The sequence below is a fragment of the Neovison vison genome, chromosome 3 (assembly GCF_020171115.1).
Source record: "Neovison vison isolate M4711 chromosome 3, ASM_NN_V1, whole genome shotgun sequence".
In the NCBI taxonomy this organism is placed as follows: Eukaryota; Metazoa; Chordata; class Mammalia; order Carnivora; family Mustelidae; genus Neogale; species Neogale vison.
In genome coordinates, this window is record NC_058093.1 from 176,246,198 (window position 1) to 176,350,822 (window position 104,625).

A 104,625-nucleotide genomic window follows, 5' to 3' on the forward strand; every position below is an offset into this window, starting at 1 on the left:
CCAAAGCTTAGCATTTTGCATCTCAGGCCAGAAAAAAAAAAAATCAGAAAAATGGTTTTTCTTTTGGTTCACTCCATGCAGCCACTTTTCAGTCCTTCTCCTGCATCCCCAGTACTCCCCAAATTCTTCCCTAGCTCACCATCAGGGAAATCAACCTTGAAACTAGAATTCTTCCATGACTTAATCCTTCATTCCTTCTTCTTCCCTCCCTCCCTCTCATCCTCCTTCCTATTTGCCCTCCCTGCTTTACTTTGTGAACTCACTGATTTCTCTTTCTCTCTTTCTGTCCTTGCTAAACTTCCCATGTTAGTCTCATTTCCCAAGCCAGGAGCCATCAGAAGACCCTTAACCGCTTTTTCTAGAGCAGCACTGTCTAGTAGAAATAGAATATGAGGGGGGTACCTGGGTGGTTCAGTCATTAGGTGGCTGCCTTTGGTTCAGGTCATGATCCCAGGGTTGCGGGATTGAGCCCAGCACTGGGCTCCGTCCTTGGCGGAAAGCCTGTTTCTCCCTCTCCCACTCCCCCTGCTTATATTCCCTCTCTCACCATTTCTTTCTGTCAAATATAAAATAAAATAAAATAATAAAATAAATTTTGAAAAATACAATATGAGGGGTAAAAAAGAAATATAATGGGAGGTCTATGTATCATCTTATATTTTTCAGTTGCCACATTTTTAAAAATGTAAAAAGAAACATGTGAAATTAATTTTAACATTTTTCTTTAAAGCAGCATGTCCAAAATAGTAACATTTTAATATGTAACAAATATAAAAAGAGATATCTTACATTCCTTTCTTCACACCAGGTTTTTGAAGTCCTGTTATATTTTCTAGTTCCAGCATATCCCAGTCTGGACCTGCCACATTTCAATTGCTCAGCAGCCATATTGGGTGGGAGGCTACCATCTAGGGTAGTGCAGATGTGCAGACTAATTTATTTATTCTGCCCCAGTGCTGCAATGGCAGAGCTTGATCATAACCTCCCAACATTCATTCTCCCTTTTTAGTTTCCTACCAGCACCCTGGTTCTGAAGTTCTAGATGTTGTGATCTCCTGCTGCTCAATGTGGCCATGTGACCAAGTGTTGAGGCCAACAGAGGGAGGCAACAGGAGCTGGCACTGCCAAGATGTCACCTTACGGGGAAAAGGCACACACGTATTCTTTGTTAACACTACCTGGGCTTGACATCTGGCTTAGGAGAAACTTTTTTTTTTTTTTTTTAAAGCAAGAATAAATAATGTATGGGCTCACCAAATCACTATGTTATAGCTGTGAAACTGATATAACATTGTGTATCATCTATACTTGAATTTTTTTTAAAAAGTGAGAGCACACTCAGTTCTCTACTCTGCAGCTCTGGGAGGAAGTGTTTTTGGCCTTCTTGGTCTATTGGAATGAGACATGGAGTGCCATCAGGGAGCTGTCATGGCCCTGGGCCACTGCTGGCTTCTGGACTCCTATGTGAGAGAGAAATGGATTCCTGCCTTGTCTACATTATTGATATTTTGAGCTTTTTCTGAGCCCAATCTTTTGTTGTTTTTTTAAAGATTTTTATTTATTTATTTGACAGACAGAGATCACAAATAGGCAGAGAGGCAGGCAGAGAGAGAGAGGAGGAAACAGTCTCCTGCTGAGCAGAGAGCCCGATGTGGGGCTCGATCTCAGGACTCTGGGATCATGACCTGAGCCGAAGGCAGAGGCTTTAACCCACTGAGCCACCCAGGCACTCCTTCTGAGCCCAATCTTAACCAATGTCCTTTCATAAGACGATTTTGGCCTTCAACAAAATTAGTCACCGTCTGTGGCAGGAAAGCCTTGGAAAATGCTTTGTGACAGTGCCCTCTCCAATGTCTTGTCTTACTGTGGTCTATCCTCTAGAAATGTTCTAAGTTCTACATGCACAAAGACCCTTTTGACTCACTGAATAACCCTGAGAAGGGAACTCTCTCACAGTTGCTTAACATCCCCATTGAGAGAAAAACAATCTCACTGTATCTCAATTGCCCCAAACTACCTACCCCTTGTGCTTCTGTGGGTGGGAAAATGTCACTTACACAGACTAGAGCGTCACATTGTATTTCGCTTTAAGATTGAAAGCTGAAACATAAAAATATCCTTTTCCTGGATCACAAGGGTCAAGTAGAACGTCATGGTGCACAAGGCTGTGTCTGCTATCACATTCATAATGAAAAGGATTTCATTGAATCCTTCAGAACATGTGTGTTTGAACAGAAGAGAGCTTTAAAGGCAATTCAGACCAAATGAAAAGGAAGATAAAGTGTAGGGAGCAGAGCCATATGAATGAGCCTGGAAGCACCCCTGGGGTTGCCTGAGCAATAAACTTTTGTGACCAAAAATCCTCCTTTTGTGAGAGGTGCTGTACCCAAACTTCATTGCCCAGAGGCAAGTGGCTTCTTTTCCTGGCAAGGGGGCTAACACTCACCAGCACGTAGCAGGCACTGGCTGGCAGGTGGTGACCATTAAGAGACACCCCCCCCAACTATAAAACCGAAGAAAAATATTACTAAAATTTAAAAAATACATTTACCTCCACTGATTTGGGAAAAGGTCTGACCGTGTCTTTATAAACTAAGCATACACCTACCCTATGACCCAGCAATTCCACTCCCAGGTCCTTGCCCAAGAGAACTGAAAACATCTGTCTACACAAAGCCTTGAATAAGAATGTGTATAGCAGGGGCGCCTGGGTGGCTCAGTGGGTTAAGCCACTGCCTTCGGCTCAGGTCATGATCTCAGGGTCCTGGGATCGAGTCCCGCATCGGGCTCTCTGCTCAGTAGGGAGCCTGCTTCCCTCTCTCTCTCTCTGCCTGCCTCTCCATCTACTTGTGATGTCTCTCTGTCAAATTAAATAAAGTCTTTAAAAAAAAAAAAAAAAAGAATGTGTATAGCAGCCTTATTCATAATGATCCCAAACTAGAAACAGCCATGCCTCCATCAACATGGGCCTGACTAAACAAGCTACGGTAAGCTAGACATTCAATGCAATGCCACTGGGCAATAAAAAGCAATGAATTACTGATACACTCAACAGTATGGACAAAACTCGAAGCAATTATGCATATTGAAAGAAGCCTTACACAAGAGTTCATGCTGTATGGGGTGCCTGGGTGGCTCAGTCGGGAAAGTGTCTGCCTTCAGCTCAGGTCATGATTCCGGGGTCCTGGGATCGAGTCCTGCACTGGGCTCCTAGCTCAGTAGGGAGCCTGCTTCTTCCTCTGCCTGCCACTCCCCTTGCTTGTGTTCTCTCTCTCTGTCTGATAAAATATATATATATTTTTAAAAGTTCATGCTGTATGCTTGCATTTGTGTGAAATTCTAGAACAGGCAAAGTTAATCTCTAGTGGAGAAAAAGTGACAACCCAAAAAAGAAATTAAGGAAATATTTCCCTTGACCAGAGCATCAAAAAGAATAAAATACATACGAATCAACTTAACCAAGGAGGCAAAAGACACTGAAAACCATAAAACAAGGCTGAAGGAGACTGCGAGACAGGAAGGTCAGTTTTCTGCCCATTTATTGCCCTCCTTTAAGTGTTACCGGCTCCTCTAATATGTTAAACCCAAATACACCTCTTGACTATTTCACCCAGGGTTCCCTGGAGCAATGTACAAGCCACTTTCTTTTCCACATTCCAAATACCTGAGAGCAGCTGACAAACATGAGGAAATGACTCCTATGTATCTCTTTGTATCGTTTCCTAAGGATAATATTTTCTTCAACTGTTTTTATTTATAGGACACTATTTTACAATATCTTGATATCCTGGTTATACTCAGGTTTACACCAGTTTTGTTGTTGTTTTTAATGATATCTAGGAGGGATTGCAAGACCCTAGATAATAGCTAGGTATTTATCCTGGTAAACTAGGATTACTTAGCTTAATCTAGGAATGTCATCAAACATCTAAATCATTCTTTTGAGTCTGTAATCTAGCCAGTTCTTTTCTCTTTTGTATTTATGAAATAGACACTGTTTAACCTAAATGCATTTTTCCTAGTTAAAATTCATGTTCTCACCCGGAAATCCTTGCAGACCTTGCTGTTATCTGCCATATAAGCTATTCCTCCTAGGTTCCCTTCCTTTCTCTTTCTCTCTCCCGTCCCTTTCCATTTTAAAGATTTACTTAGAGGGGACTGAGTAGCTCATTCGGTTAAGTGAGCTCAGGTCATGATCTCAGGGTCCACGGATGGAGCCCCACATCAGGCTTCTTGCTCAGTGGGAAGCCTGCTTCTCACTCTCCTCCCTGCTCAGCTCTCTCTTGCCAGCTCTATCTCTCTCTCTGAAATAGATAAACTAATTTATTTAAGAGAGAAATCATGAGCAGAAGGGGCAGAGGTGAAGGGAGAGAGAATCCCAAGCAGACCCTGTGCTAGGCCCAAGGCAGGGCCTAATCCCAGGACCCTGAGATCATGACCTGGGCTGAAATCAAGAGGATGCTTAACTGACTGAGCCACCCAGGTGCCCCTCTCTCCCAGGTTTTCAACCAATTTATTAAATAAGCATGTCTGATAGCTCTTCACCAAATTAAACATTAAAATACAGGGGCACCTGGGTGGCTCAGTCGTTAAGTGTCTGCCTTCGGCTTGGGTCATAATCCCGGGGTCCTGGGATGGAGCCCTGCATCGGGCTTCCTGCTCCACAGGAAGCCTGCTTCTCCTCTCCCACTGCTGCTGCTTGTACTCCCTCTCTCACTGTGTCTGTCAAATAAATTACATCTTAAACAAAAATATATATATAATACACACACACACACACATATATATATAAAACAAGAATCCCCAAGGTATGTCATTGGAAACAACTTATCCGCAGCTTGACACTAGTCACATACTTTCTGGGTGCAATTGTTTAATCAGCTGAAATAATATTGAAGGTCATTAGCAGAGCATAATTAATCCTGTAAAAACCCCGCTTAAAACCATTTAAGACAGGAAAAAAATCAATTAAATATTGAAAGTACTGTTTCTTAGAATGAATCTTAAAAATAAAACCAAACATCTTGCAAATTAATTCATTACCTTCAAGTTAACAAGATTTCAGCTATGATGGCAATAGTGCATCAGTTCTGAAAACAAAAACAGAATGCTCAAGCCCTGTTATTTTATGGGAGGAAGGAGATTTTCTGACAAAACTGATAGCAAGGTAAAATCATCTTCATTTTATTTTTGACATGCAGATTATAATTGTAAAGACTGCCATTTCTGCAAAAAATATTAGAAGGCTTGATTCACTGTCCTGAGGTCCTTACTTTTCCTTTTTTAAAAATATTTTATTTCTTTTTTTGACAGAGAGCATAAGTAGGCAGAGCAACAAGTAGAGGGAAAGGGATAAGTAGGCTCTGACATGGGGCTCAATCCCAGGACCCTGGGATCATGACCTGAGAAGAAGGCAGATACTTAACCAACTGAGTTGCCCAGGCACCCCTACTTTTCCTTTTATATGCAAATATTTCACTTCTGTGGTCCTTTGACATCTTCTTGATTTTCTTCTTCCTCAATTAACAGTCTGACTCTTTCAGATCCTTCTTTGTTTTCTATTTTGGACTTCATTCAAACAATTCTAAGACTTCTTGAAATCCAGTATCTTTTCCAAGATTTATAATTTCACTTTGCAATTGATTTGAATTCCTTCATTTTTTTTTAATTTTTAATTTTTAAATTTTCAATTCATTTAAATAAGTTAGCTCTTTAGGGGCACCTAGGCAGCTCAATTGTTAAGCGCCTGCTTCTCCCGTTTCCACTCCCTCTGCTTCTGTTCCCTTTCTCGCTGTCTCTCTGTCAAATAAATAAAGAAAATCTTAAAAAAAAAAAAAAAAGATAACATTTAAATGGATCTGGATCCAGCTCATCCAGCTTGAAATCCTATTTGACCAAGAGCCTCCATTCTCTAAAATGAATGAATAAGAATAATATTTACCTTATAGGATTTTTATTAGTATTAAGTGAGTATATATAGGTAAAACAGTACCTGGCATACAGTAAGCATTTAATATGATAGTGCCTATCTTTATTATTGTATTATACAAGAAAACCAGCAAGCTCTCAGCAAGGAAGTTGGCAGTTTGGGCTGGCACAGATGCTAGTATAAAGAGATGTTACGAGCTAAATTGTGTCCCCTAGAACTCGTATGTTGAAGTCCTAAACCCTAGTACCTCAGATAGAAACTGTATTTTTGGAGATAGGGTCTTTAACAAGTCATTAAGGTGTCCTTATAAGAAGAGGAGATTAGGGGGCACATGGGTGGTTCAGTTGTTAGGCATCTGCCTTCGGCTCAGGTCATGATCCCAGGGTCCTGGGATCCAGCTCTGCCGGAAGTCTACTCTCTCTCCCACTCATTCTGCTTGTGTTCCCTTTCTCTCTGTGTTTCTCTCTGTCAAATAAATAAATAAAATATTTTTAAAAAAAAAAAAAGAAGAAGAAGAAGAAGAGGAGATTAAGGCACAGACACACACAGAGGAAAGACCATGGGAAGACGCAGGGAGAAACGGCCATCTACAAGCCGAGGAAAAGGGCCTAAGGAGAAACCAACCCGTTTGTCCCCTTGATCTTGGACTTTCCGCCTCCCAAACTGTGAAAAAATAAATTCCTGTTGTTTACCACATTTAGTCTGTGGTATTTTGTTATGGCAGTTCTAGCAAACTAACACAAATGAGGAAAGATATTTTAGTGTGCCTATCTTACTTCAGAAAGTCGTTTGTTTTAGGAAAGTTCATTTTTAAGTATTTCTGTTATGATTGTTTTATTTTCCTTGCACCCTTGTGATTGAGGTTGCATGTGGTAAATTCTGGAATACTGAGGACCCTGGAATCAGGGGTCCACATTTCTCTGTGTGCAGGGATGTCATGAGAGACTCCTGGCAAATGTCTTGCTAACACAAGTCATTCCTGACTATAATATTTTCCTGTTCCTCCAGTCAAGTGCTACAAAATGGAAACAAGGTTGGTTGGCCTTAGCTTAGATTTCAGGGAACTCAAGAGAGTGCCTCGCAGTCACCACTTTCTTTAATAAATACACACAAAGCCCCTTTAATCATTCATTCTGGAGTTTTGCTGAAGCTCAGCATTAAACTTCACCAGTGCACAGATCCATAAGTCACTATTCCTGTTGTGCTGGGAAATCTGGAACTCATTTGCCCATCTCCGGTCTTTTGCTGTCTCTCTGTTCCCTGATCCTTCCCGGTCGGATTGCCCTGTGATCACATCTGCAACTTCTCTCAGGACTCTAGGGTGTCATTTATCTAAGCCAACAGGCTTGCTCTCATTTAAAGCAGCTAGATGCTCTTTTTGCATCTGTCTTGCATTGAAGAGCATTCTGCTTGGGGAAGAAGAAAAAAGCTTTCTCATTTGTGCGGTTTCATCATACACCTTGCACTTTTTTTTCATTTACATTATTCATCTTTCCTTTTTGTCTTTCCTGGCCTTATCAGTGCAAAATTTTGTTTGCTGTCACAGATATTCTCAATGCTGTAAAATCTCATTAAGTAGATATCAGCTGAAGGCAAGATATATCATCCAGGGCTCTAGTGATCCCCCCGCTCGCCCCGTTGACTATAAGATCCACTGATAGGCGATCATAATTTGTGTTACTATAAACACATTCAGGAATTTCAAATATAGTTCCCTTTTTTTCCCTATTCCCTTGAGTCTTGAACTAATCTTGAGTCTTTGGCATGTATTACGAACAAGGTTTTTAAAAGTATAAGTATCAGAAGTAATAAATGTCATGCACTAAACTATACCATGCTGTTCTCCATTAAATGGTGCCACTTTAGGAAAGTATATACTTTTTTCCCTCCAGATTATACTGGTATTCTCTAGACCCCATTCAGTGGCTCATGTATCAGATCCCTTGGGTACCAGAGAAGCTCTGTAAGACCATCCACATGGGCCTCTTTCAGCATGAAGCCAGCTGAAAACCTGTACTGCCCACCTGAGCCCCGTTCCTCATGGGACAGAGTCCTGCCCTCTGGTACTGATGCCATCAGCTCCCGCAAGTAAGGTCTTTACTATCTGCAAAACTGGTCAACACTTACTCTAACACTTCAACTGACAGACATGGTGGTACTTTCCTAGAGGGCCTGCAGAAATAACCCAAGAAACCTATCTCCCCCTAAATGGAAGAAGTTATGCATGTCCTCCAGTCAATTCTCACTTTTGGTGGTGGTGCCTCAAGCGGCTGCAGGAAAGGGAGAATGGGAAAAAGGGCTCATGGGAGAGAGGCCCCCTCTCCCTGCTTCAACTTGAGTGGATTCTTTGCTCTTTTACATGTATTTGGCTTCCTTATAAGATTTTCTTGCAAGAAAGCCTTCAAGGTGGTTTGCGTATCTTGGAGGCTACTCACATGCACCCCCTACTTAAGGTTGCTAGGTTTAGTAAATGAAAATACATGATATCCAATTAAATTCAAATTTCAGATAAACAACAAAATAATTTTTGTAAAAGCACATACCATATATTGTATGGGACACCCTCACACTAAGAATGATCAGTTGTTTATCTGAAGTTCAAATCAAACTCAGTGCCCTGTGTCTTATCAGCTGGGCCTGTTCTACTCGTAATAAACCAACAGCCCTTTTTCCCACTCCAGAGCCTGACAAAGTGGCACCTCAAAGACTGCTTTGTCTAATTGACCCCTTTGGGTGATTGCCCCTTAAGCCTTCAGCAGCAACCCTTCCCCATTCAGATCTTCTGCTGACCCCTGTCCCTCAGGCCCAGCCTTTGTCATACTCTTCTCCCAGCTGAACTTGTGAGGATAGTCTGGCTCCAGGCCCCACTGACACAGCTCACTTCGACACTGATAATCAGAATGAATGACTCCCTTTTAGGTTTACAGTCAGGGCAGACTTTCACCTATGCTGATCCCTGGAAACATCTATATATCAACACTTCCATTTCTCAGCTGGGAAACAAAACCCAAAAAATATTTCCACCATATAGAGTCTATTTTTTTAATTTTTAAATTTTTTAAAAAGATTCTTATTTATTTATTTGACAGAGGAGAGAGATCACAAGCAGGCAGAGAGGCAGGTAGAGAGAGAGGCGGAAGCAGGCTCCCTGCCAAGCAGAGAACCCGATGTGGGGCTCGATCCCAGGACCCTGAGATCATGACCTGAGCCGAAGGCAGAGGCTTAACCACTGAGCCACCCAGGCGCCCCCCCACCATAAAGAGTCTTGACTAAGACTGGTGATCTACAACTAGTTGTTTGGTGTTGGGTTAGAGGGAGCTAGGGGCTGGTAAAATGCTATGTGAGTTGCCTCTGGTTGAGGGTATAGGAAGAAGAGAACATGTTCTGCCATAGCTGTGAAATGAATGGATGGATCTAGAATGTGGCATGAAGAATGTTTTCTCAGATACCAAAGATATTTGACAGGGTAATTCTAACAGTTCTCATCTTTTTTCAGCATAGAATGACAGAAGAGCATGGAGAATCAGAGTCAAGAGTTTAAGAGTTACTTCAGGATCTGCCTAATGAAACTCTGAGGCAGATATGTAATCTCCATGACCTTTCTCTCCCATGTAACAGGATGCTTGTGCCTGTCTTGCTGGGTTTTGTGGGAATTAAATAAAATGCCACGTAAAGTCATGTTCCCTTCCATTTCCTTCTCCTCTTTCCTAAATCAAACTATTTTCTCTGCTCTAAACAAAACAAAACAAAACAAAATAAAATGATCATGGTTTTAGAGTATAAAGTAAGAAGGTTAAAAAAAAAAGAAACATCTAGAAATATTAACAGTAAAGAAAATTATATAACTTATTCTGAAAATATTCCAAATAGGCAGGAGAATATGGAGAGATTCAGTTTAAAGACAGAACACACACATCTACTGCTTCTTCTTCCTGAAATACAACTGAAATTATAGAAAAGGGACAAACAAAAGCCATAAACCTGCAGAAGAAAGAGAGTAAGAGAGACCATGATAGCCACAAAATTTTGGAAGGCAGAAAGCAGAAGAGTGAACTCACTTAGTCCTCTATAAAAGGAAGCTTGGTTTTCCAAGAAGAGCACCAGAGTAGGAAAATGGGTGTCCCAGTCCAAGAATACAAGAGATAATGAAGACTGGAAGGTTACATCCTAAGCCCCTTCCCCAAACCTTCAGCTGGATGAATACCCTCCCCACCTTGTCAGAGGAACAACGTTTCTTCCTGGATGCTGACTGTCAGGCGTAAACCTCCCAGGCAGGAAACAACTCAAGAGAAAATACCTAAAAAATTCTGAAGCAATGAATGGTCCTCATTGAAGAAAAGGTCCTTTTCCTTTCAGGAAAACCTAAGACTTACTCTAGTCTACAGAGAGTCCAAATACCTTGTTAGTACTAAATTTTTGTTATAAGATATCTGAGGGGGAATTACTTATATGAAAAATGAGGTGCTAAATAAACAGGGGAAAAAACAATTCAGAGGAAACCCAGACTATACATATAAAGGAAAACTTATAAAAACAGTCATTAATGTCCTCATGAGATGATAAAGTATTTTATCCATGAAACAAGAACAGGATGTCACCAAAAGAATTTTCAGAGAAAACCTAACTCTTAGAAATAAAAAATACCCACTCTCTGAAGATGGGATCAACCACAAGATACATCATTATTTTTGTACTACTTTTTAAAATGCATAATTTTTATTTTTACCTACCAAGGAACTTTTAATATTGCTTAGAGACAGATGCATTATACCTCACCATTGTGTGTGTATATGAAAATATAAGAAAAATGTATTACTTCCTAAACATCTTCACACTCAGAGTCTAAATCTTCTTCTTTTATTTTTTTTCAGAGTATGAATCCTCTGAAACTACTTCCTAACTCAGAATCACTGACATCTTTTCTCCTTCATTGAATTTCTTCGTGCCATTAGAGTATAAATTATGCATCCTTTTTTTTTTTTTTAAGATTTGTTTATTTATTTGGGGGGGGGAGGGGCAGAGAGAAACTCTAAGCTGACTCTGTGCTGAGGGCAGAGCCTGACGTGGGGCTAGATGTGGGGCTAGATTTTATGACTCTGAGATCAGGACCTGAGCTGAAACCAAGAGTTGGAGGCTTAACTCATGGTGCCACCTAGGTGCCTCAGATAATGCATCATTTCTTAGTCAATTACTCCACTAGAATCTTAGGGATGTTTTTTCTAATTTTTAAATTTTAAATCTAGCACTATTTTATTTGACTTACCTTGTAGTTTCACCTTTTCTCAATTGAGTTGTACATCATTGGATGTCAAGTACTTCTCTTCAAAGTCACCAGAAAATTCTGACCAGTTGAGATCTGATGCTTCAGTGATAATTTTGCACAAGTTACAAGTTGGTCATGCTAGCTCCTTGCTGCTTTTTAAGTTCTTTCACCAAGGCATTTGGCATTTTTCTTGCCTTCAACTACATTTCTTGACATGTGTGGTATCGACAATGCTTATAGCTCATGTGAGATGACAAGTTTGTGAAGGTATGGGCAGTGACAATGATGTTATGACTACTGCCTGGACAACAGTCGTTGCAATGGGCCATTATCTATGAATTAAATCCTGATTTTAGAGGTTTTAAAATGAGAAAAAATGTGCATCTTGGAATCAATGAAGAACATTAAAATAAAAGATAATAACATTCTTTGGAGGAGATGGGAGATTTAAGAAATCTCTCAGAAAGTAAGCAGGGGGTGGAGGGAAACACAGAGAAGGAAAATAAAGGACAAAAGATAAGAAAATGGCAGACTGAACCCAGAAAGTCCACCAAATGAATGTAAGAAATTTGAGAACGAGGAGAGAACAGACCAAATGGAAGGAAAAAACAATAAAGAAATAATTCAAGTTTTCAGATGGAAAGGGCTCACCAAGTACCCAGCACAATGGATGAAAATTATAATATTCAAAGGCATGTCACCATGAAATGAGGGAGAAAGGATAACCTTAGAAACTTCCACAAGGAAAAAACAGATTGCTCATAAAGAAGCAGGTATTAAAAGGACTGTAGGCACCTTAATGACTACATTGTAAGCAAAGAAAATAAAATAATGTGGGCGCCTGGGTGGCTCAGTGGGTTAAAGCCTCTGCCTTCGGCTCAGGTCATGATCCCAGGGTCATGGGATCGAGCCCCACATCGGGCTCTCTGCTCAGCGGGGAGCCTGCTTCCTCCTCTCTCTCTGGCTGCCTCTCTGCCTACTTGTGATCTCTCTCTGTCAAATAAATGAATAAAAATCTTTAAGAAAAAAGAAAAAAGAAAAGAAAATAATGTAAAAACTCTCAGGAAAATGAGATTTAGATTTAAATTTCTATCTCCTGCCAAATTATCACTCAAATATGAGAGTAGAATAAAGAAGTCTCCAGATATGCAAAGTCTCAAAAAAAGGTATCTCCAACTACACTTGGAAGATATTAGAGAACGATGTCTGAGAAGGTACTCCACCAAAATGAGTGAATAAACCTAGAAAGAATTCAGGGAATCCAACAAAGGAGAGCTGCAAAAGGAGTCTCCAGGAAAAAGGAGAAGGAAATCCAGGATGACAGCTTTATTTTGAGCCTAGAGAGTAACCAGCCTCTCCAGAAGCAGGTCAAAACAGTTGGGGAGAGAAAATTCCAAACAGATGAAACTGACAGAAAATCCATGTTACTGACAGGAGATCAGGCCATGGGGAAAATTACAGAAAAATATTAGGCAGGGTAAGTTGCTTAAAAAACTAAGCAAAAGAAAAAAATCTTGACAGTTACTAACTTCAGGGAAAATATAAAGTTGAGAAGTAATCATAGTATATATATACACGACTCAACTAGTCAGCAGTGACAAGCATTTTTAGTCACATAAAGAAACCCCCAAACACCAACATACCCCAAACTGTGATATATCCTGAGTGTGTTGTGAGATGGAAGCAGGGGAAAAGGTAATGACAGAAAATAAAATCCTCGCCTTCCAATATGGGAAATCAGTAGATAGTGCTTAAAAGTGGGGAAAGAAAAATCAAGAAATAGTAGTATAAGCATATTATTAGAGATGTGAAGATAAGGACCAAAAGTTGCAGCTAAAAGTTCAAGTGGTTCCTTCTGGAGACTGTTAACCAGGGCTGTGTGCTTGGGCCTGCTCTTTTTTTTACAATAAACCTTACAGAATTATTTGATAGATTAAAAGGCATAGCAAAAAAAGAACCCCAAAATATTTTGTTTTTGTTAAAACAACAAAATATTTGGAGAGAAGGAAAAATAAAAGAGGCATTAGAATGAGGTGATCCCCAGAATCTAGGCATGGGTCCAAGCCTTCTAATCTCTCTGACACTCAGTTTCCTAACCTATAAAATATAAATTATAGTATGGATCCTAACATCCTGGATTGACTGCAAGAGATAAATACAGTAAGCTATGTGTAAAGATTTTATAGATCTAAAACTCTATAGACATGTAAGGACTTGTATGTATTAAGTGCACAAGGCAAAATGCAGCATAAGAAAACCAGTTAATACCAATAAACAGGGACACTTGGGTGGGTCAGTCGGTTAAGTGCCTGCCTTCAGCTCAGGTGGGATCGATGGAGCCTGCTTCTCCCTCTGCATGCCGCTCTCCTTTGTCCTGTCTCTGACAAATAAATAAATAAAATCTTAAAAAAAAAAAAGTATCAAACTTAAAATACCAATAAACAATTGGCTCTTTGGAAATTGTTTGCAGCCCTCAGAAAACTTGAACCAAACACCACTGCTGTTCAGGGATGTCACGGCTAATCCTTACAAAAAAGAAAATGTTGCTTCCTCCCACAGGGCAGGAAGGAACAGGCTGTTCTCATGAATGTTTGTGGAGTCTGAAGTGAAGCTAGTCTTTCATGTTGTGTGCTGGGTACATATCCAGGGTGTCTTGTAGGATGCTTCCCAAGGTAGCTCCTGAGCCATCTTGACTAGATAACCACACACCAAAAATGGCCAAGTTTGTAGTATAATTAATAACATTGTATGAATTTCAGTTTCCTGGTTTTGATAACACTCAGTGGTTATGTAAGATGTTATCACTGAGGGAAGCTGGATGAAGAGGACACAGGAATTCGCTGTACTATTTTTGCAACTTCTTGTGAGTCTAAAATTAATTCAGAACAAAAAGTGAAAAAATAAAAGTATCCAGACCCAATCAATGCCCCAGAAGAAAGGGAACCCAAGCTCCATCTGTGCTGCAAGGAGGCTGTAACCTGAAGAGGACACAGGATTGTTCTTACTAGGAAATGAGGCATCTATGGCCTTCTAGGCTGCTCTGTTCTTGTCAAGAAGGAATGGTCTTTCACCAGATCCATCTTCCTGTCCACTTGCTCAATATGTCTCCTCAAACCACTATTTTATTTATTTATTTTTTTAAAGATTTTATTTGTTTATTTGAGAGAGAAAAGGAAAGAGAGAGCATGAGAAGGGGGAGGGTCAGAGAGAGAAGCAGATTCCTCATGGAGTTGGGATCCTGATGCAGGACTCAATCCCGGGACTCTGGGATCATGACCTGACCCAAAGGCAGCCACTCAACCAACTGAGCCACCAAGGGGCCCCTCAAACCACTATTTTATTTCTGCCATTAAGAAAAATTATCAGGTATAGTCACACTCTTTGAAGAAGGAAAAGAATATAATCATTCTATTTATTTTCAGATAACAGAGCAGGAAATCAGAGGTCCTTGGGAAACCTGAAAAACTCCCACCTTTTTTTCTTTAAGGGTGCCAAGAAGCCTTGTGCCACTGGCACCGTGGGTGGAGGGGTTTCCTGCATGTTAAATAATTAATGCAAGATGCATGAGCCCAGAACTTCGGAAGTTCCCGATTTCTGCGCCCCAAGGGGTTATGAATAATCCTCTCTACTCCCCCTGACAGACAGAGGCATTTCGAAATGTTTCTAGCCTTCAACCCTCCTGCCCTTTAAGCTTACTGGGGAGAATGGAAGATGGCAGGTGGTTCATAGGCCACTAGCTGCAGTGCCTCCCCAACTTTAGGGAGCATAGGAATGGCCTGGAACAAAAACAGATCCTCAGACCGTACTCACTAAACTCCGTCTCTGGGCTGAGGCAAGTTCTCTCCAATATTGAGGATATTGACTATATCAACACTGATGATACTGACTATAGATCACCCTGTGGAAATCACTGGCAGAGGGTACTTGGCTTATAAAAGATAAAGAAAATGGCTTATTCTACACAAGGTTGAGTTAAAAGATATAAAAATCAAAGGGTTTGACATGAGCACGGACTGCTAAGAAGTGAAAAAATGTTTATCGGCTTACATTTTAGGTTTAGTATTCCTTGCAATAATTAATCATTTAAGAATGAAAATTTGGGAGGCACCTGGGTGGCTCAGTTGGTTAAGCATCTGCCTTCAGCTCAGGTTATGATCCCATGGTGCTGGGATCGAATCCCACATCACATCCCTGCTGAGCAGGGGGCCTGCTTCTCCCTCTCCCTCAGCCCTGCCCCCCTGCCCCATTCATGCTCAAATTCATTCTCTCTCTCTCACACACACACACACACAAAAGGAAAGAATGGAAATTTAGAATTGTCCAGTTATTTTCACTTATGACATATGGCATCACTCTTGTTATCTCCCTCAGTCTAATTGGGACAAAATGAAGCAGAATTCTTAGTGGCTTTTACCGCAATGGTAAGGACTTGCATCTCAAATGCACAGACTGTGAAATATTAAGCAATGTATAGGATTTTCGAATTGCTATGTTGTACACCTGAATCTAATATAACATTGTATGTCAAATATACTTCAAAAATAAAAATACATAATAAGTAAATAAAGTGCACAGACTGGTTTCTTTTTAAAGTATTGACAAGCAGAGGACCAGAAGAAATGGGATAACCAGACTTGCTCAGTTTCCCTAGGTTGTGGCTATTTAGGGAAGTTCATGGGGCAAATTGGCTTTAAAGCTGGGCAGGATGGTCTTTAACCAGGTCTTTTTTCTTTTTTAAAAAAAATTTTATTACTCCAACCCAGTTCATATTTCCCTTCCTGAACAGCATTCCTTTTTTAAAAGAGTTTTATTTGTTTATTTGACAGACAGAGATCACAAGTAGGCAGAGAGGCAGTCAGAGAGAGAGGGAAGCAGGCTCCCCGCTGAGCAGAGAGCCTGATGCAGGGCTCCATCCCAGGACCGTGAGATCATGACCTGAGCCGAAGGCAAAGGCTTTAACCCACTGAGCCACCCAGGCGCCCCCTGAACAGCATTCCTATTTTCGCATCTCATCTACCTTCCAACTTGGCCATTTATCAGTTTTCCAAGCACAAGACTGCTATCCACAGCAGGACTAGGAGTCCTGGGCAGAGTGAAATCATACCACTCTCTTACATGGCTTGCATACAATAACTGTTCAATAAATATTTGTTGTATGAATCCATGAATAAATACACATAGATGGCTGTCAGTCAAACCGGCTTCACCAAATAAAACAGCTCTGGAGGGGACAGAAGGTATACCAGAGAGAGTGCCGGCTTTAGAGCCCCAGAGCCAGTCTTTGCTTCCTCAATCTGTAACTATGAACCAGTAGGATCCCAAAGAAATATAGTACAAGCTACTAACACAAGCTATCTATGTAGTTTTAAATCTTTTAGTAGCTCTATTTTTTTTCAAGATTTTATTTATTTGACAGAGAGAGATCACAAGCAGGCAGAGAGGCAGGCAGAGAGAGAGGAGGAAGCAGGCTCCCTTCTGAGCAGAGAGCCTAAAGTGGGACTCGATCCCAGGACCCTGGGATCATGACCAGAGCCGAAGGCAGTGGCTTAACCCACTGAGCCACCCAGGCGCCCCTAGATAGAGCCCCTAGTATCTCTATTTTTAAAAAGTAAAAGCAAAAAAGAAACTATTATTGTACTCTATGTTTAACTAGCTGGAATTTAAACAAAAAATTGGAGGAGAAAGTAAAAATAAAAAGGTGAAACTAATTTTTTAAAAGATATTATTTATTCATTTGAGAGAGAGAGAGTGAGTAAGGTGAGCAAGGGGAGGAGTGGAGGGAAAGGGGAGCAGGTGGGCAGGTAGAGTCTTGAGCAGACTCCACACAGAGCTGGGAGCCTGACGGGGGGGCTCGATCTCACAACCCTGAGATCGTGACCTGCGTCAAAAGCAAGGGTCGGAGGCTTAACGAGTGAGCCACCCAGGCACCCTGAAACTAATTTTAATAACACATTTTATTTAACCCACTGTGCCTAAAATATTATTTCATAGGGGGACCTGGCTGGCCCAGTTGGTAGAGCATGCAACTCTTAATCTTGGGGTTGTGAGTTTAAACCCCATGTTGGGTGTAGAGATTAACTGAAAATAAAAAATCTTGGGGCACATGGGTGGCTCAGTTAAGCAACTGATTGGATTTTGGGCAGGGTTGTGAGATTGAACCCTGAATCAGGCTCCACACTGGGTATGGAGTCTACTTAAGATTCTCTCTCTCCCTTTACCTTTACCCCTCCCTCAACTGTACTTTCTCACTCTCTCTCTCTCACTAAAAAAATAATAAAATAAAAAATTCTTAAAAAGAAAAAAAATGAAATGTCTTGAAAATAAATAGATAAAGGGGCGCCTGGGTGGCTCAGTGGGTTAAGGCCTCTCTGCCTTTGGCTCAGGTCATGATCCTGCGGTCCTGGGATCAAGTCCCACATTGGACTCTCTGCTCAGCAGGGAGCCTGCTTCCTCCTCTCTCTCTGCCTGCCTCTCTGCCTACTTGTGATCTCTGTCTGTCAATAAATAAATAAAATCTTTTTTAAAAAATAGATGAATAAACATTAAAATATTATTTCATCATGTACCCCATATAAACTATGAATGAGACATTTTCCATTCTTTCATACAATTTTGAATTTGGTATGTATTTTACACTTCTAGCACATCTCAGTTTGGACCAGCCATATTTCAAGTGCTCACCACCACATACGGCCACCACTGGTGGCCATCCTAGTGGAGAACACAGGTCCAGAGGTAGGTTGGTTATGAACAACCCTTCTTTTCCTTATCTGGAAAATTGGAACAGTATCTCCCTCATAGGGCTTCAGTGAGGATTCACTAGACCAATGGAAGGTGAAAGTGGGAGCTTTTAACACAAAGGCTCATTTCTTGCTTAGGCTACACAACAACTGAGCAGAGCACGGGCTCTTAAAGTTTCCACTACATCCTTTTAACATTTTGTGGGGGCAAAAAAGTCACATGGCCAAACCAAAACTTCAGGTGGAGTGAAGAACTGCAATCCTACCATGTGTCTGAAAGGTAGAATGCAAGAAATATTTGATGAACATCATGAAAGTCTAAACCAGAGAGTATTTCTGAAGTTATTCCAACAATGATTTTTACTAACTCCCCGAAGAACTCACTTCTGTAGTCCATACTACTCCCCAGATCACCTTTCAAGCACAGGATTTTCTCCCAGCACATCTTTGTGTTTGGGGCTAAGGAGGAAGGAACCACTGCAGATATCTCAAAAGCAGCAAATCCCAAAGGTCTTCATCCTATTGTGCCTTTGCAAATGCTGATCCTGCCTGGAACCGTCCTCACTGGTCAAGAGTCAAGTTAAATACCACTTGCTTTGTTCAGTTTTTTGACAGATCTCTCCCACATGGTAGACACTGTTTAAGGAGTGGGGTATACCACAATGAACAAACAGATCAAATCTCTACCTTTAATGGGTCCTCCTTTCTGATTTCCTCTGAAGAATGAGGTCTTTCCTTCATGAGCCGCACACTTCCATTACAGTCCATTACAGGATTGCCATTTGTTGAGATGTCCTTGTCTCTCACTTCTGTGGAGAAGGCTCAGTCTGACTCATCTTTAGCACCAGCTCCTTGAGAGGCATAGTGTTGGAAGACAAGGTTATTAAAAGGTCAGCCTCTGAAACAAAAATTCACAAGTCAACTCCTAAGTTGGGTACCAAAGCAACTCTCCTAGGGAGAAGGCTGCCAATGAGTATCTTCTGGATCTAGAGACAACGGCCAGGATATATTTTGAAATGGACACTTGAGTGATAGAAATGGGATTGGAAAGTAAGAACTGATGGCCACACACAAATGAGAGAGCCATTGCACTAGACAGCCCCGGTGTCCTCCCCCACCCCACTGTCTGGTGTTTGTACACCGGGCGGGGTATTAGAGTACAAAACTGGGCAGGGGGGTGGGGGGTGGGGTAGGACAGTTTTGCCATCTGTGAAATGGGAATAGTCCCTACTTAATGGGGTATGGTGATTACATGAGAGAGTCTTTGTAAAGGACAGCCCTTGGTGCTTAATAGGAACTCAATGTATTATTATTATTGAAATCATTTTGTCAGTTATTGTTAGTATTACTAAACTAACCATTTCAATAATTACAAATAATGCCTTTTATTGTTTTAGATTATTGCTTCAATTTGTGTTGGTTTCAGCCACCACCTTCTACTGCATGTGTTGAGCAGTCTGATTTAGACCCTCTGACCTCATTCAGGGCAAGGTACTTAAGCTAGCTGGAACCGGGCTTAGCTGATGGTCTGCAGACTGTGAGAGAGAGAGTCTGAGGATATGGACAGTCATCTTCCAAGCCACATGAGAGGACTCTGAAGAAAGGAACCCCAAACAGGAAGCATTGAAAAAAAAAAAAGGCATCCTGATGACATTGCCTGAAGTTGGACACACCATGGGACATCTAACTTCCAGGAAACTTTTTTAGACAATTGGGCACTACTTTGTACTGAGTTTTAATCCACATTACACAGTCACTGCCATCAGCATGCTGTCCACAGCTTAGCCTACCTAAGAGCCTGCCTACATGTCCATGTCCAGGCTCTCTCTTTACCCCTCAAAGCCCTCCTTGGGGACACAGCAATTAAACTTTCTTTCTTTTTTTTTTTTTTTTAAAGATTTTATTTTTATTTATGTTTTGTGACACAGAGAGAGAGAGAGAGAGAGAGAGAGAGTGTGTGTGTGTGTGTGTGAGTGTATGAGTGGGGGGAGGGGCAGAGGGAGAAGCAGGCTCTCCACTGAGCAGGGAGCCAGGTTCAGGATTGGATCCCAGGACCCAAGCCAAAGGCAGACACCTAACCAACTGAGCCACCCAGGTGTCCCACAATTAAACTTTCTTATGGGGTTTTCCTGTTGCTGTCTTTACCCTTGCAAAGCAACCCCTCAGGGTTGGATGATGATGGGACTCCTGAATCACCATACCTTCTGGGGGTGTGGAATGCAGGCCAGGCTCAGGGCCGTTATGAAGCAAGAGGAGTTATGCTTGTGGTGGCGCTGATCCCAGAGATCACAAGGGCCCTGTTAAGTTCCTGAGTTTACTCACATTAAATCTGTTTCCTTGGACACTGTCATTGAATCTGTAACTTTGCCCTGTCCAGTATTCCTGCCTTTGAAAGAGCCTTTTCTTTTCACTTGGTGCAATCATTCTGGGGGCCCTCAGTCCCAGCACCTAGCTGCTCACCAGGGGACCCCAGGAGTGGGGACTTGCTCCTGTCAGGGTACCCCAGCCACCGGTAATGGTGATTGTCAAGGGGGCCATCAGCCTGGATTGGCTGAGTCTATGAGACTGTATCATGTAACTAAATTATGCTTTGACTATGGTTGTGCTTACCACCGAATTTGTCTGTCAAACTCATAGAACTAAATACTAGAAATGGTGAATTCTATTACCTGTAAATTAAACCTTGAATGGGATCAGACTAAGCCACACCAAAATATGCCACTCTGGCATAAGAATTATTTTTAGCTAAAGGCAACTGAGCATCAAGAGATGCGGGAAGAGATCTTGTGCCCCCTTATCTGCTTAAAACAGGGCATAAATTTCCCTTTGTGAAGGTGTCTCCCCTCCCCTCCACCAGAAAGAGAGTGACTCTTATCACTGTAGAGGAGGGGCTGGCAAGGAGATGAGTTTGCATAAGCACACCTTTACTAAAAGTAAACCACATCTTCCATTATTATATATTTGCTTGTCATTCCCCCACGATTTGTCATCCTTAGAAGCCCAAACCTCTCTCCTTTCTTAAAAGGGAATATAAATCCTGTATCTAATTGTTTTCTGGAGTTTCACTGTTTTTCTATTTCTGTATATGTGAGTATTAAATAAAAGTCAACGCCTTGCCCCTATTAATCTGTCTTTTGTTGGTTTAAGTCAAAGGTCTCTACTTACTGAACCTAAATGGGTAGAGGAAGTTTTTCCTTCTCGACAAGCTCAATTTAAAAAAAATTTAAAAATATTTAAAAAATCCCTCCCTAAGAAATGTCTATGTAATATTAGTAATTGTGGGTAAGGATAAAAGGCCACAAAAGAGCATGATCTGTTTGATCTTACAGTGGACATCTGTGGTTTGAATTTGCCTAAACCCTCTTTCCCCTCTGGGAGTCTGCCCCTCCCAGAGTCTGGGTGGTCTGAATGTAACTGTCAAGCATAATGCCAGGCCCTGGCCCTGTCTACTCAAAGGAGCAGGTACGTGACTCTGACTGAACTTAAAATAATAACCCCATGCCCTTGGGAACATACCTAGAGAAGGCATGTGATCAAGCAGGGCCAAGCAGAGCTCACCTCTACACTTACAGACAATGGAAAAGAGAGGTGTCTTCTCTTCTTGGTACCGTCTCCTACCATTTGACTTTTAAATGGAAGTACAAAACCCCAGTTTCTACCACCATTCACGTCACAACACTGAGGGAAGCCAGGCTGAGCTAAGCTAAGAATCACTGTGCCTGCCACAGTTTATGCCCAACCTCAGCCTGGCCCCCCTACCACACTCTGGTCTTACAAAGTTGTACTCATACCCAGAGCAGATGAGAGTTCTAGGGGCTCCACATCCTCACCCACAGTTGGTATTGTCAGAACCGAAACTGTTGCCAATTCCATAAGCATAAAACAGGATCTTATGTTTTAAATTTGCATTTCTCTGATTACCCTTAGGGTAAGAATCTTTTCATGTTTATCAGTCATGTAGGTTTTTCCTCAGGTGAATTCTTTTTTTTTTTTTAAGTTAATAGTTTCTTCATTGGGAAAAAAAAGACTCGAATTTACAATTTGGAATGGATGTAAATTGTAATTTTTTAAATAGCAGTGTTGATGGCTGTGCTGAAGTCCACAACCACACCCTAATCTGCTGGCTTCAAGTCATGGGTCAGAAGGTTTTTAAAAACATAGTCAGAAGATGCTCCATTGGTAACATCCACTTTGTTGATCATATTCTGCAAATCAGCCTCTGTTGGGTTCTGACCCAGTGACCTCACGACAGGTCCAAGTTCCTCTGTTGTAATGGGTCGTGGCCATCTTTGTCCAATAGGAAGAAAGCTTCTTGACCTCATCTGTTAGTGGGTTAGCTCATCAGCCACTGCACTGGGGAGGCTGGGTCCCCAGCTGGGTTCCTTCCATTCCCATCTGTGAATTCTTTATTCATGGCTTTTGTTCATTTGTTGTTGTTGCTGCATTATTTGTCTTTTTCTCATTAATTTCTGAGTTTGTTTTTCAATGTATTCCAGGTACTGATTCTTTATAAGCTAAATAAATATAGTGAACTGATCTTATCTCATGTGACTCATTTTATTTTTTTACTTTAAAAATATATCTTTTTGTTAAACAGAATTTTAAAGTTTTAATGTAATTAAATGTATCACTTTTTTCCCCTTATAGTTTATGATTTTTACATTTTAAGTAAGAAATTCTTCTCTATTTTGTTCAAAATTTTAAAATTTTGCTTTTTACATTGAGGTTTTTTTAGTTCACCCAGAATTCACTTTTTGTATATGCTATGAGGTAGGGCCTATTTTGTTTGATTTTTTAAAATCTCCATGTGGCTAATCAATCGTCTTAGTAGGATTTATTAAAGATATTTACTAAAAATCAATATCCTGTTGAAAAAAGCCTTCCTCATACTGATTTGTAATGTCACCTCTATGATTATCAAGGTCCTTAATATGTAGGTTCTTTTTTTTTTAAGGTAGTTTGAGTTAATGTTTTTATTTTTGTTACTATTTTGTGGTTGTTGTTAATTTAATCTCTACACCTCGTGTGGGGCTGGAAGTCACAATCCCGAGATCAAGAGTTACATGCTCTTTTGACTGAGACCACCAGGTGCCCCTGAATTAATGTTTTTAGTTAATCCTAATCAATACAGAATTTGGCATGGAGTGTGACAGGCGACAGATCCTATATATGGAATTGATTGGGGTTGGGGGTGGGCTGAGGGTGCCACCGTTCTGGGCTGGGAAGTTAGCCATTCTTGGCACATGGTAGCAGAACTGTTGGTTAAACTGAGGTTTGTTGTATGTTGGGACTGCAGCATTTGTGACATTAGTAGGAAAAACTCAAGCTGTTAAATACATCTTTAGCCTTTGGAAAGGAGCTACAGTAAAGACAGATTTAGCTGAAGGAGGGCCATATGAAAGAAAAGGGGGAAGAAATCATATAACTTTCCTTACAGATGTCCTTTCTGTTTCCAGAAGGATATCCAAAATTGTTGTATATATATTTGGTTGTCTGAAGCCTGCCAGAATTTGAAAACCAAATTTTCTCACAAACTAAGGATAGTTATCTGTAAAGGAAGGAAACTAGAGGATTTATCAGAAAATACAAATGGGTTCCAGGAGCCTGATGTGTTCATGCCCCCATCTCCCACCTTCCAAGCATCTGTTATAAAGACTCACAGCTTAGATCGAGGATGATTGCACCGCCTTTGAAAAGTCAGTCGGAAGGTGCCTTTGTGGCTCAGTGAGTTTAAGTGTCTGCCTTCGGCAGAGGTCGTGGTCACTGGGTCTGGAGTTAGAATTGAGCCCAGGGTCAATCTCCTTGCGCAGTGGGGAATCTGCTTCTCCCTCTGCCCTTCCTCCCCTAACATACTCACGTTCTCGTGTATGTGCATACGCGTGCACTCTCTCTCAAATAAATAAAATCTTAGAAAAGAAAACTCAGTTGGGATACAGCCTAGGAACACAGAGCAATTTTTGACACCTTCTCACCCAAGATTATTACATTAATTTCTTATTGCTATTGTGCCAATTTGCACTAATTTTGTAGCTTAAAACAACACAAATTTAGGGTGCCTGGGTGGCTCAGTTGGTTAAGTATCTGCCTTCGGCTCCAAACGTGGTCTCAGGGTCCTGGGATGGAGTCCCATGTTGGGTTTCCTGCTCAGTGGGGAGCCGCCTTCTCCCTCTCCCTCTCTCTCTGTGCTTTCTATTTCTATCTCTCAAATAAATAAATAATTTTTTAAAAAAAACACACACACACAAACTTACTATCTTACAGTTCTGGGGGTTAAAAGCCCCAAAAGGGTATCACTTGACTAAAATCAAAAGATTGTCAGGGCTACTACATTCCTTTCTAGAAGACTGAGTACAGAATCCATTTCCTCCTCTTTTCTAGCTTTTAGAGGCTGCCCACATTCCTTGGCTAAAGGTCCCTTTTCCAATCTTCAAGCCAGTTATGGCCAATCAAATATTTCTCACCACATATCACTAACACTGACTAACACTGACTCTTCTGCCCTCTCCCCTCCACTTTTAATAACCCTTGTGGTTACATTAGGCCCACCTATCCAGGATAATTCCCTATTTTATGGTCCTCTGATTAGCCACCTTAACTACCCCTTGTCATATAACCTAACATAGTCAGAGATTCTGGGGATCAAATGTGGTTGTCTTTGGGGAATCACTATGCTGCTGCCTGAAACAATTATTTTGTAGAATTTCCTTATACACATATGCTGTAAGTGGCTATGTAGCATCATAATTTACTTAAGATTTCCCAGTTGATAAAATCTTTGGACTTTTTTTTCTTTTTCTTTCATAAATGATACTCTAACAAATACCTTCATAAATATGGTTTTATATTTTGGATTTTTTCATTGTGGTTCATGGAATAAATGGTGCCAACAACTTTATAACTTTAAATGCCTATGCCTGTATTTTTTGGCTAAAATAACTGCTAATTTCACATTTCTTCATATTACATGAGAATATTACATCAGCAAACTTAACGTTGCTACTGGCTTTAGCATTTAACAATTTTCATTTTTCTTTTTTGACTATATTGAGGCTAAACAATTTTCATACTGTAAGTTTTAGGATGGGAAAGATTGGGGGCTTTCTTACAATCACTACTGGATCCATAGCACCTAGATGGGGCCTACCATTGCAGTATCTGTGGAATGACTGAATGGAAGAGCTTAATGGAACAGTTAAGAGCTCTGAAATCAGACAACTCTGGGGGCGCCTGGGTGGCTCTGTGGATTAAGGCCTGTGCCTTTGGCTCGGGTCATGATCCCAGAGTCCTCAGACTGAGCCCTGCATCAGGCTCCCTGCTCAGTGGGGAGCCTGCTTCCTCCTCTCTCTCTGCCTGCTTCTCTGCCTGCTTGTGATCTCTGTCTGTCAAACAAATAAATAAAATCTTTAAAAAAAATCAGACAACTCTGGTTCATGGTTTCAGACACTTTATAGGGATTTATTTATTTTTTTTTAAGATTTTATTTATTTATTTAAGAGATAGAGAGAGAGAGAAAGACAGAGAGACCCTGAGAGACCCAGGACCCTGAGATCATGACCTGAGCTGAAGGCTGAGCCTTAACCCACTGAGACACCCAGGTGCCCTGTGATTTATTTAATCTTCACAACAGTTCTATAAGGTAGGTACTATTACTGGCACAGGCCCTATTTTTTAAATAATGAAAAATAAGGCACAGAGAGGTTAAGTAACTCTCCCAGGCCACACAGCAATAAATGGCAGACCAGGATTTAAGCCCAGGTTATGAATTCTGGTTCCAGTAGCAGTGTTCTTAACACTGCACAGCTTCTCTGATGTACAAGTGTCCACCTCATAGAGTTGTTATGAAGATTAAGTAACATAACAGAAATGAAGCATTTCTTGACCAAAACAGTGCTTGACATATATAATAAAGCATAATAAGTTTTTGCTCTTTTGTTATTTATATTACTACAACTATTATTATATCTTATGAATTGTTTACATCATTTATCCATTTATATATTAGTGTCAAAAAGATTTTGTTGTCTTTTTTTCTTTTTCCCCTGGGCATGGAGCCTAACATGGGGCTTGAATTCATGACCCAGAGATGGAGACCTGAGCCAGCCAGGCACCCCTTCTGGTGTCTACTTTTACGTGAGTTTATAAAAATAAAAAGTGAATTCTATTTAAGGTTTCTTTATTTTATATGTAGTGTTTGTTCTCATTAAAATCATGCCTGTCAGTTAGGATGGGATGTTATGCACCCCGACTCCTGTCTCTGCTGTATATAAACCAGAATGAAATAGGCTCAAACAAACTTCCCCTTGTGCCTGACATAATTTGAAACAGATCTGAACAGACCAAGGCCACAACTTACGTACCTACCTTCTTCTTTGCACAATGGTATGAATGTACTTAATGCCACCGAACGGCACAACTGAAAATGGTTAAAATGATAAATTTTGCTATGTTTATTTTACAATAAAACAAACAAAAACATACCTTTTCAAGCTGAAGTGGATTTTTAAAGAGTAGGATTTTAGATTCATAAACATCTAGCACAAATTTTCTAAAAAGCTTAAAAAATGTTCATCCCGGAAAGATCATATGTGTATCCAGGGATGGTATCATTAACGTAGAATCTTTTCTTAATAATGGTTTCTTGGGGCGCCTGGGTGGCTCAGTGGGTTAAAGCCTCTGCCTTTGGCTCGGGTCATAATCTCAAGGTCCTGGGATGGAGCCCCACATCAGGCTCTCTGCTCAGTGGGGAGTCTGCTTCCTCCTCTCTCTCTTTCTCTCTCTGCCTGCCTCTCTGCTTACTTGTGATCTCTGTCTGTCAAATAAATAAATAAATAGGGGCGCCTGGGTCGCTCAGTGGGTTAAAGCCTCTGCCTTCAGCTCAGGTCATGATCTCAGGGTCCTGGGATTGAGCCCCACATCAGGCTCTCTGCTCAGCAGGGAGCCTGCTTCCTCCTCTCTCTCTCTGCCTACTTGTGATCTCTGTCTGTCAAATAAATAAATAAAATCTTTTAAATAAATAAATAAATAAATGATCTTAAAATAATAATAATAATGGGTTTTTTTTTCCTAATTTCTTCATGCATTAAGAAACTAATAGCTTCCCATCCTTCCCCTCAACAGACAAAAGGGATATGGGTAAAGGGCAAATTTTTGAAATGTTATTATTTAATATTTAAATATTTAGACTAAAAATAATTACAAGAGTTTATACCACTGCTCTCATGATTCAGCACTCAAGGATTCCTCATGCATGGGGCACAGCTCAGTCACTGCATTAGACAGACAATATCATAATGTAGCAGAAATAATTGTCTCGTGTCATAGCCAATGAATCATTCAATTAAGTAAATCATTACATGACCAATCCCAGTAGGGGTCACTGTCATTCATTGCAAAATCACGTAACATTGATTTAGAAGAAAACTTTTAAGATTGTGCAATCAGATTATTCACCTGGAATACAAATTCTTTTTTTCCACATCTTCTGAATCTCATTACTTTGAATAATCTATTTTAAACCTGTGAACAAACGTTTTATCAAAGTTCCACAGATAACTTTAAGGACAAGAGATGGCTGTTAAAAAAGAAAGTGAAGGGGTGCATGGGTGGCTCAGGCATTAAGCATCTGTCTTTGGCTCAGGTCATGATCCCAGGGTCCTGGGATGGAGCCCTACACTGGGCTCCCTGCTCAGTGGGGAGGCTGCTTCTCCCTCCCCCCACTCCCCCTGCTTGTATTCCCTCTCTTGCTGTGTCTCTCTCTGTCAAATAAATAAATAAGATCTTAAAAAAGAGAAAGAGAGAGAGAAACCGAAGCATATTACAGATTTTAAGTTTATTTGAGCAACCACTGATTTGAATCAGGCAGTGCCGAACTGGAAGTGCTAAGGGGTTCTCCACTCCCCACCCCCAGGAACTGGGTAGAGACTTTTATAAAGACAGAAGCAAAGCCAGGAGATCATCTGATAGGCTACGGCTAGGGCTTTATAGTCCAGTTGTCTGTTTGCGACTGGTTGTCCTTAGGTTTTTGATTTCTTAACCTTGAGGCATTTTGAGTGTTTTGTTTGCTTCCGTAGACTACTAAGGTATCAAAGCCACCCCAGTCTAGTGGCCTCCTTGTTTTAATTAATTTAATGTAGCTGATGATAATCTTTTAAAAAACCAATTGTCAGAAATTATTTCCATAATTAGCAACTATAAAGTAATTGATATCTGCTGGAGAAAGTAGATAATGGGATACATTATCACAGTTCCCCAACCTATCCAAGACTACTTTTCTTTTTTCCCACAGCATACAAATGCTGTATATTAAATCACAGCAATCAAAAAACTATTCCCACTGAAAGGAACTGACTCCCTGTTTGATTTCAGGTCTGGAATAGGAAAAGCAAAAGGTGGGCCTGGATCATGATCATCTTACTGATCCAGAAAGTAAGAGTGTTTAAAAGTGGATGGGACCAAGTTAATAAGGCATAGGAGCTTACTAAAGATGCTGAGGACACAACAGTCCAGCTGAGGTGATTAATCTGAATTTAATTCTGATACATTGTATAAGACAGTAGGCCGGGACTCTCTGCATATGGTACCTTTCCTTTTTTAAAAACTTATTTATTTGAGGGGCGCCTGGGTGGCTCAGTGGGTTAAAGCCTCTGCCTTTGGCTCAGGTCATGATCCCAGAGTCTTGGGATTGAGCCCCGCATCCGGCTCTCTGCTCAGCAGGGAGCCTGCTTCCTCCTCTGTCTCTGCCTGCCTCTCTGCCTACTTGTGATCGCTGTCTGTCAAATAAATAAATAAATAAAATCTTTAAAAAAAAAAAAAAAAACTTATTTATTTGAGAGAGAGAGAGAGAGAGAACAAACAGGGGGCAGAGGCAAAGGAAGCAGCAGCTTCTCCAGTAAGCAGGGAGCCCAACACAAGTCTCGATCCCAGGACCCTGAGTTGAAGGCAGACACTTAACCAACTAACTGAGCCATCCAGGAGCCTCACATATTGTATCTTATAAGTAGGGGGGAAAGGCTGAGATTAAGGGAAACTAAAGCTACATGACAATTAAATGCAGTATATGTTAGATTGGGTCCCGGATTAAAAAGAGAAAAAAAAAAAAAACCAACTATAAAGGACATTATTGGGACAATTGGGGAAATTGGACTTTTGGCTGTGACTAAGCCACCCCAAAATATGCCTCTGCTGGCCAATGGATTATTTTAGCTAATGACAGGGAGGAAAAGCTCTAAAAATAAGGTACAAGTTTTCCTTTTGTAAAAGAAATGGAAATTTCCATTTGTAAAGATACTGCTCCCTCCGATCAAAGGAAGAGGAAGTCTCTTCCACTTCTTATCCCAAGAGAAAGTGCTGACCTTAATCTGTGAAACCAGCCTTACTAAACAACCTTAGTTTACCATACTTTCTAGGTCACCTTCTCAGAACTTGCCTCCCCTGGCCAAAAGTCCAAGCCACCTTTCCTGTGTTTAGCCTAAGATCATACAGGAGCCGGAGTTCTAACCACCCCTTTGGATTACTCATCGCTGGGTGCTCCCATGTGGACATGTACAGAATACATGTTAATACACTTCTGTTTGTTTTTCACCTGTTGATCTGTGTTTGGACAGTCTAATTTATAGGGCCCCACCTGGAGAACATAGGAGAGGCAGAGGAAAACTCTCCCTTATGGCCATTATTTTAAATACTTTAATAGTAAATGATTATTAGATAACATACCAATGTTAAACTTCTTGAATATGATCACAGCATATGTGGGAAATGGTCCTTTATCTTAGAAGTTAGAGATGAAGTAGTTTGGAATAAAGTGCAATGATGTCTGAGAGGTACTTCCAGATAATTCAGAGACAATTATTTAAAGAAAGGGACAGAAAAAGAGAAAGAGAGGAAGTGAAAGTGGCCAAATATTGAGCATTTGTGAATCAAGAGAATGGGTACCAGGGAGTTCTTTGTGCTATTCCTGCTGCTTTTCTAGGGGACACCTGGCTGGTGATTCGATTCTTGATCTCGGGGTTGTTAGTTTGAGCCCCACATTGAGTGAAGAGATTACTTAAAAGAAAGAAAAAGAAAAAAACAAAGAACTATTCTTCTAAGTTTTCTGTAAGTTTAAAAGTTTTCAAAATAAAAAGTTTGGGGGAAATTGCGTTAAAAGGGTCCTTACCACATCTTTCATTTATGTTTTTGCTTAGTGTTGTCTTTGTTATAACCTAGTCGTGTAAGAGTCTATATTCAGACTCATAACTATTTTTCAGAACTTCAAATTCTTGCTATTTGGGACCACATGTAACAGACAAGTACAGTTAGATTTGTCTGAAGACTATTCTTCCGGTTTAAAAAAAAAAAAAAGGAAAAGGAATCATTGTAAGTTTCACGTTCTAGATTTTCTAAGGAAATTATTTACCAATAAAGTGCAAACATTCAGCCCAGGGTGACCATGGCTGGATGGTCAATGGGAAGATGAAACTGGGGTCATAGAATTTTAAAGGCTAGAAGGGATCTTAAGGGTTATGAATACATCATGTTTCTGCCTGAAGTGCCTCACACCTGCCTCAACCAGTGAGGGAGCAGACCTGCAGGGAGCTAGCTGCCTTGCCATTAGGATACCATGGGAGCCAGCAGGACAGAGAGGTAACACACCAGAGGACGACCTTTGACGTCGGGGTAGGGAGCTCGATAATTATTAGTCTCCTCTTCTATCCTTCTGGTGGACATTTCTCAGGTGAATTATACATGGCTCCTCACCAACTTTCCAGCAAGATTAAACTACAGGTCCCCAGAGCAGTGAGCCACTGAAAATGCAATTGTCATCTATTCCCCCTTTCCAGTACCTCCCGCCATTGGAATCACTTCCCCGAAACGAATGGTGTACATCCATATGAGCATATTTTCCAGGCTCTGCTTAAGATACCCATATTCAATAGGACCTTACCTGGTGCCTAGGAGTTCTGATCCTCTCAGTTTCTATCACGAAAATCATCCCACTCATCCTTGACATTGTGCAGTACCCCGCCAGGCGTGGACTCGGCATCCATCTTATCTGCTGAAGTAATGAAAACTCCTTTTTAAGGTCCCTACATTGGGAATATTCCTGGATACGTGTGGTCTAGCTCCCATCCTATTCCTTTTGTCCCTGCTGGTTGCAATCATATCGTGCCTGTACTGTTATTTTCACTGGCGAGCACTGAAATATACAAATAACCAAAATGAAAAAACTTACAGATGAGCTCAATAGTAGGATGAAGATGACCTGAAGACTGAATTTAAAGTGAGAACAAATGAAATTACCCAACTGAGCGGAGACGAAACAGACTTAAAATATACAAACAAAAAACAAAACCTCAGATAAGTGGGTCTTTGGCACAAGCTGAAACATGCTCTTTTTTTTTGCATCTTTTGCAATGTTTGTAGAGTAGTTTTCCTCCTTGTGTTGTTGTTAATTGGGCAAGTTACACTGATTCATATTCCTACTGTTAAGCCACTTTTGCATATCTTCGTGATGATAGGTTATCCTTTTTTTAACTGTTGAATTCTTCTTGTTAGATCTATGAAGACTTTTTGCACTTGCATTCATGGAAATATTGAAAGAAAAGACACATAATATAAAAATATTTAACTAGCAGGGACGCCTGGGTGGCTCAGTTGGTTGGACGACTGCCTTCGGCTCAGGGCGTGATCCTGGAGTCCCGGGATCGAGTCCCACATCGGGCTCCCAGCTCCATGGGGAGTCTGCTTCGCTCTCTGACCTTCTCCTCGCTCATGCTCTCTCTCACTGTCTCTCTCTCTCAAATAAATAAATAAAAAATCTTTAAAAAAAAAAATATTTAACTAGCAGTAATCTGTATTATAATAGTAGCAAAGGCAAGGGAACCCATGGTTTAAGAAATGCAGAAGTCGACTATGCATTTTATCTTGAATGGAGCTGGAGAGTTAAGGAGAGCTCCATTTCTCTTCTGGCTTTGTCATTTAGAGAAATGCAGATTTGTTGCAATAGCCTAAAGGTAATCACTAGTAGAATTTAAAAATAAATTATGAAACAAAATAACACAAGAAAGATCACCATACCTGTTCTAATTATGAGTATAAATACGTTAAACTTCCTAAGAAAGGACAAAAATTTTCAGACCAAATCCATCAATTTTTAGACAGCATCCATCCAATCGATGAGATTTCTAGGGATGCCCTGAAAAATAGGTCACAGAAAAGAGGAAAGGTAAAATGATTCACACCGTGTCTTTCTTTTCCTAGTTTTCTAGCACTAGGTATACAGATGTTGAATTTTATTGAATGCCTTCTAGCATATACTGCATTTTAAAGACTTATCACAGAGATACCTGGCTGGCTCAGTCAGTAGAGCCTGTGGCTTGTGACCTCAAGGTTGTTAGTTCAAGCCCCACATTGAGTATGGAGCCTACTTAAAAAAAAAAAAAATCATAATTCTTTGGAATTAAAGGGGTCCTTTTTTTTTTTTAAGATTCTATCCATTTATTCAACAGACAGAGATCACAGGTAGGCAGAGAGAGAGACGGGAGGAAGCAGGCTCCCCTCGGAGCAGAGAGCCCGATGCGGGGCTCGATCCCAGCACTCTGGGATCATGACCTGAGCCGAAGGCAGAGGTTTTAACCCACTGAGCCACCCAGGCGCCCCATAAAGGGGTCCTTTTAAAACAAATAAATGGCTTATTGAGCTTATTAATATTGCTAAAAGATAAACTGAGGCATATAAAAATGTTAATAGTTTATTGGGCAAAAATCAGTTCAAATCAGGCAATACCAACTAAGTGGTTAGGGACACTCCATAAGGAACTCAGGGAGAGACTTACATAGAGAGAGTGTAGCGGCAAGGAAAGGAAATAATTGGTCATTAAAGTGGAAAGCCTATTTGGCTGTTTGTGATTGGCTGTCCTTAGGTTTCAATTTGTAACCCTGAGACATTTCCAGGTTGGTTGGTTTTCGTTGGCTTATGAAGGCTGCCAGAGCATCAAGCTAATGAACTCCTTGTTTCGTTTAATAATATTATACTAACAAACTTTCTAATAGTTGATAATCCTGTAGTTTCTGATATAAAGATTGTATTTATTTTTATCTCAGAGAGACAGAGAGAGAACGTGCGCATGGGCACACACACATGAGGGGGGAGGGCAGAGGGAAAGAGAGAATTTGCAGACTCCCTGCTAAGTGGGAAGTCCTATAATGCTCCCCACCCCCATTTCACGACCCTGGAATCAAGACCTGAGCTGAAACCAAGTGTCAGTCGCTTAACCAACTAAGCCACCCAGGCATCCCTTATAGTTTCTCATAGAAATTAAAAGAAAGGATGGCCAAATAGTTATCAGGCAATCCTAAACAAAAAATAAGTACATAAGGCAAGAATAATGTTAACAATATCATACAGTGCAGAAGTGAAGTCATAAAGCACTGATAGAAAAGACTGTCTTATTTTATATTTTGCTTATTTCTTTACCTTTGAAAAATAGAAACAATACATGTACAGGTTGAGAAGCAGAGATAATACAAAATATTATAAAATCAAAAGTTTAATTTTCCATTTGCTCTGGCCGTGAACCTAGTTCAACTCCTGAAAGGATGTCACTATCAAATATGTTAATAAAGGTTATACTTCATATTCCCTTAAATTGTGAATAAGATTCTGTCAAAATACCTAATAACGAAAAATGAAATGAATTATATATATAATACTAATAGATACAGGATATTTTAAAATACTTTTCTCAATCTTTCCCGTATCACATAGGCAACAAATAAACTAGATTATGGAAGCTGTGGTAATAAAATGAACAAAGTTACCCTAATAGCTGCATATCGAATGTTAAACCTTTCACATGGACAATCTGCTTCTCCAGTCAATGGAATTAGGATCAGGCAACAAAGAAACTACGGATGAAATTTAAGAGCAGAAATTATAGAGTACATTTTCTGAGCACAATGCTCTAACACAAAAAATTAGTACCGAAATTTTAAATTCTAAACAACTAAAATTGAAACTAGAAATGTACTTACACATGAAGGTTGTTAACACGTAGGAAAGATTATCTAGACCCTAGAATCCATTTTCCTCAAGTGTTTTTACGAATATGTATACACACAAATTATGAATTGAACCTTAGTTTTACAATGATATAGGGAAAATATTGATTTTTATCACGTGAAGAAGGCAGGTAAATTTTGTTGTTAACCTTAATGAAATTATAACAAGTTAAATGAGCATGCTATTCATGGAAAAGAGTAGCATTTTCCTAGAATGGATTTTTGTTGTTTTGTTGCTGATCTTTACCATTGTGACCACTGAAATTAATTAAAGAAAAACAAAAGAAATGCACTTTGCTTATGTGCATATGCTAGATAATTTATCTACTATAGAGAAATAAAAGTGATGTTCAGAAAAACCTGCCAAGATGTGGCTGAATTAAATGATATTTTCCCAACATGAGAATGCTATTATGACATTCTATTCTAGAATAAAGAAGTAGTATGGTTTTTTATGTTTGTCTGATTTTGAGTAGACCCCTCTTATCTACCTCTGATCACCTCAATTATAGCTTCATCCCCCATTTCAAATGGTACCTGGGTGTCTGGTTGACTGACAGCCAGTCAAATGAGGATCTGAACTTTCTCCATGACAAAACCTGTTGCCTGAAGTCTGCTTTCCTTTACTGTCTCGTTTCTCTCTCTCTTTTTTTTAAAAGATTTTATTTATTTATTCAACGGACAGACATCACAGGTAGGCAGAGAGGCAGGCAGAGAGAGAGAGACGGGAGGAAGAAGGCTCCCCGAGGAGCAGAGAGCCCTATGCGGGGCTCGATCCCATAGGACCTGAGCCGAAGGCAGAGGCTTTAACCCACTGAGCCACCCAGGCGCCCCATGTGTCTCTTGATCTTAAGCACAACTGTAGAAACATTTCGCCCTGAGGACTTCATATTAATATGATTGTTGTTTTAGTCTCCACCCGTTTCTCAGAATTTTCATCTGTTACGGTTGGTTCCGGAGTCTCCTGGACTAGCTTTCACAAATGAAACGCCTGAAGAAATGGGAATCCTAACCATGAATCACAGATGAGTGGGGTGGAACGGTGGGGCCAGTCTGGATTTTCCTCCTTCCTCATTTCCTGTATACTTATGCTTTCTCCAGTTTTTTCATGCTAGCCCAGCTAGTATTAATTCCGTTTTATAGGATAGGTTTTGTGTTTTAGTTCTTGTGTTCCAAAAACTGGCTAGAGTGATTTAACAAGTGTTCCAGTTAATTTCTGTTATTGCTATTATTTCTCTCAATGTTTTATTTTTATTTTTTTTAAAGATTTTATTTATTTATTTATTTGACAGAGAGAGATTACAAGTAGGCAGAGAAACAGACAGAGAGGGAGGGAGAAGCAGGCTCCCCACCAAGCAGAGAGCCTGATGCAGGGCTGGATCCCAGGACCCTGGGATCATGACCCGAGCAGAAGGCCGAGGCTTTAACCCACTGAGTCACCCAGGCGTCCCTCTCTCAACTTTTTTTTTTTTAAAGATTTTATTTATTTATTTATTTGACAAAGATCACAAGTAGGCAGAGAGGCAGGCAGAGAGAGAGAGAGGAAGGGAAGCAGGCTCCCCGCTGAGCAGAGAGCCTGACTCGGGGCTCAATCCCAGGACCCTGGGATCATGACCCGAGCAGAAGGCAGAGGCTTTAACCCACTGAGCCACCCAGGCGTCCCCCCTCTCTCAACTTTTTAAAGAATATTGTTGTCATTCTTTAAGCAACTGTGTTAGTTGTTTACTTACTTAAAAAATTCTTCCTTTTCCTTGATAAAGAATGAAGGTATTGGAGGTCAGGAAGTTATTATTACTATTTCTATTATTTTATTTTATTTTCTCTGCCCCCCCCACTCATGCTTATTTGCTCTCTCTCTCTCTCTCTCTGAAATAAATAAATATATTTTTAAAAATATTTATTTATTTATTTTAGAGAGAGCATGTGCACATACACATGGGGTGGAGGTTGCTGACGGAGAGGGAGAGGAAATCTCAAGAGGACTTCCCACTGAGCTGAGCGTGGAGCCTGACATGGGAGCTTGATCTCATGACCTCAGGCAAATTCAAGAGTCTGTTACTTAACCGACTGAGCCACCCAAGTGCCCCAGCTGACTGCACTTTTCGCTTGATCTTAGCCAAAAGGCCGAGAAGCGATCTGAATCCACTTTTCTTCTTTCTTTTATTTCCAGTCTCTCCGAGGTCTTTTATCTTCATTGTACATGTGGTTAGGTTTTGTATTTTCATCTAATCAGTCTTTATGTATATAAAATGATTTAAAAATATATTTTATATTTGAATATATTTATCATACATATAATATATATATAAGTTGATAAAATTTTAAAAATGGAAGAAAAAAGAAAAAAATCTACATTTCCCTGATGGAAGTGATAATATTTTTATATATTTCTTTATTTTTACACATTAAATATAACCTTCTGGTTTCTTAAAAATAATAAGGAAGTAGATTTACATGGCAAAAAAAAAAGTAAAACAAAACAAGAGTCTAAAATTAAAAATACAAACTGCCTTCTGAATTATTTCTACCCTTAGTCCCACTTTCCAGAACAACTTAAGATTTTCTGGGTTTGTCCTTCTGGTTATAATGAACACTTTAAATTATATTGTTATGTCTTGATTCCTTCCATTAAGAATGAAGACTTAAACACTTTATCTTTTATATCCCTTTCCCTCTTCAGCTCTCAGTATTTGTTAATTATAGTATTGTCTTTTGTTATCAGTATTTTCAACATGCACATACTCTTCTGTAATTTCCAGTGCTCCTGTGGGTTGACTGGCTCCAGTGGGTCATCTTCTGCTCCATGAGATATGGGTGGAGGTCTATTCTTCTGAGCCTCCTAGGCTGCATTATTCAGATGGCTCACTCTCGAGGTCACATTTGGTACATGCCTGTAAGCTGGAAGCTCAGCTGGGCCTGTTGTCTGCAGCACCTTCACTTAGCCTTTCTATGTGGCCCATGATTTTCACAGAGTGCCTTCTGGGTTCTGAAAGGGTTCCGAGAGCTCCAAGAGGAAGGAAAGTAGAAGCTGCCAGTCCCTTCAAGGGCTTGGTCTGGAAGTAGCATGATGTCACTCCCTCTCCAGTATGCTGGATTTCTTAACTCTGAGCACAGAGACTTCTAGGTGCTTCCCTGAGAAAAATCTCTCTTACTTCTGATATTTGGGGTTGTAGTGTCACTTCCCATTTTTGTCCCTGTAAACTCTTCTACTGTCTTCATGAATACTTCTAGCTTTGTGGTCAGTATTTATTGCTAATCTGTCTCTATCACAATTTCTCAACTTGTAAATTCTAAATTTGATTATTCTTTCAGATAGCAGGGTTATTTTTTTAAAGTAGACTTTTTAGGGAGATTTTATTACTACTAAAATTACAAAGCTCTTACATATATAAGATTGTGTTTCTCACGTCTTTACATTTGGAAGATATCCTGGCTAGACTAAGAATTCTGTAGCATATCTTTTCTTTTCAACAATGTTTGTTTCTAGTGTCCCTGCGGATAGACATCTAAGGCCTGCCTGATATGTATTATTTTTTATTTAAAGGTGCAAGTCTTTTCTTTTGGGATCTTGATCACTTTTTGATCTTGTCATGATCTTATTACTTTTTTCCTGGGTATGTCGGTTTAACATTGAATATTCAGATCTTTTCTTTGAGGAGAAGTTCTTTGTATTAACTCAAAATAATTTTTTTTCCTTTTGTTTTTGTTTTGTTGTATTTTGTTTTCTTTTCTAGGAACACCTATTATGCGTGTTTTGAATCTTCTTTATTTTTGTTTTCATATCTATAATTCAGATGTTAGCAAAGGCCTCTTGGTCCTTTGAAGATTGAAATAACTGGTTTAGTCCACAACCCACTTCAGGACCTACAAAAGACCAAACATGTCACACTATCAACTGAATCTTGTCTCTCTCATCTCTATATGTCACTGATATAAAGCTATGAGCATATAAAACTACATACCTTTAAAAAAATGGATTTTACCAAGAAATCGATTGACATCAATATTTAGTGATATTTAGTTGAATTTGTTTAAAATTTGAAACGCTATGAGGAGCCGTTCTATCACAGGACTGGATCATCCCCTCTCTGTTCTTCCTCCACTTCTGCTCCTCATCCCCTCCCTCCTGGATGGCTGTTCAGTTCCAAATTCTTCCCTGTGTTTGCGTACCAGTAACTTCTCTCTTTCTTTAAAACCTTTTTACCAATTTACCAACCCTGGTGCTAGAACTGCGGGGTGGGGTGGGGGGGTGAGGACAGGAGAACTCATTTTCTACTCTTATAATCTGCTGTACCGAACAAAGGCTTTAGTCACAGGTGTGCAAATGATGTCATCAAGATTATATTTCCTACTCTTCCTCTCAGGTTATGTTTGTCTGTTTTTTTGTTTTGTTTTTTTTTTTTCCCCTATGTGACCTAATTCTCTTCTGATATAAATAAATTCTTTATATGTGGTAGGAAATATGGCTAGTAGTGCCAGTCATATGTATAACCTTATAATTCCTGGTTTAAAAATAAGAGACGCCCTCTCTTTCCGATATTTCATATATCAAATCCCTTGGAAGAAATAAGATCAGATTTGCTCGGGTCAGTGCCCAAATGTATTGTGTTAAATGGCTGGGGAGTCATGACTGGATGGAGTATCCAACCTCATTGCTGTTCCAGTGGGCTCTAGGAAGACCAGCTCCCACAGGAATGTTGCCCCAAGAGGACAAAAACAGCAGGTGTCTACCACAACTCGCACTCTTGGGTGTGGAAATGCCCCTTTTCTCTCCCCGGCTCAGTCTTCCTTGAGTTCAGGGTTACTTCCAGGATCTTTCAGAAACTTTTCACTTAAGTATCAACATTGGTACCCTACGAAAGATTTCGGGAACAAACCTGGTTTATGTTTTCCTTCCTTTTGTGATTGTTATTTGTCTTCTCAGCAGATTTCGTGCACAGAAGTTAGAGTAAGAAGTTATTTTTATGAAAGGTCTTTTGTTTGCTCTGTTTTGCCTGCCTGTGAAATATGGTAGAAACTAAAGAGCAAATGAAAATTAAAAGGAGTAGAGAATAGACTGAAGGACGAAATGGTCTCATAAACCCCAACCTTTCAAAGGGAAAAACTGTTGCAATGATTCCACATGCAAGGCTCTTAGGAAGTTACACTGAGGCAAGTCATGGCAAGGTGATTCCATTGGTAAAAATGCTCAACCAACTAGGTATCTGAGTGGTACTAGAGTCAAAAGAAAAATCTTGCTTTGAAGCTATTTACTGAAAGAAATACACATTCATCAAACACTTAAGATTTGTAAGGTACTAAGTACAGAGTATTAACATGTCATTAAAACAGACTGTGTCTTAAGAACTTAAAATCTAGCTATTGTGTTATATAAATCCTTTACTTCCTCCATATGCTTTATTCTTTATTATAAGTGATAATTTTAGAAGATTCTATTGAATGTTTCCTTTCTAAAAAATATTTTTATGCATAATAATAGCTATCATTTGGTGAGGTCCTATTCTGTTATATACCTTTTACAGACACTCTATCTCTAATCCTCCCCCAAAAGCTATGAGGTAAAGGGGATGATATCCAATTTACAGATGAGAATAGTGAAGTTTGCGGGAGTTAAATAAATATCTCAAGGTCAAGTGGCAGAGTCAGTTTCGAAACTCAAATCTCCAGTCTGTCTCTCACTGTGTTTTCTCCCTCAAGGCTTCTTTCTGCATCTTCTCCCTTTCCCTACCTCAGGTAACTGCCTTCTGATCTCACAGCTTCTGAATTTGACACGGTTATCCTCTCCCATGGGCCCACAGCATTGCCTCTAGCTTGCCCTTGGGTTGGCATCCACCTGGTCCTCTCAGTTGTGACTGATGCAGAAAGGCCCACGGGGTTCAGATAAGACCCCCTAAGTCGGTATCTGCATTGGAGGCAGAAGTCTCCTTAGAAGAGGATGCTGGCATCGGTGAAGATGACTGACATGAAGGGCAGCAGAAGGTAGTAGGATGTGTCCTTAAATGCACCACTTGGGCATAAATATTATTTTGAGGTGAAAACAACTGAGGAAAAGTAGATACAAGAAAAGCTCTCTTCCTTCCCCATTTGCCAAAAAGCAAGGCATAAATTTGTAAAGGTGCCCTCCCTTCCCCTCTCTACCAGAAAGGACAGAAATGAAGCCCCAGAGACAACTCTAGGCTCTTACCAGCGTAAAGATGGCACCAAGAATCTACATAACAAACTTTATTAATGTGCCCAGATCGTCCCTAATTTCCCCACACATTTGCCTTCTTATAACGTACCACTCCCAGAAGCTTTTGTCTTGTCATACTTCTACAATATCATTATTCTTTTATTAAGATGCTACCTAAACCCTCTTTGAGTTACTCATCCTGGAGTAGCCCCACACGTATATGACGCGGGCCATGATAAACCTCTGTTTTTCTCCTGTTAATCAATTTGTCAGTCTGATTTGCAGGTCCCAGCCACTAAAACTAAGACAGATAGGGGGAAAAGATTTTTTTCTTTCCTTACAGCAAGCATACCTGAATGGCACACTTTTATTAATTGATTATTTAATATCATTTTAATTGAATTTTATGTCACGATAGGAGGGAACTTGCCCAGAGGCATTCCAGTCAGATGAAAGGGATAGCATCGGAATTAAGTGCAATACTGAAAAGTGACAATCAAAAAAAAAAAAAGGAATAGTTAAGCAATCATAGGACATAAATTGTCATATTATATAATCATCAAGGGACGCCTGGGTGGCTCAGTTGGTTAAGCAGCTGCCTTCGGCTCAGGTCATGATCTCAGCATCCTGGGATCGAGTCCCACATCGGGCTCCTTGCTCAGCAGGGAGCCGGCTTCTCCCTCTGCCTCTGCCTGCCATTCTGTCTGCCTGTGCTCGCTCTCTCTCCCTCTCTCTCTCTCTCTCTGATAAATAAATAAATAAATAAATAAATCTTTAAAAAAAAAATCATCAAGATTCATGTTTCTAAAGGAATAATAGCATGGGGGAAATGCTCAAAATACACTGAGTTTTTTAAAAAGCAGAATAAAATTTCTAAATACATAACATACTGTATGAACACAATGTGCCATTTTAAATGATTAAGAGGAACAATAGGGCTGTCTGGGTGGCTCAGTCGATTAAGCATATACCATTCCTGGTTTTGGATTAGGTCAGTTCATGATCTAAGGGTTGTGAGATAGAGCCCCATGTCAGGCTCTGTACTGACTAGGGAACCTGCTTAAGGTTCCCTTAAGATGCCCCTCCCCCCACTTAGGTGTTTTCACACGCACTCTCTCTCCCTCAAATAAATAAATAAACAATTTTTTTTAAAGAAGGAACAATAGAAGGAGGAAGCAAGATGGTGGAGGAGTAGCAGACTGAAACAGCATTCGGTCCCAGAAGTTCAGCTAAATAGTTATCAAATCATTCCAAACACCTAAAAATGCAACAGGAGATACAATAGAAGAAGAGCAGCAATTCTAGGAACAGAAAATCGACCACTTTCTGGAAGGCAGGACGTAGGGAGAAATGAATCCGAAATGACAGGATGATAGACTGCGTGGGGAAGGGCCAGATCCTGGCAAGTGGTAGAGCAGTGGAGCACAAAATCAGAACTTTTAGAAGTCTACTCCACTGAGGAACATTGCTCCAGAAGCTAAGTGGGGGGTGGAGCCCTCACGGGGACAGTGTGGTCTCAGGACCCACAGGGTCACAGAGAGACCAGGGGTGTCTGAGTGTGGCAAAGCTGCCAGGTATTGAAGTGGTGAAGCTGGCTACAGAGACAGAGCTGGAGCCGAGGAGTGAGCTCTCAGCTGGGGGTTACCTTAAGCCATGATCCAAGGCACATTCAGGCCACTGCTCTTTAAGCAGGGACCCCACAAATGCTAGATCCAGGGAGGCCCCCTCTCCTTCCTCCTCTGGGAGGAGCAGCAAGGGAGAGCACAGCAGGAATCACTGGGCTTGGAGACTCCAAACTGGGCCATGCGCCAGAGATAGAAACACTCGGTCAAAGGCCACGTGAGCTCAGAGTGTGGCTGGAGACCAGGGAGACGGGAGGAATTCACTGCTTTTCTCTGAGGGCATATTGAGGAGTGGGGCCCCGAGCTCTCAGCTCCTATGGGCCGGAGATTGGGAGGCCGCCATTTTCATTCCCGTCTTCCAAACCTGTATGGAAAGCATTCAGGGAACAAAAGCTCTTGAAAGTGAACCCGAGTAGATTACTTAGCCTGGCCCCTAGCAAGGGCAGTGCAATTCCACCTCGGGCAAAGACATTTGAAAATCACTGCAACAGGCCCTTCCCCCAGAAGATCAGCAAGAACATCCAACCAAGCCCAGGTTCATGGATCAATGAGAACTGTGAAATCCAGAGCTAGGAGAAAGCAACGCATGGAATTCATGACATTTTTCCCATGATCCTTTAGTCCTGCAAAGTGATTTCTTAAATTTTATTGTTTTTATTCTATCTTTTAAAAAGATTTTATTTATTTATTTGACAGACAGAGATCACAAGTAGGCAGAGAGGCAGGCAGAGAGAGAGGGGGAAGCAGGCCCCCTGCTGAGCAGAGAGCCCAATGTGGGGCTTGATCCCAGGACCCTGGGATCATGACCTGAGCCAGAAGCAGAGGCTTTAACCCACTAAGCCACCCAGGAGCCCTGATTATTCTATTTTTTTAAAACTTTTCCTCTTTTAATGTTTTTTTTAACTATTTCATCTTAATAATACATTTTTTTTAAATCTTTAAATTTTTATTGTTATAGTCATATTTTATCCCTACATTGTATTTAACCTTATTTTTTGTATACATATAGGTTTTTTTTTTAATTTAAAATTGTGGGATACAATTACTTCTAATAGATCAAAATATACCCTAAATCTAGCATATGGCTTTGTTCTAGTCTCCAGTCTGATCACACTCTCTCTTCTGTTTATTTTTTTTTATTTTTTTCAACCAACTTATCTTATCAATTCCTTTTTTAAAACCTTTTTGAAATTTTCATCTTTACAGCCGTATTCCATCCCTTCCTCATGTTTACCCTTATTTTTGTATATAAATAAGTTTTTCTTTCTTTAAAATTTTGGGAGTTATCAGTTGGTTGGACGACTGCCTTCGGCTCAGGGCGTGATCCTGGAGTCCCGGGATCGAGTCCCACATCGGGCTCCCAGCTCCATGGGGAGTCTGCTTCGCTCTCTGACCTTCTCCCCTCTCATGCTCTCTCTCACTGTCTCTCTCTCTCAAATAAATAAATAAAATCTTTAAAAAAAAAAAAATTTTGGGAGTTATTACTTCTAAGAGTCCAGAATATACCCAAAAATCAACTGGGTGGCTCTGTTCCATTCACCAGTGTATATATATATATATATTTTTTTCCCCCCCTTTCTTCTCCCCCCCAGTTTCGGGTCTCTTCTGATTTACTCAGGGTATATTTTTCTGGGGTCTTTGCCACCCTTTTAGTATTTTATTCTCTTGTCCATATATTCATATCTGGATAAAAGGACAAGGCAGAGAAACTCACCACAAAAAAAGAACAAGAGGCAGTATTGAAGGCTAGGGACCTAATCAATACAGAATTAGAGTTCAGAATGAAGATTATCAAGGATACATGGGCTCGCAAAAGGCATGGAAGATATTAAAGAATCCCTTTCTGGAGAAATAAAATCCCTTTCTGGAAAAATAAGAGAACTAAACTCTAACCAAGTTGAAATTTAAAAAAACTATTAATGAGGTGCAATAAAAAAATGGAGGCTCTTACTGCTAGGATAAATGAGGCAGAGGAGAGAATTAGTGATACAGAAACCAAATGACAGGGAATAAAGAAGCTGAGCAAAAGAGAGACAAAAAACTACTAGACCATGAGGGGAGAATTCGAGAGATAAGTGATACTATAAGACAAAACAGTATAGAATAATTAGGATTCCAGAAGAATAAGAAAGAGAGAGGGGGACAGAAGGTATATTGGAGCTAATTACAATAGAGAATCTCCCTCATATGGCAAAGGGAACAAGCATCAAAATCCAGGAGGCACAGAGAACCCCCCTCAAAATCAATAAAAATAGGTCCACACCCCATTATCTAATAGTAAAACTTACAAGTCTTAGTGACAAAGAGAAAATCCTGAAAGCAGCTTGAGACAAGAAGTCTGTAACATACAATGGTAGAAATTTAGATTGGCAGCAGACTTATCCACAGAGACCCGGCAGGCCAGAAAGAACTGGAATGATATATTCAAAGCACTAAACGAGAAAAATATGCAGCCAAGAATATTATATCAGCTAGGGTGTCACTGAAAATAGAAGGAGAGATAAAAAGCTTCCAGGACAAACAAAAATTAAAAGAATTTGCAAACACCAAACCAACCCTACAGGAAATATTGAAAGGGGTCCTCTAAGCAAAGAAAGAGCCGAAAAGTAATAGACCAGAAAGGAACAGAGACAATATACAGTAATGGTCACCTTACAGGCAATACAATGGCACTAAATTCATATCTTTTGATAGTTACCCTGAATGTAAATGGGCTAAATGCCCCAAGCAAAGACACAAGGTATCAGAATGAATAAAAAAGCAAGACCCTTTGATATGATGTCTATAAGAAACTCATTTTAGACCCAAAGACACCTCCAGATTTAAAGTGAGGGGGTGGAAAACAATATACCATGCTAATGGACATCAAAGGAAAGCTGGGGTGGCAATCCTTATATCAGATAAATTAGATTTTTATGCCAAAGACTATAATAAGAGATAAGGAAGGACACTGTATCATATTTAAAGGGTCTGTCCAACAAGAAGATCTAACAATTTTAAATATCTATGCCCCTAACATGGGAGCAGCCAACTGTATAAACAAATTAATAACAAAATCAAAGAAACACATCAACAATAATACAATAATAGTAGGGGAATTTAACACCACCCTCACTGAAATGGACAGATCATCTAAGCAAAAGATCAGCAAGGAAATAAAGGCTTTAAATGCCACACTGGACCAGATGGACATCACAGATATATTCAGAACATTCCATAGCAAACCAACAGAATACATATTCTTCTCTAGTGCACATGGAACCTTCTCCAGAATAGATCACATCCTGGGTCACAAATCAGGTCTCAACCGATACTAAAAGATTGGGACCATTCCCTGCATATTGTCAGACCACAATGCTCTGAAGCTAGAACTCAGTCACAAGAAGAAAGCTGGAAAGAACTCAAATACATGGAGGCTAAAGAACATCCTACTAAAGAATGAATGGGTCAACCAGGAAATTAAAGAAGAATGGAAAAAAAATCATGGAAGCAAATGAAAATGAAAGCACAACTATTCAAAATCTTTGGGACACAGCAAAGGTGATCCTGAGAGGAAAGTATATAGCCATATAAGCCTTTCTCAAGAAACAAGAAAGGTCTCAAGTACACAGCCTAACCCTATACCTAAAGGAGCTGGAGAAAGAACAGCAAAGAAAGCCTGAACTCAGCAGGAGAAGATCAGAGCAGAAATCAATGAAACAGAAACCAAAAGAACAGTAGAACAAATCAACGAAACTAGGAGCTGTTTTTTTGAAAGAATTAATAAGACTGATAAACCTCTGACCAGACTTATCAAAAAGAAAAGAGAAAGGACCCAGATAAATAAAATCATGAATGAAAGAGGAGTGATGATCACAACCAACACCAAAAGAAATACGAACAATTATAAGAACATATTATGAGCAACTATACATCAGCAAATTTGACAATCTGGAAGAAATGGATGCATTCCTAGAGACGTATAAACTACCAAAACTGAACCAGGAAGAAATAGAAAACCTGAACATACCCATAACCAGTAAAAAGATTGAAGCAGTCAATAATCTCCCAACAAACAAGAGCTCAGGGTCAGACAGCTTCCCAGGAGAATTCTACCAAACATTTAAAGAATTAATACCTATTCTCCTGAAACTGTTCCAAAAAAATAGAAATGGAAGGAAAACATTCAAACTCATTTTATGAGGACAGGATTACCTTGGTCCCAAAAGCAGACAAAGACCCCACCCAAAAGGAGAATTACAGAACATATATCTGTGATGAACATGGATGCAAAAATCCTCACCAAAATATTAGCCAATAGAATCCAACAGTACATTAAAAGGATTATTCAGCACAACCAAGTGGGATTTATTTCTGGGCTGCAAGGTAGGTTCAACATCAGCAAATCAATCAATGTGATACAATACATTAATGAAAGAAAGAACAGAACCATATGATAGTCTCAATACATGCTGAAAACGCATTTGTCAAAGTACAACATCCTTTCTTGGTCAAAACTCTTCAAAATGTAGGGATAGAGGGTATATACCTCAATATCATCAAAGCCATCTATGAAAATCCCACTACAAATATCATTCTCAATGAGGAAAAACTGAGAGCTTTTTCCTGAAGGTCAGGAACATGGCAGGGATGTCCATTATCACCACTACTATTCAACATAATACTAGAAGTCCTAGCCTCAGCAATCAGACAACAAAAAAAAATTAAAGGCAACCGAATCAGCAAAGAAGAAGTCAAACTCTCACTCTTTGCAAATGATATGATACTTTATGTGGAAAACCCAAAAGACTCCACTCCAAAACTGCTAGAACTTGTAAAAGAATTCAGTAATGTGTCAGGATATAAAATCAACACACAGAAATCAGTTGCATTTTTATACACCAACAACAAGACAGAAGAAAGAGAAATTAAGGAGTCGATCCCATTTACAATTGCACCCAAACCCGTAAGATATCTAGGAATAAACCTAACCAAAGAGGCAAAGAATCTGTACTCAGAAAACTAGAAAGTACTCATGAAAGAAATTGAGGAAGACACAAAGAAATGGAAAAATGTTTGATGCTCACAGATTGGAAGAACAAATATTGTGAAAATGTCTATGCTACCTAAAGCAATCTACACATTTAGTGCAATCCCTATCAAAATACCATCAATTTTTTTCAAAGAAATGGAACAAATAATCCTAAAATTTTTATGGAACCAGAAAAGACCCCAAATAGCCAGAGGAATGTTGAAAAAGAAAGCCAAAGTTGGTGGCATCACCATTCCGGACTTCAAGCTCTATTACAAAGCTGTCATCATCAAGACAGTATGATACTGGCACAAAAACAGACACATAGATTAGTGGAACAGAATAGAGAGCCCAGAAATAGACCCTCAACTCTATGGTCAACTAATCTTTGACAAAGCAGGAAAGAATTTCCAATGGAAAAAAGTCTCTTCAAAAAATGGTATTGGGGGTGCCTGGGTGGCTCAGTGGGTTAGGCCGCTGCCTTCGGCTCAGGTCATGATCTCAGGGTCCTGGGATCGGGTCCCACATCGGGCTCTCTGCTCGGCAGGGGGCCTGCTTCCCTTCCCCTCTCTCTGCCTGCCTCTCTGCCTACTGTGATCTGTCAAATAAATAAATAAAATCTTTAAAAAAAAAAAATGGTATTGGGGGCGCCTGGGTCGCTCAGTGGGTTAAGCCACTGCCTTCGGCTCAGGTCATGATCTCAGGGTCCTGGGATCGAGTCCCGCATCAGGCTCTCTGCTCAGCAGGGAGCCTGCTTCCTCCTCTCTGTCTCTGCCTGCCTCTCTGCCTACTTGTGATCTCTCTCTGTCAAATAAATAAATAAAATCTTAAAAAAAAAATGGTATTGGGAGTATTGGACAGCCAAATGCAGAAGAATGAAACTGGACCATTTCCTTACATCCCACACAAAAATAGACTACAAATGTATGAAAGACATCAATGTGAGACAGGAACCCACCAAAATCTTTGAGGAGAACACAGGCAGCAACCTTGTCGACCTCAGTTGCAGCAACTTCTTCCTAGAAACGTCGCCAAAGGCAAGGGAAGGAAGGGCAAAAGTGAACTACTGGGACTTCATCAAGATCAAAAGCTTTTGCACAGCAAAGGAAATAGTCAACAAAACCAAAAGACAACTGACAGAATGGGAGAAGATATTTGCAAATGACATATCAGATAAAGGGCTAATATCCAAAAATCTATAAAGAACTTATCAAACTCAACATTCAAAGAAGAAATAATCTAATCAAGAAATGGGCAGAGGACATGAACAACATTTCTGCAAAGAAGACATCCAGATGACCATCAGACACATGAAAAAGTGCTCCACATCACTCGGCATCAGGGAAATACAAATCAAAACCACAGTGAGATACCACCTCACCTCAGTCAGAATGGTTAAAATTAACAAGTCAGGAAACGACATATGTTGGAAAGGATGCAGAGAAAGGGGAACCCTTCTACACTGTTGTTGGGAATGCAAGCTGGCTCAGTCACTCTGGAAACCAGTATGGTGATTCCTCAAAAAGTTGAAAATGGAGCTACCCTGTGACCCAGCAATTGTACTACTAGATATTTACCTCAAACATACAAATATAGTGATCTGAAGGGGCATGCGCATCCAAATGTTTATAGCAGCAATGTCCACAACAAACTACGGAAAGAACCTACATGTCCATCAACAGAAGAATGGATTATAGAAGATGTGGTATATATATATATATTCAATGGAATACTATGCAGCCGTCAAAAGAAATGAAATCTTGCCATTTGCAATGACGTGGATGGAACTAGAGGGTATTATGCTGAGTGAAATAAGTCAATCAGAGAAAGACAATTATCATATTATCTCTCTGATATGAAGAATTTGAGAGGCAGGGCAGGGTGTCTGGAGGGTAGGGAAGGAAAAAATGAAACAAGATGGAATCGGGAGGGAGACAAACCATAAGAGACTCTTAATCTCACAAAACAAACTTACGGCTGCTGGGGAATGGGAGGGCTATGGACACTGGGGAGGATATGTACTATGGTGAATGCTGTGAAATGTTAAGACTGATGATTCACAGACCTGTATCTCTGTGGCAAATCATATATGCTAATAAAAATAATTTTTAAGAAAAGAAAATAACAATAAAGTTCAAACTATAGACAAGGGGCACCTGGGTGACCCAGTTTGTTAAGTGGCTGCCTTCAGCTCAGCTCATGATCCCGGGGTCCTGGGATTGAGCCCTATGTGGGGCTTCCTCCTCAGTGGGGAGCCTGCTTCTCCCTCTCCCTCTGCTGGTCTCTCTCTCTCATTCCCTGTCAAATAAATAAATCTTTAAAAAAAATAAAATAAATGAAACTAAATAAATAACTAAATAAACTAAAATAAATAAAACTAAAGCCAAGAAAAGAAGGTAAGGGGTGGTGTCCTGGAAAATGCCAGTTGATGGAGTTCTGCAAACAAGAAAGGAGAGCAAGAAAGCCTGTGCTTCTCAGCATCATTGTTGCGAAAGATCAGGAGACACATGATCCCAGAGCAGACAAATACATCACAGGTTCCTGCCTTCTGTTATAAATACTGAGTCACAGAGTTAGCTCCCTTTGTTGGCACTTTACACGGTGGATTTATGCTTCTGAAGCTCACCAGGTACTCTGGCGCAGGGAAGGTGATGCTCTCGCGAGTCCGGCTGTCTCTTTGAGAACATGCCTCTGTCTCACTAGAATACTAGGCCAGCTGTCTGGGTTACAAAGCAGCCCCTGTTTGCATAAAGTGAGACAGTTACCTCATTCACCTTGGAGCTCACCAGGGAAGCTGTGAAACTTCAGAGCAGAGAAAGCAAAATCCTCAGCCATGGTCACCTTGCCGCAGCAAAAAGAAACCAAACAGGTTCAGCCTGAAACTGCCTACTGACCTTGCCCATTTCCTCACCCCAGAGAGCTTTGAGATCATTCAACTAAAGCACCAGCTTTTTCTATCTGTAAATGACATTTGGCCCAAAGTAAATGGTCTTGTCCTGGGATCTCATACAGAGTATAAGTTGGCTCCAAGACACAACGCCTCTACTGTTTGTCCCTGACAGGCACACCCACATACATTTTGAGGTCATGGAGGTAGATTTTTGTGGATAAGGAACGAATGAATTCCATAAACACACAAACTGGGAAACCACTGGTCAGATGGAAGCAGGGAAGAAAGTCCAGGAAGAAAAGCAGACCACCAGCTGGATCTGAGTAAACAAAACAAAAGGAAACACACATCACACATGCTCACATGTGTGTTACATAGCATTTGAGAATGTTCAATGCAAACACAGTTTGTAAGACAGTTCTACCTCTTTCTCACTTCCCCGCCTTCCCCGAAAGAACCAAGTACAATACTGTTGCAAAGAGAGCCACAGTGATAGCGTGAAATCTGGTGCACAAATCAGGAGAGAGTGAATAAAAACTAAGATGTTTTATAGCAGTGCAACGGTAATTCATAAACATACAAGATGTATATTGAAGGACCTTGCAGGGTAGAGTGAGAAGGGGAGGATGATGGGGGTTAGTTCACATCATTCACTAGCAGACACTAAAGTACAATTCTCAAACTCAAAGGTTTCAGTTAAACATTCTGAACTTAAGTAGAAAAGTCTCCTTAAATCTGGGGTAGACCATCATTAGGCTATCAGATATAACAGTGGTTAATATTTCTTGTGTTAGGCCATTTTTTTTTTAATAGATGAAGAAATTGAGGCAAAGAAAGGCTAAGTATCTCCATCAAGTTCTTGCTGCTAGTGGAACATTTTGCACCCAGGGTACCTGGCTTCTATCCAGGAGCCTAGAGCTCCTATTTTCACGCACCACACTCTCCTGCAGAGCTTACTCCTTCACCTTCCTTTTTGAATTTAACTATTATTTTACCTTATTTTAAAAATTTTTTTATTGTTATTTTATTTTAATAACTCTGTCCACCAGAATCCTGGCATAATAACTTCAGATATTATAAATGACTATATTCAAATGTGTTCCTTCCTTCCAGCTTCCAACCAACTTCTAGAAACATCCCAGAATCCACAAAAACTACTTTCTCCGGGGCATCTGTTCATCACAAGACTCTCTTACAATGGACTAAGATTTAGTAATCATAACAGTAGGCATTTGCATACAATTTTATAAGTACTTACTTTCTTATATTCTCACTTCCTGCAAAGTCCTAAAGCATGTTGAGGCTTGTACTATTTTCCCCATTCTGATGGTGGGATTACGAAAGTTCTGAGAACTCAGGTGACTTATCCAAAGACACAGAGCTAACAGGTGACAGAACCAGGAGGAGAATCTATTTTCAGTGAGTGGTCCCCATGAGACAAATGGTCGGGAGGCCAGGGAAAGTCCCCGTTCTTTGGGACCTCTCCCATCACTAACGTGGTAATATGTAACCCAGAACATATCTTCACGAGGTAGTGTTGACACATTTCAGTAGCAGGAAGAATTTTAAAGCGCTGATGTAACCCTGGAGCAGTGTCTGCATTCTGCATAAAAGTTTGAAAGAGACCTTTATTTTATTCCAGGAGGGACCTTCCCAGCGTCCTTTCTGTCCATTGTTCTCAGGGAAGGCTGGCTGCTGAGTAACTGGGGTGCTTGTGTTTCAGACTAGGATGGGACGGTAGGTGCTGTTTGATAATGTAATGCCATTATTAATGTGCCTCTCAAGAATGTAGAAGGGTCTTCATTTGGAGCACAGTTTTTTGTTTTTGTTTCTCTTTAATTATCAGGGAATTTCTGTTTCCTTTACCTGAATGTGGTATAAGATGAGGCAGTTGAAAAGGAGCAAGTGGGCCCAGACAACACAGAGGAGGGCCAAGGGGTGGAGGAGGTGGGGGAATTAGAGGACAGATGGTCCCAGAAGACCCCAACTGAAGGGTGTGGTCAATGGATGCCACTGACAGTAATAACAGGTAACCCAGCCTTAAATTTCCCCTTTCTGCAAAAATAGTTCCCTTATGTTAGTTTCAAATATGTTAAACATGGCAGCCTTGCCTTATATCCTTTAGGAAAAAAGAGAAAGGGCTCTGCACACGGTGTAAGAGGGGCAGAGATTAGAGAGAGGAACAGGGTGTGGAGAAATGTCCGTGAAAGAGCAGACAGGAATGACAAAGAAGCCCAGAGGGTGGTGGGAGGGAGGGGTAAAGTGAGGAACAGAATGAGAGTATGGAAAGGAGAAGCAATTCTCCTCTATCCCAAGGGTACTCTGAAATAGTTGCAGAGGAAATGGACTTGCAAACAACAGGGTGGGTTCTTCAGGCTGTATGTGTAGGTTTTGTATAAATAGACATGTTCTTAGTCACACACACTCCTAAGCTGAAAAGCTGGAGGGTCTAGGGAGGAGTTGGGTTACTTTTGTTAAAGGAATGAACTTCCCCATGTCTGGAATCTTGGAAGAACAACATGGATAACCAGAAAATGGCATTGCCTCCCACTAAACGTGTTTCTCTGGAAGATGGGGGTTGGTGATCAATAGTAAGTTAAGGGAAATGAAACCACAGAAGTAACAGAACTGCAGCATGAGCAAAATGATTTATGCAAGGCACATGTAAATGTGTGCCCTTTTGCAAACAGGACTTCGTCCCTCTTGATAATTTTAGACACCTGAAAGGGGCCCTGTGCTATAGTCTGGATAGATAGATAGATAGATAGATAGATCCATCAATTGATCACTGTTCCAGCCAGGGGAATTCAAAGACAGTAAGGTATCTTAATCACCAAAAACAACTTTATTTTTTTTACATTTATGAAATACTCCTATTTATATGTTTGGTCCAATCTACTCTCTATTCAAATAAATAAAACAGTACACAGCAGGTACATCTAGTCTTAATGGGTAGCTAGATGTTTCTGGAAGAACCAACAGCAATGAAACAAGAGCACCATAAATATTTAAGTGATAATAATTAGACTTAGCATTGAAATGAGCTCCAAATTTATTTTAGTCATGCTTCAGAGTCTACAAAAAGGGCAGTCCTCTGAGGATAATCTTCACATTCTAAAAGACCTAACTGTCATCACAATACATTGGTTAATACCCTGAAATCACTTCAGTGAGATTTTTTTTGAGGAATTAATTGTTCAATTACTGCTAATGTGATATAACTCCAGTGTATATTTTATTTTAAGATTTCATTTCTTTATTTGAGAGAGAGAGTAAGAGAGAGCATGAGAGGGAAGAAGATCAGAGGAAGAAGCAGACTCCCCATGGAGCTGGGAGCCCAATGTGGGAATCGATCCTGGGACTCCAAGGTCACGACCTAAGCCGAAGGCAGTGGCTTAACCAACTGAGCCACCCAGGTGCCCTCCAGTGTATATTTGAATGTATGAAAAAATTTAACACAAAGAAAAATGATCCATTGAAATATTTCAACAGTATGATTCTAATATAGATTTAAGATTTAAAAACCAAGTTTCCTTCAATGATAATTTTACCGTACTTATGGTATTATGTGAGCAAATAATGTAGGGGAGCAATCCAGCCACCTCAAAGTGTGTCTCTGGTATATGAATTATTTTAGACTGATTATTTAAAAAACAAAATAAAAAAACAAAGGCCGCTTGATCTTCTGCCTAACTGCCTGAAACAGTTTAGTTAGTGGACCTGTTCCTGGAAAGGAGCTATAGCATAGATAATTACAGTATGATATAAACTAGGCGTGGTAGACAGGGAGGAGCTTAGCAAAGTCTGTTAAAATTCTATTCTGTGTTCATTTGTTTTTGTGTGACCCATCCACATTTGTTTCCTGAACATCTACTCTTTTTTTTTTTTTTTTTTTTAAGATTTATTTATTTGAGAGCAAGAGAGAGAGAGAGTGGTGGGGGGGAGCAGAAGGAGAGAATACTTAAGCAGATTCCTTGCTGAATGAGAAGCCCAACATGGGGTTCAAGTTCATGACCCTGAGATCATGACCTGAGCTGAAACCAAGAGTCATACACTCAACTGACTGAGTCACCCAGGCACCCCACTTAGTATTTTTTTTTTTTTTTCTAATCTCCCTGTGAATTGTCTTCCTTCCCTTTCAGGTACCAGGTACCTACCTTCTTCTCTTTAGCTCTGAAAGGAATATAAGCCTCACTTATCTAACTGCTTGTGGACCTCATATTCTTATAGAGCCTCAAGTATATAAGTAGTTAAATTCAACTTGCTTCTGTTAATCTGTCTCATGTCAACTTAATTTTTAGCCCAGCCAAAAGAATCTTGCAGGGTTGTAGAAAACTTCTCTTCCTCAACAATACTAATACTTTTATTCATCAGGACATGGTTGAAATAGAGTTCTGATAGAGAAGGAAACCTAAATTAGATGGTGTTATGGGTTAAAACCGTGTCTAAAAAGACATGTTGAAATCTTAACTCCCTAGGCCTCAAAATGTGACTTTTTTTTTTTAAAGAATGTGATTTTCTGGGACACCTGGGTGGCTCAGTTTGTTAGGCTGCTGTCTTTGGCTCAGGTCATGATCCCAGGACCCTGGGATTGAGTCCTACATCGGGCTCCTTGCTCGGCAGGGAGCCTGCTTCTCTCTCTGCCTCTTCCTGCCACTGTCTGCTTGTGCCTGCTCTCTCTCTCTGACAAATAAAATCTTAAAAAAAAAAAAAGAATGTGATCTTCTTTGGAAATAGGGTCATTAAAAATACAATTAGCTAAGATGAGGTCATACTTGACCTAGGGTGGGGGGCTGGGTGCTAATCCATTATGACTGATATCCTTATAAGAAGATGACCATGTGATGGTGCACTTGGGTGGCTCAGTCTGTTAGGCATCTGCCTTCAGCTCGGGTCATGATTCCAGGGTCCTGGTATTGAGCTACACATTGGGCTTTCTGCTCATCAGAAACCTGCTTTTCCCTCTTCCTGCCACTCGCCCTGCTTGTACTCTTTCTCTCTCTACCAAAAAAAAAATAATAATCTTAAAAAAAAAAAGACTACGACGAAGATGACTATGTGAGACAAACACACACAGAGAGAATACCATGTGACCACAGAGGAAAAGACGAGTGAGGCAGCTGTAAGCCCAGGAACACCACGGATCACTTATGACTACAGAAGCTAAAAGAAAGGCATGGAACAGAGATCATGACCCTGCCAACACCTTGTATTTACGGCTTCTAAACTCCAAAGCTGCGACAACAAACTTCTGTTGCTTAAATCTCCCAGCTGTGGCACTTTGTTACAGAGGCACAAGGAAATAAATACAAATGGGAAAGGATGCACCCACCTATCTTGTGGAATGATGAAGAGGTGCAAAATGCAGAAGCTTTGGGGTTCAGTAAAAGTGGAACTGAACCCCAACCCAGCCAATTCCTTCCTGTCAGTGACATCACTCAAGGTAATTACTTCAGTCTGTTTCCTTAGCAATATGATAGAAATAAGATCCTTACAAGATTGAGGGCATTAATTATCACATATATGAAAGTTACAAGGCGCAGAGTAGGCTCTCAAGAAAGGCTAATTTGCATTCATTACATCCGAGCACATTTAAGTGGTCCATTAAACTTCAGCCATTTTGATGTTATTGTTTACATGCTCTTTCCATTGTACCTATTGACATGGGATTTTTATGTTTACTTCATATGGTTATGGAAATTAAGAACTCTTTTCTCTCTTTTCAATTTAATTATTGAAAAAAATTACTGAATTTCAACTGAATTATTGAAAAATTATTAGAAAAACAACCCCCAAACTTCTTTTGGAACCGTAAATTTCTATTGGCCCGGATGCTCAGACTTTTGGCGTTAATGATAAAAAATAAGAATTTTTCATAACTAATGGAAAATAGACAGTAGCAACTCCAGTTCCTGATTGTAGTTTGAAGAACATTCAGGAAAGCGAGTGGGTGAAAATTCCCAAGCAAATACAGTTTGTTCATTTAACTTTATCTTGAATGTTTTCAAGATAAAACAAAAAATTGTTTTTTCAGAAATAGTAAGATATTCTTTCACAGAGTACTGAAATGTAAAGTATCCAATCTAATGACTCAGTTTCAAAGTCTGAATTATTTATTAGTCTTATTAAAAGGGGATAAAACTTCTGGTTCAAGATGGAGGAATGACATATTTATGTGATCTTCTTCCTAAGACCTCATTAAAATGACAATAAAGAAATAAAGAGGTATAATTGAGGAGCAATCAAGAGATGAGAAAAGCGCCATCAGTGATCTAAATCTTTCAACAAATTCCCAAAAGACAAAGAAGAAAGTGGTAAAGAGAGAAAAAACATAGTGGAGGCAATTCCAGTCTGAAGGCTGCATGGAAAGGCCATACCTGAGAAGGAAGCCAATCTGCCTACAGATCCCAACATGCAAGGTCTCTGAAAATTCACTTCCCACATATCTTTTCCTAGGAAATTACTTGGCGGTATGCCTCAGCAAGACAAAGGAATAAACCAAGGAAAAGCACCGGCATGCAGGAAATGGTGGTTTCCAACGAGGAAAGTAATTCAGGGAAGTCTCAGGGTGACAGCTATGTAGCAGACCTAGCCAGCAAGTAAGAGGCTAGAAGAAAAAAGGGAAGGTGTTGAGTATCTCGTACTAACTTTGAGATTTTAGGCCCATATAAAAAGGTCTACAGTGCAAAACTAGAAAGAAAGAAAAACAATTAGAAAGCCATTTTATTCATTTGGATGATTTGGCTGCAAACTACAGGAAAAAACCAATGTGGCTTAAAGAATAGGGAACTTATTATCTGACATAACAAGGGCACTACAGGCAGGGAAGCTTCAGGGTTACTGTTTGACTTAGTGGTTCTGGGTCTTCATTGAGCACATAAGTTCTTTCCATGTTTCTCCCTGCCAGCTTTAATTTGTAAGCTTTGTCTACAGGCTAGCTCTTCTTATAATATTAAGAAACCAGCTGCTCTCCTTTTTTTTTTTTTTAAGATTTTATTTTTAAGTAATCTCTATATCTAATATGGGGCTGCAACCTACAGTCCCAAGATCAAGAGTCACATGCTCTTCTGACCAAGCCAGCCAGGCGCCTTTCCGCTGTTGCTGTTCTTTTGTTCTTTTTTAAGGTTCGCATCCAACATGATAGAACCCCAAAGAAGATACTATGTCTCTCCTGGAGAAAAGGATACTTTCTCAGAAACCCTCAGCAGACATCTTTTCCTGTCTCACTGGCTAAAGGTGTGTCATGTGTTCCTCTAAAGAATTGCTGTAAAGGAGAATGGAACCAGAATGCCCGGGTTGCTAATTGCCACTTGATATCCATTCTCTTCTTCCTTCCTTTCAATAACAGAACTACCTTGAATTTTATCTGGACACATAATCACCAACCTAGGAACTACATTTCCCAGCTTCCCTTGTTCCTAGTGTAACCATGAGACTAAATTCTGGCCAATAGGATATGATTGGAGATGTTGTGGGCAATTTCTGGACTATTCCTTTAAAATAAGTAGTATGGCCAAGACTGATGTTGTATAGAGGTGGTTCCAGATGCATAGCCTGGGAAGCCAAGGGGTCACAGGCACTGCCTTTATGCTTTCCCCTGCATTCTGTGATCAAAAACTAATAAATTGTTTTTAAAGAAAAATAAATAATAAATAAATAAAAGAAGTAGTATGGGGTCACCTAGCTGGCTCAGTCAGTGGAGCATGAAACTGTTGATCTCAGGGTTGTGAGTTTGAGTCCCACATTGGGTGTGGAGATTACTTAGAAATAAAATAATCTTAGGGTGCCTGGATGGCTCAGTCAGTTAAGTCTGCCTTCACCTCAGGGCATGAACCCAGGGTTCTGGGATTGAGCCGAGTCTGCTTCTCCCTCTGCCCCTCCCCCACACTCATGCTCCCATTCACTCTCTCTTGCAAAAATAAATAAATAAAATATTTACAAAATAAAGTCTTAAAAAAAAAAAGTTATATGCTCTCCACTGCCTCACATTTTCCCTTTTGCTAGTATGAAGGTTAGGTAGTAGTGAGTCAGCTTTAAAAATAAGATGAGGGCAATTTCTAAGGAGATAACAAAGCAAGAGATAGAAGGAAACTTGGGATACAAGGTATTTTCACCAAGCTAATCCTCTTACACTTCTAGTTTTGAATTTTATGTGATAGAGAAGTAAATTCTGTCCATTTATTCTGATCACTATTAAAACAGCCAGAGCAATACCCTAGTTACTGTAATGGCCATACATCACGTAGACCCCAAACTAGCAAAATCAGCATTAACCTAGAAGCTTGCTGGAAATGCAAATTCTTCGACCTCAGATCTATAGAATCAGAATATCTGTGAATGTAGCTCAGCAGTCTGTTTTAATAAGCCTTCTAGGTCAATCTGATGCAGACCCAAATTTGAGGAAATCTGAATAGCCCATCTGGAATCCTTTGGCCCAGAAAATTTTGGCTAAGTGGTTGAGGGTAACACCTGAAAAACTCAGGGTCTTGTTAGATTTTGTTAAATGAGGTTAGGGGAGATGCTAGGTAGGCAACCAACAGCATGTGCCATTATTATAATAAACATAGTTAATTAAATTTCAATTCTTTTTCTTTTTTTAAAAGATTTTATTAATTTATTTATTTTTATTAAATTTTATTAATTTATTTATTTAACAGAGAGAGAGAGCGAGAGAGGGAACACAAGCAGGGGGAGTGGGAGAGGGAGCAGCCTTCCCACTGAGCAGGGAGTCCAATGAGGGGCTGGATCCCAGGACCCTGGGATCATCTATCACCTGAGCCAAAGGCAGACACTTAATGACAGCCACCCAGGTGCCCCTGATTTTCAATTCTTAGAATTAATCTAAAGATTTAGTTATATAGTTGATTCTTGAACAATACAAGGCTTAGAGATGCAAATCCCTACATAGTCAAAAATCCCTGAATAAATTTTGATTCCCCCAGAACTTAACTACTAACAGCCTATTGTTACCTGGAAACGTCACCAATAATATAAACAGTGGATTATATGTATTATATACTATATCCTTACAATCAAGCTACAGAAAAAAAAATGTTGTTAATAAAATAATAAGGAAAGAAAACACATTTGTAGTACTGTATTGTATTTATTTTTTTAAAAATCCACATATAAGTGGACCTGCACTGTTCAAATCTGTATTGTTCAAGGGTCAACTTCAGTTTCATAGCAGAATGTAAAGGTCATGGCCATTGACAACAGAAGGATGACAGACTGAGTGACAGAAATCAAGAGGAGAGGTGCGGGGTGCCTGCGTGGCTCAGTGGGTTGAAGCCTCGGGTTGTGAGCCCGGGGTCCTAGGATTGGGCCCCCCGTTGGACTCTCTGCTCAGCAGGGAGCCTGCTTTCTCCTCTCTCTCTCTGCCTGCCTCTCTGCCTGCTTGTGATCTCCTGTCTGTGAAGTAAATAAATAAAATACTAAAAAAAAAAAAAAAAAAATCCCTCTTCCGGATGTCAGGCTAAAAAAAACCTCTAAAAAAAAGGAGAGGTAAAAGAAAATAGGAGGGAAAAGAGATAAAGTCAATAGTTGACAGAACAAGAAATGAAGGTGTTCATTTAAAATTGTAACTGTAACCAAAAGAAGAGCTCAAAATAACATAAATTGGAAGCAGCCCAAGTTTCCATGAACTGAGGAATGGATAAAGAAGTGGTATATGTGTACAATGGAATATTAGTCAGTCGTTTAAAAAAAAAAAAAGGAATAAAATGGGGCACCTGGTGGCTCAGTCAGGTTAAGTGTACAACTCATTATTTTGACTCAGGACATGACCTCAGGGCTTTGAGACTGAGCCCTGTGTTAGGCTCCATGCTCCATGCAGAATCTGCTTCAGATTTTCTCTCTCTCTCTGCCCCTCCCCCCATTCACTCTTGCTCTTTCTCTCTAAAATAAATGAATAAAATCTTTGAAAAGCAACAAAATCTTGCCATTTGTAACAACATGGATGGAGCTAGAGTGTCTTATACTAAGCGAAATAAGTCAGTCAGAGAAAGACAAATGCCATATGATTTTACTCATATGTGGAATTTAAGAAACAAAACAAATGGACACTTGGGAGGCTCAGTTGGCCAAGCACCTGCCTTGGGCTCAAGATTGACCACACTGCGGACTCTGCTCAGTGGGGAGTCTGATTCTCCCTCCCCCTCCCCTGCTCCCTCCTTTTCTCTCTCACCTCTCTCTGATAAATAAATAAAATCTTAAAAAAAGAAAGAAAGAAAACAAATAAGCAAAGAGAAAGAGAGAGATGAACTCAGAAACAGGCTCTTAATTACAGAGAACAAACTGATGGTTACCAGAGGGGTGGGCAATAGGGAGAGGGTAAAACAGGTGATGGGGACTAAGGAGTGACTTGTCATGATGAGCAACAGGTGAGGTACAGAATTGCTGAATCACTAGATTCTACACCTGAAACTAATATAACCCTGTATGTTAACTAACTGGAACTAAAATAAAAACTTAAAAAAAAAAAGAACACAAATCTATTGGGAAAGAGGCTGGGGAAGAGGTAGAGCCAAGCTAAATTTTCATCTTTCATAGTATGGACTCAACAGTTAATTTCAGAAAATACTACATCAAGAAATAGCAATGCTAGCATATTATTTAAAGACATGAGGCAATCACCATAAGAATAAAAACAGAAGTGACTAGAAGAGTTAAAAATAATTTTCCCTCTTGGGAGTGGGGACTGCTATTCATTATTAACCCTTCTCTACAATTCTTCTTCTTTTTTTCCAACTTACAGAATGTGTTCCAATGATGAAAACCTTAAAAATCATGTTTGCAGAGGTGGTATACACAAGGTGGGACAGAGTCCTCCTACAAAGAGTTCCTTTACAAAACTCTTTTGTCCAGGCGTGGGGTCACCAGAATGTGTGAAGAGCCCCAAGTCTCTCCTTTCTTGTGAGGCAGCTTTAAAAATGGCTGGATTAGGACAGAGTTTCTGACAAGAGGCCCTCTCCTCATTGGCATCATCCTTTGGACTGCTGTACAGAGTTCACATGCGGCCAGACTGAAGGAGAACCAGCTCAGAGTGGTCTGCTGGCGGTCTTGCCACTGCCACCTTCTGCAGAATTTCCTCTCCTGACCACCCCCGCTTTCTCATTCAGATGTGGGGCACACAGCCTTAATGCATAACGGATGTTTGCCATAGAAGACTCCTCCTCATGTATCTCAGTTCTGAATGGGCAGTTGAATGTTTGCATCATGGAAAGTTACAATATCTCAGCAATCAATTGCCCCAAAGCACTTGAGCAGACAGTAATGATGGTATATTGTAAGAGGAGCAATTAAACCATGTCTATATCTTTAAATTCAGTTGGCATGTTTCTTCTCACCATACTGTCATTTTTGTGATTTACTCTGTGCCCAAAATTACTTGTCTCACAAGCTGATGTCAGGCTCTCTGTTCTCAACACCATGTAATTATAGCTGGAAATGGGGGAGGTTGAAGTGGTTTGGGAGTAGCGTGGCACAGGGCAGTGGTTTTCAGTGGAGTCCTGGGGTGCTGCAGAGACACCTCCATGGAGGTGCTCCAGGGACTGGGAAGGAGTGGCCAGGACTCTGGATTCCACCTCATTCCCACTCGAATCAGGGTAGTTGATCCTATCCTGTCTCGTGTTTTGGGAGGAAGAAGGTTCCAGAAATAACGCCCTGGAAATCACTGGTGCTATGAAATAAACACTGGACTAGAGATCAGAAGGCCTGGGTTTGCACATTATTTCTCTTACCTGCTTGATGGCTCTACAGCCATAAGCAATCCTAGGACATTTTGTTTGCTTGTTTCCACAGTTTGGCTCTATTTCACAGTACAGAAGTCATCTGGAGACATTTCAGACAGACATCATTGAAGTGAAGGTTCTGTCAGACCAATACAGCATCACAGCTTGGTCTGTGGAAGCCACACCTAGGATACAAAAGAAGTTTCTATGTTTAGGTGCTTTAGGACAGGTTTCTTTCCCTTTTGCTCTAATCAGTTTTATAAGATTAAAACACCTCACAAAGGCTTCCTCCAAAAGGATTCTCAGTTGGGTTAGAATCTTTTAGACCCATGTAACACCAACGTGGGGCTGTTTTCCATGGGCACTGTTATAATACCTGATAGGATCCATAAAATGTAAAGGTGTGGGGGCAAACGTGGGCATACTGTCCCAAGTTATGGATTATTCAATATGGAATCTCAACGCCAAGGGACATTTCTAGACTTGAAAAATGGAGATACTAGTACATCTCCCCCCGTGTCACAAGATTAACTTTTTGCATCAGATAGAAAAGGTAAATTCTAGACTATTATAAAAACACAAAGGTTTATTGTCTAGAATAGAAAAGAATACAGTCTCTAAAGAGTTCATTTAATTTGCTTAAATATTGACTGAGGACGACACAGACATATTTTTATAGATTGGCCCGGAAAGCTATGGTCAGTTATCCTGATGCAGTAGCTTTATTTATTTATCTATTTATTCCTTTTGAGCACCCTCTTTCCCCCTCAATTTTTTTTAAAGTAGTGTCCATGCCCAGGTGGAGCTTGAAATCACAACCCTGAGATCAAGACCCAAGCTGAGGTAAAAAATCAGATGCTCAACCAACTGAGCCACCCAGATGTCCCTCCCCAGAACATAATTTGTTTTAAATTGCATACGCAGAAGAAATCTGTCAATAGCCACAATGGTAACTGCTATTTTGCTGTAATTCATTTCTTTAGAGATAGTGATAATCATTCTGAAATCCATGGCTCCCAAAGGCCCACTTGATTTTAAATGCAACCTTTCAGTTCCTACAACATGGAGGATATAGAATGCAGCAAGGTTGTAAAATTATACAATTCAAATGTGCAAAAACAATTTCAAGTTTTTTCCCTTTGATTGCTCATTTGCAAGCAGATATCCCTCCTCTACTCCACCCTCTTCATTTCTCAGGTATCAAGAGGAAAGCTTGATTTCGTTTCTTCACATTATTTCTATTTTTTCCCATTTATGCAGGTTTGTTTCAGTGTAAGCAACTGGTCCAAAGTTCTGCTTCCCGTTAGGGCTGATAAAAAATTATTTGGTTGAGTAAATGCCTTTAGATAAAATACTCCATCTCTCGTAAATGTTATCTCAACCACCTTTCTTCTTTGCTCTGGGAAGATGGGCACGATTTATGTATCTTCTTGATGTCTTTCAGATAAAAGGTGCTTAGATGGTGCACTGTCCAGGCGGCTGCTGGCCTTAGAGGCAAGGTCCCATGTGTGTTTGGTATAAGTTTGCTGCTAGAGTAGTTTAGGGCTTGTCAAGTGTCCAGCGGGCTCTCTTTCCTACAGTCACACCTCCTCTGAGCTATACCTCACCCTTGAACTGTACCCTTGCCCAGTGGGTACACCCAAGCCTCTGCTGCCGGATCCTCCCACTTTTGCCCCTTTGGGACCCACAAGGCTCCCAGTCCTCAAGTCAACCCCTTCTGTATCTTCCCCAATCCATGAAACTCACCTGCGGGAGGGTGTGGTACCACTTCTTGAGAATCAACAGCGGTTTAGGAAAACATACTCCATTCTCTGTCCCAACCATACTGTGTGACCTTGTCTTGGACCCCAAAAAGAACATCTGAACACACCTAACCTGGCACTCTCATACCTCCAGCTCCATTCTGTTCTGCAATGACCATAAGAAGAAGGGCAGACTTTGCCCCTCCCCTTCCTGTCTGACAGAACATTCCCCTTCACCATATCCTCTTTCTTCCGGAGGTGACTCCTGCCCTTGCCTCCGGAGTGGAAAGGGTTCAGGAAACAGAAACCAGCTTATCGTGAGGAAACACAAGCCAGGAATCATTTAAAAACATTCTATCTGTTACAAGGGGGGAAGAAGTCTCTAGGACAACAAGGATTTGCCTCAGCTGGGAAAGACCAGGGCCTGGTGGAAAAGAACGTCCTTCACCAAGGGAGCAAGGTGCTCAGGTTGTTGCATGGGGCTCACCTTGCCCTTACCAGCAGAGGTAGGAGGTAGGAGGAACCCGGGTCAGGAAGGACCCAGGTGTGCGAGGTCTGCGTCCCTGTTACCTGGCACGGGATCTGGCTCATTAGATCCACGGGGAATGTTATAGTCAATAGAGTGGACTAACTCTGGCCTTTGCCACTGGCTCACTCTTTGGCTTTGTCAAGTTCTCTTGGGTAAGTAATCTGTTTTTCCCTCTATAGAGCTGATAGGGGCATCTGGGTGGCTCAGTCCATTAAGCCTCTGCCTTCGGCTCAACTCATGATCCCTGGGTCCTGGGATCCAGCCCAGTGTGGGGCTCCCTGCTGGGAGTCTGCTTCTTCTTCTCCCTCTGCCACTCCTCCTGTTTGTGCTCTCTCTCTCTCTCTCTCTCAAATAAATAAATAAAATCTTTTAAAAAAAAAAAGTAAAGCTGATAATAAATAAAACCTACTCGCAAGGTTTTTTCCAAGTGTGGAAAAAGAAATGGTATTATATGTCACTTGGTGAACTCAGAAATGTAGGAATAAAAAAAAATCCCTAATTCTTCAATATCCCCAGATAGCAATAAGGTAATAAGGTAAGTAATAAGGACTAAAAAGAAAAAAAAAAAGGACTAAAAAGAAACACTTATTTTCTTATTGGCATTCTTTAATAGAGTAGACAGAGTAAGAGTTGTTTGTTTGTTTGTTTGTTTTTTCATGGAATCAGTATAACTATTTTCATGTTGAAAGAGAAAAATCTGGGGGTGCCTGGCTAGATCAGTCCATAGACAAGAGACTCTTGATCTCAGGATTTTAAGTTCCAGCCCCACTTTGGGTATCAAGATCACTTAAAAACAAAATCTTTAAAATAAGAGAGAGAGAGAGAGAAATGTGGCAGGTGAACATTTTTATTCTTCAAAGACCTGGCTCTTAATGCAATCAAGTCTGCTAACTACTGCCCAAAGCTCATCTTGTCACTCATTCTAACAATGAGATAAGTTTAGAATCATTAGGTAAAATTCTGTCCCAAAATTTGAATTGAGATTTAACTGGAATTTTGTTAAACTTGATTGTTAGAATACGGAGTTTTCTTGTTCAGAAAGATGGTAGCTTCATTCACTTACTCAAATTATTATTTTTCTCTGAGTACATTTTGGAGTTTTCCTCATAGAATCTAGTGTATTTTTTGTAAAGAATTTTATAAGCTTCTTTTCCTACTATAAGAGAGACATCTCTCCATCATATTTTAGCTGTTTAAAGATGATATACAGAAAAGTTACTGACCTAAAAATCTGTCCTATAAGTTGCCATAATAAAAATAGCAATAAAAAATGATAAAATTATACTAGTTTTGAACAGTTGCCAAATGTCAGGCAGTATGCTGTGTATTTATACATACTTTCCTGTTGAATCTTCACCGTAACCCTGTTGTTATTTATCATTATTATTCTAAGTTATAAATGAAAAAATTGAGGTTCAGTGAGAGGAAGTAACACGCTCAGGGTCACTCAGTTCATTACTGAGCACTTAATCAGTTCCCTTAGGTTTTCTAAACACACAGTCATATCACTTATACAAAATGAGAATTTTATCTACTCCTTTCCAAAAGTTCTGTCTCCTATTTTTGTTTCATGCTGCACTGAACTGGTCATATTATAAAAGGGTTTTTTGTTTTTGTTTTTAAGACTATCTATTTATTTGACAGACAGAAATCACAAGTAGGCAGAGAGGCAGGCAGAGAGAGGAAGGGAAGCAGGCTCCCCACTAAGCAGAGAGCCTGATGCCAGGCTCAATCCCAGGACCGTGGGATCATGACCTGAGCTGAAGGAAGAGGCTTTAACCCACTGAGCCACCCAGGCGCCCCGGAACTGGTTATATTATAGTAAGATGTTAAATAATTATCATCTCTTAAATGTTCCTGAAGCCTCATATCCTGAGTGGACATGAGTACATATGATGCTATAGTCAGCTGCAGTAACGGAAACAAGAATCCCTGACACTTACACGGTGCACCAAGACAGTCTGAGTCTAAAGTTGATGCTGTCAAACATACTAATTCAAGAACTATTCTCACCTGTTCTAGCATGTTCCATGACACTCTAGCATGATCCTCATGCTTCAGACTTTTTCCTCTACCATATCCCACCAGTTTCCTGTCTTTATAGCCAAGCTTTATCTCCAACTCTAGCCCCAGATGGACTGGTGATCCTGTTTGCCCTGGGATCTTATTTGGCACTTCCTTGCGACACTGCTTCCAATAACGGTCTCTTGGCTCTACCAATGAAATTAAAGAGGTGGCCTTTCTCTGTGTCTTCTTTAGGCCTCAAGACCCCATCTTATTTAAGGCCCCAGTTTCCTTTTACCAACATAACACCATCAAAGTCTCTCCCAACTTCCCTTTAAAATATCTTTGAAAACAACAGCAAAAAAGAGGAATTAGCGAGATTGTTTTGTTAATTAAAAACTCACCATACCTAATGTCAGAAAGACTTAAGAGAAGTGATATTCTTCTACTCAAAATTCCATATTCCGGGTGCCTCGGTGGCTCAGTTGGTTAAGCCGCTGCCTTCGGCTCAGGTCATGATCTCGGGGTCCTTGGATCGAGTCCCGCATTGGCTCTCTGCTCAGCGAGGAGCCTGCTTCCCTCTCTCTCTCTTTCTGCCTGCCTCTCTATCTACTTGTGATCTCTCTCTGTCAAATAAATAAATAAATAATCTTAAAAAAAAAAAAACCAAAAACTTCCATATTCCTTCAAAAGGGCAACTTGACAGTGCCTGCAAAAAAAAAAAAAAAAAAAAATCAATCAATCAATAATAGAATTTTACATATTCCTTGACCAAGAAATCTCACATGTTGGAATTTATCCCGTCATCATGGATGAACACAAATACATTTCTACAAAAGTCTTTATTTCAACATTATTTATGATGGTTAAAAATCTGTAGAATCTAGATGTCCAACAATGAATGGTTTGTTAAATAAATTATACTATATCCAGAGGAATATTTCATAACATGGGAAAGTTCACCATATGCACCGTTAGGTACAAAAAATATATTACAACTCAACATATGGAGTATAATCCATTTATGTTATATGAATATACATTCATTTCTACATAACTATGTGATTATAAATATCTATTGTCCATCTGTATATTTATATATCACTATAGAAATCACCACAGACAATAGAAATATATACCCCCAAATATTCAATTCTGTAATAATTGTGTCATTGTGTAATTATGAAGAAATATTGTGTATTTCTTCTTTTTGCTCACTGAATTCTGAATTTTCTACAGTTGGCGTACATTACATTTGGAATAGGAAAAATAGTCACTCTTAACAGCCATTTGTTAATTAGGTTTTGGCAAAGAGACACACACTATTGGGCTCAAATACAATAGAAGTTTTTTTTTAAATTAACATATAATGTATTATTTGTTTCAGGGGTACAGGTCTGTGATTCATCAGTCTTACACAATTCACAGTACTCACCATAGCACATACCCTCCCCAATGTCCATCACCCAGCCATCCCATTCCTCCCAACCCCCTCCCCTCCAGCAACCCTCAGTTTGTTTCCTGAGATTAAGAGTCTCTTATGGTTTGTCTCCCTCTCTGGTTTTGTCTTGTTTCATTTTTCCCTCCCTTCCCCTATGATCCTCCGTCTTATTTCCAAATTCCTCATATCAGTAAGATCATACAATAATTGTTTTTCTCTGATTGACTTATTTCGCTTAGCAAAATACCCTCTAATTCCAACCACATTGTTGCAAATGGGAAAATCTAGGTTTTTTTGATGGCTGCATAGTATTTGTGTGTGTGTGTGTGTGTGTGTGTGTGTACACATACCACATCTTTATCCATTCATCTGTTGATGGACATCTAGGTTCTTTCCATAGTTTGGCTATTGCTGCTATAAACACTGGGGTACACATGCCCCTATGGATCACTACATTTGTATCTTTCAGGTAAATACCCAGTGATGCAATTGCTGGGTCATAGCATAGCTCTATTTTCAACTTTTTGAGGAACCTCCATACTGTTTTCCAGAGTGGCTGCACCAGCTTGCATTCCCTCCAACAGGAGGATTTCCCTTTCTAAGCATCCTCGCCAACACCTTGCCATTTTCTGACTTATTAATTTTAGCCATTCTGACGGGTGTGAGGTGATATCTCACTGTAGTTTTGATTTGTATTTCCCTAATGCTGAATGATGTTGAAGACTTTTTCATGTGTCCGTTGGCCATTTGGGTATCTTCTTTGCAGAAATGTCTGTTCGTGTCTAAAATAGAAGGGTTCTTAAATCTCCCCAAACTGTCTCGAGGTAAGTGGTTCAGTGTTATGATGAAGCGTACTCCAGTTATTCAGCAACTAGAAGATTTCTTTCACCTCATGCTGCTATTATTTGGATTTATATCCTTTTCCATTTGGTAGAAGCTGGCTAACCTCCACATCAATATTCTAGACCACAGGAGAGTCCAGGACAAGTAGATTTGTCTATAAGGAGATGGCCTGGAAGCTGCACACTTAATTTCCATCCACTGTGGGCTTCATCCTGGTCATGTCACCACACCAGTCTGCAAGGCAAGCTGTCATCTATAGCTCCCAGCCACAGATACATGTTCCACTAAAACTGAGGATGAGGAATTATTACTATAATGAAGAAGTAGGACTGAATAGTGGGAATCAATTAATAGACACTTTCCCCAGATATTATAAAGCTACAATAGTTAAAATAATGTAATTCTGTGGTACAAGAATAAATAAAATAATGGAGTAGACCAGGTAAACAAGAAACAGTCTCAAGATTCATTTAAGATTTAAACATATTTAAAAAAAGAAAGTAGCTTTTCAAATTAGGATGGGTGACAGAATGAATTATTCAATCAGTGATGTTGAGAACTGGATAACCATTTGGAAAAAAACAAAATTAGATTAAATACCAAAATATATTCCAGATGTCTTAAATACTTAAAGTGCTATAGGGAAATACTGATGCAAATGGTGACCAGATTGTACTTCTGTAGTTGGTTCCCTATTCCACAGATCTCTGGGCCTTATTGAGTTTAATTACCTCTTCATTGACCTTTGGCAACCAGAACTGCAATTCAGCCGCATAGAAGGCCATGTTTGTACTGGGTCAGAAGAGTGCTTTCTACTTTGTTTTTTTTTTTGTTGTTGTTGTTGGTTTGAGACTACCCTGTACACATCTGATTGTATTTGCTGCAAATAAAAAGTCTCCAACTCAACAACAACAAAAAACTCTATTAAAGAAATGGGCAGGGGCACCTGGGTGGCTCAGTGGTTAAGCCTCTGCCTTCGGCTCAGGTTGTGATCTCAGGAACTTGGGATCGAACCCTGCACTGGGCTCTCTGCTCAGCAGGGAGCCTGCTTCCCACCATCCCCCCCGCATGCCTCTCTGACTACTTGTGATCTCTGTAAAATAATAAATGAATAAAATCTTTAAAAAAAAAAAAGGGCAAATGACTAGAATAGACATTTTTCTAAAGATGATATGCAAATGGCCAACAAATGTATGAAAACTTGCTTAACATCACTAATCATCAGAGAAGGTAAGGACACCTAGCTGGCTCAGTTGGTAGATCATGTGGTAGAGCATGTGACTCACAATCTCAGTGTCATGAAATCAAGCCCCACATTAGGCATGGAACCTACTTAAAAAAGAAATAATAATAGAGAATCACAATAGAAATAATAGAAAATCACAAGGAGGTATCACCTCTTACCACATTCTACCCACTGATAGTAGGATGGCTACTATTAAAAATTAAAAGACAAAACAAGGGGCAACTGAGTGGCTCAGTCAGCTAAGCCTCTGCCTTCAGTTTGGGTCATGGTCTCAGGATCCTGGATTGAGCCCCACATCAGGCTCCAGTAGGGAGCCTGCTTCTCCCTCTCCCTCTGCTGCTCCTCACTTTTTGTGATCTCTTTCTGGATCAAATAAATGAATAAAATCTTTAAAAAATAAAATAAAATAATTTTTTAAAACCTAGAAAATTAAGTATTGGTAAGGATATGGAGAATTGGAAACTTTGTGGCTGTTGGTGGAAATGCAGCTGTTATGAAAAACAGTATGGCGGTTCCTCAAAAAATTAATAAAAATAGAACACCATATGATCGAGCAATCCCACTTCTGAGACACATAATGTATGACTCCACTTATATGAGGTATCTGAAGTAGACAAATTCATAGAAACAGGAAGTAGAGTGGTGGTTACCAGAGGTTGGGGGAAGAGGGAAACAGAGTTGTTATTTAGTGGGTACAAAGTTTCAGTTTTGCAACACGAAAAGAGGTCTGGAGACTGCTTGCACAATGGTAGTATACTTAACACCACTGACCTATATACTTAAAATGGTTAAGATAGTAAATTTCTGTGGTATATGTTTTTTACCATAATTAAAAAAAAATCAATCTCATCACAGAATTTGTGGTTTTAGATTGCAAGAATCAGAAATAGAGAGTTCTTATAGCTAAGCTATCCAACATAGTAGCCACCAGCCACATGTGGCCATGGAGCACTCAAAATGACTATTCCTAATTGAGATGTGCTATAACTTAATAATACACACTGAGGGTATGGGATGCCTGGCTGGCTCAGTCAACAGAGCATGAGACTTGATCTTGGGGTTTTGGGTTCAAGCCTCATGTTGGGTGTAGAGATTGCCTAAAAGTGAAATCTTAAAAAAATAACAGTAATAATACACATGGAGGTTCAAAGACCTAGTACAAAAAATATTAAATATCCAATGATTTTTATATTCATTACATGTTGAATGATAACATTTTGGATATATTATGTTAAATAAAAATACAGTATTATTATTATTTAGAAGACTTATTTATTTTAGAGATAATGCATGAATTGGGGAAGGGGCAGATGGAGAGGGAGAGAGATCATCTCCAGCAGACTCCACTGAGCATGGAGCCCCACACAGGGCTTGACCCCATGACCCTGAGATCATGACCTAAGCTAAAATCAAGAGTCAGATGCTTAATTCACTGAGCCACTCAGGTACCTCAAATAATACATTATTAAAGATAATTTTAGGGGTGCCTGAGTGGCCTAGTCAGTTAAGCATCCAACTCTTGATTTCAACTCAGGTAATGATCTCAGGTTCAAGAGATCAAGCCCAGAGTTGGGCTCTGCACACTGGGTGTGAAGCCTGGTTGAGAATCTCTCTCTCTTTCCCTCTGCCCCTCCTCCCTCAAAAAAAAGTAAATTTTACCCATTTCTTTTTATTTTTACTTTTTAAAAATGGGGATACTAAATTTGGCAGAGATTTTGGAGTTCTCAGACTAGGAGTTTTGAATAACTAGGAATAATATGTCAAGGAGTCTAATGCAGAAGGTAGATAACATAAGGACAGCTGGATGATAAAAGCAGAGAGATGGAAACTCTAAGAATCAAAAAACGTTAGAAATCAAAACCTGTGGCAGAAATAATGGGCTCATCAATAGACTACACATGAAAAAAGAATCAGTGAGCTTGAAGATAAAAGAGTAGTAACTTCCCAAACTGAAAATCAAAGAGAAGAAAAGAAAGAATGAACAAGATGGAACAGAATACACAAGTACTGTGGGACATTTACAAAAGGTGTAACATATAAGGACTACAATACCTGAAGGAAAAGAAAAGAAAAAAAAAAAAAAAAGACTTAAAATAATCATAGCTGAGAATTTTCCACAATTTGTGAGACACAAAACCACAGATTCAGGAAGCTCAGAGAATACCACACAGGATAAATAACAAAAAGTGTACACATAGGCATATTATATTCAAAATTCAGAAAATCTAAGACAAGGAGCCAATCTTGAAAGAAACCAGAGAAGGGAGAAAAAAACACCTTCTCTATAAAGGAATAAGAGTAAGAATTACATTGGCCTTTTCTTCAGAAACCATACAAGCAAGAAGAGAGTAAAATATTTAAAACATTAAAAGAAAAAGCCAGCAACAGAATTCTACATCCAATAAAATTATCTTTCAAATATGAAGGAGAGGGATGCCTGGGTGGCTCAGTCAGCTAAGCTGCTGCCTTTGGCTCAGGTCATGATCCCAGGGTCCTGGGACAGAGTCCCATATTGAGCTCCCTGCTCAGCAGGGAGCCTGCTTCTCCCTCTGCCTGCTGCTGCCTCTGCTTGTGTGTGCTTTCTCTTTGACAAATAAATATACATAAAATCTTTTTTTAAAAAAGTGAAGGAGAAATACTTTTTCAGACAAGCAAAAATTGAGAGAATTTTTCTCTAGTACACCTGCCTTGTAAGAAATGTCAAAAGAAGTTCTTTAGAGAGAAGGAAAATGATAAAGTTCAGAAAATCTGATCTACATAAAGAGAGTCTGAGAAATGAAGCATTGAGAAATGAAGGTAAAATAAAATAATTTATTTTTTTTATTCTTAATTGATCTAACAGATAACAGTTCAGAATAGTAACAACAATGATATATAGTACAATTCTAGCTTATGGACAAGTAAATTGTATGACAACCATATCATAAGGGATGGGAAGGATGAATTAGAGATACCCTATTCTATGGTACATGCACTACCCATGAAGTGATATAATGTTATTCAAAAGTGGACTTAAATTAGTTATGAGTATTTATTGTAAACTCTAAGACTTAATGACTTAAAAAGTCATGACTTTTTAAAGAAAAGTCTTGACTTAAAAAGAAAAGTTTTAAAGAAGTGTAACTGATACACTGAGAGAGGAGAGAAAAACTGAATCATATAAAATGCTCAATTAAAAACAGAGAAGGCAGAATAAGAGTGGAAGACCCAAAAAACAAAGGAAAACAAAGAACAAAAAAACCCAACCCACACACAAAAACAAAGAACAGGAACAGTGAATAAAAAAGTCATAAATATGGCATATATTAATCCAAGTATATCAGTAATCACTTTAAATGTGAATGGTCTAAATATACCAATTAAAAGAGAGAGACTATCAGAGTAGATAAAAATAACAAGACCTGGGGCACCTGGGTGGCTCAGTGGGTTAAAGCCTCTGCCTTCCGCTTGGGTCATGAACCCAGGGTTCTGGGATGGAGCCCTGCACTGGGCTCCTTGCTCAGCAGGGAGCCTGCTTCCCCCGCCCCCCGTCTGCCTCTCTGCCTACCTGTGATCTCTGTCAAATAAATAAATAAAATCTTTTAAAAATAAGTAAATAAATAAATAAATATAACAAGACCCAGCAATATGCTGTCTACAAGATTGAATATGAAGACAGAGCTTTGCGCAGTGGCAGTATCGTAGCCAATGAGGTTTATCCGAGGTGCGATTATTGCTAATTGAATATGAAGACAGATTTCAAGTAAAGAGACAGAGAAATATCTACTATGTTAACACTGACCAAAAGAAAGTGGTAGTAGCTATATTAGTTTCAGACAAATATTTCCTGCAATATCTTGGAAGGCAGGACTCATGCCAATGAGGCTCACAGCTCTAGGAGGAGTGTTTGAGAAAAGTCACAATGTATATATATCTATATCTATATCTGTATCTATATATATATATGTAGATATACTGATTGCTTTTTCTGTCTTTAGCTAAGTCCTATGAGAGGGATGAGTCCAGGCAAAAGTTAGGTCTGAAAGCAGAGTAAAATGGAATACATTTCCACTAAGGATGTTTAGTAAAATCTTTCTCATGTGCTCTTTACCAGTCAACAGGAGCCGACCAGATTAATAAAGTTTGGTTGCTTTCCTACCTAAGCCAGTTGCTTCACATGGCTTCAGGTGATATCCATCATAATATTTTGAGTGTGGATAGGAGCCATGTACCAGCCAGTGAGTAAAAGAGGAGGCTCTTCAGGCCTTCCAGACACAATGTGTGGTTGTGGTTACTTGATCGAGGAGCTGAGTGGAAGGAAATATACCAGAAATATATTAAGAATCCACAAGAATTATCTTCAAGAACTTGTAATTCTTCAACCCCTAAAGCAATCCTCAGGTTCCCCACAACTGAACCTAGGCAGGAGCATACACTTCAAATCAGTGGGTTGGGCCGCTGCCTTCGGCTCGGGTCGTGATCTCGGGGTCCTGGGATTGAGTCCCATGTCGGGCTCTCTGCTCAGCAGGGAGCCTGCTTCCCTTCCTCTCTCTCTGTCTGCCTCTCTGCCTACTTGTGATCTCTCGCTGTCAAATAAATAAATAAAATCTTTAAAAAAAAAAAAAAACATTTCAGATGTGGTCATGAAGGATAACTGATTGAAAAATCTTCCAGAGGCAGAGCCGAAAGCAGAGCAGGAATGGGGAAACAAACTTTACTGCCAGGGCAGGGAGCCTTTCACCTTAGCATGCATCACACCATTGCCATAGGGCAATGATTGCTGTTTCTCTTTCCCTCTTTTTCTGAAAGAGAATTCTTATGATCCCATTCCTAATTCACCACTGTTTTTGGTGAGTGGAGGTGGGGAGGACAGATAACTTGTTTTTCAGAAGATGCTCACATGAAAGAGTCACAGAGTATCCTGATGGAGGAATGTATGTCACAGAGATCCTAGATTTTGAACTGAGTGAAATGGTCATATGGGATTTTGTGTTGTTTCACTTGAATGTGGGACAAGTATGTTTTATCTATAGGAAGAAGGCTGAGCATGTATAATTGGCTCATCAGGGGGCTGGGCTGTATGCATTTCTCCCTCTTCCTCTAGCAACAGAATTATCAAATTTTAGATTAGCACATGGCCAGTCAGCCAAAGGCTATATTTCTCAACCTCCTTAGCAGCTGGGTTTGACTATGTGACTTGGTTCTAGTTCATGGGGTGTGAGAATTCATACATACCATACATTCTTAAGCTATTAAAAGAAATAGGCATGCTTGCCCTGTTCCTTTCTCTCTCTCCAGTGTCTGAAGAGGTGATAGGTGGCAAGAGCTAAAGCAAGCATCTCAGATTATAAGAGAGCAGCCACAGGGGTACCTGGGTGCCTCAGCTGGTTGACTCTTAATTTTGGCTCAGGTGATGATCTCAGGGTCCTGGGATCATGCTCTGTGTCCAGCTCCTTTCTTAGTGGGGAGTCTGCTGGAGATTTCTCTTTGTCCCTCTCCCTCTGCTCAGGGCCTCTTGGACTCTCTCTCTAAAATAAATAAATACATTGTTAAAAGAAAAAAAAGAGAGAGAGAGAGAGTGCAGCCAGGGTGGAGCCACAAAATAGAAAGTTAAGTGAGGTGACCCTCAGCACCTCAAAGCTGCCATATTACCCCCCTGAAATGCTTATATTCAGACTGACACAGAGAGAAATAAAGTTCTTTTTTATTTATTTGGGCCTTTGTTAAAACAATGAAAGCTTATAACCTAATTAATGCAGGTTTATGTTCAGGTATCATCTCATTACATTGTACCTCTTTTTCTTAATTGTAATTCTTTTTATTATAAGTAGCCAATCAGTAATAATATGAAGAGTATCTGGGAGCAATAACATGTAACAAGTCTACTCTAATCCAAGGACTGGAAGTTCAACCAACCCTTGCAGGATCTGAAACAGGAATTAGAGAAGATATCAGAAAAATGGGGTTATTCTCACCTCTGCTTCTATAGAACAGATTTTCTCTACATGGGTTGGTATACGACCCCATATAATTGAACTGGCTCCAACTTTACTTCATTTCCTAACAGAGACAGAATGATACCACCTTTCTGATTCCAGAGTTCCCACAATAGGGAATCTGGCCCAGCTTTGGCTAGGGTCTACTTAAATCAGGCATCCTATAGACTGGTATTAGAGAAGAAAGTTCTTAGAAAAGGTTGGTGTCAGCTTCATAGATAACCTATGGGTCTAATATATAATTAATTTATGTTTCTATCTTCTGCATTATATTTTGTTGTGAGTTGTAAAGAAATAGGAACACCCATTCATTACTGGTAGAAATGCAAATTTGCATTGTGGAGTGGAATTTGGCAACATTTAACAAAACCACACGTGTTTGACACAGCAATTGCACTTCTAGGAAGTTGTCCTCAGGAAACATCTTCAATACTATGAAAATACAAAATACATATGCACAAGACTGTTCACTACCAAAAAAAAAAAAAAAAAAAAAAAAAACCAACCAAACCAAAAAAAAAAAACCTGTTCACTACAAAGTTGTTTGTATCTGCAGTCTAAATGTCCAAACATAAAGTAATTCAAGTATGGTGCATCCATACTATGGAGTACTATGGAACTATTAAAAAAATAAATAAATAAAGTTGATCTCTATAAACTGATATGAAGAGATTTCCAGAACATATTTCTTTTTTTTTTTTTTTTAAGATTTTATTTATTTATTTGACAGACAGAGATCACAAGTAGGCAGAGAGGCAGGCAGAGAGAGAGAAGGGGAAGCAGGCTCCCTGCTGAGCAGAGAGCCCCATGTGGGGCTCAATTCAAGGACCCTGGGATCATGACCTGAGCCGAAGACAGAGGCTTTAACCCACTGAGTCACCCAGGTGCCCCCAGAATATATTTCTTAAGTGAAAAAAGGAAAATACAAAAAATATCTATGGCAGTCCACGAAATGAAGTCCACAACCTGAGAGTCCCTGAGATTTTCTGTGAAGTCAAACTCTTTTCCTCATATTACTTACAAAGTCATCACTTGTCTTTTTTCACTATGTTGGCATCTCACTGATGGTACAAAAACAATCGGGGTAAAACTACTGGGGCCACTGTAAACCAAGCTTGTGACAAGGGCACTTTACTGCAACATACTCTTGGGCAGGGGTGGGGGAGGCAATTTCACCTTGATGAAGCAGTAAAATTTGATAATTTTATTTATTTTTATTTTTTAAAGATTTTACTTATTTATTTGACAGAGACACAGTGAGAAAGGGAACATAAGCCTAGGGAGTGGGAGAGGGAAAAGCAGGCTTCCAGCTGAGCAGGGAGCCCAATGCAGAGCTCAATCTCAGGACCCCGGGATCATGACCTGCGCTGAAGGCAGACACTTAACAACTGAGCCAATTCAGGTTCCCCTAAAATTGGTAATTTTATTGAAACTTGACCCTAAGGACATGTCTTTTCAATATTTTGTGTGACTAAAGGGGAAATATACATAATTACTTCTGATGCACACAGAGTGTGATGGTTATCTCAAGGAAAAGTATTTCTGCTGTTGTCTGAGTTACAAGCTGAACTAGCCACTTTTTCATGGAACACCATTTCTACTTGAAAGAACAAATGACAGACAAACTATTGTTATTCACACATGGATATCTGATAGTTTTGTTTCATTTTGTTTTCTCAGAAATGACTGAAGTGAACCTATTTCTTCAAGCAAAACAACTGATAGTATATATTACTAGTGGTAAAATTCAAACTCAAGTCAAAATTAGAATTTTGAAAAAGTCCCACCCACTACCACGGGGTTTTTAGCATACTAATTTCAGCTTAAAGATTTTTCTGATGAATTCAGAGATGATATTAAATCAAACAATGTTTTATTCATTCTGTACAATGCAATGTATCAACATTTGGGAGATCCATATATTTAAGTGAACCATAATTTTCCAAATGACTAAAGCATGATGGTACAAAATCATGCATGGTTAAAAAATACTATTGGGGCACCTGGGTGGCTCAGTCGGTTAAGTAGCTGCCTTCAGCTCAGGTCATGATCCTAGGGTCCTGGGATCAAGCTCGGCATCAGGCTCTTTGCTCAGGGGGAAGTGTGCTTCTCCCCTACCTGCCATTTCACCTCCTTATGCTTACTCTCTGTCTCTCTTGCTCGCCCTCTCTGTGTCATATAAATAAGTAAAAGCCTTAAAAAAAAAACTCTGTCAAAGTATAAAGTAGATCCATAGATTTTAAGGTAAGAGGATTTTTTTTTTAATGTAAGAGGATTTTTAGAAGTTCACTGATAATGGCTTCAGATTCCACAAGGCAACTAACTTTTAAGAAACTATCACTATTGTGTTTTAAAGTAATATCAAAGAACATGCACAATACTTGAAAAGACTGTTAAAATACTCTTCCCTTTTCCAAAGACATGTCTGTTTCAGGCTAGCTTTTCTTTTCATGCTTCTATCAAAACAATATAACTGCAGGAGATCACTTGAAGAAGCAGAAAGAGAATTCAGCTGTATTCTATTAAGGCAGACATTAAAGAGATTTGCAAAAAAAAAAAAAAAGTAAAACAATGCCACCTTCTTTCTGTTTTTTTATTTGAGAACATGGAGTAATTTTTCACAAAAATGTAATGTGTTTACATAGGAGCTTATTATTGTTAATTTTAATTGAACTAGTAAATGTTTTAATAATTTCCCAGATTTTAATTTCTGATTAGTAAATATAATGGATATCACCCACATAAACAAAAGCTCTTCGCTTCTTCAATAATTTTTAATAATGCAAAGAGACCCTGATACTAAAAAGTTTGAGAATTGGTCATCTATAGTATACTATCATATAATAAAGAAATATACATATATCTACTTTTTTTTTTGCAAAAAGAAACACAGGAAGGAAACACTAGAAATTAATAGTCTTGGTTACCTAGAGGAGTTACCATGGTGGGAGGAACTTACAGGACTGACCCTTCTTTAGGTAAACCTTATACTTAGTATTGACTTTGGAACCACGCTACTGTTTTTGTGTCTTTTTAAGATTTTATTTATTTTGACAGAGAGAGAGAACACAAGCAGGAGGAGTGGCAGAGGGAGAAAGAGAAGCAGACTCGCTGCTGAGTAGGGAGCCTTGCGTAGGTTTCAATCCCAGGCCCCTGGGTTCATGACCTGAGCCAAAGGCAGATGTCTAACTGACTGAGCCACCCAGGTGCCCCAACGCTACTGTTTTAAATATGAAAAAATTATGATAAAATCAAAAGAATATGGGGCAACCATAAAATAGAATATAAATTTTAAAAATAAACCTAAATGCATTTCAAAAGAATAAGTCACATTGAAAAGGATGGAATGAAGAACTAACTCAAGTAACTTTTGAACATAGTATTTTGACCTTATACCCTCAGACTATAGAAAAAAAAATGAATTATATAGTAGGTTTATTCTTTACAGAGGTGTGGTTGATATATTCTAGAATTGAACATGTGATAATTGCTTAAGAGTAAGGTGACACAGTTTCTCCCTGTCAGAGAAGAGAGTTACAACTACGAAAACCAGGAAGACTGAAATGAGTCTTGCGGTGTCGGATTGAAACCATGAACTCATGGTTTTCAGCATATGGTTACAGGTGTGTGTGTGTACACACATGTCCACCTCTACCGTCTCTGACAGGTCCTAAAAGTAATGATACTCCAGTAGTTATAAACACACCTAGAGCCCAGGTCTTGGTTTCTAAATACCTTCTCTACTGAAAATTATTAGCATTTCTTGAAGAAATAATTGGTATCAAAGCTAGAACAGGAAAATCCGTATGAGTCTGGAACATTTTCCCATACCAGAAAAGAAAAAGTCCTCAAAAAATGACAGAGTCAAGTCAAAAGGATATGGGAGTCAGTTTGAGGTGCTCCCACTGGCCAAATATGAGACAATTTGAGCATCAGGATAACAGCGATTGGTTATAACCCACTGAATAGGATTTCACAAACCTATACTGATATAAATACACAAGCAAACAAACAAATGGGGAAGGAGCAGCTCTCAGTAGAACAGTAGTAGAAGGCTAATATTAATAGAATGCCAACAAATAAATGCAAAAGAAATGGTGTTAGAAACTGGTAAATAAGGGGGTGCCTGGGTGGCTCACATGGTTCAGCGTCTGCTTTCGGCTCCAGGTCCTGGTATTGAGCCCCACCTTGGGCTCCCAGATCAACAGGGAGTTTGCTTCTCCCTCCCCACCCCGCCTCTCCCCCCCCCCCCCGCTTGTGCTCTCTCTATCTCCCTCTCAAATGAATCAATAAAATCTAAAAAAAAAAAAAAAGAAGAAGAAGAAGAAGAAGCTGGTAAATATGATGGTTATATTTGATTCAAGCTAGAATCACAGTGGATTGACACCACCTTACCCAAGTAATTAAAATTAGTATTACCAGTAAGGGGACAAGTCAACATTGAAATCCTAGTGCCACCTAATACAATGTACTGAGAAAGGCATAATGTCACTTTTGCGATATATCTGTCAAAAATGCACAGCGCTATCTAATTATGAAAAAAGGTGAGGCAATGCCAGAGTGTGCTATTGTAAAATAACAGGACTTACTCTTCAAAAATGGCAAGGTTATGAATGACAAAAACCATCTGTTCCAGATGAAAGGATACTGAGTAAACATACGTGCAATTCTAGATTGGGTCTTAGCCTAGAAATTTTTGCTTCTTATGAAAAACATTTTTTGACAACTAGCAAAATATGAATCTGGTCTGTATTTAGGGTAATAGCATTATATCAATATTAGTTCCCTCATTTTTTCTTAAAGACCCATTTATTCCTTTGAGAAAGAGACAAGGTAGAGGGAGAGAGAGAGCATGAGGGGGAGGAAGAGAGAATCCTCAAGCAGATTCCCCATCAAGTGCAGAGCCTGATGTAGGGCTCAATCCCAGGACCCTGAGATCACACCCCAAGTCAAAACCAAGAGCCGGCCACCCAACTGACTGAGCCACCTAGGTGTCCCATTAGTTTCCTAAGTTTGATCATTGCATCATGTAAGGGGATGTCCTTGTTGTTAAGAAATAAACACGTGGAGGGTGCCTGGGTGGCTCAGTGGGTTAAGACGCTGCCTTTGGCTCAGTTCATGATCTCAGGGTCCTGGGATCAAGCCCCGCATCAGACTCTCTGCTCAGCAGGGAGTCTGCTTTCCCTTCTCTCTCTGCCTACTTGTGATCTCTCTCTCTCTGTAAAATAAATAAATAAAACCTTAAAAAAAAAAAAAAAAGAAATAAACACGTGGGCGCCTGGGTGGCTCAGTGGGTTAAAGCCTCTGCCTTCGGCTTGGGTCATGATCCCAGGGTCCTGGAATCAAGTCCATCATTGGGCTCTCTGCTCAGTGGGGAGCCTGCTCCCCCACCCCTGTCTCTCTGCCTGCCTCTCTGCCTACTTGTGATCTCTCTCTCTCTATCAAATAAATAAATAAATAAATAATCTTTTTAAAAAAGAAGAAATAAACATGCAAGTATTTTGAGCTCAAGGGGGCAACATACCTGCAACTTATTCTCAACTGATTAAAGAAAAAAGGGACATATCTATGGGAAATTATTTTGTGTGTGTGTGTGTGTGTGTGTAAAATGAACCAAACCTGAAGAATCTGGGTGGTGAAGCATATATGGGAGTTATTTGTACTATTCTTACCACTTTTTTGTAAAGTCATAAGTATGTTTAAAAAAAATCACAAAACAAAAATAAATGAGAAAATAAGGATATTCAGACACAAGCTCTAACATGGATGGAACTTAAAGACATTATACTCTGTAGATTAAGTCTCAAAAGCACAAATATTGTATGATTTAACTTATCTGAGGGACCTATAGTAGTAGTCATAGAGACAGAAAGTAATAGAGAGGTTGTGAGGGGCTAGGGAGAAGGAAGAACAGAGAGTTAATGTTCAGTGGGTAGAAACTTTCAGTTTAGGGTCATGAGAAAGGTTCTAGTGCTGGAGATGGTAGCCCAGCATAGTAAAGGGGCTTAATGCCACAGAACTGTACACTCAAAAGGGTACCCTGTACCATTTTGCATTATGTATAATTTACCACACATACAAAAAAAAAAGTAAATGAAGGTTGACAGCCCCAGATTTCTACTTTAACTACTTTAACGCTTTCTGGGGAAGCGCTGCTTCCCCAGAACTGATTACAAACTGCAGATTCATTCAACAAAACATTTAAGGAACAGCCTCCTTCCAGACCAGAGGTCTCGTAACATCCTGACAAACACAGTAAGAAATGGCCTATTTAAGTAATAGTTATGAGCTGGCTCAGGAAGTAATCTCAGTCACTGGAGTAATGAGCCAACAGCCCAACTGCAGGCATCCCAAGGATGGTGACCAAAACCCAAGCATCCTGCAAGCCTTTGCCTGTTGCACCCTTTGACCTCTGCCATATGAACAGGAAAATTAAAGCAAACTGAAACGGCTGACTTGTGCAGTCTGAGTTCTGGCACTGGCTTGGCCCGAAGTAGGTCCACATTCTCAACTAGGTTACTCATTATTCTTTTATAGAATCAACAGTGGTAAAGTGTCTTCTATACTTGAAGTACTTGTAGTAATTGCCTGTACAGCATCAAATAACAAGGTGCCATAAATCTTGTCTTATTTTTTAGAAACTTCGAGTACCATGTGAAAAAAATCATTTCCCTTTTCACAGCTACAGTGACATTTCAGGCCTTCCATCTTTATTTATTTTTTTTTTCCCAAGCCTTCAATTTTTTAAAACCCCTTTAACCAGACTCTTTGCCTCTAATTCATTCTGGAGAAAATGGCAAACTTTGTCCTCCAAAAGTATTGCCAAACAGTCACCATTCCCTACAGAATAAGGCCTCATACCCCACCCACCTCAGCCTAGCAGTTTGACCTCAATATGTCTTTTAAGGTTTACCTTCCATCTATCTGCCAAATTAGACCACTGAACCTTAGAATGAATCCCCCAAAGAGTGCACTCATTTTTAAGACTTTAAATATACATTGGTGAGTTGTTCTCTCACCAGTTTTGAACACGAGATTTCCTTTTTTTCAAAACCTTGCCAATTCTACTGCCTTCAGCTTTTATTTTTATTTTTATTTTTTTTTTAAGATCTTATTTATTCATTTGACAGAGAGATCACAAGTAGGCAGAGAGGCAGGCAGAGAGAGAGAGAGAAGGAAGCAGGCTCCCCGCTGAGCAGAGAGCCCGATGCGGGACTCGATCCCAGGACCCCGAGATCATGACCTGAGCCGAAGGCAGCGGCCTAACCCACTGAGCCACCCAGACGCCCCATGCCTTCAGCTTTTAGAATTCACTAAATAACTCGTCTTTTTTCCTCCTTTGAACTCCAGGGCACATTCATCTATTGTTCTTTGCTTGCTTAATTTTCACACCAGCCAGCTTCACACTGTACACATAGTGAGCACTCAAGAATATTTGTCAATATTTGCCAAGTGACTTAATATCACTATTTCATTCATGCATAACCTCTCATTGTACCTAGAACCTGAGGCCAAGGTCTTTTCTTTAACTAAAAAAAATAATACCTACTGTTTTTTGTGATGATGAAAGATAAGTCCAAGCTCACTGCAGGAAAAGCTACAAGAGGGCCCCTGGGTGGCTAAGTTGGTTAAGCATCTGCCTTTGGCTTTGGTCACGATCCTACTAGGGTCCTGGGATAAGCCCCACAGTGGGCTCCTGGCTCCTTCTGCCTGCCCTCCCCCTGCTCTCTCTGTCACTCTCAAATATACAAATAAAGTCAGGAAGGAAGGAAGGAAGGAAGGAAGGAAGGAAGGGAGGGAGGAAGGAAGGAAGGAAGGAAGGAAAAGAAAACCTGCAAGAGAGAGGGGAGGTATAATCTCACAACTTGGACACTGACACTATTTTACATTGAGAGTGATGGACTTAAGGCAACAGATAAAGCTGAATTCTAGACATACACAATTTTATTTTGTTTTGTTTCTGTGGACATTGAAATTGTGTCTGGAGTGGATAATGGTTAGAGTGTAGATCTAGAGGACCCCAGCTAAAAGAATATAAATCTCCAATTTCCTTGACCTAGAAGAAAGAATACAAACTCCTGAAAGTCCTCCGAGCTTTCTGGGCTTTATTACTCAAGAACAATCCGCAGCTTGGACAACTGCTCTGTGTGAGTGGCGGGCGTGGGGATGGAGGGGTGGCCTCTAATCCTACAGCTAATCAGTTAATCGATAAGGAATGAATGTCAACTTCCCATTCCAACATTGTAAGGTTTTTTTTCCCAGCTTAGACAGCCTGTTACCAGATAAGGATTCCTTAACAGTAACTTCATTAAACCTTCTTTTCACGGCTTGAAGTTGAACAAACTAAATTTGTGTTATTATTCTCCCTGGATCAGAGTTTTTTGTGTTTTTCATGCAAGTTACAATTTATAAAATAAAATACAGATTTTGGAGAAATGGGAAAAGCAAGTGTACATTTAAGTTCTATTGGAGAGAAGACTTTTCCTAAACAATATCATTAGTATGAAAAACGGAGACTTTATTTTGTGAATTGAATTTCAACTACAAAGAAGGGCTTGTATCTCAGACTGTGGCGCGGTGGGGGGGGCGGTTTCTCAAGAATTCTTGGAGGCTCAACAAAATGTCGACAGAAGGCAAAGCACTGTGCTTACAGAATCATTAATCTGTTTAGAAAATGCACTTTGTAATCAGACAAATACGAAGTGACAAGTGACTGATGAAGGAGAAGTTTGTGTAGGCTTTTTCCTATATTCTTTCCCATAAAAGGCTGGTAGGTGAACATATGATTTTATTAGATGAAAACAAAGTGAACCTAACTCAAGAAATCTAGACCCTTTTTTGAAACGGTTGTTTTGTTTAGTTTTTAAAACTTAGTTTTAAAACTAAGGGGCGCCATGACTGACTCTTCATTTCAGTGTTGTGAGTTTGAGCCCCCACACTGGGCGTGGGGCCGACTTAAAATTTAAAAATAAATAAAATAAAAATAAATAAAAATAAATGGGATTCTTGTGAAGTACAAAATATTTAGAACTCACCGATTTCTGATTTCCAGCGAGGGATAATGTGTCCAAGAATTATGAGACAGACAGAGAGAGAAGGAAGGAGGCAAAGGAGAAAGGGGGGGGAGAAGTAAAAACAGTTCAGCTACTTGAAATTCTACTTTTTTCAAACTTTATGGTCAGATTGTCATGATTCTACCCTGTGGAATAAGGCCTGTGTGTGTTTTCATGTTACCATCTGGCTGCACTGGCTGAAAACAACTCCACACTAGATGTATCAAATCTTTCTAGACTTTCCTCCCCCATCTCCCTATTTTTTTTTTTTTAAAGATTTTATTTATTTATTTGACAGAAAGAGAGATATCAAGATCACAAGTAGGCAGAGAGGCAGGCAGAGAGAGAGGAGGAAGCAGGCTCCCCGCCGAGCAGAGAGCCAGATGTGGGGCTCGATCCCAGGACCCTGAGATCACGACCCGAGTCAAAGGCAGAGGCTTAACCCACTGAGCCACCCAGGCGCCCCCCCCATCTCCCTATTCTTGTCTCTCACATACACAGGACACACCCAAGGAGGAAATAATTGCCTTAAACACCTTTGTAGCCATTAGTTTTTAAATGTAATTTATTTCTTTACGGCCAGTAACGTAAAACAGTAGTTCTAGAGATCTCAAAGTGAGATACTGATTCGATGAACATGTTGCCTGAACCAAAAAAAAATCAGAGGACACGTGGTCTGACTGTTCAACTAGGAGAAATGGCAATAACTATTTGAAGATAGAATTGTCCAAAAAAAAAATTTACCTCAGTTATGGCCCTAAAAGAGGCTAGGAGAACTAACAGCCTTAAAATGCCACCTACAGATAAGATGTAATTGTTTTCCCTGGCAAGAAGAAAATGTTTAATGATAGCAACAGAAATAACTAGAAAGGAAGGTACAACAGGGCATCATTCTGGGACTTCTTCTTAGCCCCCTAGTACACGAACCACTTAGACTAGGGAATGAAGAGTTACCAGCCAGAACATTAACTGTAAGAGCTTATCCAGAAATGATATGATGTCTGGTATTTGCTTCAAAACAATACAGGAGAGAAGGGAGTACGTGAGTATGAAGCCAGAGCGGCCTTGGGCTGATAACTGTTGCATCTAAGTGATGGGGATGTGAGGATTCATTATACTAGGATCTCCATATTAGATATTTAAATTTTTCCGTAATAAAAAGTAAAAAAGCAAATCAAAGAAAGACATTCTAGGCATGACAAGAGTCTTTGTTTCTGAGGTCACCTGGCTATTTTTAAGATCTTTTTTAAAAACTGTATTCCGGACTAGTACACTTGAGTGTGGACTGTTGCCAAGCACAAACAGAAGGGGAGAGAAAAACAGGGACTGATTCAAACATTTATTTCACCTTGAACAGGAGACCTGATCATCTACCCTGTAAATGTGTTGCTGAGGACAGCTCCCAAAACGGGTTGGAAAAATAAAATAAAAATATATCTAAGTTTTAAAAATAAAGTATATCCAAGTAGCTTGGACATGAGGATGTTTTCCTGCCTTTTATGGTAATATGGGAGAGTTGTTTTGGCTTTTTCATGACATCCTGTGGAGGCCTGCTGAACACTTCAGGAGATAACAGATTGTTCCCTTGTTCCCAAATATGCCAGAAGAGAAAGCCTTGACTTAAATGTTCCATGCCTTTCAGGGGATATGCTGACTCCCTCCCTCCACTGATAGCATGTATGAATTTGTTTTGTGGGAAAGCATCTTGCCCTATTTTTACATGTTAGAATACTTGGCCAAATTTTCTATAAAAATTACCTGCATTGGGATTAACCTTTCTAATTTTGTAGATTTGGTCATCTAGTTCAACAATGTAAATGGTTTGACAGCCTTTGTTATTGTGTCCTGAAAAAGGCAATGAATAATGAGCTCCCAGGGTGTCACTGGGGGTTATTCTCACTTGCTAATGATTAACCACCCATGGCTCCTGGCCTGCAGAGCCAGACTTAAAGGCCCCAAATACAACTTCATACTTCTATTTTAGATCCCTGCTTATTTTTTATATAGGGGCTTCGAAAATCCCCTCGAACTCAAGCCAGAACAAAACCTCAATGTGCAATAAATGGGGAGTGATACATAAATTATATCCCCAGTTGTAATGGACTATTATTTGGTCATTAAAAATGATGATGGTGGACATGTTTCCAAGAAATGTTAAAAGAAGTTCTTAAGAGAAAAGGAAATAACACAGGTCAGAAACTCAGACCTACATAAAGGAAGAGCACAGAAGGAGTAAATGATGATAAAATAAAATGATGTACGCTCCCTGCACCAGCCTATAATGGGGTACTTGCCTCTCTAACTCCATTTCACCTCTCTCTCTCTTCTCAGACTTGTACAAGATGAAAAAAAGTAAAAGCCCCTTTATTGTGCATCTTATTTCCTTCCTTTTCTTCCTTCAAAAGTAGCCATTGTGAATATTTCCTTGAGTTAATATTTGAGTTTCATTCCCAAAAATATAGGCATAAAATATTTTACACAAAAGGGATAATTGTTCTGTACCCTGCTTTAAAAGACCTTATAAATATATAATTAATCTTTAATATAGTAACCTTATCACTATATATTATTAATTAGTCTAATATACTATTTTTTAAATTTTTTAAACATTTTATTTATTTGACAGAGAGAGACAGCAGGAGAGGGAACACAAGCAGGGGGAGTGCTTGAGGGAGAAGCAGGCTCCCCACTGAGCAAGGAGCCCTTTGTGTGGCTGGATCCCAATACTCTGGGATCCCTACCTGAGCCAAAGGCAGATGCTTAATGACTGAGTCACCCAGGTGTCCCTAATTTACTATTTTTGTTCTAATGACTGCTACATTAGTTTTCATGGGTTTTTAAATCCAGATTCCTTTTTTTTTTTTTTTTTTTTTGGGTGACCTGCCTACCTACAGACTTTGCCTAACTTTTTAAACACAGAACTCTTCTTTCCTATAGTCTGTAGGAGTTCTTCATAAATTAGATAAATTGGTCTTGTGCCTGAAATATGCTGCAAGTATTTTTTCCCACTTTCTTTGCTTTTGGAAAATGTATGGTGTTTCTCCTCAAAAGTAAGTTCTTTGAAGACACAAAATGTTTATAAATGTTTATATCTTTTATTGTCTCTTGATTTTATGAGTTGATTAGAGAGGCCTCCCTCACTCCAAGATCATATCTATGTCTTCTTTCAGAACAGGCTGTGTCAACCTTGGCACTATAGGCTCCATGGGCAAGATAATTTTTGTGTGGTCCGTCCTAGGCATGATAGAACGCTCAGTGGCATCCCCAGCCCCTATCCACTAGATGCCCAGTAGCATCCCCCTCCTCTCAGGTTAAACTCACCAAACACGTTTCCAGAAGATTGTCCTCTGGGAAGAAAAATCACCACATGCATAGGATCCATATGCCTGGACAACCACTGTTCTAGAACACGCATAAGTACCTTTTTAATTACTTTAACATTTTAATCTTTATTTTATCTATCTAGCTATCTATTTATTTATTTATTTAAAAGATTTTGTTTTTATGTAATCTCCACAGCCAACACAGGGCTCAAACCCATAACCCGGAGATCAAGAATCACATGCTCTATTGACTGAGACAGACAGGCACAGCATTTTAATCTTTGATTCAGGTGAATTTTATTTCTGTTAAAGAAGTGAGATTGAGACCCTGCTTTATTTTTATTTATTTATTTATTTTTTTTAAAGATTTTATTTATTTATTTGACAGAGAGAAATCACAAGTAGATGGAGAGGCAGGCAGAGAGAGAGAGAGAGAGGGAAGCAGGCTCCCTGCCGAGCAGAGAGCCCGATGCGGGACTCGATCCCAGGACCCCGAGATCATGACCTGAGCCGAAGGCAGCGGCCTAACCCACTGAGCCACCCAGGCGCCCCGAGACCCTGCTTTATTTTTAACTACGAGTAGTCAACTGTCCCAATTCAATTTACCCCTGCTCTGAAAAGACACCTTTGCGAAAAATCTAAATCTCCATATATAATCTAATGTGTCTCATTGTTCTTTGTTTTCTCTTCCTTTTTCTCTTGGTACAAAACTTTTACATTTTAATTATTATTAACTTCTCAATATACTTTAGGGGCACCTGGCTGACTCAGTCAGTGGGACATGTGACCCTTGACGTCCTGCTGTTAAGTACAAGCCCCACGTTGGGTAAGAGATAAATTAAAAATAAAACCTTTAAAAATATAATATACTTTGATACTTGGAGGGGCTTCCCCTGCCCTCTTTCATCCCTAGTGCTTCTCTTTCAGAATTTCCCTGCCTATAGTGAACTCTTTAATTTTGATGAACTGTGGCAATTTTTAGAAATCCTGTTGGTATTTTAATGGAAGTTGCTTTAAATTTAAAGATTGATTTGGGGAAAATAAACATCTTTATGCCTTCACTACTGAATCTTCCTAGAAAGAATAAATTATATCTTTTATTTTACTTAAGTCTTCCTTTATGTCCCTCAGTAGGGTTTTAAAGTTTCCTTCATAAAACTCGCACATATTTCTTACTAAATTTATTCCTAGATATTTCATCATTTTATTGCTATTATAAATGGGTCGTCCACAGCATTAGGAAGAGGTAATGGTGATAAATGGAAACATGTGAATGAATTAACCCTTTGACAAAAGGAGGAGAAAGGGAATAAGTTAAAAACAAACGGGTATGATATTCGGAAAGTCTTATTCTTGCTGCATAAATATGGTACTTATTCCAAATGATACATATTTTTTTAAAAAGGACACATCGCCTCCTTGCATTCATTACTGGTTCACCTAACCTTGTTCCCTCAATGTTAATTCACTCCTTTTAATTCTTTGTCAGATGAACAAAAGCAGACTGTTTCTTACTTATCCTTCTAAAAAAAAAGAATAAAGAAGAACATGCAAACAACCAATATAATAAAATATTTCACAAAAGTCATGAATCAGGAAAAAGAAGAATTAAAAATTGCCAATAAATACATTAAAATGTGCTCACCTTCTCAAACAAAGAAATGTGAACCTTACAAAAGTTAGGTGCCGTTTATTTCCCCAGGTGACTGACGAACTGAAATTGATTGTTAATATGTAAAGGCGTAGAGAAAGAGGAACCTTTCTCACATACTTTTGGTGTGATTTTTAAATATGTAAGATGATTTAGAGGGCCATTTGGCAATATCTATGAAAAACACATACTTTTGACCTAGCCATTCCACTTCCCAGGGACCCTACAAATGTACTGAAGCCCCCAGAAATCTGTATAGGAGCTGACATTCTGTTGAGACACACTAGTTTACAATCAGGAGACGTTCCCTTGATTTGGATGGTGAGCCCATCCATGTTCTCTCAATTGTCAAGTATTTCAAATATAATCGGACTATCTTTTTGTGCTTAGTTACAAACTAGAACTATCTAAATACTCATCACTAAGCAAATTGTTACATAAGTGGAAAAAAGCAAACTACAGAATATAATTATTGTTTGGATCATTGTCTAGGGATTCAGAGTGACAGGACAAATTATTTAACCTCCCCAGACTCCAACAACTTCATTTGTCAGATGGGGTAATAACAAGGAATACTTCTTAGGGTTGTTTTCCAGGAATAAATAAGACTAAATAAGTGAAATGTTTGGAAACTGGCTGGCATGTTATATTCAACAAATGTTGACTGTAATTATTGTAATCTTTTCATTAATGGTTCTTATACTCTCATTTTGTCTTCTTTCCTTTTCTTTCTTTCTTTCTTTCTTTCTTTTTTTTTTTTTTACTTTCTTTCTAGAAAGCTCTATACCCAACATGGGGCTTGAACTCACCACCTTAAGATCAGGAGTCACATGGTCTATCCACTGGGCCAGCCAGGTGTACCCACTTACAGTCTCATTTGCGTACATTATTTTGTTTAGTAAATATTTATTGAGTATCTATGATGTATGAGGCATTGTGCTAAGTGCATGAAAATTTCATAATGATCATACATTTTAGAAGGGGATCAAAGGAAAATAAGTTAACAAATAAGCAAAATAATTAAAAATTGTGGTTATGGAAGAGATGAAGAAAGGGTTGAGCTGGATCAGTGGTTCTCAGCCAGAGGTAATTCCTACATCCCCATGCCACCACCACCATTTCCATCCCCTCTGGACGACATCTGGCAATGTCTAGAGATGTTTGGTAGGGAGGGTACTACTGGCAAGTATTGGTTAGCAGTCAGGAATGCTGCTAAACCATGCACAGGACAGCCCCTGCAACAAAGAATTAGCCAGCCCCAAATGTTAACAGGGTTTGGCTGAGAAACCCTGAGCTAGGTGGTGACAGTGAGGGGTGAGAGGGGTACCTGAACTTAGGTCAGAAGGTCAGAACTTAGGTCAGAGACTTCTCTGGGGTGACATTTAGGACAAATTTTGACTAGGGAAAAAGAGCCAGACTTGCAGCAAGAGCATTGGCTGGATCAAGCTGGCCCTCCAGCGAGAGTTTAAAGTTCGAGCCAGACTTGGGTCCAACCTGGGCACAGAGGACTTGAAAACAACAAATAGCAATGAAAAATTCCTTATATTAGTGTGTAGTATACATATGCCCCCACAGAGAGTAAAGGGGGCAATTAGGAGGCCTTTACATTTTAGCTGTCTTGTTGAATTTTAGAGAATAGCATTTTTTTTTTTTTTTTTTTAATTTAAAAATGGGGGCTGGGGGCTGGGTGGCTCAGTCCTTAAGCGTCAGCCTTCAGCTCAGGTCATGATCCCAAGGAGCCGGGGCTCCCTGCTCCACTAGAAGCGCTTCTCTCCCTCTCCCTCTACCGCTGCTGTGTTCCTGCTCTATCTGCTATCTGCTCTCTCTGTGTCAAATAATAAATAAAATCTAAAAACAATAAATAAAATAAATAAAAATGGGGGAGGGGAGAGTATAAAAGCAGAGGGATGGAAGATAGCCTCTTGTAAAACTATACGTAGATTTCAGAGAGGGCGATCTTAGAGCATGCCCCACCTGTTCAGGAGGCCCTGGTGTATCATCTGTGGTTAGGCTCTGCTCTTCATCACCTTCTACATCCAATGGACCTTCCCCCAAAGAATGACAGAGATCACCTGATTTAAAGCCAGATATCTATGTCCAATACTTGGTTTTATATCTTTTAGTTTTGTTGTATATGATGTGTTACTTATCTTGACTTTAAGGGGGAAAGAATAACCCACCTTACAGTTTGTGTATTAAATGAGATAATTTAAGGAAGTGTTTCATAAACTGGAAAACACAATATAGATACACGCTGTTGAGAATAAAAGGGGAAAGGCTGTGCTCAACTAATAATCTTTTTGCTTTGTTACCTTGATTCCAAACCCCCTCTAGGTAAAGAAAGATGAGGAATGGACTGGAGAGGGGAAAAGCCTGGAAAAGGAAGTGCATGCCAAGAGGAAAGTGATTACAAACAGAAGTTGTAGCCCCAGTTACATTATTCATGCAACTAAGAGCAGGGAGAGTAATCCTGATGGGGTGGATAAAATCACCACAAGATGATTGTTACAGCCCAGGCCCTTGGAAAGACAATGGCCAGCTTCTCCAAAAGCAGCCCAAGAACCTCTGACCTGAGATGTCAAAAGTTGATTATGGAATTCTGGTGCAGTATTTGGAGCCCAGCAGTCTGCATATTTTATAAAAGTATCTGTTCCCCAGAGACCAGAAGCAAAAGGGATCCAGCCACTGTGTGAGTCATCATCCTTGCTGGATGGAAATCACTCTTTATCAATGGCTGTCCAGTAGATGGAGGAAATAAACACATTCTCTGCTCACCTGAATATATATATATATATAACTGCACACTGCACACACTTTCCTGGCTTATTTGCCTTTTTGTTTCTTGCTGAGTTTTTGCGTTGGAAGGGTTTGTACGCTGTGGATTAACTTACCCAACTGTCTTTCTTGGTCCTGAGGCGGCTTCAAAAGATGACACCAAATGGAACTTTGTGTGCCTAGAGGGAAAAAATAAATAATGGTGAAAAACGTGTATCAGCGGTCTTCTCCAGCACCAAGCACCTTCTCACTTTTACTCACATAATTTTCCAATTTAACGCTCATATGAATTCAGCAAGTAATATGTAGCAAAAAAGAGAATCTATAGCATTTCTTTTAGCACTGGAAGGAAACTCAAAAGTCATTGGATCAGTTTAATCGAGAAGCCCGGCCTGGGACATTAAGGGACTGACAGAGCCAGAACTGAAACTTGTTTTTCCACCTTGAGAAAAGCAAATAAACAAAAAATATCCTAAGCAATTGCGGGTTTTTTGAGCCCACTCTGTCGGGTTGTTTTCCTTCCCTGTGTTATGCAGACTCCAGGCACTCTCTTCCCAGAATGCAACAATCCAAAGCTCCAAACAAGTTTGAGACCAGCCTGAGGTGGGGGTGGGGGTGGGGGTGGAGGTGAGAGACTCTACTGGAGAGCCATCACAAGAGATGATGCCGGTGTTCCTCTTTGGTGCATCTCGTCAGATTTAATAACAGCTTTGATATGATTCGCTCGAGCAAAAGGTGAGCATTGGCCGGATCAAGCCGGCCCTCCAGCGAGAGTTTAAAGTTCGACTGTTTTCCTCCTCGCAATTTGAAAGAGGCTTTTAATTCTCCCCGCTCCTTCCTCTTCCCCTGTAAAGTTTGTTTTCTAGCTATAAAGTCGCTTCAGTACTTGGTTTCCATGCCGGTTGCCTGAGAATCGCAATAATTAGCCAAGTTCACTTAGACGAAAAAGATACCTTTGTGTACCTAATGAGAGCCACCGCGTGGCCAAGGATAACCACGCAGAAGGAAACATTTTTGTCTCGCGCTTCTGTAAACGGGGAGGGGGAGGGTTAAGCCGACCCGAAGGCGTGTTTTGTGGAGTGGCTTCGAAAACGGTCGAGGCAGCCGAAGCAGCTTTCGAAGTTAGCAAACAAAGCGTCTCCCCAGTAACCGCCCGGTTCCAGACGAAGCTCCTGCCACTCAGACCGCGGAGTCGCCGCGTCGGCCGGCCCCCGGCTCCTCCTCCCTGCGTCTCCCCTCGCTCCTCGCTCCTCCCTCCTCCCAGTTCCCCAACGGATACAAGCCACCAATCCCAGCAACAAACAACCCTTCAAATGCAAGAACGCCGCGGCCCTCTAACGGGCGGCCCCCCACCCCCTCCCCGCCCCACATCTGTCCTGCACTCGGGCGCAGCAGCTGATTCATCTCCAGCCAGGCCGAGGGAAGGAACTGTGCTCCAGCAAGTTGCAGGGTAGCTTCCAGGCTGGTGGTTTCCCCTAGGACCATGTTTCCCCCCCTTTGCCGTTTTAGATGTGTGTTCTCTTAGGTGCCGAGCAGGCGGCAAACCACAGAAGAAAAAAATCGTAAGGCTGCTGCCTTCTTAGAATGACGCTTTTTTCCTTGTTTATTCATTTTAAGTCCTGTAATTGGTAAAACCACCCAAGCTTTGTAAACTCTGGCCTTAATTCACTCTCGAGGCGGGGGTGTCTTTTTTTTGGGAGGGCGAGTGGGTGGGAGGTTGGCTTTAATTTTCAGCGTAATCCTAAAACAGAGGCTCCAAAGTCTAGTTAGTCATCGTTTGGCTGCCTTAGTCCTCGGGTTTAACCTTATTTCCACGGAGCTTTTCCTGCCGGCTTCTCCATCGAGGTTACAAAACAAAAACAGCACAGAGCCGAAACTGGAGGCAGACTCGGGCGCTGACGTCTCTAGTAGTCTTATTTGCGTTGTTGTTGTTGTTGGGTTTGTTGCTTTTTGTGTTTTGTTGGGGGTTTTTTTGTTTGTTTTTTAGTGATGGGGAAAGCCATACAGTGGCATGCGACAGTTCGTCTGCCTCAAAACAACAGGACACACACGCGCGAAAACTAGACCCAGCGGAGAGGGCGGGGAGGGGGCAGGCGTTTCTTGAAGTCGGCCAAACAGCATCTGGTCTTTTAAAAGGGTAATCTCATCAAGGAACTCGTGTTGGAGCCCTAACTCTCAACCAAAATAAACCAACAGGAACATGTGTTTATTCAATGGCTAGTTTCTGTTTGAAATACCCGAGGGGAGAAGGGGTCCCCTAACAGGGCTTAAGCTCTAAAAGTAGACTGTTTACCGAAACAGACAAGCAGCCCCAATGTGGTCGCCCCTTTTCCTTAAAGGCGACAGCCTCCTGAGTCCTAGGGTAGAGGTTTCAGGCTGAGTTTTTGCTGTGGGGCAGGCGCGCGCCCGGGCAGTCCCCAGGCTGAGACTTTTTAAAGAGCATGTGAGCATGACAAGTGTCTGTCCGCAACGAGTTAGATTTTGAAACTGCCTTGCAATCCAGTCCGGAACTGAAGCTTTAGCCGGGGGTAACAGACATTTGCCTGGGGTGTCGGTGTCTCATTCTCCTCCCCCAACCGCCCCCACCCACCCACCGCCGTCGCCGTTGGAGGAAGAGCCCCGGGAGGAGTAGGGTGCGACGCGCCGCGCCCGCGTGTCAATGGCAGCCGCGCATTCTGGAAGAAGTTGGTTCTTGTCCTGAATACTTTTCCTGCGGTGCCCCGCCCCTTGAATCAGAAGCAGCTGTCTTCTGCTGCGGCTAGAGCCGGGAACGGTGGAGTTTGGGGCAGCTGTCAAAAACGAGAGGGGAGCCTTTTCTTCCCTGGGGTGGAGGAGGGGGCAGCCTTTTTCCATCTGTTGCAATTTCCTAACCAAACGCACCCTCGCCAGGCGGAGGAAGAAAGGCCCAAAAGAGAAACCCGGGCGCCCGGCTGGTGTCGCCGCCGCCGCTGCCGAGCGAGGGATGCGGGCGGCGTGCGCGCAGCACCGAGGAAGGATCGGGTTTCTGGGCTCAGCCGCCCCCACGAGGGACGGGTGACAGCGGGCAGAGAGGCACAGACTGAGGCAGTGCAGCCCGAGCGCTCGGTGCAGTCCTCCCCAACTAGAAGGTGCGGGGGAGGGGCGGAGGAGCGGCGGGGCGGGCGGGGGACGGGGCGGGCAGCTGGGGGCGGAGGCAGGACCTCCTGTACCTTCCCTCTTCGCCTCTCTCACTCTGACAGCGCCGAGGTACGCCGAGCAGGATCGGGAAACAAAGGAGAGGAGTGGGGAGGGGAGTGAGTTGGGAGAGGGAGAGTCCTCAGCCGGCTGCCAGAAGATCCCGGCAGGAGGAAGCCCAAGTGTCACTTGAATTCCACCCAAGGAGCGGGAGCCTGGGATCCGAGTGACTTGATTAGCAATAACGGCTGGAGCGCGTCCTGCAAGTTACGGGAGAGTCGGCTGGGAAGGAGGACAGTCGCGTGCCCCCCTTTGCCCCCACTCCTGGCCCCTCGAGATCCCCGCATCGCCTCGCTCTGGAAGGGGAGCTCCAGAATGAAAAGCAAGAAAGGTAAGGCTTGGCGGGCTGTGCCCGCCGTGGGCGCGGGTCCCCGGGAAACGTGCTCGCTGGGCCCCGCCGGGCTTGGGGAAAGAGTGACTTAGTGGACTTTTCAGCCCGGGGCGCTCAGGAACGGCGGCGGTTCTCTTTGTTGAAGCTGCGTCTGAAATGGCAGTTGCTGTTTTCCTTCTAGACACAACACGAGGGGCTGTTGTGGGGAGACGGGCCTCTCCACGCTGCTGGCACGTTGTCAAGAAACACGCTCAATGCCTTGTTTGTGCGCCTCCCAAGTTTCATTGTTTCAGCCGACACCCCACGCTCCGCGGAGCCGCCGCGTGGCTTCTCGCTGGTTCTCGCGGGTGGAGGTTTGGGCCGGGTCGTGGGGACCCCCCCCACCCCGATTCTCCCCGCCAGGACCGCGGAGCCGCGGCGCCTTTGTCTGAAAGTTGGGCTCCCGGGCCCCCAGTCCCTCCCAGTTGGGCCCGGGCACACTCTTCGCTGGGGATGGGGTGTTTTCACAATCGAAGGAATGCGACCCTGGCCTCCAAACCGCCGTAGGGTGTCGGTAGCCTTGGAAAGCTGGACTTTTTAAAAACTCCCAGTCTCTAAAAGTTTTCCCACGATGAGTTTGAGGCAAGATGAAGAGTCAGGACTGAGGGCGAGCAGCTTAAAGCGGCGTGTGGTCAGAATGAGTCCCAGTGTGACAAGCAGGCTTGGTTGTGAGGGCACAGAGTGAGTCTGTCATTGTTTCCACGAAGCGTTCTGGAAGCGTTACAACTAAAACTTGCCGTCAGTCTGGTTTAAAAACAAAATACACAGAAAGAAAAGAAAAGAAAAGAAAAAAAAAAAACCCACCGCCACGAAAGGTCAAAGAATGTTAACTCCCTTCTGAAGTTAACTTTTGAGTCCCTGACTGGGAGGTACCCCGAACGTTCCGTGGTGAGCCAGAGTTGGCTTTTCTGTTGTGATTTATGTGGAGTGGTTCAAAACAGAAGTTAATCGCTCAGGGAAGCCAGCGCGGGGGCGGGGGGGTGGGGGACGGCTGCTGCGCATGCCCGGGAGCGTCCGGGAGTTTTTGTAACTCCACATTCTTTCAGACTCCGCCGGCGGATACCGTCAAAACCCAATATTGGTAGCGGGGCAGCCTTCAACCCAGGACAGTTCCTTCGGCCACGTTTTCACCTGGGAGTTCTGTCCCTTTCATTCTGGGCCAGTGGCTTCAGAACACGCGGAGCTTCTCAACCCAGGCTTTCCCAGAGAGAGTAAAATTAAATATCAAAACACGGGGTATTCATAGTAGTTGGTCGTAGGACTCCCAGCGAACCCTCCCCAACGGTCAGTGAGAACGTTGAGGGCTTAGAAGTTCGGAGGTTTAACGGGACTCGGTAACAGACGCGCGCGGGGTGCGCCCGGCGTGGCGTCTGGAAGGCTGTGTGTGTCACCTCGCCGAGGACTGACGGGTCTAGCTCCTTACTGGAAGGCGTTTTCGGTCTCCTGGTGGAACTGACGGACATCACTTGGGGGGTTTGTTTATGTAGAGCGGTTCTTGGGAGCCTAAAGCAAAGCTAGGTTTCCTCCGGGGGCGGGCTCCCCCCATTGTTCGGGCTCGGGTGGGGAAGGCGCAGAGCTGCCTCGCGGGTCCTCCCCCGCAGCCCCTCGGGTACGCTCGCTCTCCCCGCGGCTCTCCCTTGTCGTCGTGCCCCCCCCTCCCCACCGCCAGCGCTCCTCGGCCCTCCCCAGAGACCCCCTCGAGTATGTCCCCCCTTCCCAGCAAAGGAACTAGGCTGGGACCCCGAATATTCAGGGTCAGCGGCCCCGGCCGCACCGGGTAAGGAGGTCCTGCTACCGAGCGCCGACTCATGGAAACAATGAAAGGTGACGTGTTGGAAGGGGAAACTTTGCGACTGGTTCACAGCTTGTGCGGGGGAGCCGAGACTGCTGAGATTGCCCCGTTTCTTTCCCTTTTTAGGTTTTCCCGGCAAATCGTATTGACGGTGGGCAGACCCCTCAGAATGTTGAGATTCACAGCCTCGTTTCTAGTTTCTTGTAATCTGAAACTCCTGAAGTCTTCTCTACCCGTGCGGTTGGAGGGGCGATTTCAGTTGAGGCTGAGAAACTCGCTAGAACAAAAGCTTCCCTGGCTGTCCTCCCTCCCGGGCTCCTCCCTCTGTGGTCCTCCTGCGTCCTGCCTCCCCGCCCCTTTCCTCCAACTACCTCGGAGGGGGCCGCGTTGCGGGTCGGCTCAGCTTGGAGCCGGGAAGAAATCTGCCCTGCCTGGCTTTTGTGGGGTTGGACTATTGTCTGTTTTATAAAAGTCTCTGAAAATCTGAAAAGTTTTCTTGAAAACAAAAGCACTTTAAAGGCCCAAGATTTGGTAAGCCTGTGATAATAGTGTCTCGTCTTTAGGAAGCGGAGGATATCAGAAAGTTCCCACCCTGCAAATGGATTTAAAACAAGCAAAGATTGAGTGAGGAAAATCCCCGACGTCTTTTTGCTTCTAGTCTCTGACAGTTTGGAGTTCTTTAGAACTGCTCTCCAGCTGGGTCCAGCCAAGCTCACCTTGGAGTTTGTGCCTGGGGTGTTAACTACGATTTCCGTGGCATCTCCTGAGATACTCTAATCAGAAAACTTGTTAGGTTAGGCTTCCTTTTTCCTATTTGTATACTTAAACTCTTCCTTCTATTATTCTAACTTCTAGATCCCTTTCTAGCCTCTTCCAGGTATTTTTTAAAGTCCCAACTTCACAGCCATGATCTCTGGCCTTCCCCTTCCACCCCCAACCCCAGTTCCTATTAAGAAAAGATTGATTTTCCCAGCGGTGGGATCCATAGGCCATCTTGTGGCTTTCTAAACATTTCCTTGCATGTGGATGGAGTGAAAAAAGGCTTGTGAGCCCCCTCCCCCACCACCACATTTTTTAAAGTGTAAGCAGAGCAGGACCTTTGGAAAAAAGTGGTAACCGGGAAAGCTCTGTTACAATAGGAAATGAGTAACGTGGAAAAGTCTTTTTGTTTTTCCAAGCTGAGCCACAATCCGGAGGGAGGTTTTTAATGAAAACAGTCCTGACAGCAGCAAACGTGGTTTGCTGCAGTGAAGTATCAGCTGGTGTGGCCAAGGAACTTGAAGTCTTAACTTCCTGTTACTTCAGCTTTTGTGCCCATACTGGAAATATTTGTTAAGAGGTCCAGAGGCCTGGCATTCATTTATTTAAATGAACTGAGAACAGAGTAAAGTCACACTGCAGTTGAGTGTTGCTTAACTGAAACCTGCTTTTTGTGTGTCACTAACCTATTCTGAAAGATCAGGCTTCTTGTCAAACTAAGCAAGCAGATCAAAGGGCAGGCTTCAGGGGTTTTTTGTTTGTTTGTCTCAAACTCTTTTGTTGTTATCAACATACAGTTGGGAATTCACCGTTCACTGAGAAAATTTTCACACTTTTCTAGATTAAAAGGGGGGAAAGGGATTATAGCCTCAAGAAGAATGTCTGGCTTTTCAGACGTTGAAGAGTTTAAACAAATTGCTTTATTCAAATTTGCCTTAGTCATTCAATTACTTGACACATTTTTTAAAAGGTAGATTTATCAAAGTAAATGTAAAACAGGAACTCATTTCTAATTTCTTAAGGTATTTTATTAGTAGCTCTTTGCCCAAATTTCGATACAGGTTTTTAAAGTTTCTCCAATTTTCTACAGTAAAAGCAGTTTCAGTTTTAAATGTGCCTCTTTTTTAAAAAACTTTTTTTAAAGCAGTTTAATGAAATCCTCTGCAAAAGGGAACATAAAATACGTGGCAGTTAAAACTTAGGATTCTTCTGTGCGGTTTATTGATGGCTGTTGGTTAAGCCTTGAGCTGAAGTGAATTTGCAAGATCATCCTACTCTTTTGTTAGAACTTGCTTTACTTTGTCTTTGGAAGGTTCTTTTCTGTGGACACTCCCTCCAGCACCATCTGCCCCCTGCAGTCCAAAACTAAAAATGTGTCCCCAAGTAAAAGTCAGACTCAATTAATTGTGAACTAGCTCGTCAACAAATCTTGGAATGCAAAGCTTTTTGAGTGTTAAAATGCTTTAAAAGGACGGGTTAAAAATTTTTTTATAATGCATCGAATGGTTTATCACGATGTGGAGTATTTGTTTTTATTTTTTTATCAAGGTTAGCCACTCTGAATTGCTTCAACAAAGTTATGAACGTTGTTTTCTTTCAATTTTATGTTATTTTAATTTTTTTATATAGAACTACTGGTATTTTCGAGCTTACGATTGTTTGTAATTCATTTACATTTTAAACATTCTAGATTGTCTTCAAAATAGAGAATGTATTTCTTTAGTCATTCAGAGTTGCCAGTTGTCCTTTTGAAAGGGGGGAGGGTCCATAGCATTTGTAATTTAAATTTTTTAAAGTTCAAAATTATGTTTAAATGTTAAAGGGGCCAAGTCTGAATTTTTGTTGACCCCAGTCTATTATATGTGATGTAAATATTCTCTACGGCTGTGAATTCTTAAAATTTCTGGTAGGATTAAAGTACTTACCGACAAAAGAGCATTTCCTCTAGGGGGTGCATATTCAGTCTTTGTCATGTAATATTTTAAGACTGAAGTCTACTTCTTGGTATGTAGTATTCTAGATTCTGATTAAACTGTCAGTTGAAATTTATAGAAATTTTTAAAAGTTTATTCAATAGTAGCATCTTTTGAGCTCTTACTCAAGTACTAGTAGTAAAACAGTATTTTTGTGTGCCAAAACTGAAAACTTCAGTGGCTGTTTGTATTTAGTAAAAGGTGACCAGTGCTTTCCATTAAAAGTAGGTGTCTAGTTTTGAATAAATGTAGGTAGCAATGAAAAAGAAATGACCATGGAGTTGGCAGAAAAATTTGAAATAAATTTTACCTTTAGAATACTAACTGGGTTGGGGACGCTTGGATGGCTCGCTCAGTGGGTTAAGTATGAGGACTCTTCATTGCAGCTCAGATCTTGATCTCCGGGTCATGAGTTCAAGCCCCTCTGTGGAGCCTGCTTTTAAAAAAAGTATATATATACACACAGACACATACTGGGTTAAGTGTTTGATTTCCCCTCCTTATATAAGTGGGAAAAAATGTATGACTCTGCCCTTTTATTTCCAGCTTTCAATGGAAGAAGGAGGCAAAGTAGCATTTAAAATGTACATTAGGACCCTTGGATTGTTTTTCCTGAGTTAGCAATGACCTCAAGGAGAAAATTGTTAGATACATTCCATCTGCTGTAGCGCCTTTCCTATTCACATGTGACCCAACTATTCACTCCAGGTGCAGTGTTGCCTCCTCTGCTGCACGAGACTTCTGGGCATCACTCAAAAGGAATGTGAGAAGTTAAATTCTACAGGAAAGTGGGTATGAAAGGGCTCATGACCATTGGTTGAGAATCTCTAACATGCCACCACTGGTCAGGTTACCGTTGAGACTTTGACATGTGCTCTGATACGTCAAGAGAGAAAACACTGGTATTTCGCTTGGCTCTCAGGAGTTAAGACAGTGTGGTTGCACACTAATGGCCCTATGAGATAAGCTGTGCGTTGGTGCTCCCCTGATAAACATGGTTGACGCTGGCCTTTGTCCTTGACCAGGTGTTGTTGTGGCATCGGGCAGTGAGACGGAGGATGATGACAACATGGACATCCCTCTGGACCTCTCCTCCTCTGCTGGTGCAAGCAAGAGAAGGCGAAGGGGCAACCTTCCCAAGGAATCTGTGCAGATTCTCCGCGATTGGCTGTATGAGCACCGATACAATGCCTATCCCTCAGAACAAGAAAAAGCATTACTGTCCCAACAAACACACCTGTCTACACTACAGGTAAGGAAAAAGAACATGAGGTATATGCATGGGGTTGGTTTCTTTCCCTTTCCAAAGACCTTTTATAGCATTCCTGTTTATCAAATCATTAAATGCCTCCCCACTCCAAAAAAAAAAAGAAGAAGAAGAAGAAGATTTTTCTATTGTAAACTTTATAGTACTAACTGGCTCTTTAGAGAAGCAGAAACACTTGACGGTCATCTGTCAAATAGCATTTCCTTTAATGCCTAAAAGGGCCTTCTTTTATGCACCAAACATAAAGAGGAGGTTAAATCTTCCTCTATTGCCCAGGAAACTGGTTTGATATTTAAACAAGGGCGGACTTCAGTGAAGTAATTCATGTTGTGTCTGTTGACACAGTCATTTGAACTGGGAAAAATCAGTAACTGGGAGGAGTGGCCCTTTTCATACAGGAAAAGTTTTCCTGTAGTTGATTAACTTAAATGCTGGGGCAGTGGGTAATAGGTTAATATGGGAGAGTGTTAAAGGGTGAACTTCCCTCCCTAAACTCATTTTCAGACATTTGAGAATTTCTATCCTTTTCTTCCTCTTGAAAAGGCTTAAGGATGATGAGATTAAAAAGGGAATTTGTATTAGAAGAGGAATAGGTTTATGGCAGGAAATAGCTCTCTTTCTTGGCGGAGCTCAAATACCTTGAAATAACTTTGGAAGTTCCGATAAGCCTTTTCATGCTCTCTTTACTGCAGAGAGAGAGATCAATAGGCATCCCAGAGGAGGTTCTCAGAACGTGTTTGTGGAGTGTTAAAGCATACCTTTATGATTTCAGGTCTGTAACTGGTTCATCAACGCCCGCCGCAGGCTCCTCCCAGACATGCTGAGAAAAGATGGCAAAGATCCAAATCAGTTCACAATTTCCCGCCGTGGGGCCAAGATTTCTGAGGCAAGCTCTGTGGAGTCAGCCATTGGTATCAAAAACTTCCTACCGACTCTAGAGGAGAGCGCATTTCATTCCTGTACAGCTGGACCAAACCCAGCCCTAGGGAGGCCACTATCCCCCAAGCCATCGTCCCCGGGATCAATATTGGCTCGTCCATCTGTGATTTGTCATACCACTGTGACTGCATTGAAAGACGTGCCTTTCTCTCTCTGCCAGCCAGTTGGTGTGGGGCAAAACACAGATACACAGCAGATAGCAGCCAGCAGCTTCACAGACACCTCCCTTCTGTACCCAGAGGACACATGTAAATCTGGACCAAGTACAAATCCACAGAGCGGTCTTTTCAACACTCCCCCTCCTACTCCACCGGACCTCAACCAGGATTTTAGTGGATTTCAGCTTCTCGTGGATGTTGCACTCAAACGGGCTGCAGAGATGGAGCTTCAGGCTAAACTTACAGCTTAACCCATTTTCAAGAAGAAAAGTTTTCACAGGTGTTACTATGATTGCCGGGGTGATGGCAAGAGACAAACTGCATTATTTTATATATTTTTTTATTAATATTTGCACATGGGATTGCTAAAGTGAAGCTTCCTGTTACTGAGATGTCTTCAATGGAATACAGTCATTCCAAGAACTATAAACTCAAAGCTACTGTAGAAACAAAGGGTTTTCTTTTTTAAATGTTTCTTGGTAGATTATTCATAATGTGAGATGGTTCCCAAGATCATGTGATTTATTTTTTTCCCCTCTCTTTCTCCCTTCCCTTTTTTTGTTCTTTTTCTTGTTCTTTTTTTTTTTTTTTCCTCCAGACTGTGCAATACTTAGAGAACCTATAGCATCTTCTCATTCCCATGTGGAACAGGATGCCCACATACTGACTAATTAATAAATTTTCCATTTTTTTCCAAACAAGTATGAATCTAGTTGATTGATGTCCTTTTTTTCATGATGTAATAAAGTATTTTCTTTAAAATTTACTGTAATACAGAGTATTTTGTTGAGGGAAGCACTTCTTAAAAATGAGGAGGAATATAGCACCCAATGAGCAGGAAGTTGGGGGTAGGGTGGAGTGTGAGTTAGGGGGGGTGTCACGAGCTCTTTGAAGAACCGTGGACAACAAGCCAGTATGTATAAACAGGATGTGTGATATTTACTCTTGATAGGAGGCATAAGCAGGCCCTTAAATCTTGACTTAAAACTGCATGACAAGTTGAAATGATTCATTCCATCAGTGTTTAGCGAATCACTAAATCCCTTGGTGATCTGTCCTTCACATTTTGAGACATGGCCAGTATTGAAAAAAGGTCTCAAAGCTCCTGATTGGGACTTAAGTTTTCAGAAGAAAACAATAACCTATGGGGTCCCTCTGTATTTCCCTCTTTCACGTCACCCTTTAAAATAAACTTTATCAAGTGCTACAGTTAGCTTAGGCCCCTTCATTCAAATACGATGTGAATCTGTACAGAAATCACCTCTTAAAACATCTGAAAACATTTTCTAAAATGATTAAAACAGTGGGGTTCTGTCATCCATGAGACTGTTTGTGTGTTAGGTTTATTTTCTTAGGTCACAGTGGGTGAAAACTGGTGCCATACATAAGTGGAGTTTGTTGGGATAGACAATTACTTACGAGGCCAGGATAGCCAGAAGGGAATTGGTGGTGTTCCTTTCACTTACATGGTTGACCAGATTTGTCACATGCCACAAAACCATTCTTTGTTGTCATGCTTAGTATGAGGTTTCTTTGTTATTGCAGTCCTGTTCTTTCCAGCCCTGCTCCAGCTAGGAACTGGCTTGAGTTTGAGGTAACATCAGAGCTTTAGTACTGTTTAAAGAATGTAGAAAAATTCAAAGTTAAGTTTGTCTAATTTTGTCAACTTCTTAAGAAAGTCCCTACCGTAGAAAGGGCTAAACTCAGACTTGTAAATAGAAAAGCAACACTGAGAAGTTAAGCAACGAGGTGGAAGTCAAGTGAGGAAAAGATCTGTGGTAGCCTGTGATGGGTGCAGCAATGAAGGGAACCTCAACCATGAGGGGGTGGCCCCACCTCAGGGTTGCAGAGGTAGATACAACCAGAAAAAGAAATAAAGTGAAAAGGAAATATCAAATATAAATGAGATCAAGATGACTAAGACTCATTACCTGCTCTAATAGCTAGATCAAAGACTGAAATTCTTTGAGTAGAGATAAGGGAGACCAGCAAATCCTGAAAGGCTTACCTTGTTAAGATGTTTAATCAATCATACTAGCAGGGAGAGAGGAGGCGCCATATGAGTGATATAAAAGAAAAATGTCTAAGGTCAAACGAAACCCAAAAGTTTAAAAAACAACAAAGAGTCCTCTAGAATTGCCTGTGTTTTATTTGACTTTCTTTCTGCTTGAGGTTC

General features: G+C 40.6%; 1 protein-coding gene, 2 long non-coding RNA genes and 1 pseudogene across 5 annotated transcripts; 2 read left to right on the top strand and 2 right to left on the bottom strand.

The window, feature by feature from the left end:
• Positions 1-36,492: 36,492 nt before the first annotated feature.
• On the bottom strand, positions 36,493-66,160 carry LOC122903012. The gene is made up of 3 exons (XR_006383905.1): positions 66,081-66,160; positions 61,406-61,581; positions 36,493-37,833 (listed from the first exon to the last, which is right to left on the bottom strand). It is a non-coding gene; the product is annotated as an uncharacterized LOC122903012 (long non-coding RNA).
• A 115-nt stretch (positions 66,161-66,275) lies between these two features.
• Positions 66,276-92,993, bottom strand: LOC122903013. 2 transcript variants are annotated; one of them, XR_006383907.1, is made up of 4 exons: positions 92,932-92,993; positions 92,095-92,157; positions 87,551-87,631; positions 66,276-66,380 (listed from the first exon to the last, which is right to left on the bottom strand). It is a non-coding gene; the product is annotated as an uncharacterized LOC122903013 (long non-coding RNA). The 2 variants fall into 2 exon arrangements; XR_006383906.1 differs by lacking the exon at positions 92,932-92,993 and adding an exon at positions 92,240-92,495.
• On the top strand, positions 72,860-72,982 carry LOC122903733 (annotated as a pseudogene).
• A 1,838-nt stretch (positions 92,994-94,831) lies between the features above and the next one.
• On the top strand, positions 94,832-103,211 carry TGIF1 (TGFB induced factor homeobox 1). 2 transcript variants are annotated; one of them, XM_044243345.1, is made up of 4 exons: positions 94,832-95,085; positions 95,197-95,522; positions 101,111-101,337; positions 102,125-103,211. In XM_044243345.1, the coding sequence occupies exons 2-4, from the start codon at positions 95,507-95,509 to the stop codon at positions 102,698-102,700; spliced, it is 819 nt and encodes a 272-aa protein (XP_044099280.1). In that variant the 5' UTR covers positions 94,832-95,085; positions 95,197-95,506; the 3' UTR covers positions 102,701-103,211. The 2 variants fall into 2 exon arrangements, with proteins under 2 accessions (XP_044099280.1, XP_044099281.1); XM_044243346.1 differs by lacking the exon at positions 94,832-95,085 and having other exon boundaries at positions 95,169-95,522.
• The last annotated feature ends 1,414 nt before the right edge of the window (positions 103,212-104,625 follow it).

Coding starts and splice junctions, on each gene's coding strand:
- TGIF1 (XM_044243345.1), top strand. Junction 101,338..102,124: donor CACACCTGTCTACACTACAG/GTAAGGAAAAAG, acceptor TTATGATTTCAG/GTCTGTAACTGGTTCATCAA.